Consider the following 144,179-nt stretch of genomic DNA (forward strand, 5'->3'; position numbering starts at 1 on the left):
CAACCTGACAGAGCTTGACAGGATCTGCAGAGAAGAATGGAAGAAACTCCCCAAATACAGGTGTGCCAAGCTTGTAGCATCATACCCAAGAAGACTCAAGGCTGTAATTGCTGCCAAAGTGGCTTCAACAAAGTACTGAGTAAAGGGTCTGAATACCTATTTAAATGTCATATATCCGTTTTTTATTTTTAATAAATTTGCTAAAATTTCTAAAAAACTGTTTTTTCTATGTCATTATGGGGTATTGTGTGTAGATTGACGAGGGGGGGGAAACAATTTAATCAATTTTAGAATAAGCTTGTAACGTAACAAAATGTGGAAAAAGTCAAGGGTTCTGAATGCTTTCCAAAGTCACTGTAGTACACCAAACCATGTGCTCAACAAAAACTGTCATTTCAAACTTACATTCACTTTTGAAGACATCAATGCTCTTAGACACTGTAATGCAATGCATGGTTTGTTTTTTTGTCTGTATGTTATTACTTTGTCAAATAGGGCAAACCACAGATGGGTGGTTCAAGTCAAGTCATGTTAGGATCTCTGTTTTTCTGTAAGAACCTTCCTGTCAGTGCTGTGTGTGGTTCTGCTAACAGACTAAGAGTGTGTTATATTTTAGTTCCAGTGGCCAATTGTGGATGACATAAGCAGTAGTCTCTCAGGCTTTGGCTAAGTGCACCTCTGAAAGCCCCTTTTAAATCAGTGTCACAGCCTAACTCGTTATGGAAGACTCCGTGCCCCTCACACACACTTATACACACACACACGCACGCACACACACACACACACACACACACACACACACACACACACACACACACACACACACACACACACACACACACACACACACACACACACACACACACACACACACTTTACCTCAGGCCCTCCCTCCCGTAGCATGCATATTTTATAGACAACCTTTCACTCTGATCCCAGGTCTGAACCCCATGGGGTTATTCTGGGTAAAAGTCACATCGAATACGTAAACATTTACACTCAGCAGGATGTGGCATAAACTCACATCGATGTTAATCCTGCCATTTATACAGCAACCATCATAAAAGATCGGATCATCGCTGTGTGTAAAATGCCACTCCAACAGAGGGTTGATATTCTCACTGACTTCTGAAATTAAATATTGACTTCAAGATGTCAATCAAGATGGGAAAATAAGGAAAGATTGAAAGAAAAAGTTGTATGATGCGGCTTTGAAATTAGTTGGAAAATAACTGATTTATTTTATTTTCAAGGGAGTTTTAGAACTCGAGGGAGGGGAGTTTTGTAATTTAGAAAATGTTATATTACCCCTGGACATCCCAAAGCTCATCCAGATATTGGATGCTTTTCTCCCTTGAACAACAAATGTATTAAAGGTGACAAATGCAATCTGAGGACGTTCATTAACGCACCATTCCTTTAACTTCCACGTAAAAGTTGACCGTTATGATGTTATTGACCTAGTCCTTCATCTTACTGGAGGTCCAAAGTTCAGTCAACAAGAACAGGGCTGTTATAATGAAGTCCAACTATTCAAGGACACACTACACCACACACTACACCACACACACACACACACACAGACAAGGGCTGTCACAGGCTGAGAGGAGCTACAGACGAGCCTAGAGTGGAGATGACTGAAACAGATTGGCTTGTGTTTCATGTGGAGTGTGAATGAAGTGGATGTGAGCTGCTGGTGCTTAACAAGCTGCAACACAGTGGCGCAGCGGTCTAAGGCGCTGCATCTCAGTGCTTGAGGCATCACTACAGACCCCCTGGTTCGATTCCAGGCTGTATCACAACCGGCCTTGATTGGGAGTCCCATAGGGCGGCGCACAATTGTCCCGGGTTTGGCCGGTGTAGGCTGTCATTGTAAATAAGAATTTGTTCTTAACTGACTTGCCTGGTAAAATAAAATTAAAACACACTGATGACCCAAAACTAGCCTTCCCTTCTTTTCCAACACCGCTCTACCTCGCTGATATCTCCTCCCGATCTTTTACTCCCTTTTGTTATCTCAACTTCCCTTTTCTGCTTTTTTCTTGCCTCTCATTTGCTCTTCATCCCCGTTTGCTCACAATCCCTTCTACTTTCAAGGCCAAGGCTTGGATATCCCTAAAACAGATATTTAAAATGAGTCTCTGGTGAAGAGTGAGACAGGGACGATCACTGTCATGGGTCATCCAATGTCTCTCTCCTTCCCAGGAAATCCCACCAGGAACCTGGGGAGAGGGGGTGGGAGGATTCCTGGTGTTGAAAATACACCAGTTTCCCTGTAGAATGGATGATTGTGTTGTTGTTGTTGTGGAACAGAGGTCTGTGGCTGCCTTTGTGAATGTTACACTCTTAGAAAAAAAGGTGCTAAGCAGAAACATACATGGTTCTTCGGTTTGTCCCCATAGAGGATCCCCTCTATGTAGGGTTCTTCAAAGAACCCCCTGTATATGGTTCTACCAATAAGTATTCTATCATCTAAAGGTTCTTCCTAGAACCATCTATGAAGGGTTCTACCGAGAACACTTTTATCTTTGGAGACTTCTTCCCAGAACCCTCTGTGAACGGTTCCACCAGCCTTATTAGCCTTTAAAATGTAATTATTTATGACAATACATTACATATATCATAAGGCCTTTCTTTGAAGGCCTAATCATACCTAACATAGTGGTGTTAGGAATCTCCTGGTTTACAGGCCACATCAGGCCTGCAAGTCACATTATGCTGGCTTGCAAAGTGATGTTTAATTCCTATTGGAATCCAGCCAGAGTTAGGATATCCAACAAGTAGTGATGTTACGTTTGATACCAGAGCTCCGAGGCATGCGTGGAAATCGCTAAGCAGCTAACTTCGAAGCAGTGTGCCGATGCCTGTATCACTTAATCAGAAGCACGTGATCAATGACGTCAGAAGCTTTGCTTCGCCGAACAACAACCTGATGGTTTGGTTTTGGTCTCGGTAGAAGACAAAAAGGCTACTCTACGCACAAGCTACAGCGTGTGGGACATCATCTATAATAACTTTCGACCAGCAGGTGCCACTAGTGTACACTGTGTTGATCAAAGCCTCAACTAATTAACCTATTTTCGACACAATTGGCTGGAAAGTGGAAAGTGGAAATGTTAATCACACACAACCTGAATTCAGAATGACTGCCAGGGTAGCGAATATTGAATAATGAGTCTACCTCAATCACAGTGGAGGCTGTTGAGGGGAGGATGGCTCATAATAATGGCTGGAATGGAGTCAATGGAGTGGTAGCAAACATGTGGTTTCCATGTGGTTGATACCATTACATTGACTTTATTCTAGCCATTAATATGAGCCGTCCTCCCCTCCACTGCTCAATCATCTAAACTGGAACAACCATCTCAGTAACAGGTGCTATAAATCCAACACATTGGATTAGTTGACAAAACTGTATGTTATTTATCTTTGCGTAGCATCAAATTAATCAACCAATCAATGTACATGCAAAAACACAGATATTACAGTAAAACAAACAATTCTTAAATTCGCCCTGCAATAGAGCATGCTGGGAAATATTATATATGGTTCTATGTAGTGATGGGAAGCTGAGGCTTTCTGAAGGCTTCGGCACTTTCACCAAATTGTGGCGAAAAACAGTTCATTACTTGGAGCTTCATTATCTGTTCACAATGCACATTAGTGATATCTGCTGGTCAGCAATAAATAGCAGCGTGTGATTATCAGATAGAGGGTTTTTTTCTCTGCTGTTTTCCTTATAACACCGTGGCGCAGCGGTAAGTTGTTGACTTTAGTAGCCTATAATCAGTTGGAATACCAGGTTTGCATCTTCCATCATACATCCCTTTTTTGTCTTCAAGCTGACTATTTTTCAAAAATGGAGTCTATGGCATTATTTAGGATGCTGAAGACAGAAGCTTATACTGTACTAAATAAATCATATTATTTGAACAACAGTGCAGAAAGAGCAATTTTCAAAAAAGTGGGCCTTCAAGAGGATTTGACCTCTTACACTCACATCCTTGATTTTTTCATAGTTCCTTCCTCTACCTGCTAAGCTACCAGCAGGTGAGATGTTTTGTATAAAATCCTACTTATATTTGTAAGTGCGGTTTCCAGTAGAGGCCAGTGTTTGAAAGCAGCTTGGAATCAGAAAAAGCACTGGAACCACAGCAAAATCAGTGGGATCTCGCATTTTGCAACACACGGTTTGAAAAAGGACATGATCAAACGAAGCTTCAGACGTCATTGATGACGTACTTCTGATAAAGTGATACATGCATCGGCACACTGCTTCGAACGTAGCTGCTTAGTGATTTCGACATATGCCTCAGAGCTCCAGTACCAAACGTAACATCACTAGTTCTATGTAGAACCCATCTTGCCTTCCAAAGAATCATCAAAGAAACCTTTCTTCCAAAAAACGGTTCTTAGGATGTTAAAGGTTCTAGGTAGAACCCTTTGCCTTACAAAGAACCCTTGTTTTCCAAAAGGGGTTCTTCTGACCAAAACGGTTCTTGGTAGAACCCTATCCCTCCACAAAGAACCCATTTGGAACCCTTTTTACTAAGAGTGTAGTAAGGGGATAAAGAGAACGGTACAGTATCTTTGTCTCCAAAGGATCTTTCCCATCAAATAACCCCTTTCGGTTACCTTTATAAGTCACCCAGAATACGTAGGCTATTACTACTACTAGTAATTTCCAACATATAAGATGCTTTTTCATAAGTACTACTTTACAACTGCCACATGTTCGACAACAAATGTATCTTCATTACTTGTCTACCTCAGCTGTAAGGAGAGGACAGGATCCCCTAAAGACCAACTCTAACTCTCCTGTGTTTTCAGGTGTTCCACAAAGAAACCATAGATGTAGAGAACCATAGAACCCTATGGGAGAGGGAAATGACCGTCGATGATGTCATCCTCTGTCCCTAATGAGGGATGATGTTCCAGCTGGAACCCAGTGGAGAGGGGTTGCCAGGGGAGAAGGTTTGCAAGGGAGAGGGGTTGCCAGGGACATGTTGGGGACATCTGGGGGACACAGGCCCATTGGGAACTCGGTTTCTGGGCTTTGGAAACTCACAAACACTCCTAGAGGCACTGAGAGACAATTGTTATTAAAAGCTCTATGGACTAAGTCTACCCTTCATTTTTCTCACAACCTTTCATTTAAATGAAACACCTTATAATGATGTCTCTGATAATAACTTATGTGTCTATGTGTTGTGGTCTTATTACAGATGTGTGACTTACTGATGCACATTTCCATGTAAAGACTCCTGATAAGGTGACTTATCATGTAGCAAACTGCTTTGAGATCCTTAGTTGACGTATAGCTATGCAGATGATTAATTATAAACATTATAGGCTCTAGGGGTGAAAAAACTAGGCCTGTTATTTTGTTATTGACAGCATCCAGATGACAACGTCTTGGATACACTCCAAAGTGCATCATGACTTTTTTGGAAAGAAACCCATCAACTCAATATTTCTTCTGGAGAGGAACATTTTGAGGGGGCATCTCTCTCTCTCTCTCTCTCTCTCTCCCCTTTTTTCTCTCTCTCTCCCACTCTCTCCCTCCCTATCCCTATCTCTCTCTCTTCCTCCCTCTCCCTCTCTCTCTGTAATATTCTATTAAAATAAGTCAAATGGGGGCCTCAAGGACAGTTGGCCAAAACAGACAATCTGCTGTGAGAGATATTAATTGTATTTTCTCCTACGATCAATATCACACTGTGGGGAAGGGAGTGGACTGGGAGAGGAAAAGTAAGGAGAGGGCCGTGGGGTGAAACACACATGCACACGCACACACACACACACACACACACACACACACACACACACACACACACACAGTGGGGTGAAGAGCCACTTTGGCTCTTAACTGACATGACACTGTCCTCACAGCCAGCCAAGGGTCACTTTTGTGTGTGTGTGACAATTTATTGCAAACTTTAGCCAAATAAACAAAACTTCGCTAAATCAGCCCTTCTCACATCTGTCTCTGAGTGACCTACAACAAAGTCATCTGTTCACCAGAGAGGAAAATAAATGTGTGTTTTCTCGCTCGATGTGCAAACTCATTAATTCACTTACTAATGGCCATCAAGGATTTTCAAGGGCGTCCTTGTCAACAAACGATGACAAGTCCGCAGAAGCTAACATTTTATCATGAATCATTATGTCATTTATACTTAATACTTAATACTTAATTCATTCATTAATACTGGTGGCATGCTAACATCGTAAATATTATTCCTGTGGTGTCACACAAACAAATAAAGGAAATTGCAACAATGTGTGTGTTGCATTCTTATAAACACCGCAACTTGTTTTTATTTTTGTATTTTCATTTTGTAAACAACAAGAAAGAGTTGCCTTCCCTTGCTAGTAGTAGCTAGCCAGTGAATCATTATTAAAGAGGGAGGAAGGAAGGAGGGAGGAAGGGGATAGGGGGAGAGAGGAGTTGTTCCCATAATCTCTATTTTCTCCTGAAGTATGCACTTGTTCACTTACCTTCCTGGATTTGAAAGGAAATGACTGGTATCGTAAATTCCCCCTAGTCTAGACCATGCCTACACCAATCAAATGCTTTTAAATTTGTGCAGAGTAGTGAACAAGTGTACACTTCACAAAGAAGGAGAGATTATTGGGATGCACCCAGAGAGAAACAGACAAACAGACAGATGAAGAAATAGCAGAAAGAAGCTAAAGATAAGGAGACAGGAAGAATCAGTATTTTGAACCTGAGGTGAAACTGCACCTGAGGAAGAGGACGAGGTGAAAATATGGAGTGAGAAAAAGAGAGAAAATAGAGGAGAGATGAGGAAAGGTGGGAAGAGATGGAGGTGAGAAGAGCTGGAGGAGAGAGAGAAAGAGAGAGGGGTGATGAGAGGGTGAGAGAAAAGAGATGAAGGGGAAAGAGGTGAGGAGAGGGGAGCAGATGAGAAGAAAACGAGATAGATGTTTTATGTTTGCATACAGCACCATCTGGTGGTATTTTAAACAACTGCAGATACAGAATATGTATAGTATAGCCATGTAGTATTCATCTACCTACTGTAGCTTCATCAATTTACAGTAAATGCATGGAACATAGTAGACAATTCATATTTTTGTTTTTGAGTGACCTTATAAACCTCAAGGATTGACCATTATTTTCTATTAGGCTACTATTACTACTTTGAACTGCACTAAATGTATAACTGTATAATTTTTGGACCTGTAGCTTTGTATTAAACATATTTGTTGGAATAAAAGTGGCATCAACTTATCATACTGTTATGATTATTTACTTTTTAACTTGAGGTGTTGTGATGTGCTTTTCACATTGAAGGTCGAATTATTACAAAATATCATTAGCCACAATATTTCTTAAAATGTAAGTACATTTTTTGTTTGTAAAATAGATGGGTTAGCTGACAACGTCACGAAAACGATGTGCGCTCTTCCATGGGCAGAAGTCAGCGTGTTGTTGTGTTGTTGTGATTCTGGATGGCCAGGTGGCTCGTTTCAGCCAGTTTTATCTTGTTATTGATATATACCATGTCTTGTTTTGAGGTGTTTTGACTGATGTCACGTCTATGCTAATATGGCAAAAAAATTGCTAGCTAGCTAACCAACAACTGTAACGATGTATTTGAGAGACAACAAGTGCTCATTGTGCGTATTTTTTTATATTTTCAATAAACATTGGAGACAAAATATAGCATACATGTTGTCAACAACCTAAGCCAACCCCATCTGTTTTACCCCATAGTTGTGCATGCTAAACAACCAAACCCTATATATGTAAAATCATAGGCTACTGTAATTAAATTAGGCTTCCCTGATTAATGTCTAATATATCTGTCCATATCAATGATATCTGTATATAAAATGGTTTGTAGGTTAATATCAGGAGGAGCTGTTACATAAACTAGCATAGTCCTTACAGTCATTGGTCAACTTTGAGAGTTAGGCTATGTTCCTTTACTGTTCCTTTAAAAAAAAAGCTGGCGGAGGTGGAGAGGAAGGGGCGTTCGAGACCGTGCACTGTTTGCTTGTGTCAGTTCTGTGTGTGAATACTGCTGAAATCTATAGAATTAGCTAGAAGCTACTAGGGAAACTGGTGGACATTTAACGTGTACGAGTGATTCAACCATAAGCAGGTAAGTTGAACTAAGTTGATGTCCTCATATATCTTGTGCGGATAGTTATGTGTGAATATAGAGGTTGTTGAGGTGCACAATACAAAGGTTTTCTTCGCAGAAAAATGCCGGTTGTACAGAAGAGGCCCGCAAGTATCTTATTTCTCAAGACAACGAATAGGTTCAATGAAATGTCCGAATCCCGCATGTTTTATACATTTAAATTAATATCGTTGTTAGTGATAAAAAATATTATCGAATAACCCGTGTCCTTTGAGAAGATGACAACGTAAAGTGAGGGTTTGGAAGATCAGTGGCCGGGTAGCGAAGGAACATGGTTGGTCTGCGGTGTCTCCTAGTGATACACACTGGGCATAAGTGCAGCCCGAGCGGCTAGAGGGATATGGGGACTGCCGGGGGTGGCGTTGCGACAACCGGGGCATTGAGGTACGGAGACAATGCCCTCGACATACGTGAATGATTTTGTTGGAAAGAAAACGTTCCTATTTATCAGGTATAGCCTTATGCAGACTATGTTAATGTTGTCACAGGTAAAGTTCAATTTTAGCAGTTAGTATGGATGGTAACACTATTTTTGGATCCAGTGTTGTCGTTCTCGGGTTAAATTATGTATGATGACGGCTATCACAATTTGGACATAGATTGTCGTCTATTTAGACTTTCTACCTTCATACACTGCCTATACATTTACATTTTCTCATCTATCCCCGTTCTATTCGTGTATCACACGATATCGGCGTTTTTGTGAAGTCGTTTTTGTGTAGCCCAGGCTTGGTCTTCTCCGGGCTTGCGGCCCTTCCTCAGCGGTCTACTGCAGCCTTGGAAGTCGGCAACGTTGTTTATCGCTCTCATTGGTAGGCTACAGACAGTGGAGATACAGAATGGCGGGTTTGAGTATCGCGCTACACATGACCGCCCCTTCACCTGCTGCTAGTTTAATAGTGTATTCGTGCATACCGCAGTCTATCTGTAGAATAACCCTAATTGGTTGAGTGATTCATTAGTTATAAGACATTCATATTCGGCAGATTTTGTATTTTTGCCAATTTAGGCCTATGCCCTTACAGCATTGCTGTAGTTCTGAAAAGCATTGAAATAATCATGATATTCAATAAAGGAGCATGTCAGCAGTAATGTGATGTAGACCTTTATAGATCCATAATCGAAATGCAATGATTGTTAGCCTATAGCCTACAGTGACTATCTGAACAATATACTTAAAGAATGTTGTATGATATGCATACAAAAGCTGTATTTTGACTCTCGTTTCTCTCTTTGTTTCAGATGTAAAGATGTGAGTGTGGTCGGAGGCAGATGTGCTCCCATGCTCACACCCACCCCAGCACCACACTAGAATGTACTTGATGAACGTAACTCCAGTCGCGGCTATTCACACAGAATGGAAGTCATCGTGTGGCGGTCCGCCCAGAGGCTTTAGCGGTCTGCCCATCTGCTTCAATGACTCTGACAGCGACTTGTCCACTACTGGAACACCCATCCCAGAGAAGGTCCAGATGATCATAGAGAGCCTAAGGAGCACCCAGTCCTCACTCGACATGGGCGATGAGACGGAGGGGAACCAGGTGCTATCAGGAAAACCAGGACAGGAGGCCGGAGCCCGCGGCTCCCAGGGCCAGGGCTACAATGCCCGGAGGGGGCCTCACGTGGTGATGGGGCCCAAGCCCAAATTCAGAGGCCCTCTTCCTGCCACTCACATTGATAACTTGCTGGCAGTGCCAGAAGTTTCCTCAAATGTTGATTCGGAGAGCCAGAGTTCTGACAGCGATGACTCTGTGGATAGAGGGATCGAGGAGGCCATACAGGAGTACCTGAAGGAAAAGGATGACCACAAACGCAAGGCCGAGCCAGAGCCTTCTACTAATATTCTACAGCCACCCAAGATGCCGCGGAGGGAGTCTCCTCCAACCGTTCCGGAACCTCCCAAACAACAATCCGACAGCAATAAGATTTTAACTGCCAGCAACCAGGTCCCGAGAAGTGTCAAAACAGAAACGCAAAACACCACACCCCCACCCATGAAAACACTTGTAAAAAGTAAGACACCCACCTGCAAAGAGAATCCCTTTAAGAAATTGGACACAACAAGCAAAGCAGCGGTGGTCAAAAAACTGTCCTCTTTCGAAGAGAAGAGAGGCCCCTCTAATTCAAACCCTCTTTCTGACAAACTGAAGTGTCCTGTGGTGAAAGCTGTGAAGGTGGAGGAACACTTATCTGACAGTGGCAGCAGTAGTGATGACGGCATAGAGGAGGCTATTCAACGCTACCAGCAGGAGAAGCAGGAAGAGAGACATGAAGGAGGAGGCAGACAGTCCTCCAAACCCCTTCTTCTCAAAGAGGAGTCAGACTTCAGCAGCAGCGATGATGGAATAGAGGAGGCTATCCGCCACTACCAGCTGGAGAAGCAGAAAGAGAAGAGTGCACCCAAGCTCTCTCTATCTCTACCCCCCAAACAAAAGCAAGTGAGTAAAGCAGCCACTTCCCTGCACTGTCCAGAGAGCACCAGCACTCAGGCAGCGGCCATGAAAAAACACAAACTGTCTAAAAATAAAAAGAAGAAACCTGAGACTAGGGATGTAAAATCCTATCTACCCTCACAAACTCCAGGTTCCTCACTCTCTCTTATCAAAAAGAGGTTAGCAGCTAGCAGCCCCAAAGGCAAAGGGAATGGCCTCCTCCTGTCGACTCAAGTGGAGCCCCTGCGAGAGAGGGAGCAGGGGCAGCACACCACCCCAGGCCCAGCCACCCTGAAGGTGAACACCATCACCACCACCCCAGGCCCAGCCACCCTGAAGGTAAACACCATCACTACCACCACAGCTGAGTTGATGTGTGCTGAGGCCATTCTGGACATCTCTAAAGCTGTCATTAAAATTCCAGAGGCCTTTAACCCTAACGCAGCAGCAGCAGGCCTTATCAATATCAACAGCAGCTCCACAGAGTCCACCACCACCACTTCCCTCCTCATCTCCACAAACTGCCCTGATGATAATAATAAAAGTGATAATGAGAGCTCCATTGACAGTGAGGAGGGGATCGAACAGGAAATCCGGAAGTTTCTCGAGCAGAAGGCCCAAATGCACAAACTCTCACCTGGGCCTGATTCAGCTGTTGGTACTACAAGTCCGGATGCAACTAACACTACGACAGAACCAGAGAACACCACCAAACTGAGTCTTGCCCAGAAGAAAACACTGAGGCTGTCTTTGACGCCGAGAAGAAAGCGCAAAGAGGAAGGCAGCAGCAGGAAGGGTTCCAAGGAGGAACGAGAGACTGATCTCAAAATGAAAGAAGAGGCAGTCACAAAACCCTTGACCGAGCATGACAGAGGGTCAAGCTCATCCATGTCATCCCTGAAGAAAGCCCCACTGAAATCAGTGAAGGGCTCAGAGAGGAGGAGGGAACAGAGCGGAGAGAAGAGTAGCTCACTGGACAGTGACGAAGACCTGGACACTGCAATAAAAGACTTGCTCAAGACAAAGAAGAAGTTGAAAAAGAAGACCAGAGATATGAAGTTGAAGTCAAGGAAGGGCCTCAAGGATGATGAGCATTTGTCTAGAAAAACAGCATCGCCGCTAAAGAAGCTCAGAACGGAGCCTGAACCCAAGACCACCAGTCTTTTGAAAACTAGCCTTGAAGTCACTACAACTCCTACCGCCCAGAGTGGGAACGACAACAGAGAGAAGTGCAAAGTGAGTAAGAATGTGTCAAAGCATCCACAGAGCAATAAGAAGAAGGAGCCCCTCAACCAGGCAAATGAGACAGACCGATCTGAAGGGACAAGAGGTGTAGGAGGCCTATCGGGAGATAATAACCCAGTAGTGTTTCAGATAAAGGAAGATAGTAGTTCAGTGGACAGCGACGACAGCATTGAACAGGAGATCAGAAAGTTCCTGGCGGAAAAGGCTAAAGTTTCTACTAACACTGTGAAAACAGGAGATGGAAAGGAGATTGGGAACGACAAGGGCAAAACTACAGGCCCTCTCACAGAGAAACTCATCAAAACTACAGGCCCTCTCACAGAGAAACTCATCAAAACGGAAAATCAGCTGGCTGAAATTCCAAGAATGGACGTTACTCAATTCCCTGACCCGCCTCGTCAGAGCAGTCCTGAGCAGAGAGGAGTTCCGGACAGAGGAGTCTTTCCAAACACACCCCCAGGAAACCCCAACCCCACCTCCACCCTAGAAACAGCCAGGGGATCGTGCCTCCTTTCAACCCTCACCCCCAGCTCCTATCCTACAGCCCTGGAGCCTGCCGATGGGGCTGCCAGAGCAGAGAAGAGGAGGAGATCCAGTTTGGGTTCAGGAAGTGGTGATGCCCCCCAGAGTGCCAGCTCAGAGATGGCAAGGGGTCACAGCAACAGGTCATTTCCAAGCCCCAGCACCCGCTTGCCCAGAACTGACTCAGAGCAGTGGTTGAAGAGCCAAGTGTTCCCCCCCATTGAGACAAAAGAGAAGATCCATAACCGGAACCCATTCCAGTACAGCTCACCTAGTTTCGGTGAGAAGACAGCCACCACGCCAGCGTATCAGTGTGGAGTATCAGCCAGTATCTATCAACATCGGAGGAGTGCTGAGCCTGCACCTGCATTGGACACACCGGTCTCCACCTGTCGTGATGTTGTACGGATTGGGAGCATCATCAGATCACCACTGGTTCCTTTCCACCGCCCCTCATCCTCAGAGACGGCCGTCGTCTTCAGCTCCCCGTTCCCCAGCCTAACCAGGAGACCTGTGGAGACAGGGCCGTCAGGGAGGTACTTCCTCCAGGGTCATGGGTCAGGGCCGGGCAGCGGTTGGGGTCAATCTCCAATCCTGACCCCGGGGCTGTCGGACAGCAGCGTGGTAAACGTGAACGTAAACCAGACCACGTTTGTCGAACTGTCCAGGAACAAGACCAACCACGTACAGGTCAGGAGCAGGGAAGTGACAGTGATTGAGGGAAAGGAGGAAAGGAGAAGAAACTTGCCAGCAGGAGAGAAGGAAAGAGAAAGGGAGAGCAGAAAGCCAGAGGAGAGAGGAGGAGAGCAGATAGGAAGACGAGGAGAGGAGGAGTGTGTAGATGAGACAGATGTCAGCGAGTCAGACGAGAGGACGAGCCCAGAGAAGAAGCAGGGCTTTCCTACTTTGTAAGTACAGGCTTTTTCCTTGTTTATAACTTCACATAGCCTTTTTTTTTAGTTAGCCTATTGAGTGTGCCCTCCTTCCTAGAGGATATCATGTCAATTCAAGTACATTCGTTCATTCGTAGGTTCCATGGGATTGTTTGTTTGTTGTTGATACACAAAATGAGCATAGTACAAAGCTTATTTTTATATGTTTGTACATTTATACATCTATTTAAAATACTATAACACAATGTCGTCAAGAATTTAAGACTAAAACCTTCCTTTTTTCATTTGTGCTCTGAGATTCCATTTTCTTTTACATTCTTATCATTCAAACCCTTAAAAGCAATATCAGCCACCACCCTAGACCAACAAGCCTAGTGCATGAATGTTCATACCACCAATGCACAGCTGTGTTTGTCTGGTCATTTATTACAGGAACTGAGATGGTCATTTTTGTCTCACTGACATTTTTTAAAGATGCAACACTTTCAAACCCTATCAAATATATAAGCCTAACAACCCTAAAATACTATACAAGTACAATAAAATGTTGGGTCAAATACAGAACAACAAAGACATAATTTTAACAAGGAGCAGTGAGGTAGAAGTGTTTTGTAGCTCCAGGGATGAGTGGCTTAAAGGGACTCCTTTTTAAAATGCAAATACTTCAAACTCTGTATTCAAACAGCCTAATATTCCTGTGTGTGTCTGTGTTCCCTTACCCTCGTTGTAATTTCTTTGCATTCTAACAGTCTTCCCCATTTAATGACACAAATGTATGGAAACAAAAAAAGGATCATTCTCATAACAAGCCCTTATCATAAGGATTCTGTCAGCAGTGGTTAAATTAGCAAAAGCGACTAACCTCCTGTCACAAATGCTGTTTTTACACATGCTTTCTGTATATTTGCTCTGTTTTGTCTCTGATTTAAAATATACAAGTTCTTTCCAAATTTTTGTGGCCTATCATGAAGAGTTGTCCTCTTTACAATCATAGGCACATTGCCCATATCAATGGATAATTTCCTGCTCACAAACTGTCAACAGCACACACACAAACTCATCGGGCTCTTCGTATTTCTGCACTTGCCATTTGGTGTTTTGTTTTTTGTTTGTTTGCTTGTTTTATGTTCTAGTAGTTTTCTTGAATTTTCATATGTGAAAAGAATGTTATTTATTTTTGTTTATGGGAAAAAAAGGAGGAAAAAATACTTACTGAACATGCTGTGCATCGCCAGTTTTCATAAATATTTTGCAAGAATTTAACTTTCCCCCGTTTTCCCTGTCAGAGGAAAGAAACTTTGACTGTATCTTTAAAGTGTAACTGTGTAATAAAGAGTGAATTTCAACAACAGTGGTGCCTCTTATCTAATTGAACATACCGTATGTGAATAATTAACACTAAATTCAAGATTGATATGGTCAATATGAGTGTGTGTGCTTGTATTTGTGAACCAATGAGAAAATGTCAAAAGATAATCATATGGTATTTTAAAATAGTTTAATATCAAAATATAGCCCCAACAATATAAGAAACATACCTTGATATTGCTCAACAGAGATGGACCATGGATTTACATTTTAGTCATTTAGCAGACATTTTCATTCTGGAATCGAACCCACAACCCTGGCGTTGCAAATACCATGCTCTACCAACTGAGCTACATCCCTGCCGGCCATTCCCTCCCCTACCCTGGATGACGCTGGGCCAATTGTGCGCCGCCATGTCTCCCGGTCACGGCCGGCTACGACAGAGCCTGGATTCGAACCAGGATCTCTAGTGGCACAGCTAGCACTGCGATGCAGTGCCTTAGACCACTGCGCCACTCGGGAGGGCATGCATGCATCACAGAAGAGCTCTTCAAGATGTACCTACCAGCTGCTGCTACTCAGGACACTTGCCACTGGAGGAATGTGGATTGCTTTTAAACAACAATATCTACAGTGCCTTCAGAAAGTATTCATACCCCTTGATTTGTTCTGTTACAGGCTGAATTCAAAATGGATTAAATACTTTTTTCCCTCTCTCACCAATCTACACACAATACCCCATAATGTTTTTAGAAATTGTAGCAAATTTTTTGAAAATAAAATACAGAAATATCTCATTTACATAAGTATTCACACCCCTGAGTCAATACTTTGTAGAAGCACCTTTGGCAGCGATTACAGCTGGGAGTCTTTCTGGGTAAAGGCATCCGCATGCTTCCCAGCCGAAACAGTTCGGAAGAGTTCATGCATATATTATGGTGACATTTTGTGACTTTGTTTTTGTTTGTTTTGGACTTCAGTGAGGTTTTTTGGGCTGTTCGAGCCCACACATGTTTTTGTGGAGGCAAGATGAAGTTCGGAGCCGAAGTCTACGCTCCTTCGTCACTGATTGGTCAAAAGTAGGGATTCTTCAATAAAGTCTTCGTCATTCAATGAGAGACGGCTCGTTTTCATGCACATTTTTCTGTTGACGAACTGAAGCATGCTCACGCCTTAAGTCTAAGAGCTTTCCACACCAGGATTGTGCAACATTTGCCCATTATTCTTTTCAAAATTCTTCAAGCTCTGTCAAATTGGTTGTTGATCATTATTGGACAACCATTTGCAGGTCTTGCCATATATTTTCAAGTAGATTTAAGTCAAAACTGTAACTCAGCCATTCAGGACTATTAACTTCTTGATAAGCAACTTGAGTGTAGATTTGGCCTTGTGTTTTAGGTTATTGTCCTGCTGAAAGTTGAAATAATCTCCCAGTGTCTGGTGGAAAGCAGACTGAATCAGGTTTTCCTCTAGTATTTTACCTGTGCTTAGCTCCATTCAAATTTTTTTTTTGGTATCCTGAAAAACTGTGGAGAGTGGTACTCAGTAATGTGCTATATTGGATTTGCCCCAAACATAACATTTTATATTCTGGACAAAAAATTAATTGCTTTGCCACATTTTTTGCAGTATTCATTTAGTACCTTGTTGCAAACAGGATGCATGTTTTGGAATATTTTTATTTTGTACAGGCTTCCTTCTTTTCACTCTGTCAATTGGGTTAGTATTGTGGAGTAACTACAATGTTGTTGATCCATCCTCAGTTTTCTCCTATCACAGCCATTAAACTCTGTAACTGTTTTAAAGTCACCATTGGCCTCATGGTGAAATCCCTGAGTAGTTTCCTTCCTCTCCGGCAACTGAGTTAGGAAGGACGCCTGTATCTTTGTATTGACTGGGTGTATTGATGCACCCTCCAAAGTGTAATTAATAACTTCACCATGCTTAAAGGGATATATTCAATATCAGATTTTTTTTTACCCATCTACCAAAAATTGCGAGGCATTGGAAAAGCTCCCTGGTGTTTGTGGTTGAATGTGTGTTTGAAATTCACTGCTCAACTGAGGGACCTTACGGATAATTTTATGTGTGGGGTACAGAGGTAGTCACTCAAAAATCATGTTAAACACAATTATTGCACAGAGTGAGTCCGTGCAACTTATTATGTGACTTGTTAGGCACATTTTTACTCCTGAACGTATTTATTAGGCTTGTAATAACAAAGGGGTTTAATACCTATTGACTCAAGACATTTCAACTTTTCAATTTTAGTTAATGTGTAAACATTTCGAAAAACATAATTCCACTTTGACATTATGGGGCATTGTGTGTAGGCCAGTGACAAACAATCTTAATGTAATCCATTTTAAATAAGGGCTGTAACACAACTAAATGTGGAAAAAGTAAAGGGGTGTGAATATTTGCTGATTGCACTGTATGTAACCCTTGCTATATTGTCCATGTACATGACTCATTTAGCTCATGTTAAAGGCCTCAGTCTCCTCCTACTTTCCTCTCATTATTGTATTAAATCAAAGTTACTCAGCAGTACCTTGGGCCCAGATACATTTTATCAACAGACAGATTGGAAGACATGAATGAGAAACTCCAAGGCCTCTCCTTGATTTCTTAACATCTCCCTCTGGTAACAGCATGTAACTCTGTTCTGCGGCTAGACCATTTACATTTCTCTACTGTTGAGATTGAGAATTATATGATCATACTATAGGACTCATGATTTGCATAACGTGTAGTGCATAAGCAGTGTCAATCACTGTTTAAGGAGTATGGAAATGAGGCTGTGTTCAATTAATCTTGCTCAGTCTGAGCAGATTGTCGAATCTCCAAATTATAATTAGTAGTCAGTCTGCTGTTGCCGGCTGCAATGTAGCCAGTCTAAAACATGCACTGATGCTACTTCCCCTGCCTTGCCCCAGGTCTCTATCCAGCGCCATTGATCCTGGTGTCGACCTCAGCCCTTACATAGCACTGAACACAGAGGAGAGGAGCAAGAGGTTCAGATGGATGTGTAAAGCAGTCGCTGTAAAGCAGCCAAAGGTACAGTGACATACAGGGACCGTTCAGCCTGTTGCACACTGCCCATACAATGCCAAACAAACACCAACAAAAAAACTGAGTTGGCTAGGTGTGCCCCTATGTGTTGGATATTGTATGGGCATTGTGCAAGGGGCTTTAGTGTGTTCTAATTTGCCAGGAATAGGTTTGTGATGAATTGGGGTTTGTTGACTTGGTTTGTTGACAATGGAATCTTTCGGGTGCTTTTTTTCTTTAGACCAAGATTGAGAAACCTGTCAAGAGGGTGCTCCAATTTCTACCACTATCCAGGTACCTTTTGTCAGTCTCATCTTGTCATTTTTACCATACTTGATAACACAATAGTACAATATGGAGATAAATAACATGATTAGAATCTAAGGGGTTCCTTGAGTCAAATCAAATGTTATTTGTAACCTGCTTCATTAACAGGTGGACTAACAGTGAAACTATTACTTATGGGCCTTTCCTGACAATGCAGAGAGAAAAACTGAGTGTAATGATAAATGATTTTGCTTTGCAGGAAAAATGAATCAACTTGGAAGTGAAGTACATCTTCAAGATTTCTTATCAAACATTGAAATTAAATAACTGTTATTGTTGGTTGAGAGGGTTTGTCTGTTGTATGTTAATTGTTTGATTGGGAAGTATGTTAGTTATGTTGAAATTGCACTTTAGCTCTTTGTTGGTTTGTTCAACAATATTTTTATTATTTTTATTTGTTTCAGATTTGGATATTAGGCCATTTTGATTAGGCCATTGGTTCTCAATATTAACATTTTGAGAGTTGTTGAAGAATGTTTTCAATGTCAATACATTTTCTTCTACATCATGTTCATATTAATGTTGAAATATAATTTCTTGATACTTTTGGAAAAACAAGGTTATGAAATCAACAGATCCGGAACATCTGGCAAGAAAGAGGAATTGTTTTACATTTTTAGCAGACGCTCTTATCCAGAGCGACTTACAGTTAGTGCATACATATATTTTTTTCATACTGGTCCCCCATGGGAAACGAACCCACAACCCTGGCGTTGCAAACGCCATGCTCTACCAACTGAGCTACAGGGGACTAGGAATGAACAGGTAACTGCCAAAATAAAGGAAACACTTGAGTAAATGAGGGACACCGAGTATATTGAAAGCAGGTGCTTCGACACAGGTGTAGTTCCTGAGTTAATTAAGCAAATTAACATCTCATCATGCTTAGGGTCATGTATAAAAATGCCCAGCTGCCTATTATTTTGGCAACTATGGCTAGACAAGAGATCTCAATGACTTTGAACGAGGGGTCTCGTAGGTAGGTAGGTAGGTAGGTAGGTAGGTAGGTAGGTAGGTAGGTAGGTAGGTAGGTAGGTGTTAAAGTATGTGTATTTTACTATACTGCTGAGTACCAGAAGTCATCACAAATAAATAAATTAGGCCCTAATCTATGGATTTCACATGATTGGGCCTGGGAGGGCATAGGTTCCCACCCACTGGGGAGCCAGGCTCAGCCAATCAGAATGAGTTTTTCCCAACAAAAGGGTTTTATTACAGACAGAAATACTCCTCAGTTTCATCAGCTGTCCGAGTGGCTGGTCTCAGACATCCCGCAGGTGAAGAAGCCAGATGTGGAGGTCCTGGGCTGGCGTGGTTACATGTGTTCTGCGATTGTGATGCCAGTTGGAAGTAATGCCGAATTCTCTAAAACGACGTTGGAGGTGTCTTATGGTAGAGAAATTAACATTAGATTCTCTGGCTACAGCTCTGGTGGACATTAGTGCAGTCAGCATGCCAATTGCAAAACTTGAGACATCTGTGGCATTGTGTTGTGACAACTGCACATTTTAGAGTGGCCTTTTATTGTCCCCAGCACAAGGTGCATCTGTGTAATGAACATGCTGTTTAATCAGCTTCTTGATATGCCACACCTGTCAGGTGGATGGATTATCGTGGCAAAGGATAAATGCTCACTAACAAATTTGTGCTCAAAATTTGAGAGAAATACGTTTTTTGTGTGTATGGTACATTTCTGGGATATGTTATTTCAGCTCATGAAACCAACACTTTACATGTTGCATTTATATTTTTGTTCAGTATAGTTGTTTAGTAAACTGTCAAACATTAACTTGTTTGACCATGCTATAGGTCATGTAGGCCTAACTGTTTGTTACATGCAATATTTGTTTTGTGGACTTCACCTGACAGCTTGCTCTCCGGTTTTGTGATGAAACAAAGGTATGTGTAGTTCAATTTATTCCACCCACTGTGTGACAGTTGTCTTTTTGTTGTCTCTGCCTTTTTGTAGGCTATATCACAGTGGCTTATGAATGAATGGGTTATAGAGCAAACAACACAATTATCACGAACTAACTTGTAATATGGCTTTTTTACTATCTGGACATCCCCAGTGATTTTACCCAAGCACCACTACTGCGCATCCCACAAATGGAGTTCCAAACACGTTTAGAATCTATGCCAAGGCGCATTGATGCTGCTCTGGCGGCTCGTGGTGGCCTAACGCCCTATCCTTGGCATTGATGCGGCTCGTGGTAGCCCAACGCCCTATTTAAGACGTTTTATGTTGGTGTTTCCTTAATTTTGGCTGTTATCTGTACATTGCTTTGTATTACATTTCAATAAAGTTTTTTGAATAAACAAATTAATAAGTGCTCATGGGAGTTGTAGTCCAACATAAATTATTGACGCTTGATCTAGTGCGCACGAAACATCCAATGGACTACAACTACCCAGTTGCATTTTTATTTGACCTTCAGTGGGCGGTACAGAGCCTAAGCAAGCATGGCAGCTGGAGTTCTTACCAAAGGTACATTTTATTTACATTATACAATCAATTGATGTATTTTGGTTATGCTTATTAAAGAATTGATTTTAAATATGTTTTGCTACCTTGTAAAACTGTACAACTTATGCTTGTTTGATAGGCCGACAATTCCATTACACAACCAATGCTAGCTAGCAGTAGCATCACACTAGATGTCTGCGTGGGACTGATTTTTTCATCTTGTTAGCACCCACAGCTTTTTCATACCCACCCGCTGGCTTTCTGTCCGACTCCCACCCACTACCGTAAGAACTGTCCCAACCCAGTCCCAGCAATTTTGCCCCCTATAGGCGATATCAAATGCATAAAAATAACTTAAGAAATTGGTTAAATTACCAGAGATTCTCACGTGGCCCATTGTTAGGCTATCTGTATTACTGGGCTAGAGTATACTAGTATTTCAAGTTTTAATGTCACATGCACAAGTACAGTAAAATGCCTTTCTTGCAAACTCAAAACCCAACAATGCAATAATCAATAACAATGTATTACTAGAAAATATGAAATACACTAAGTAAGCATACTATATACTGGAAATATTGAAAAAGTCAGTTCCAATACCATATTTACATGTGCAGGGATACTGGAGTGATGGCGGTAGATATGTATAGGGGTAAGGGGACTGGGCAACAGGATATAAAATAAACGGTAGCAGCAGCGTGGGGGTGTGTAGAGTCAGTATAACTGTATGTGCGTATTATGTGTAAGTGAGCAAATTATGGAGTGAGCGTTTGTGTGTGTTGGAGTGACAGTGTGTAGGGCCCTGTGAGTGTGCATAGAGACAGTGCAAATATTGAAATAAAAGGTCAATAAAGACACAAGAAACTCAGTCCGTGTAGCTACACACATCAGCCAATATGCTAGATGTAGTTTGAAGAGCGCAGAGTTGGAGACTTGCACTTTCTCTTGAGCTATTTTTATAGCCTACCTGAATATTTTCAGACGGAGTAAACTATAGCCTAATTATATTTAGGAAGTACACTTCCTTGGAAAGATAACTGCCCTGTGCTTCTCCGCCCATCCATAGGCTATAGCCTACTCTATTTAATTGAGCACACGCGCACCTGATATCGCACATATGGCTACTGAACTTGAAGCAGCAAGAATGATGACAGCGACACTTGCTACGTTTTTTATAGTCCTATAGGATGTATTCAGACTCCTTCCCTTTTTCCACATTTTGTTACGTTACAGCCTTATTCTAAAATGGATAAAATAATTTTTTCCCCTACTCAATCTATACACAATATCCCCCCCCCTTATTTACATAAGTATTCAAACCCTTTGCTATGATATTTGAAATTGAGCTCCGATGCATCCTGTTTCCATTGATCATCCTTGAGATGTTTCTACAACTTGATTGAAGTCCACCTGTGGTAAATTCAATTGATTGTACATGATTTGGAACGGCACACACCTGTCTATATTAGGTCCCACAGTTGACAGTGCATGTCAGAGCAAAAACCAAGCCATGAGGTCGAAGGAATTGTCCGTAGAGCTCTGAGACAGGATTGTGTCGAGGCACAGACCTGGGGAAGGGTACCAAAACATTTCTGCAGCATTGAAGGTCCCCAAGAACACAGTGTCTGCCATCATTCTTAAATGGAAGAAGTTTGGAACCACCAAGACTCTTCCTAGAGCTGGCCGCCCGGCCAAACTGAGCAATCGGGGGAGAAGGGCTTTGGTCAGGGAGGTGACCAAGAACCCGATGGACACTCTGACAGAGCTCCAGAGTTCCTCTGAGGAGATGGAAGAATTTTCCAGAAGGACAACCATCTCTGCAGCACTCCACCAACCAGGCCATTATGGTAGAGGAAGCCACTCCTCAGTAAAAGGCACATGACAGTCCGCTTGGAGTTTGCCAAAAGGCACCTAAAGGACTCTCAGACCATGAGATTATTTGGCCTGAATGCGAAGCGTCACGTCTTGATGAAACCTGGCACCATCCCTACGGTGAAGCATGATGGTGGCAGCATAATGCTGTGGGGATGTTTTTCAGCGGCAGGGACTGGAAGACTAGTCAGGATCGAGGGAAAGATGAACGGAGCAAAGTACAGAGAGGTACTTGATGAAAACCTGTTCCAGAGCGCTCAGGACCTCAGACTGGGGCGAAGGTTCACCTTCCAACAGGACAACGACGCTAAGCACACAGCCAAGACAGCGCAGGAGTGGCTTCGGAACAAGTCTCTGAATGTCCTCGAGTGGCCCAGCCAGAGCCCGGACATGAACCAGATCGAACATCTCTGGAGAGACCTACCTGAAAATAGCTGTGCAGCAACGCTCCCCATCCAACCTGACAGAGCTTGAGAGGATCTGCAGAGAAGACTGGGAGAAACTCCCCAAATACAGGTGTGCCAAGCTTGGAGGGTCATACCCAAGAAGACTCGAGGCTGTAATCGCTACCAAAGGTGCTTCAACAAAGTACTGAGTAAAGGGTCTGAATACTTATGCAAATGTAATATTTCAGTTTTTTTTATTTTTAATACATTTGCAAAAAATTATAACCTGTTTTTGCTTTGTCATTATGGGGTGTTGTGTGTAGATTGAGGGGGGGGAATTAGAATAAGGCTGTAACATAACAAAATGTGGAAAATGTCAAGGGGTCTGAATACTTTCCGAATGCACTGTAACCTACCTTTTTTAGGAGGACGATTTGCAGGCAGAGACAAATAAATGGGTCATTAATACTTATTGAAAATGAAAAGGCGCAACGCTCGCTCGCCATTGTAGCCAAATCTATACTTGCGTTGTGCCTTTTCATTTTTAATAAAACATTTTACTGCACCTCGACTCACGTTTGTTGAGGGCCCTCCACTTCTTTCCATTATCAATATTTATTTACAGACACTGTAGTAAACTACAGTCTAATCATATGTAGTTAATTTCATATTTAAATGAATTGCCACTTGATTCTCCGGCAATGTAAGCAGCCTACTCTATTTCAATGAGAAAACACATACTAGGCGCACTTGAACTCACACACACAACTATAGAGGAGAGGTAGGCTACTGAAATTGAAGCAACGAATTCTGTGTGTGAATAATGTGAAAAAATATGTGCTTTTAACACAATAGGTAGGCTTAAGCTAACGCATGCGAAGCAGCAAGACAAACATTTCCAAATAATCTGCGGGACAACAAATATTTGAATCCCAAAGTAATCTGTCTCACTGCCCGCTCCTGCCGCAATGATCTCTGTCGGGTCCCGCGGGCATCCCACGGGAATGCAGCCCTCTATATCACACATTCAAATCAAGTTGGATGGTCAACGTTACAATGTAGTCGTTGTAATTTTGCAGTTAGCTACTGTCGTTATCTTATGACTGCTAGCTAATTTTATGCTGGTGTGTTTCTTAGGTTTGCGCGGGCTCCACCACCCCTGGCTTGTTGCAGCCGGATATTCCTGTAGTGGACCTCTCTATGCGATTGCTGCGGCTGTCAAAACACTCCCCTTGCAAACTGACAGCACAGGTAGGCAGTTGTCAGTGACAAATACATTTAGCTGTCTTACAGTAGTTATAGGCATGGATATTAAGTTTTACACGCATTCATAAAGATTCTCTACTTCACCATCACAAGGAGAAAATCTCTTCTCTCTTTTTTTTCTAGCTGTCACTGACAAGATCCTGAACCTTCCCCTTGAAATGCCAGATTTCTTCCGCTTGTCAGAACTGTTCTCGTTGAAAGATCTATTCGATGCCAGAGTTCACCTCGGCCACAAGAAAGGCTGCAGACACAGGTGTGTTGACTATGATTTCCATATTTAATCTAACAGTTGCACTATGATTTGTTGTCAACTTGTCGTTGTGGTTCATATTAGACTTATGACTCTGATCTACCATCTTGGATCAGACGAGTAGAATAAATCATCTCTATTGGGCAAAATGTTTGGCAGCTTTCAGATATTAGAGACAACATGTAAGTATAAACATCAAAACGTTCTCACACAAACAATAATCTCTGGTTTCTCTCTCCTTCCCTCCCTCTTTCTCCCTCCCTCTCTCGTAGGCTGATGGAGCCCTACCTGTTCGGCAGTCGACTGGACCAGGACATCATCGACCTGGACCAGACAGTGGAGCACCTCCAGAGCGCCCTAAACTTCACCGCCCACATCGCCTACCGCGGCGGCGTCATCCTCTTCGTCTCCCGCCGCCGCCAGTTCGGTCACCTGGTGGAGAGCACAGCGCAAGACTGCGGAGAATACGCCCACACACGCTACTGGCAGGGCGGCCTGCTCACCAACGCACCCATCCAGTACGGCCCGGGGGTTCGGCTGCCTGACCTCATCGTCTTCCTCTCAACGCTCAACAATGTCTTCCAGCAGCATGTTGGGGTCCGCGATGCGGCGAAGATGAATATACCCACAGTGGGGGTGGTGGACTCTAACTGCAACCCCAGCCTGGTGACTTACCCGGTGCCTGGGAATGACGACACGCCAGCCGCTATGGAGCTGTACTGCCGCCTGTTCAAGATGACCATCAACCGAGCCAAGGACAAAAGGAGACAGATGGAGCTGCTGCAGGGTCTATCGGCAGCTGGCCTCACACCAGGCTCCTAGTGAGAGGCAACACGGGGGAATGAAGGGCCCCTGTTTGAGGTCTTTGAAAATGTATTCATCTTTACTCCCTTCCTTTAAGTAATACCTGATCTAAAGTGATAGGATAGGCGAAATCTCTACCTTTTGGCTAAGATTGTAGTATCTGGAAGCAAGTGTTCCACTTCATAGTTTGCCCCAACATATTGATATCAGATTAGGGATTTATGCCAAAGAAGAGAAGATAGAGGACGAAAATCAGTATTCGAACATGGCCAAGGACTTTACTGCTAAAAGACTATGAATACTCTATGAAGCACCATGTTTTAGCAACAGATTTGATGAATTTGTACAGAAGCCTTGATATTTTTCTAGATGTACAAAATGTGTAATTCCAATGTTTGTTCCATCATCAACTGATCCAGATTTGATCAGCATGTTTCCAGATTATTGCTAAATCTCAGTTTGTTTGTCATCATCTGGTCAAATTCAATGAAAAAAATAGAATTTCTGAATCAAATGACATGAATGCACTGCACTCATTCTATTTATCAAGTAAACTTCATTTTCACTAAATATGTTTGGTCTCCTTTTTTGTGTCAATTTTTCTACATGCACAGTTATTTGTATCCCCCTTTTCTCATCAATTTCGTGATTACGATCGTGTCTCATTTTTATAAATGGGGACAGATTTGTTCGTTCAACATGGTGGGATCTTTTTGTGTCTAAAATGGATCATGTGAGAAATGGAAGTGGAAACGCCTTTATGCGCAAATATTGATTGAGACATGACCGACTTTGGGAAACCCTGGGCTAGAGTGCACATGCCAACACCAGAGTAGGCATATTTGCTTTTTAATTAACGCACCAGTTTTAGTGACAACTATCCGTAGAGTTGAAAATATTGAACTAAAAGCTTTTATTGGGTATATGAAAACTTAAGCGAAAAAGTACATTTTGTGTACACTACTTCATCACGCACTGAGTTTTATCCGCAAAAAGTAAATTTGGTGGGGAAAAGGCGCATATTTTCTTTATGCGTATTCTGGAGTATTCGCATGAAAATCTGCCGCCAATTGGATGGAAACCTAGCTAGTGGACCTGTATGGGACTGAATGAAACCACTCAAACGCATACTTGCTTGCCTTAAATTGTCCTTCAAAGATTCCGTAGGTGACCCTTATAAATAGACACCTCCCCTGTTTTTCGTCCTCTTGTCTTCTCTTCTCGGTCTGAGCATGGTGAGTAGCACATGGTGATTTACATGTTTTAGTTTCAGGCCTACCTACTGTAGAACTGTAATACACCCAAACATGAATTGAAAACTTTTTATTGAGCACTTTTTGTTGTCTCGGGTGCAGCAACATATTATTATTTTTTTACTACAACTTTAGTTGTAACCATATACACGTGGTTCCGTGCTACTGGCACGACCTAGACCGTTTCGGGATACGGTTGGCAACGATGTTTCGGGAGCGTCTCGTATAATTATTTGTAGTAACGTGTTGCTGACTCAAGTAATACGTGTAGTCGGGCATGGCTGTTGGAAGTTGGTGCGAGCAAAAGTAACTCATTGACTGCCAGTCACTCACGTCGTAAAGGTCTCATTTCTCGATTGATATGCGTACTTTTACGCTTATAGTAAATTAATAAGATTCTGATTTTATTTAAGAGGCGTCGAAGGCTCGGTTTGACCTTTCCATTGGTCATTAGATTGCGGGGCGAAAGGTGTCGTATTTTCTAGTGGCTGCGGCCACCTGGGCGCCCAGATTTGTGGCTTTATGTAGGTGTATATAATATTTTAAACGGAATCTCCTCCACTTTTCAACCTCCCCTTCATTATCTCCAGCACCAAACCAGAGTCTAAATATGCGAAAACTGGTGCGTTTCTCTGGTTAAGAAAGATAAAGGTCCTAAATGCTGATGACATCACGTTTGGATTGAAAGTGAAACGTTGATTTTCAAAACCTCTAAGTAGCTTTTAGCAAGCGGGAGGCTTTTTTTTTTCTTGCTCACCTTGTCACCGCAAATATCAGTGTTTTGGAAGTCACTCTTTAAAATGGTAACTTTTGATGTCGGGGTGAAACGTAACTATATGTGACGGTTAATGCTGGAGACGAATGTTAGTGGCGGAGTTGCCCTTTAAGGGTAAAGAATCACTCATTAATGTCCTGTTTTCTCTTTATAGTTGTGTCTCAGAGGTGAAGAGTCCAATGAAGAACATTGGATACCACGATGATCTATTGGTGCCTAAGTGGATGACACATGAAAGTAGCAGTAAGGCCTGCCTTTCCCCCCTGAAAGAATGCTGTGCACATAACGGTAAGCAACATCGGGTGGCATTTTGAACTCTGTCCAGTCTTAAAATTAATGCGTAATAGGTCTGTGATGAGAAATCATGCACCACGCTGAACTTGTGATGGATAACCTCTACCACATTATCTGAGACCTGCACAGACATGGTTACAAATGCTGCTTTACAAGGCTTGGTTGTGAATGCTTTGTGCTGGTGTCCCAGACATGGTTAAGCCTACTCTTGGACTAAAGGTATTTCAATGGAGAATCCATTTAGGCCCCTACTAACAGTTTAATGGGCTTGTGTTTTTCAGAAGACAAGTTAATTATGGTATTTCTAGGTGGTTCTTGCCCCTTGCAATGTAACTCATTGTTGCACTGAGCGGGCAGACTGAAACTGACCAATAATATTTGAATCAGCTGTGTAATGTTGGGGCAAAAACATGCACCCCTTGGGGTCCCGAGGACAGAGTTTACAAAACGCTGCCCGTCGAGGTCTGGAGCCTGCTGGGTTTCTGTTCTACCTGAATTTCACCCACCTGGTGTCTTGAGGTCTAAATCAGTCCCTGATTAGAGGAAATAATAAACTCTGTGGAACTGGCTTCAATGTCCGGAGTTTGAGGGCTGTCGAACAAGCCGCAATCTACTTGGACTAACTACTTATTTGTACACTTTGACTACTAGCTTCGTTGCCTTGACTGTTTTCCTGGTGGCTCTTTTTAAACTGAAGTGTTACCATCTTTTGTCCTCTTCAGATAAAGGATAGTCTGGAGGTGCAGCAGTGCTGACTTAATGGTCATAGTGGGTCATGACATGGTACCACAAGCCATGGTAAGTCCTTGCCTCATTTGGTTATGCACCTGCTAAATGTATGTTTTCCTAGCAATCTGCCCCTTGAGGTGTTGCAGTCCGACTACGTGTTGAGCCTGTGTCATGAGGGGCGGAGAGTGACCGGGCTATGTCTACGCCAAGGACCCAGAACAGTGGGTACTTGGAGTGATCATAGCGCCAACATCAGCAACAGTATATGAAATGTAATATGGGTGAATGACTGTTCATATCATGCCTATAACTTCCTGTTTTCTCTTTATGGTTGTCCTTCGGATGTGAAGCTGCCAATGAGAAATTGGATACCGCTGATCGATTGGTGTCCTGTCCATAGCGGATGTAATATTAAAGTAGCAGAATGATTGCTGCCTTTCCTCCCTGAAAGAATGCTGTGCAGTGTGCACATAATGGTAAGCAACAACCGTGGCATTTTTAACTTGAGTCTTAAAATAAGTGTAATAGGTCTGTGATGAGAAATCATGCACCACGCTGAACTTGTGATGGATAACCTCTACCACATTATCTGAGACCTGCACAGACATGGTTAAAATTTTTGGCTCACGGGGCTGGGTTGTGAATGCTATCACACCAGATACGGACTGGTTTTTAAATAAGTTATCTGTGCTCAGCAGATGCATGTCTGTATTCCCAGTCATGTGAAATCTATAGATTAGGGCTTAATTTAGTTCAATTGACTGATTTCCCAGTATAGATTAAGCCTACTCCTGGACTAAAGCTCTTTCAATGGAGAATTCATGTAGGCCCCTATGTTTAATGGGTTTGTTTTTCAGAACAAAGTTACTAGTGGTGTATTTCTTGCCCCTTGAGATGTACTTGTGGCTCCAATGCCACTGTCGTGCAATGAGTGGGCAGACAAACTGACCCACAATGGCTTGACTGCCCTGTTCAGTGCGCAGCGGTTAGGGAACCGTCCCAGGTACCCAGACCCTCACCAGGAGGGCAGGGTGTCTAGCCTATTAATCACACACGTTTGATAGTATAACTGATGCTCTAGAACTAGCAGCAATCTACTTGGACCCACTACTTAATATATATAACACTTTGACATCTTGACTTTGTTGCCTTGAGCTGTCTCATTGTGGCTCTTCAAACTTAATCGTTACATCTTTGTTATTTTCAGATGGAGCATATTCTGGAGGTGTAGCAGTGCTGATTGGTCATAGTGGGGGTGACATGGAGCCACGAGTCATGGTAAGTCCTCGCCTCATTCGGTTACCCACTGGCTAAATGTATATTGGACTCCTAGCAATCTGCCCCTTGAGGTGTTGCAGTCCAACTGTACGTGTTGAGCCTGTGTCATGAGGGGCAGAGAGTGACTGGGCTATGTCTACGCTGAGGACTCATAACAGTGGGTACTTGGAGTGATCATGGCTCCTATATTTGGCCATATGGAGACTCATCTAGACCTGCAGACAAATGTTCACTCCTGAGTGGCGCAGTGGTCTAAGGCACTGCATCGCAGTGCTAACTGTGCCACGAGATCCTGGTTCGAATCCAGGCTCTGTCGCAGCCGGCCGCGACCGGGAGATTCATGGGCGGCGCACAATTGGCCCAGGGTAGGGGAGGGAATGGCCGGCAGGGATGTAGCTCAGTTGATAGAGCATGGCGTTTGCAATGCCAGGGTTGTGGGTTCGATTCCCACGGGGGGCCAGTATAAAAAAAAAAAAATGTATTCACTAACTAAGTCGCTCTGGATAAGAGCGTCTGCTAAATGACTAAAATGTACAGGAAGTTTTTGAACATGTGCCTGTTTTAAACTCCCCCAGCAGTGTGCATCTTGTGCCAAAACCAATTTGATTACTGACTGGTAATTGCCATTGGGCCAATACTTAGTTTTTTTTATTCACTCTAACCTGAGGTTTTACTTTTCTTGGTTGTTTTTAAAGGGTTGGCACTTTTTTTTTGTGCCATTCATTGACAGATGGGAGAGGTGCTGAAGAATGAATCAACGTTGTGGCCCGTTTCATTTGAAGATGCAAGGTGACAGTAATAACTTGAGCCTTAATAGAAGAAAGCAGATCGTTCAGTCACCGTTCCTACCGGTCCTAGACTAAGGCGACATCTGATTCTACATGAATGCAGCTGCCACTTTATTATAAAAATGTAAACTGCATTTAATGGCGATCACACTAAAACCCTTTTGACTCTGTACCATAGTGACCTATAATATGCCATTTAGCAGACGCTTTTATCCAAAGCGACTTCCAAAGCGACTTACAGTCATGCGTGCATACATTTTATGTTTTATTAGTCTTTGAGCCTATTTCACCATGTACCCTATATTGGTTTTCAATAAAAATGCCTACCTTGTATCACTTTCAAATAAACTCGAGCTGATCTCACTGGTTGAATTTTCTTAAGCGTTTCTCTTCAGATGCACAAACATGGGATGTCCTTCACTATTACAATGAAACTACAATTATTTTTTTTACAACTAAATTGAAAATGTTATTGATGTGGCAACTGCTTGAATGTGCGTTATTGAATCAATAATTTAACAATCCAGTGAAAAGTCACAGGTCTGCTGGAATGGATGGAAGTTAAGGTGAGAACATGGATTGAGTTTCAGTGTGACCTACATGCCTTGAATGTGAAATGCTTATGGGCAAACTACACAATTCCCCCCAATAACAATTCATAAGTGATTTTCTTTAGTCTGTAGAAAATGGCCATTGTTTAGAGTGCAGTCTTTGTTCCAGATCTGTTCGATACAGATTGGTTACATGGTCCATCAACGATCCAGAGGGATCTCTCATGAGACTGAATCCTTTGTTCTAACTTGTCTGGGAGTGGATCATATTCCACACAGGAATTGTATACACAAATGCCCCAGAGTTTCCCTCATGTACTGTTACATAACTGATCTTTAAGACAATACACTTCTACATTTTATCTTTAAATTAGATTTGTTAAAAATTATCATTACACAGGCAAGGCCCAGAGCCGATGCAGTCTCCTGCATCAAACGAAACCTTCCTGCCTGTACATTTTAAATCCCTAACCTCAATTCGGTGTAACTTTGTTTCCCCAAAAATGTCTTCTACTCAAGCTTTTGGCATAGTCTGATTCTGTAAGAGACCCAAGAATCTAAGGTGGTGGGAAGTAACATTTTCCTTAGTCATCACCTATTCAGGGAGTACAAGTACCTCTAGGGTAAATGAGGGTAGAGTTTGGACCGGCTTCAATTATCTGTATGTCCTGGGGGGGAAACTCCAGGGTCATAGACCTGGGTCGTATTCATTAGAAATGACTAAGGCAGGAGCTCTGTGGTCCTCAGGAGTATTGTGTGTTGGAGATGGTCTTCCACAGCAGGGTCTTGAGGTTGTTGAGGACCAGCGAGTGGTGCACTTCCATTTGGCTGGCCAGGCTGCTGAGCGTCACACAGGTACGGAGCTGCTTCTCCAGGTCTGTGCGGAGTTCCTGGGGCGCCCCGAACAGCAGGTAGTCTTGTAGCAACACACACACCTTGGCCAGGTTGGGCTGGACCACCTCCGTGTTGCACTGCTTCACCAGCCGATCGCAGGTGGCCGTGCAGTCACTCCCAAAGGTGCAGTCAGCGTTGGTCTCACAGCGACGCCCCCGCATGAACCCGCGGACCGCTGTCTCAGAAGCCACGCTGCGCAGGTCGGCCATCTTGCAGTCGTACTTGAAGTTGTAGCCTATGTGGCGCGGGCTGGCGTCACACATCAGGAAGCTGCCGTAAGCCCCGTGGAACACCTGTTGATATTGTGGTGTATATATTAGCTAACAATGAATCACACATTAACTGAACTTTCTCTATTCCCAATGATTGTATTTATTCCCTGTAATTGTCTGTGCTTTGTCAATGCTTTATATGTTATATGTATGCACAAAGCCGCAAACAAAATGTCCTCATGGGGTTAATACAGTGGCCGTGTCCGAATACCAATACTTGCGTCCTAAATAGTAGGCCATTTGAGTATGTGAAAATACTTAGTTTAAAAGTATGCCACATTTCAAAAATCGAGTATACTTTAAATGCCGGATGTCATACTCATTTCGGCTATGACAACAGTTGATCGATTAGATATGTGGATGCGCTATTGAAATCATTGAATAGCGGAAAACAACGCAATCGCGCATTACGCATTCTCTGTATGCGAAAATAGAATGCTTTATAGCAGGGTTCTTCAATTCCGGTCCTGGAGGGCCGAAACACCTCTGTTTTTCATCCTCTCCTTCTAATCAGGGGCTAATTCAGACCTGGGACACCAGGTGAGTGCAATTAACTACCAGGTAGAAATAAAAAACAGAAGTGTTTCGGCCCTCCAGGACCGGAATTGAAGAACCCTGCTTTATAGTATGTGCATTTTTGTAAATCGAGTATGGTTCAAATGCCCGGATGTAGCTATACTCATTTCGGCTCTTCATCTAGTAAAATTCTATGAACACTTTACACAATGCATTGGAAGAGGTGGGCTGTGAGTGATAGGCGCTAGTTCTCTTCATGTAGCCAAGCAACAAAACTGGGCTACTTAATTGGGAAGATGCATATTAGCGAAGCTTCCGCGGTGGTGTTCAAATGTAGGCGAAGTTGTTTTTGTTCTGCTTAAAATGATCACAAGTATTGCATCGAAGGCTACATCTTTGAAAACAAATCTTGTTTTACCCAAAGTGGATTTCTGTTTTCTCATTAAAAGTGTTTCTTGTTCTCTTGACCTTAGTCATAGCTTTTAAGCTAAATGCTAAACCATCTTTTGACTTCTGAATGTGTCGGCACCGGGGACTCGGGATGTGGCTGCCTTATTGATGTCATGTTAATCAGACCTTTTGATTTGAACATATGGATTGTTTTAGTTTTGTAGGCTAGGCTACTTATACTGAATAGAAATATAAAACGCAATTTCAAAGACTTTACTTAGTTACAGTTCATATAAGGAAATGTCAATTGAAATAAATTCATTAGGCCCTAATCTATGGATTTCACATGACTGGGAATACAGATATGCATCTGTTGGTCACAGATACCTTTTTTTTTTTAAAGGTAGGGGCGTGGATCAGAAAACCAGTCAGTATCTGGTGTGACCACCATTTGCCTCATGCAGCGTGACGCATCTCCTTCACATAGAGTTGATCAGGCTGTTGATTGTGGCCTGTGGAATTTTGTCCCACTCCTCTTCAACGGCTGTGCGAAGTTGCTGGATATTGGCAGGAACTGGAACACGCTGTCGTACACGTCGATCCAGAGCATCCCAAACATGCTCAATGGGTTACATGTCTGGTGAGTATGCAGGCAATGGAATAATTGACATTTTCAGCTTGTGTACAGATCCTTGCGACATGGGGCCGTGATTTATCATGCTGAAACATGAGATGAAGGCGGCGGATGAATGGCACGACAATGGGCCTCAGAATCTCGTCACGGTATCTCTGTGCATTCAAATTGCCATCGATAAAATGCAATTGTGTTCGTTGTCCGTAGCTTATGTCTGCCCATACCGTAACCCCACTGCCACCATGGGGTACTCTGTTCATAACGTTCACATCAGCAAATCGCTCGCCCACATGACACCATACACATGGTCTGCGGTTGTGAGGCCGGTTGGACGTACTGCCAATTCTCTAAAACGATGTTGGAGGGTAGAGAAATTAACATTCAATTCTCTGGCAACAGCTCTGGTAGAAATTCCTGCAGTCAGCATGCCAATTGCACACTCCTTCAAAACTTGAGGCATTGTGTTGTGTGACAAAACTGCACATTTTAGAGTGACCTTTTAATTGTCCCCAGCACAAGGTGCACCTGTGTAATGATCATGCCGTTTAATCAGCTTCTTGATATGCCACACCTGTCAGATGGATGGATTATCTTGGCAAAGGAGAAATGCTCACTAACGGATGTAAACAAATTTGTGCACCACATTTTAGAGATACGTTTTTTGTGCGTATGAAACATTTCTGGGATCATTAATTTCAGCTCATGAAACATGGGAGCAACACTTTACATGTTGTGTTTATATTTTTGTTCAGTATGTTTCAAGCCTTAGAAGTCATTCTGATCTTGTTCCCAATGATCAGTGCTTTAGTTTATTATCTTGCTGTTCAGCGGTTCTGAATTTGTGATGCATCAGACTGTCCACGTTTTTCTGTGCAATAGCCTTTTGATTTTAACATTAAATGTTTTGGTGTGTGTACTAGGTTATTTGATTTGATTTATGTTACAGCACTTTGGTTTCACTAATAAATATGTTGAAAGGGAACCAAATGATCTGTTTCTGTCTTCAGTCCTTTTTAATAGGATAGATGGGCTATATGGGCTACAGTATAGGTTGAATGTGATAGTCTGCCTATAACCAGCCTGATTACGACTATAACTCCATTCCTATTCTATTCAGAGTTTAGAGAAATTAATCGAATTGGAAATTAGCTGTCATCAGGCTGGTTAATGCAATGCATGTCTGTTGAATTTGGAAAAGTCTGCCGGCACTCGGCCCCGCCCCACCTACTCTGCCAGTCAGGAGCCGCTACTGCGTTGCGGCCGTGGCATACTGCATACTGTTTACTAAACGGTACGTGCTAAATAGTATGCGACGATGAGTACATGGTATGTAGTACGCTATATGGGTATTCAGACACGGCCAGTATCCTATCTTTACCTCTTCTATGAACTCCAGCAGGCCGATGGTGATGCGGGCCCTCCGGGGCCACGCCGGGGCCAGCCACTGGTTCACGCTGGAGCTTAGGGCCTCCGGGACTAATGCCTGCAGGTAGCTGGGTACCTCCAGCCTGTAGAGGGAGCTGTGAATTGAATGTTATTTTGGGTATTATAAAAAAATAAATATATATATATATATATATATATACAGTGAGCACTATAATTCATTGGACAGTGACACATTTTTTGTTATTTTGGTTCTGTACTCTAGCACTTTGAGTTTGAAAGGATACAATGACAATGAGGGTGAAGTGCAGACTGTCAGCTTTAATTTGAGGGTATTTTCATACATATCGGATGAACCGTTTAGAAATTATAGAAGCTTTTGTACATGGTCCCCCCCTTTTTCGGGCATCAAAAAACATTGGACAGTTTCAGTTTAACATAATGTAGAATAAAGTAATCATTGTTAATATTTGGTCGCATATCCTTTGCATGCAATGACTGCTTGAAGTCTGTGATGCATCGACATCACCAGACGCTGCGTATATTCCCTGGTGATGCTCTGCCAGGCCTGTACTGCAGCCATCTTCAGTTCCTGCTTGTTTCGGGGACTTATTGCCTTCAGTCTCCTCTTCAGCATGTAAAATGCATGTTCAATTGGATTCAGATCTGACTCGGCCAGTCAAGGATTTTCCACTTTTTGGCCATCAAAAACCCCTTCGTTGCTCTAGCAGTATGTTTAGGGTCATTGTCTTGTTGCATGATGAAGTGCCGTCCAATGAGTTTGGAGGCATTTGGTTTTATCTGAGCAGATAAAATATTTCTGTAGACTTCAGTATTCATTGTTCTACTTCTGTCTGCAGTTACATCATCGATGAAGACAAGTGAGCCTGTTCCACTGGCAGCCATAATACATTTTAGTCATTTAGCAGACGCTCTTATCCAGAGCGACTTACAGGAGCAATTAGGGTTAAGTGCCTTGCTCAAGGGCACATTGACAGACTTTTCACCTAGTCGGCTTGGGGATTAGAACCAGCGACCTTTCGGTTACTGGCACAACGCTCTTAACCACTAAGCTACCTGCCGTGTTAACCATGTTTCACGGATGAGGTGGTATGCTTTGGATCATGGGCATTTCTTTCCATCACTCTGGTACATGTTAATCTTTGTCTCATCTGTCCACAATACTTTTTTCCAGAACTCTTGGGGCTCTTTTAGGTGCTTTTTAGCAAACTGTAATCTCGCCTTTCTGTTCTTCAGGCTTATCAGTGGTTTGCATCTTGTAGTGTACCCTCTGTAGTCCTGCTGGTGTAGTCTTCTATGTATGGTAGACTTTGACACATCTACACCTGCATCCAGGAGAGTGTTTTTGATCTGTTGGGCTGTTGTCAGGGGGGTTTTCTTCACCATAGAGAGTATTCTCCGGTCATCCACTACAGTGGTCTTCCTCGGTCTACCGGGTCTTTTGACATAATTGAGTTCACCGGTTGTTTTTTTCTTGTTAATGATGAACCAAACTGTTGACTTGGGCAGGGCCAGGGTTTTTGCAATGTTCCTGATTAATTGATTTTCATTTCTGAGCCTTATGACGGCCAGCTTCATTTGCATCGACACTGCTGTCTTCCTCATGATGTCACACCCCAACAACAACCTCCAAAGGCAATAGCAAAGTCTAGAATCAATACTATTCATCAACAGCTCTCCTGCATTCACTAACGACACAAATGAATACACCTGCCTAACGACACACATCTGTGAAGCCAATTTAACAAATACTTGTAGTACCTTAAAATGGGGGGACCATGTACAAAAGGTGCTGTCATTTCTAAACGGTTCATCCGATATGTATGAAAATACCCTCAAATTAAAGCTGACAGTCTGCACTTCACCCTCATTGTATCCTTTCAAACTCAAAGTGCTAGAGTACAGAACCAAAATAACAAAAAAATTGTCACTATCCAATTAATTATGGTGCTCACTGTATATATACACACTGCTCAAAAAAATTAAGGGAACACTTAAACAACACAATGTAACTCCAAGTCAATCACACTTCTGTGAAATCAAACTGTCCACTTAGGAAGCAACACTGATTGACAATACATTTCACATGCTGTTGTGCAAATGGAATAGACAACAGGTGGAAATTATAGGCAATTAGCAAGACACCCCCAATAAAGGACTGGTTTTGCAGGTGGTGACCACAGACCACTTCTCAGTTCCTATGCTTCTTGGCTGATGTTTTGGTCACTTTTGAATGCTGGCGGTGCTTTCACTCTAGTGGTAGCATGAGACGGAGTCTACAACCCACACAAGTGGCTCAGGTAGTGCAGCTCATCCAGGATGGCACATCAATGCGAGCTGTGGCAAGAAGGTTTGCTGTGTCTGTCAGCGTAGAGTCCAGAGCATGGAGGCACTACTAGGAGACAGGCCAGTACATCAGGAGACGTGGAGGAGGCCGTAGGAGGGCAACAACCCAGCAGCAGGACTGCTACCTCCGCCTTTGTGCAAGGAGGAGCAGGAGGAGCACTGCCAGAGCCCTGCAAAATGACCTCCAGCAGGCCACAAATGTGCATGTGTCTGCTCAAACGGTCAGAAACAGACTCCATGAGGGTGGTATGAGGGCCCGACGTCCACAGGTGGGGGTTGTGCTTACAGCCCAACACCGTGCAGGACATTTGGCATTTGCCAGAGAACACCAAGATTGGCAAATTCGCCACTGGCGCCCTGTGAAAGCAGGTTCACACTGAGCACATGCGACAGACGTGACAGAGTCTGGAGACGCCGTGGAGAACGTTCTGCTGCCTGCAACATCCTCCAGCATGACCGGTTTGGCGGTGGGTCAGTCATGGTGTGGGGTGGCATTTCTTTGGGGGGCCGCACAGCCCTCCATGTGCTCGCCAGAGGTAGCCTGACTGCCATTAGGTACCGAGATGAGATCCTCAGACCCCTTGTGAGACCATATGCTGGTGCGGTTGGCCCTGGGTTCCTCCTAATGCAAGACAATGCTAGACCTCATGTGGCTGGAGTGTGTCAGCAGTTCCTGCAAGAGGAAGGCATTGATGCTATGGACTGGCCCGCCCGTTCCCCAGACCTGAATCCAATTGAGCACATCTGGGACATCATGTCTCGCTCCATCCACCAACGCCACGTTGCACCACAGACTGTCCAGGAGTTGGCGGATGCTTTAGTCCAGGTCTGGGAGGAGATCCCTCAGGAGACCATCCGCCACCTCATCAGGAGCATGCCCAGGCGTTGTAGGGAGGTCATACAGGCACGTGGAGGCCACACACACTATTGAGCCTCATTATGACTTGTTTTAAGGACATTACATCAAAGTTGGATCAGCCTGTAGTGTGGTTTTCCACTTTAATTTTGAGGGTGACTCCAAATCCAGACCTCCATGGGTTGATACATTTGATTTCCATTGATAATTTTTGTGTGATTTTGTTGTCAGCACATTCAACTATGTAAAGAAAAAAGTATTTAATAAGATTATTTCATTCATTCAGATCTAGGATGTGTTATTTTAGTGTTCCCTTAATTTTTTTGAACAGTGTATATAGAGAGAGACATATTTTGTTTACAAGCAAACGTCAAGTTCGAGTGATGCATGCGCATCCTCACACCAAAGAAGCTCTGTAGCAGTATAGCTAACTGATGTCGGGACCTTGATAAACTTAGCAGTGAGTTAGTGATGACCAAGAAAACACGCAAGACAGATGGCTATGTTCAACAGGTATATTATTCTTCTGGCTTTATCTAGCGCTATTTGTGATATTGTACCTTGCCTCGCTGGCTTGCTAACTTGCTAGGTATTCAAACCTCCAATGACATCGGGGATGTATGTAGACAATAACCATCTGATTACGTGTTTAACTTGCATGAGCTGCATTTGAAGTCAGAGGATTCTGTATCCACTCCCATGTACGTAAACAAAACCCTTTCTGATTAGAATCTTTTGATGATGCGGGCGGGAAATGGGTCTATATAAACAAGATGTGCATTTGATCCCAGAGGATATCACTTGAAAGCATAAATTAAAACACATGATTGGACTGGTTGATGAAGCTACAAAGCCAAGAGAAAATCCAAACAATATGTGTTGCATTGTAATAAAGCTTTCTGATTCCAAAGTGGTCCTCACCTGTGGCTCACGCGCTCAGTCACGTACAGGTCCCCGCAGAAGCCCAGCAGTTTAGGGGTATGCTCCTTCTCCTGCAGAGCCACCATCAGCAAGAACTCGTTAATCTGGAGAAGAGCCCACACAGACTTGGCCTCGGCCAGGGACACCTTGCCGTCCTTGTTGATGTCAGCCAGGGTGATGACACGCCCTACCAAGGTGGTGAGAGAGGGCTGCTCCCCTAGGTTAGACTGCAGGGACGATGGAGAGAAGAAAATATGAAGTGAGGAAATGTTTACAGGTGACAGTGATGTTCAAACCTTGCATAGCTAATGTTACACTTTCCGTCAACTAAGCAAGGGGGTAAGTATCAGCCAGCTAAGACTAGAAAACAAGTTGAAATATACACAGAGTGTACAAAACTTTAGGAATAGCCTCAGTTCATCGGGGCATGGACTCTACAAGGTGTCGAAAGCATTCCACAAGGATGCTGGCCTATGTTGACTCCAATGCTTCCCACAGTTGTGTAATGTTGATTGGATGTCCTTTGGGTAGTGGACCATTCTTGATACACACAGGAAACTGTTGAGCGTGAAAAACCCAGCAGCGTTGCAGTTCTTGACACAAACCGGTGCGCCTGGCACCTACTACCATACCCAGTTAAAGGCACTTAAATATTTTGTCTTTCCCATTCACTCTCTGAATGACACACATATACACTCCATGTCTCAATTGTCTCAAGGCTTAAAAATCCTTTAACCTGTCTCCTCCCCTTTATCTACACTGACTGAAGTGGATTTAACAAGTGACATCAATAAGGGATCATAGCTTTCACCTGGTCAGTCTGTCATAGAAAGAGCAGGTATTCCTAATGTTTTATACACTCAATGTATATAATGCTATGTAAAGAGAAAAACTAAGCAACAACAGGTCACTTTTCAGTTCAGATAGTCATACACACTATAATAAAAACAAGACTGTGTGGCATGATTGAAATGTGCTAGATTTCTTCCATGTAGCTTCCATTAGATAATTGGCAGGGGGGCGACACTAATATAATTCAATCTCACAGTTGAGTGGAGCCATTGTGCTGAAAATGTCTGCTATTTCAGCACCTTGTATTGCGCTATATTTGGCACAGGGCTTTAACTCCTAGCTTCCTGCTCTCTCTCTCTCACTTCCCCCTACCATCACACACAACCTGGGAGAATCTCAATTGCATCCTCCTCGCGTCCTCTTTCCTCGCTGCCTCCTCAAAACCCATTGGATGAGAAAACCAGAGGGACCCCCTCTGACCTTCTCCTCCAATGGGGTTTGAGAAGGAGGCGAGGAGAGAGGATGCAAGGAGTATGCAATTGAGATTCTCCCCCTACGTCTACTGCCTCCTTCCATCGCACACTCTCTACCCCCTCTTCTTTCTCTCTCTCCCCCCTCTCTCTCAGTCTTCTTTCCCTCGCTCTCTCTCTGGGGAGCCAGCAGCACTCTGACAGCACACACTAGTAATAAGGTCACTCTGCCCTGCCTTTGTTCCTTCCCAGCACAAACTACATGAAGCCTGTCTACAGAGGAACCGTCCCTCAGATAGACTCAGCTTCACAGTGATTATCAGTTACCATGTTATGTTAGCTTCCGACTAAATATACTGTATCAAGATGCCCTAATTTTCCTCTGCCACAAGGTCAAATTTATTTCCAATAATGGTCCTCACCTCACTTTCTATTATAGAAATGAATGTGAGAAACATTGTGTAAATTACAGTACATTTTTTAAATCTGTTAAATTTCTCATAATACTACAAGTAAGTAACATATTCTTATGTGTGATTGTATTGTATTCGAATGTGCCTGTCTGTAATGCTGCCTGTATTGCCTGACATAACAAAAAAACACCAGTTCCCTTGTGGAAAGTTATTCTATCTAATCTAACTGAGAGGAAGTGAAATGAGCAGCCAGACCTTCAGGAAGCTGTGCAGCATCTCTCTGAACTCGTCCATGGAGGTCCCTCGGGTGGGCTTGTCAAACAGGGTCATTTCCTGTCTCAGTATAGAGTCAGGAGCACCGTCTCCCTTCAGAGGCTCCTCCAGACCACACTTAATGACCACAGGCCTCTCCTTCCACACACCACTGTACACCTACAAACACAGATACACACACAGCCATTAGGTAGAGTAGGTAGTGTGTGGTTTTGTCAAGTGGTGTGCGTGCGTGTGTAATCTCGCAGAGCCAGACGTGTGTCTACGTGTATTGCATATACTCTGGCTACCTTTACACCAGCTGTCAAGTCTGGCGAGCAAGATTAGCCTGTGTAAGGTGGTTGTAACTTGTGAAGTGTGGTTGGCAGCTGGTTGGCTGTGTGCGTGTATTACCTGATGTGTGTGTGTGTGTGTTACCTACCTGGTGTGTGGAGGAGGTGGACATGCATCGCTGCAGGGTCAGAGTCCTTTTCTCACATAGGGCCTTGCAGGACGACCCTGAGACGATGCCTCTTCTGTAGTGGTCACACTGGCACAGACGGACAGGAAACCGGAAATACATCATCACATTATCAACAGGAAGAGGACCCAAGGATCCTACAATCTCTCGCTCATATGTACTATGGCCCGAATCCCAGTTTGTACTATGCCCCGAATCCCACCCGCATGCAAATCATGTATACTGTAGATATCAATGGGGAATTAGTCAGGAATTTCAAGATTCGCACATAGATGTCAAGTAAGGATTTCTTTATTTTCACCCAGTGAGATTCTATGTGTTCTAGTGAGTTATGGATGGGTTAGCTGACAATGTCACGAAAACGATGTGCGCGCTTCCATGGGATAGAAGCCAGCGTGTTGTTGTGATTCTGGATGGCCTGATTGCTAGCAAGAATGACAAGAAACTGCCATCTGGGGAATCGTAAGTGGCTTGTTTCAGCTCGTTTCATCTTGTTCTTGATACCATGTCTATTTACTATTTACCAAGAGAGTTTTCATCCGTATTTTTTGTAGCTGTCTATTCACTACCACAAACCGATGCTGGCACTAAGACCACACTTAACGAGCTGTATAAGGCAATAAGTAAACAAGAAAATGCTCATCCAGAGGCGGCGCTCCTAATTTCTACCAGCATGTCACCTGTGCAACTAGAGGGATAAAAACTCTAGATCACCTTTACTCCACACACAGAGACGCATACAAAGCTCTCCCCCGCCCTCCATTTGGCAAATCAGACCATAACTCTATCCTCCTGATTCCTGCTTACAAGCAAAAACTCAAACAGGAAGTACCAGTGACGCGCTCAATACGGACGTGGTCCAATGAAGTGGATGCTAAACTACAGAACTGTTCCGCTATCGCAGACTGGAATATGTTCAGGGATTCATCCGATGGCATTGAGGAGTTCACCACATCAGTCACCGGCTTCATTAATAAGTGCATCGACGACGTTGTCCCCACAGTGACCATACGTACATATCCCAACCAGAAGCCATGGATTACAGGCAACATCCGCAATGAGCTAAAGGCTAGAGCTGCCGCTTTCAAGGAGCAGGACATAATCCGGACACTCATAAGAAATCCTGCTACGCACTCAGACGAACCATCAAACAGGCAATACAGGACTAAGATCGAATCCTACTACACCGACTCTGATGCTCTTCAGATGTGGCAGGGCTTGCAAACTATCATGGATTACAAAGGGAAACCCAGCCAAGAGCTGCCCATTAACGCGATCTTCCCAAACAAGCTAAATGCCTTCTATGCTCGCTTCGAGGTAAGCAACACTGAACCATGCGTGAGAGCACCAGCTGTTCCGGACGATTGTATGATCACACTCCATAGCTGATGTAAGACCTCTAAAAAGGTTAACATTCACAAGTCCGCAGGACCAGGTGGATTACCAGGATGCATACTCAGAGCATGCGCTGACCAGCTGGCAAGTGACTTCACTGACATTTTCAACCTCTCTCTGATCCAGTCAGTAATACCTACATGTTTCAAGCAAACCACCTAAGAACACCAAGGTAACCCGTCTAAATGACTACCGCCTCGTAGCACTCACATCTGTATCCATGAAATGCTTTGAAAGGCTGGTTATGGCTCACATCAACACCATCACCCCAGAAAACCCTGGACCCACTCCAATTCGCATACTGCCCAAACAGATCCACAGATGGCGCAATCTCTTTGCACTCCACACTGCCCTTTCTCACCTGGAAAAAGGAACACCTATGTGAGAATGCGGTTAATTGACTACAGCTCAGCGTTCAACATCATAGTGCCCTCCAAGCTCATAACTAAGCTAAGGACCCTAGGACTGAACACCTCCCTCTGCAACTGGATCCTGGACTTCCTGACGGGCCGTCCTCAGGTGGTGAGTGTAGGCAACAACACATCCGCCACCCTGACCCTCAACACGGGGACCCCTCAGGGGTGCGTGCTCAGTCCCCTCCTGTACTCCCTGTTCACCCATGACTCCAACACCATCTTTAAGTTTTCCGACGACGCGACGGTGGTAGGCCTGATGAGACAGCCTATAGTGAGAAGGTCAGAAACCTGGCAGTGTGGACAAGACAAAGGAGCTAATGTGGACTACAGGAAATGGAGGGCCGAGCACGCCCCCATCCACATCGACGGGGCTGTAGTGGAGCGGGTCGAGAGCTTCAAGTTCCTCGGTATCCACATCACTAAGGACCTATCATGGTCCAAACACACCAACACAGTCGTGTAGAGGGCACAACAACGCCTCTTCCCCCTCAGGAGACTGAAAAGACTTGGCATGGGCCCTCAGATCCTCAAAACGTTCTACAGCTGCACCATTGAGAGCATCTTGACTGGCTGCATCACCGCTTGGTATGGCAACTACTCGGCATCCGACCGCAAGGCGCTACAGAGGGTAGTGTGTACGGCCCAGTACATCACTGGGGTCGAACTCCCTGCCATCCAGGACCTCTATACCAGGCGATGTCAGAGGAAGGCCCTAAAAATTGTCAAAGACTCCAGCCACCCAAGTCATAGACTGTTCTCTCTGCTACCGTACGGCAAGCAGTGCCGGAGTGCCAAGTCTGGGACCAAAAGGCACCTGAACAGCTTCTACCCCCAAGCCATAAGACTGCTGAACATTTGCTCAAATGGCTACCTGACAATTTACATTGCCACGCTTTATTATGTATTTATTTATCTTAATTGTTTTGCACTGACTCCCTTGCACTGGCTCTATGCACACTCCCTAGACCAGGGGTTCCCAAACTTTTTTCCCCGCGACCCCATTTTGATATCTGAAAATCCTCACAGTCCCAACCATGTGAAAATAATTATGTAATTAACAGCCAATGTTACATTTTGTATTTTGGGCTATGCCAGTCAATTGCAAAACATTCTGACAGTATTTCTGATTGTCTTCTCAACTCACCATCACATACTTTTAATGTGGGGCTATGCCAGTCAATTGCAAATTAGTCTGACATAATGTCTGATTGTCTCTTATCTCACCACCACTAATGAGACGGGTGTGCTTGATGCATGTCGTTTCGGAGATACTCAAAGTCAGGGGACGTGGTCGACAGTGCGCACCTCATCTCTGCTGTCACATCCAACCTGGATCGATATTTGCTTTTAATGCAAATGAGAACACTGAATCCAGCTTCACACAGTCTGAGCTGGCACCATGAGTAATAATGCTTGGAAGGAGACGGCAGTGTATTCCCTTCGAGTCAGGAACAAAAACTCCTCCGTAGTGACCCGTGAATGCGTTGTCTGCAGCATTCGGTCACATGACAGCTCGATCATCTGTTCAATTTCACTTGCCGGCTTGTCAACTGAGCCAGCATCACAATCAAACTTTGTCATGTCCAAGTCTTGGAAGTAGGTCCCAAAGTGCTCTTCCAAGCGTTGGAGGTGAGCAGTCATCACTCATGTGGGACACTCTTTCTTCGGAATCCACTGATTTGGTCACTCATCTGTAGAATGTTTTTGTATTTCCCCTGCATGTTTGCGTTCAGTTCGTTCAGTTTCCCAAGTATGTCTGATAAAAAAATGTTTTTACATCCATTGCGAATGACAACAGTTCCTCTCTCAATTCGAAAAATCTTTCCAACACTCTCCCCCTCGATAACAACTGAGCCTCGGTGTGAAATAGCAAATTGTCATGCTCTGATCCCATATCTCCACACAGTTTTGCAAACAGGCGTGCACACAGTGGATGTGGTTTGATATAGTTTACAATCGAAGTTACCTGCTGCAGTATATCTCCGAGTTCTGCATTCAGCTCTTTTTCTCTCGGTGTATCATACAATGCGTCCATATGGCAGAGGGAGACAAATTCATAACTAGAGTGCGGAGGCCTGACCACCGTCCCGCCATAAATGAAGCCCACTCTGTGCAAAAGCCCACTAGCCGATGGTGGTATAAGGGTCCATTTTACAGCAGCGTAGCAGGTCTAGCAATTCACAGTGATTCAAGTGCAAACTATAGTTTTGGCAAGTGGGTTAGGACATCTACTTTGTGCATAACACAAGTAATTTTTCCAACAATTGTTTACAGACAGATTATTTCACTTATAATTCACTGTATCACAATTCCAGTGGGTCAGAAGTTTACATACACTAAGTTGACCGTGCATTTAAACAGCTTGGAAAATTCCAGAAAATGATGTCATGGCTTTAGAAGCTTCTGATAGGCTAATTGACATAATTTGAGTCAATTGGAGGTGTACCTGTGGATGTATTTCAAGGCCTACCTTCGAACTCAGTGCCTCTTTGCTTGACATCATGGGAAAATCAAAAGAAATCAGCCAAGACCTCAGGAATGTATTTGTAGACCTCCACAAGTCTGGTTGATCCTTGGGAGCAATTTCCAAACGCCTGAAGGTACCACGTTCATCTGTACAAACAATAGTACACAAGTATAAACACCATGGGACCACGCAGCTGTCATACCGCTGTCTCCTAGAGATGAACGTACTTTGGTGCGAATCAATCCCAGAACAACAGCAAAAGGACCTTGTGAAGATGCTGGAGGAAACAGGTACAAAAATATCTATATCCACAGTAAAACGAGTCCTATATCGACATAACCTGAAAGGCCGCTCAGCAAGGAAGAAGCCACTGCTCCAAAACCACCATAAAAAAGCCAGAATAAGGTTTGCAACTGCACATGGGGAGAAAGATTGCATTGTTATGTTTGGGGGGAAAAGGGGGTCGCTTGCAAGCCGAAGAACACCATCCCAACCGTGGAGCACGGGGGTGGCAGCATCATGCTGTGGGGGTCCTTTGCTGCAGGAGGGACTGGTGCACTTCACAAAAGAGATGGCGTCATGAGGAAGGAAAATTATGTGGATATATTGAAGCAACATCTCAAGACATCAGTCAGGAAGTTAAAGCTTGGTTGCAAATGGACAATGACCCCAAGCATACTTCCAAAGTTGTGGCAAAATTGCTTAAGGACAACAAAGTCAAGGTATTGGAGTGGCAATGCTACCAAATACTAATTGAGTGTATGTAAACTTCTGACCCACTGGGAATGTGATGAAAGAAATAAAAGCTGAAATAAATAATTATCTCTACTATTATTCTGACATTTCACATTCTTAAAATAAAGTGATCCTAACTGACCTAAGACAGGGAATTTTTACTAGGATTAAATGTCAGGAATTGTGAAAAACTGAGTTTAAATTTATTTGGCTAAAGTGTATGTAAACTTCCGACTTCAACTGTATCTGCATTCCCTAACTAAGTAAGTGAAGAAATATAGCTAGCTCTCGCTCTCTCTTGCTTCTCCTTCTATTTTTGAAGAAATTAATTTCTTCAAAACTGTTAAACTATTGTCTTTCTCTCTCTTTGAGTCAACTACTCACCACATTTTATTCACTGCAGTGCTAGCTAGCTTATGCTTTCAGTACTAGATTCATTCTCTGATCCTTTGATTGGGTGGACAACATGTCAGTTCATGCTGCAAGAGCTCTGATAGGTTGGAGGACGTCCTCTGGAAGTTGTCATAATTACTGTGTAAGTCTATGGAAAGGGGATGAGAACCCAGAGCCTCCTATGTTTTGTATTGAAGTCAATGTACCCAGAGGAGGACAGAAACTAGCTGTCCTCCGGCTACACCATGGTGCTACCCTACAGAGTACGTTTGAGGCTACTGTGGACCTTCAATGCAAAACAGTGTGTTTTAATCAATTATTTGGTGACGTGAATATATTTAGTATAGTTTTATCTAAAAGGGATAACTTTTAATTGTTTCAATATTTGTATTTTTCTGAAATTGGCCCTCCCCTTCCTCCTCTGAGGAGCCTCCACTGATGTACATACTGTGTTACCTCAATTACCTTAACTACATCGTATCCCTGTATATTGACTCGGTAATGGTACTCCTTGTATATAGCCTCGTTATTGTTTTTATTGTGTTACTATTTCCTTTTCTATTTAGCAAATATTATCTTACTTTTTAACTCTGCATTGTTGGGAATGGGCTCGTAAGTAAGCATTTCACTGCAAAGTCTACACCTGTTGTATTCGGCGCATGTGACCAATACAATTAAAATGTTTTATTTTATGTCTTGTTTTGAGGTGTTTTCACTGATTTCATGTCAATGCTAATATAGCAAATATTCGCTAGCTAGCTAACCAACAACTGTAACGATGTATTTGAGAGACAACAAGTGCTCATTGTGCACATTTATTTATGTTTTCATTAAACATTGGAGACGAAATATAGCTTACATGTTGTCAACAATCTAAGCCAATCCCGTCTATTTTGCCCCATAGTTGCGCACAAGTTGGTTTTGTTGCTAAACAACCAACCCATCTATAGGTAGTCATCCCAGGATTGAGCTTCATTGTTGGCACTTTAGTGATGTAGCCGTTGCACCACACCACTCTCCCTAAAAATATCTCTAAAAGACTGTTTGCAGAAGCAGCAAGAAGAAATGGTCACAGCATAAATTAGCATGCGTGTGTGGGTGTGAGATAATCTTGCTTGGGAAACATCCAGGCAGCCCGCCAGCCTGTACCTAACTACACTGCTATAAGAGCTAGCTCCAGTAAAATGAGATCCACTCAAACAGCATGAATCGTACAAAACAAAAAGAAAGACTACAGGCTGCCACCTCCTCCTCCACTGTATGGTGGTTGCTATGGTAATATGACTTAATTTTGGCCACTTTGGATTGCGAGCCAACCAATTAAAGGACTTTTTTAAATAATTGTTTTCTATCTTCCTTTGGGGGGAGGGTAATTCTGCAGGCCCAGCTAGTTGTCCTTAATGTCGCAGTAATGTGCAGATTACCCTGGGAGTATACACAACATTGACAACACTCTATTCTCTCACTCCTTCCTTCTCTCTCTTAAACGCTCTCCCTCTAACACACACACAGAATCCCAAATTACCCCCTTTTCCCTGGCCCTCGCCTCCGCCATATGCACAAGTGTCCCAAAGCAGAGGAGTGAAAATTATGGAGGGTGTAGGGGATAATTAGACCCTCCAATAACCACTCAGACCGAGCCAGCAACGCTGCCGGCTTCAGAGCGAAATGGAATCCCATAAGGCACCGCATTATTTTAGAGTTTGCACAATTTTACACAAAAGAATGGAGAAGCGTGTTTAATTTAATTTGATTTTTCATTAGAATTTCATGCTTGTTTAATTATTTGAAAGTGGAATCTGAATTGCATCATTCAAGTCACGTAGCCCATCCGACCGGCAGATGGAGCTATTATCATCTGAATCACACTGGAATGTATGCAGCCAGCTATACACTTGTGTCCCCCGGCGACAGGCTCTTACATAAAACATCCTGCATTCAGGCTGCAAGGGCGTCGATTTCCTCCTTAACTAGCTTTATTGGCGAGCCACCGAAAAAAAAACTACAAATATGCGTAATGTCTTAATAAATAAAAAAATCCACGACCATTCTAGAGTGGCTAATGCTACTTCCCTATGTTGCACACGGGGTTGAGCCAGGGGTAAACAACAGACTGCTGCAACCTGATTGGTTGAACATCAGGAAGTACCATTAGCCCCTCTAGCATGGTGGTGGAACATTTTGTTTTTATTAAGACAGTATTGCTGCCATCTTGTGGACAAAATCTAAACTACACCTAGATTCCTACATCACTGTCAGGCCTTTCAGGTCTTGCATTTCAAAGTTGATGCAAAAAAACACACTTTTTGGTTTTTGTATTATCTTTTACCAGATCTAATGTGTTATATTCTCCTACATTAATTTCACATTTCCAAACTTCAAAGTGTTTCCTTTCAAATGATATCAAGAATATGCATATCATTGCTTCAGGTCCTGAGCTACAGGCAGTTAGAGTTGGGTATGTCATTTTAGGCGAAAATTGAAAAAAAAAGTCAGATCCTTAAGAGGTTTTAAGGAGGAAATCAACACCCTTGCAGCATGAATGGAGGATGTTTTATGTCGCAACCCCTATTACTAGCCTGTTCAACCTCTCTTTCGTAACGTCTGAGATCCCCAGAGATTGGAAAGCTGCCGTGGTCATCCCCCTCTTCAAAGGGGGTGACACTCTAGATCCAAACTGTTACAGACCTATATCCATCCTGCCCTGCCTTTCGAAAGTTTTTGAAAGCCAAGTTAACAAACAGATCACCGACCATTTCGAATCCCACCGTACCTTCTCCGCTATGCAATCCGGTTTCCGAGCTGGTCATGGGTGCACCTCAGCCACGCTCAAGGTCCTAAACGATATTATAACCGCGATTGATAATAGACAGTACTGTGCAGCCGTCTTCATCGACCTGGCCAAGGCTTTCGACTCTGTCAACCACCGCATTCTTATTGGCAGACTAAATAGCCTTGGTTTCTCAAATGACTGCCTCGCCTGGTTCACCAACTACTTCTCAGATAGAGTTCAATGTGTCAAATCGGAGGGCCTGTTGTCTGGACCTATGGCAGTCTCTATGGGGGTGCCACAGGGTTCAATTCTTGGGCCGACTCTTTTCTCTGTGTATATCAATGATGTCGCTCTTGCTGCTGGTGACTCTCAGATCCACCTCTACGCAGACAACACCATTTTGTATACATCTGGCCCTTCATTGGACACTGTGTTAACAAACCTCCAAACGAGCTTCAATGCCATACAACATTCCTTCAGTAGCCCCCAACTGCTCTTAAACACTAGTAAAACTAAATGCATGCTCTTCAATCGAACGCTGCTGGCACCCGCCCACCCGACTTGAATCACTACTCTCGACGGGTCTGACCTAGAGTATGTGGACAACTACAAATACCTAGGTGTCTGGTTAGACTGTAAACTCTCCTTCCAGACTCACATTAAGCATCTCCAATCGAAAGTTAAATCTAGAATCGGCTTCCTATTACGCAACAAAGCCTCCTTCACTCATGCTGCCAAACATGCCCTCGTAAAACTGACTATCCTACCGATCCTTGACTTCGGCGATGTCATTTACAAAATAGCCTCCAACACTCTACTCAGCAAATTGGATGTAGTCTATCACAGTGCCATCCGTTTTGTCACCAAAGCCCCATATACTACCCACCACTGTGACCTGTACGCTCTTGTTGGCTGGTCCTCACTACATATTCGTCGCCAAACCCACTGGCTCCAGGCCATCTATAAATCACTGCTAGGCAAATTCCCGCCTTATCTTAGCTCATTGGTCACCATAGCAACATCCACCCGTAGTATGCGCTCCAGCAGGTATATCTCACTGGTCATCCCAAAAGCCAACACCTCCTTTGGCCGCCATTCCTTCCAGTTCTCTGCTGCCAATGACTGGAACGAATTGCAAAAATCTCTGAAGCTGGAGACTCTTATCTCCCTCACTAACTTTAAGCATCAGTTGTCAGAGCACCTTACCGATCACTGCACCTGTACACAGCCCATCTGAAATTAGCCCAACCAACTACCTCATCCCCATATTGTTATTTATTTTGCTCATTTGCACCCCAGTATCTCTATTTGGACATCATCTCTTGCACATCTACCATTCCAGTGTTAATACTAATTGTAATTATTTTGCACTATGGCCTATTTATTGCCTTACCTCCATAACTTGCTACATTTGAACACACTGTATATATATTTTCTGTTGTATTTTTGACTATGTTTTGTTTTACCCCATATGTAACTCTGTGTTGTTGTTTTTATCGCACTGCTTTGCTTTATCTTGGCCAGGTCGCAGTTGTAAATGAGAACTTGTTCTCAAATGGCTTACTTGGTTAAATAAGGGTGAAATAAAAAATAAAAATAAAATGTACGAGCCGGTATTTGATCGCTGACAAATTTAGCTTATTGATTCCACCCAAACTGGCCCTTTTAATTTATAGGATTCACATAATATTCAACAAATATAGTACCCAAAATGCGAATATCGACCAAACTTCCTATCGTTGAGTAAGACATGAGGAATCCAATAAAATGGTCAAAAGTTACCCACGGATCCCCCACGCCAATCCCACCCCAACAACCAGTATACAGTATCAACATAATATTCCAACCCAACTCTCCTTGAATAGTGGCAGCTCTCTGAGACGGTTATGGTGCAACTCTCATAATGAAGACAGTTCCTAAACTTTGATGGGGAAATGGTCTATGACTAAAATGTTGTGACAACCCTAATAAAATAATACATGTATAAACCATTGCATGGCAGTCAAATGTTTTTCAATACAATTCTTAGAAAACATCTCTGATTTGTGACATTTACCATTAAACCCAACTATTAGTAACACACTACACCGTCATGGATTAAAATCCTGCAGCGCACGCAAGGTCCCCCTGCTCAAGCCAGTGCATGTCCAGGCCCGTCTGAAGTTTGCCAATGACCATCTGGATGATCCAGAGGAGGAATGGGTGAAGGTCATGTGTTCTGATGAGACAAAAATAGAGCTTTTTGGTCTAAACTCCACTCGCCGTGTTTGGAGGAAGAAGAAGGATGAGTACAACCCCAAGAACACCATCCCAACCGTGAAGCATGGAGGTGGAAACATCATTCTTTGGGGATGCTTTTCTGCAAAGGGGACAGGACGACTGCACCGTATTGAGGGGAGGATGGATGGGGCCATGTATCGCGAGATCTTGGCCAACAACCTCGTGGCTGGGTCTTCCAGCATGACAACGACCCGAAACACACAGCCAGGGCAACTAAGGAGTGGCTCCGTAATAAGCATCTCAAGGTGTTGGAGTGGCCTGTCCAGTCTCCAGACCTGAACCCAATAGAAAATCTTTGGAGGGAGCTGAAAGTCCGTATTGCCCAGCGACAGCCCCGAAACCTGAAGGATCTGGAGAAGGTCTGTATGGAGGAGTGGGCCAAAATCCCTGCTGCAGTGTGTGCAAACCTGGTCAAGACCTACAGGAAACGTATGATCTCTGTAATTGCAAACAAAGGTTTCTGTACCAAATATTAAGTTCTGCTTTTCTGATGTATCAAATACTTATGTCATGCAATTAATTACTTAAAAATCATACAATGTGATTTTCTGGATTTTTGTTTTAGATTCCGTCTCTCACAGTTGAAGTGTACCTATGATAAAAATTACAGACCTCTACATGCTTTGTAAGTAGGAAAACCTGCAAAATCGGCAGTGTATCAAATACTTGTTCTCCCCACTGTATAGTGGGCAAAGCCTAGTACTTTCACACTAATTTATGCTAAATAATGCAAGCGACTTCAATGGCTAATTTCTCTGAACAGGGGGGAAAAAACTATCAGATTCACAGGGAATACATTACATAGGATGAAGAAGCAATACACCAAGCCGCAGCACCACACTACTTGTCAGACAAAAATAACTGATACCGTTTCCCTTGTGTAAAGTTATTAGATCTAATATAAATTGGGGTGGGATTAGCGTGGGTCTGTGGGTGGCTTTTGATAATGTTATTGGATTCCTCATGTCTTACTCGTTGATAAGAAGAATTATGGTCCAAATCGGATGTTAGGTACTATATTTATTGAAGATTATATTAATCCTATAAATTAAAATGGCCAATTTGGGTGCAATTAATTAGCTTAATTTCTCAGAGATCAAATTAAATTTCAACAAAATACTATTTCAAGAATACTAATGTTATGTTTCTAACTACAGAAACAGATTCACCACAATCTGATTGTGGGTGTCGAAATCCTATTTTTTGTGCTTTTTGAATTTTGAATTCAGGCTGTAACACAACAAAATGTGGAATAAATCAAGAGGTATGAATACTTTCTGAAGGCACTGTAGATGTAATATTTGGTTATTTCTCATCACTGTTTATCACAGGGAACAATTAAGCTAGAGTAGAGTCACTTATCTTGTGGCCTGGCTATCAGACAAGCCAGAGATACAGGCTGCCTCTGAAATGGCACCCTAATCCCTACTTAGTGCACAACATTTGGGCAGAGGGAATAGGATGCCATTTCGGACGCAACCACTCTGTTACATCACTGATTTCTCGTCCAGTGTTAATTACTCTTATCAGGCATTCTGTTAATTACTTTTAACTGGTCCCCATCTGCTACAGTATTAGAAGAGGAAACATATTGCACTCAGCAGCCACTGACACATACAATACAGATTCCCTTTTCCTCTTTTGGGTTCTCTTTAATTCTTGCCATCTGACCGTTTCCATCTCCATATAAAGGGTGGATGCACCTGTGAATAATCAAACAAGGTGTGTGTGTGTGTGTCTGTGTCTGTGTCTGTGTCTGTGTCTGTGTGCGTGTCTGTGTGTGTGGACAAGGTTGGGGAGTAATGGATTACAAGAAAACTGTAACCAGTTACAGGCAAAAATATTGTAATCAGATTACAGATACTTTTGAAAAACTAAATGATTACTTCTAGGATTACTTTTAAATTCAGAAAGGATGTTTTTTTTTTGGGGTGGGGGGTGGATCAGCTTAATATTGCAGATAGATTGTATCTTCTATCAATGTAATTGTCTGCATCACTTCCAATCCCCCATGTTTTTTATATATATACTCCCCTTTATTACTTTTCAACCCCGCCATCCTTTCCCTACTTGGAGTAAATTAGTGAACAACAATGCCCAGGCCTCTACTTCCGGTCTATACTTACTATCTACACCGCCTTACAGACTGTGGTTGTTGTGGATGGCTGTTCACAAATGTATGTGTACTTAACCCAATGAAGGTTGAATTGAAGAAGTTTAAGCTGCCTATCAATCATTGTTTTTGCAACCAGGGGTGTATTCATTACGGAAATCGTTTACCATTTAAGAACCAAACGGAAGCAAACAGAGCAAAACAAGACAAATTCAGGTAGGTCCCTCCCCGTTTCGTTCCGTTTGCTTCCGTTTAAGAAAGTTTTTGCAACAGAATCCGAGAAATGAATACGCCCCAGTGGACAGCCAGTGAAAACTGCGCTCTTGCAACAGCTGCATAGTGTTGATCCCAGCCTACGAAATAAATGTTTGAGTTCCTCCCTTCTAAACTCCTCAGTGTTATTGTGCTCCATACTGTCAAAAACGAGTTTAATTTAAGAAGACCACAAGTGGGGCTTTTATTTTCTTCATGGAAAATGTCCATCTAATTTTTCACATGCAAATAGCACTTTTCGGTAGTGCTCAAAGATTGCCATTCCAAGTGCAGCATTTATTTTTCAACTCGAAGTAATGAGCCCAATCAGTCGTCCATGACAAAAAAACTAAACTAAAAAAAAAGATTATGCTAATTAGTCCTTAGTTTTGGGGTTATGCTCAGGTAAAACAATTTAGCTAATCTATATTTCCAAGGCCTATTCTTAAAGAAATGTAAAAATATAGCCTAATTGTATTATTATCTGTAGTAGAAAGCAATGGGTTAAAGAAGCCTACATAGCCAACCCATAAAGTAAAATGTTTTTTATTTTTTATTTTATTTTTTTAAATGCAACATCCATTTATGGCCAGCTATGTAAACTCTAACATTGATTTATCCTGCAATAGATGTCGTTCAATTGGTAATATTCATTTTTCTCTTCTTCTAATGCCTCTTAAGCAGGTTGACGTTTATTGGGATGAGTCTTGTCCTTAAGAGACAGTGCAACTGAGCGATTTCCGCTAGATGGGCCAGCTGCAAAGTCAAAATTGGCTATATTGTAAACATTTATGAAAACAATAATGTATTTAAGGTTATGTTGGGCATTAGGGTTAGCAGTGCGGTTAGGGTTAAGGTTAGCTTTAAAATCAGATTTTATAACTTTGTGGCTGTGTCAGATACTAACCTGCGCCTCTTTAGGGGAAAGTAGTCTAAAAGTAACTGAAAGTAATCAGATTACGTTATTGAGTTTGGGTAATCCAAAAGTTACATTACTGATTCCAATTTTGGACAGGTAACTAGTAACTAACGGATTTAAAAAGTAACCTACCCAATCCTGTGAGCACACTCATACTTACGATGACCATGTGGCAGACATGTCCTCGGCAGAGCTCGGAGTAGGAGGCGTACTGCATGTAGAGGACCCAGCTGGCCACCAGGATACCCAACCAGGCCAGCAGCAAGTACTTCACCTTTAACACCGGGAGACGACTCTACATGGGAGAGAGAAAGAGACCATTGTCATTCTGTAGATGCCTTTATCCAAGGCGATTTACAGAAGTGTCAGCATTGTATGTGGCCCATGCGGGAATCAGTCTTACAACCCTGATTTTGCCAGCAGCATGCTCTAACTCCCTGAGCCATTAGCACCTGTATTTACAGTTATCTGTAGTGCCGTGCCAGAGAGGGATATTTACAAAGTACACATTTTTTATCAGATTCACTCTTGTTGAACCATCTCATGCGCAAAGAAATCTGTAGCCACACAAGCCATAGACTGTTCTCTCTGCTTCCGCAAGGCAAGCGATACCGGTGAATCAAGTCTGACACCAACAGGCTCCTTAACAGCTTCTACCCCAAGCCATAAGACTGTTAAATAGCTAACAAAATGGCTACACGGACTATCTGAGTTTATCCTTTTTTATTTTTTTCTCTATGCACACTGACAGGGTCCTACACACTCACACACACTGACACTCCAACACACAATTCATAATTTGCTCACACACACACATAATATGCACATACATTTATACTGACTCTACACACACGCACACATCATATACGCTGCTGCTACTCTGTTTATCATATATCCTGATGCCTAGTCACCTTACCCCAATACATATCTACCTCTATCACTCCAGTATCCCTGCACATTGTAAATATGGTACTGGAACTGACTGACTGACTCAAATCTTTCCACATTGATATGCAATAGCACCTCATTGACCACAAGGCAATAAACCTGTTTTCACCTTTGTGCAGCCAAAATAAAATCTATACACTTGTATGAAAAATGTATGCACTCACTAACTGTAAATCGCTCTGGATTAGAGCGTCTGCTAAATGACTAAAATGTAAATGTAAATGTTTATGATGTTATTAGGCCTACCTAATTATAAGTATATGGTTCGCCTATTATTGACAAATACGGAGAGAGAGAGAGCGAGAGAGAGAGAGAGAGAGAGAGAGAGAGAGCTCTTCATTTGTGATTATCTGATGGCCTAGGGCACAAAAACAAAAACGCAGCCAAATCTCTGGTACTGGTCCCACCTGCAGCCCCTTCGACAGAGGGCAAAACAGCACCAGGTGCACGAGTCTCCGTAAACCTCTGGGCATCATGAGCGATTAGGACGCGCTCGTGCTGGAATGGCAAATCACTGATCGGTATTCCCGTCGTGTCACATCCTTTGGACCAGCATCTCCCGTCTGAGCACAATAAACTGACATCACTCGTTCAACCCCATAGCATTCAGTGTTGTGCGCATTTGTCATGCGATATTTGCATGAGGGGCAAAGACCTTTTGTGAAAATGAAAGACAAAATCACGCAAAAGACTAAATCAACAGTCCAGAGTGAAGGCGATGAGTCTGGTCAGCGAGACAGAGGGCATCGTTTCATAATCCTATTTAACAAGAACGCCATTATTTTTGCAGAAAATAATAACCGATCCAAAGCTTTCACCCGTCCTTGGGGAAAAATACAAAAGTGGAGCGATATTCCGTTCAGATCATGCAGAATGACATTCTGGGCACACGCGTTTTCAGCTGCCGAGGCGCCATCGATTAGGACAGTAGATAAATCCTGTCCTACTCCTCTGTTTCAACAAATAAATCATGTATAGCTACCCCGTTTTCCAAATATAGTAGCTTTCTTGAATATGATACGCTGCTACCCCTTCGGACTCCACGAACCAACCCTCGTTCGTTACAGAGCTGTTGTAGCGATTGATGTGAGTGCAATTTTAAAAGGGAAAGTTACAGATCTCAGCTGGCTTCGCAGCTTTTAGACCGCCGGCATAAATAGAACATCACTCCTTTAAATTCCACAAACACACACACACACACACACACACACACACACACACACACACACACACACACACACACACACAGTGATTTGGGTTCAACTATCTCTCTCTCTTTCTCTCTCTCTCTCTCTCCCTCTCTCTCTCTAAATATCTATTTTTGCAGCTCACCTTTCCACCCCTCTCAGTATTATCAATGTGTATTTCTGTTCTGTCTATTGCTCTGTCCTCTCACTGTCTTCATGTATAATTGAGATGAGAGAGAGAGGGAGAGAGATACTGCGACAGAGAGAGAGATACTTCCACCTCTGCTGTGTGTCTATGAAATGTAGTCCATAGGATCTAAATGTTCTTAAGGCGGTTTAAAATTAATATAATTTGCCTGTCAATTTCGGTCATTGTTGTTGATCCAATTGCCTTGGAAGAACTTGGACACATTCACAGACAGCTCCCCCTTACCCCACCCCATCCACCTCTAGCAGCTGGAATAGCATGGGCAGACTATTGTTGTTAAGTCACTGAGACTGTCCACAACTACTACACGGACATGCACAGTGGAACAAAAAAAATGATTTAGGCTATAGGAGTCACAGCAGGACAATGAGACACTTATTTTAACTGAGCTGAAGAGACCTAAATGGTTGCACTTCATCATATCAACAGTAGAGGGAAACAGAGCACCGTGCACACATGATTGCCTGACAAAAATAACAGGGTACCAGGGTGATCTTCTCATATGAGGAGAAGATGCTGGAAAAAATCATGGAATCGCAACTCAGTTCAATATGCCCAAAAATGATAGATGCATAAGCAATAAACAACACTGTAAATGTATACGGAAATATTTGGGCTCTTGTCCAAAACCATAAAACTATTCTGTATGATACAGTATCCCTAAATATAAATAATCCATCGACTTCCTATGAGGTTTCTTCCAATCATATCACTGCAACTATTTACAATCAGATTACTGCACTTACTGATTGTGTAAAAACAATAAAACTATGTTGACTGTATAAATTATGACAGTGAAAGACAATCATAATGAATCAATGCTGTGTTTCAATGCTGTTTTGCCTAATCCTGAAACTGCTGTTCTACTCAATCAAAACCTTCAATCAAAAACTAGTCTTTGATTGAGTACAATAAGAATCACTGCAGTCACTCAAGGATTAATTATCTGGCATCGGTCCAAAGCGTCTCTAGTTAACAAACAGCAGATACACGGTCTGAGACCTGAGGCGCCGGGCAGGGCTGGATTACACTCCTGGATTATCACAACTAATCCCGTTATAGCTGTAATCTAAATCTGGCACATTGACTCCTGAACAACTTAATTTATAATAGGGATAAACGTAAACGTCTCTTCACGGTCAGAAATGATGAAATCTGGTTAAGCTTAGACCATAGTTGACAAGGACTTTGTTGTACAAACGAAACAAACAATATATATATATATTTTTTTTTTTCCCTTTTTTGTATTGAAGACCTCAAACCATCAGGTCCATCTCGCTGAGTGTACTGAGTGCTGGTAGGGAGTCCACCAACATGTATATCAGAGTGTCCTCAGCTCTGTCCCACGATGTGTGAGTCAAACATGAGTCATCCTTAGATAGAAGTCAAAGAAGATTTCTATATGAGAGGGCATGCGGAACATTGTATGAATGTCTAATGCATCATTTACTTCAGATATTGTATATACAGTGCATATGGAAAGTATTCAGACCCCTTGATTCTTTACACATTTTCTTATGTTAGTCTTATTCTGAAATGGATTGAATAGATTTTTCCCCTCAATCTACACACAATACCCCATAATGACAAAGCAAAAACAGGTTTTTAGAAATGTTTGCTAATTTATAAAAAATTTAAAAACTGAAATATCACATTTACACAAGTATTCAGACCCTTTACTCAGTACTTTGTTGAAACACCTTTGGCAGCGATTACAGCCTTGAGTCTTCTTGGGTATGACGCTACAAGCTTTGCACACCTGTATTTGGGGAGTTTCTCCCATTCTTTTCTGCAGATCCTCTCAAGCTCTGTCAGGTTGGATGGGGAGCGTCGCTGCACAGACATTTTCAGGTCTCTCCAGAGATGTTCGATTGGGTTCAAGTCCGGGCTCTGTCTAGGCCACTCAAAGACATTCAGAGACTTGTCCCGAAGCCACTCCTGTGTTGTCTTGGCTGTGTGCTTAGGGTCGTTATCCTGTTGGAAGGTGAACCTTCACCCCAGTCTGAGGTCCTGAGGGCTCTTGAGCAGGTTTTCATCAAGGAACTCTCTGTACTTTGTTCCGTTTATCTTTCCCTGAATCCTGACTAGTCTCCCAGTCCCTGCCGATGAAAAACATCCCCACAGCATGATGCTGCCACCACCATGCTTCACTGTAGGGATGGTGCCAGGTTTCCTCCAGATGTAACGCTTGGCATTCAGGCCAAAGAGTTCAATCTTGGTTTCATCAGACCAGAGAATCTTGTTTCGCATGGTCTGAGAGTCCTTTAGATGCCTTTTGGCCTACTCCAAGTGGGCTGTCATGTGCCTTTTACTGAGGAGTGGCTTCCGTCTGGCCACTTTACCATAAATGCCTGATTGGTGGAGTGCTGCAGAGATGGTTGTCCATCTGGAAGGTTCTCCCATCTCCACAGAGGAACTCTGGAGCTCTGTCAAAGTGACCATCGGGTTCTTGGTCACCTCCCTGACCAAGGCCCTTCTCCCCCGATTGCTCAGTTAGGCCGGGTGGCCAGCTCTAGGAAGAGTCTTGGCGGTTCCAAACTTCTTCCATTTAAGAATGATGGAGGCCACTGTGTTCCTGGGGACCTTCAATGCTGCAGACATTTTTTGGTACCCTTCCCCAGATCTGTGCCTTGACACAATCCTCCCTCGGCTTGATTTTAGCTCTAACATGCGCTGTCCACTATGGGACCTTATATAGACAGGTGTGTGGCTTTCCAAATCATGTCCAATCAATTGAATTTACCACAGGTGGACTCCAATCAAGTTGTAGAAACATCTCAAGGATGATCAATGGAAACATGATGCACCTGAGCTCAATTTTGAGTCTCATAGCAAAGGGTCTGAATACTTATGTAAATAAGGTATTTCTGTTTTTTATTTTTAATAAACTTGCTAAAAATTCTAAAAACCTGTTTTCGCTTTGTCATTTTGGAGTACTGCGTGTAGATTAATGAGGGATTTTTTTTATTGAATACATTTTAGAATAAGGCTGTAATTTAACAAAATGTAGAAAAACTTTTCAGAATGCACAGCATATTGTATATATCTCCTGGACTACAGGAGACAGCAGAGAGAGCACGCCCCCATCCATATCGACGGGGCCGCGGTAGAGAGGGTCAAAAGCTTCACGTTCCTCTGCGTGCACATCACTGACAACCTGAAATGGTCCCTTCACACAGACAGTGTGGTGAAGAAGGCGCAACAGTGCCTCTTCAAACTCAGGAGGCTGAAGAAATTTGGCTTCGTGAGGGTCTTGCCTAAGACCCTCATGAACTTCTACAGATGCACCATTGAGAGCATCCTGTTAGGCTGTATCACCGCCTGGTATGGCAATTGCACCGTCCGCAACTGCAGGGCTCTTCAGGGGGTGGTGCGGTCAGCCCAACGCATCACCAGGGGCACACTGCCTGCCCTCCAGGACATCTACAGCACCCTGTGTCACAGGAAGGCCAAGAACATAATCAAGGACCTCAGCCACCCGAGCCACAGCCTGTTCACCCCGCTACCATCTAGAAGGCGGAGACAGTATAGGTGCATCAAAGCTGGGACCGAGAGACTGAGAAACAGCTTCTATCTCCAGGCCATCAGACTGTTAAACAGTCACCACTAGCCACGAGAGAGAGAACGGGAAAGGGAGAGAGAATAAGATGCTGCACAGCCCAACAAATATCTTATGAAGATGTTAAGAGGATGACAAATAACTTGAGTTTCAACCTGAGTTTGGCCCCAGGCATCAACAGCAATAATGCATTTTTCAATGTGCCCACTATGTTTAGCTTTGGAAATACATGTGTAATCAAATCAGAAATTGTTGGCAGCTGCTTTGTTTTGGAAATACATGCCTAATAAAAACAGAATTAACCAAATCTTTAGAGACTGAGATCAGCAGCCTAAGTCATTAGCTGAATGCAATGACTCCAGGCTACCTCAAACCTGTAATGTTATTTAAAATGTAATGACTTGACATGAAAAAAATTTTTTTTACCAGAAAATATTAGTCACAGTACAAAGCTTCTACCTTCCCTTACTTCAGGGAACCATTATTACAGTATTTGAGTACTTGAGTTAAAGTCTAAAAGTATTTGGTTTTAAATATACTTAAGTATCAAAAGTAAATGGAATTGCTAAAATATACTTAAGTATCAAAGGTAAAAGTATAAATCATTTCAAATTCCTTATATTAAGCAAAACAGACTACACAATTTTCTTGTTTTTGTTATTTACGGATAGCCAGGGGCACACTCCAACACTCAGACATAATTTACAAACAAAGCATTTGTGTTTAGTGAGTACTCCAGATGAACCAAAATGAACTGCAAAGGACACTGGGTATTATTATTGGCCTTGTTTCGGGGGTGGAACTCATTAGAATAATACTCAGCATGCTTTGCAATTGTTCATTATATTTACATTTTAGTCATTTAGCAGATGCTCTTATCCATAGCAACATACAATTAATGCATTCATCTTAAGATAGCTAGGTGAGACAATAACATATAACAATCGTATTAAGTACATTTTCCCTCAACAAATAATTAACAATATTTTTACATATAAATTTATATTTTGTTCATTTAGCAGATGCTCTTATCACACCGATCCATAGTGCTATCAGACTTCTGTTACCAATGCAGGGTGAAAGGCAGACCACAAAATGTGAACCGCTATAAAAAAATTGTATAGAAAAGTATTTTGAAAATACAAATTACAGTATTTTGAAAATACATTAGAGTGTAGTTCAGCCCAGAGTAACTTAAATGACAAAATCATCAGAAGTAATTAAAATATGTATTTCAAATACATGTAACAGAAATAGAGTACCACAATATGAGTCATAATACCCATAAAACCTAGCAGTCAAACAAGGAAATGGTTCCAATTGTTTTTCCACCATTCATTTTTCCCATAGGATTTTTAGAAACACTTCAAATAAGGGCTGTGTTTCGTGTTGGCTTACCCTGGCGTGACATTTTGATAACCATGTAAATCTCTTTAGGACAAGGTGAGTTTTATCAATATATTCACCTGTATTCACCCCCCCAAAATGAAATGCTAATTGCTGCTAATGTGACTATCATAAAGAACTACGAATACCATGATGATCTGGACAAGACTGCTGAATCAAGGCAAAGGTAAGAATCTCTGCATTAACTATCTAATGTTAGCTAAATTTAGTAATGAATACATTGGGTGAATTTTTTTTATGGACAATTATGTGAACTGTCTTGTGCAAGTTTTAAATTGACACAATACATGTTAGCAAAGGTGTCAGCTAGAGATGATGCCAGGAGCTTGCAGAGATCTGTAGTCTTGCATGATGTCTACTTTGATGCTAATTAGCATTTTTGAATCTGAGAGTAAATAGAGACAAATATATTGATAAAAGTCACCTTGTCCGAGAGTCTTACATGGTTATCAAAACGTCACGCCAGGGTAAGTCTACAGGAAACACAGCCCTTATTTGAAGTGTTTCTAAAATTCCCTTTAAGTATAATTAATAGTGGAAAAACGATTGGAACCATTTCCCTGTTTGACCGCTAGGTTTTATGGGTATTATGGCACCTCAACCGTCTGGATTTATACTGCCCATCTTTGCAGAAGAACCGTACGCGTGTGCCACCGGAAACAGAAGAAACAATCGAATTTCATATCGGAACAACTACTTGAGGCTGCCTGCGCCATCGTCGACTGAAAAGTGTTGTCATATTTGTTGTTGACGGTTGAAAGGGTCGCCTTATTTTCACATAGAGAACGAGTTGTGCACAAGTGGTGTTTGCCTTGGAAGTTGTAATGTCAGTCGGTGCCATAGTGCCGCTCACACACTAGCTACAGTAACGTCAGCTTTTTCTGGCAATATCCTCGAAGGAATCAGTATGGATGCGCTCTGGGTATTCCTAATGCTGCTGGTCCCACTTCTGCTATGGACCAGCAGCACCTTTGTTTTTTATTTTAAAAAGTGTTTCTACGTGGCCTATATGATGGTTTTGGGTGCGATTGCGATTCCGCTTAGTATAATGAAATGCGGCGGCAGGGACGTTGAAAACATGAGGTAAGTTCCAGGTTGCACAACAGCGCGAGCCGTGCTTTGCTAGCTAACGTTTCGTTTGATCGTGTGAATGGAAGATGGCTAGCTTGCCAAATACTGAAATAATGCAAACATAACATCAATCTGTGCTCTACCCTAATTTATCAATAAGCCATTTTGCTGATATTTTTTTCACCTGTTGGTTGCAACATTTTGTAACGTAATGCGAGGTAGTTATCCAGCGGTTGGAAAGAAAGCAAACTTAGCTAGCTAGCTGCAAATGAATTGCCAGATGTTTGGGACTTTCTGAACTAGGCGGCTAATACTAGCTAGCTTGCTAACGTTAGAGTCACCTCGCATCCAGACATGGCCTCTGGGCCCGACATTTCGTGGCTGGAAACCGGGTTGGAACACCATATCCAACAGGCGTGTGTTTTTTTGCACAGATGTAAATCAACAATAGACTGCAGAAAATGCCACTTTAATCCATGATTTTTGGCATAGATTGTGTGTCAATATTTCAAGTCTAAACAGGACCAAGGAAAGAGGATGTTTGGTTTCATCAGTTGGTTTAATGTCAACTGAATTCCTTTAGTTTAGCATCATGCCCCATACTAGCCATTGGAATCCGACTTTCGTTCGTTTCTTCTCGCTATTCGGAACATTGCCTAATAAAACTTTATTTGATACCAATTATTGGTATACAGTCTGAAACAAACCACTGCAAAATCGTGGACATTTCCCTTACAAACCAGCATGTTTAATACAATTAGATTCGAACTTACTCTACTGGTTGTCTCTACAGTTGGTCCTTCAGTTGCTCGAAATTTGAGACAAATATCCACAAAGTATTGTTTACCCATCTTTTTTTTATAATCAACTGGCACATGCATAAAACCATGTAAACACCTTATAGTATGCATGCACTTCAGTATTGTGCACGTGCCTTTGGTCATGAGCAAACACTTATTGATTGCCACACACACACAGACCCCTGTTTTGAAGTATGTTTAATAATATTTTCCTGTGGATATTTTGTCTCAAATTTCTAACAGCTGACATTTGGCAGAGTAAATTCAAATATACTTTAATTCAACATTCATGACAAACAAGGGATGTTTAGGTTTTTCCTGTGTAAATGTGCATGGCGTGGCCTACAGAATTGAAGACATCGCCATGTTTCGTGACTAGTCGGAACGGTGCTATGCCAGAATGTGGACAGTGGAGCCCGGTGCGGTATATGGCTGGAATTGTACCTCAATCCAGGAATGGAATATGTCGCTATACTCCTAATTATCCTTGAGCGATGAATCGAGAAGATTGGAATACTACTAGTTTTAAATTAAACTGCTGTTTTCGTTAGCATGCTGGGCTAGCTAATGCTATAGCAGCCCATTGGATTCCATGAAAATGTGATGTCTATCGTTGGGGTGGGTAGCTACTGGAAGTGTAGTCGATTCCAAGGGGTTGCTTTAGCATTAACTAGCCTAGGATGAAAACTGATGAAAACGGCAGTTTAATTAAAAACGAGCAGTATTTCAATCTTCTCTGTATCATTTTGGATAACGGAATAATTAAGAGTAAAGTGCCATCTCCCATCCCTGGATTGAGGTACGTTTTCCAAGCTATATCTCGCGCCGGCTCCGTGGTGTCCTGATAGTGGCAGCCTGTCATTCCGACCTTACAGGGAAGATGTAGCCTACTTACAGCGACCGTAAGGTTGGAATCTTTAGGCTAGCCCCACACATTAGACTACGAAATTTCCATTCATTCAGATAAGTTATTTGGAAGGCTAATGCATGCAAAGCAAAATGGCAATGATTTTAGTCTAAATTAAACCAATACTACCACATCCATGTTGGAATCGAGAATAAATCATTTTTTACAGTGTTTAGGATGGTTGCCAAGTAACAACTGGCCATTTAATTTAGGATAGGGGGATTGGGTATTGTACTGTGGACAGACACGGCCTATTGGACACGAGTGACTGTATCCGGTAATTACCAAGAGAGGAGAGGTGGGGGTAAGATAGAACTGAATGTCCCTCCTGGTTGGGGTCATGTTACCGACTGGTTGTTATGTCTTCCCCTAGAAATCAATGGATGGCCTCCGCCAGCATGTGCTGCCTGTTGGCCTTGTTAGTTTAGTGATAACGCAGGGCAGGGCAGGCTGACCTGGCTCAGGCTCAGTACTCTTGGAATAACTGAACCATTTCACAGCCAGGCGTGCAGATCAGCAGTATTGGCAGTGGTGTCATGTTGCACCAGGCAGCATTCTATCTCTATTAACCTAAAGGGTGTCCGGCGCTGGACCCTATACACTGTCGCTAACAAGTGTGTGAGAAACGGACAGAGAGGGAGAGTGGGCGTGCGAGAAGAAGAGAAAGCGACAGGGACCCAGACACTGACACAGATAGAGAGGCGGGGCAGGCCATATTAGAAAGAGTTCACTGATTTGGAATGGAAGGACGGCACAGCCTGTCCTCAAATTTGTAGTAGTGGGAATTGGGAAGTTTTTGACCCTTGCTCGCTCTGTGACTGACCCAGGGTTGTGTTCAGTACGACAGAATGGTGTGCAACGTTGAATTCAATGGAAATGGTACTGTACTGAACGATAAGTTGGAAAAACGTTGTGATTATGGTGGCCCAGAGGGAAGTTAACATATGGCAGGGTTCTCCAACTTGCGGCCCCCGGCCGAATTTGGCCCCCCATGTTTTCTGAGCAAGAATGTTTCATTGGACACTTGTTTTATTTTTTTAGCACCATGAAATCTGCTTCAAGTGAGTTTATTTTGGGAAATCTGTTCTCAAGTATTCCCACGCATAATAGAGAGACGTGATCATATACAAATAAGCAAGGTTTTAAATTATGTTTTAGTTTAATATTATATCTGTTTGGGCTTCTTGCATTCAATTTGCAGTCTACCAATTATTTGTAATTATGTTGCGGCATCCTGACCATCCGTTCAATAAAAAAATCGACCAGCGGCTGAATCTAGTTGATGAGCCGACTAGGTGAAAAATCTGTCTGTGCCCTTATGCAAGGCACTTAACCCTAAATCCTCATGTAAGTCGCTCTGGATAAGAGCGTCTGCTAAATGACTAAAATGTAAATGTAATGATCCCTGCCATATGGTCTGCTGCACGAGTTTTGCGATTTCAGATGGTCACACCCATATTGATCAGGCTTCACCTCGCCACACCCACCAAATAGGTTTAAACGTACCATAAAGGCTGTTAAAGAACGTTGCGCACCGTTTTGTGGAAACGTATCATTCAGTACAAACCGTCATGCAACGTAGCAAACATTGAAGCCAACTGAAGAGTCACTTCAGCCTCAGCCAGAACAGCGACGGAATTGTCTGATCCCCTATCTGACGTTCCAGACAAATGGAATCGTAATGCTGCTGTCAACAGTCGCCAAGATTCCATTGTGAATTATCACACTGAGTTTTGTGATGAAAACAAACAGGGTATTTTGACACTAACTAACCTATTGCCTCCTAGCTGCTCAAGGGGAATGACTTATGATGCCAAGTGCCAGCAGTATTACAGACCTGTCGGTGTGATAGTGAACCATGACGTGCTGCTGTTTAGTGTGTTCTTGTCAACCCTTCTCACTGGATTATGTCAACTCTCTCTCCCCATGCCCTTCTCTCTCTCCTCCTGAATGGACTCAAATCCCCCTCTGTCAGTCTGCCCCTGTTTCCATGCCTGCTACAGCCTTGTCCAAACAAACCTCTGATTGGTCAGTTAGATTGGAACGTTTGAACCTTTTGTCTGTTGGAACTCGAACAATGCTAAAGGACAATCGGTCCGATCCGAGTGAGGGAAGCGGCAGAAAAGCACATTTGTTTTTATTAAACCGGAGCCATGGAGAAAGGGGGAGAGTGAGAGGCACAGAGCGAGCAGCAGTAGGCTATTAGGGAGCGGAGGCCGTTTGGTGTGTTTGAGTAAAACATGGGAGGCTCGGAGCACCAGCGCAGGCACGGAGGGAGAGACCGCAACCACTGTTATTGCTCGCTAGACCAACTTCTTGATAGTTATTTATCATCCCATCCGGTTACGTAGCACCTATCTTGAATGCATCAAACCGAGAGACGCTAGCTAATTGAGGCTAGCAATAACGTTACTGCGCTTCTCACCGTCCTACAGTTAGCCTACACATAACATTTACATTGACATTTTAGTCATTTAGCAGACGCTCTTATCCAGAGCGACTTACAGTTAGTGAGTGCATACATTATTTTTTGTATTTTTCATACTGGCCCCCCGTGGGAATCAAACCCACAACCCTGGCGTTGCAAACGCCATGCTCTACCAACTGAGCTACATCAGATTATAACGTAAATAGCAGCCAACCTTTTGGATCTTAATTCTCATTTCACTTTTAATTCTGTCATTTTAATTCCACCTTCCATTGACAAGCAGAGCAGCAGTGCAATTGTCTCTTTCTCTCCATGGCAAGCGCGAGGATCAGAGTGCATAACTTTTTTTTGCAACTTTTTCCAAATCATCAATATAGTCGCATCGTACAGCCCTTGTGTTTTGATTTCTACGAAATTCCCAGTTTTATAGGCCTATCACAACTAAATAAATAATGGATTTTACTGTGACGTGTAGGCTATTTAAAATTGATTTATTCAACTTTTTAAATTGTAGCTGTTCCAAAGTCGCGCATCAGCAGCTTGTATGCATGGAACCTCGGAGACGCTAAACATGCTTATGTTAATTAACGGTCAGTTACCGTGAGAATGGCATTCATTTGCATTATAATTACTGGCTGACAAAATTATGACACCACAGCCCTATATATGCCCACACCATTCTGTTGTTTGGGTACCCCCACACCATTCCTACAGAAAGCTTAACTCCTAGGTATAACATTGGTTTGTTTATTATCATGGTCAAGTCATATTGACAGAGTTGTTGTGAAGATTGGGAGGGGTATGTCTTTTATAAAAACTGAACTAGTTGTTCAGGCTCTGGTCTTGTTTCATCTTGATTACTGTCGGGTAATATGGTCAACTGCAGCAAAGAAAGAGGTAGCAAAGCTGCAGCTGGCTCAAAACAGAGCAGCACGCCTTGCCGTAACTGCACATACAGAACTAACATCAACAACATGGATGCCAGTCTTTCCTTGTTGAGGGTTGACAAGAGATTACCTGCTTCTCTTGTATTTTTTTGAGGAATATTACTGTGACAAATTCCAGATTGTCTGCATAATCAAGTAACATTTAGCTCAGACACCCATACATGCCACCAGGGGTCTCTTCACTGTCCCGAGGTTCAAAACAGATTCACAGCAATGCAGTTTTATACAGAGCCATGATCGCATGGAACTCCCATCTCCAATTACTCAACCAAACAGCAAAATTACCTTTAAAAAACTGATTTAAACAACAACTCGTGGAACGCTGGGACTGTGAGGGGACACACACACACACACTAACACAATTATTTTTGAGTTGTATTGTTTGTAAAATATTTTGGTTGTATTGTTGGTATATCGTTGTATTTTAAATTTGTGTGACTGTCCTTGTCTATCAGTGTTTTGTTACTTGTCATGTTTTGTGTTTTTTGTGGACCCCAGGAAGAGTAGCTGCTGCTTCTGCAAAAGCTAATGGGGTACAAATAAATAAACACAGAAAAGCTGCATTTTAACATACTTAATTACTTTTTTTTTTTTTACCATTAATTATAGGTCATATTTCCTAAGAATCTGAAAACACTGGACAGTTACTTTTAAAGCTAATTTCCTGCAATTCTACACATTTTGCCATGGCTTATGCCTTGTTCTTATGCTATCTGAGTGACTCAAACGTTATAACAAAATCAATGACATTTTTGGACATTTAGATTCTCCCTGACTGTAGTTTTTTATTCGGGTGGTTCTCCAAAGATGAGCTTATTTAAAAATGTAAATAGCTCCAGTATCTTTTCCACATAGTTTATATCTGGTTTTAGTCTTAAATTTACACTAAAAATGTTTTGACTTCCCTAAATACATAACAGTAACATTTTTTGGATTGACGTCCACAATTGATTGCTTTCATGACAGGGCACAGAGAGAGAACCTACAGAGAGCCATTTCCTTCCCCTTATTGTGGTTGTTTAAGAACAAGAACAGCAGACAATGCTCTTCATCTAGCCTAACCATGTTTTGTTTGTAATGGTACATGTGATGCCAGCAGCAGACTATGTTCTTCATCTAGCCTAACCATGTTTTGTAGCAAAAAACGTTTGTAGCAAAAAAAGATATCTTCCTCTAAGTGACATGATCACTTATCTGAGAAGGTAAAAAAAATAAATAAATAAGGATAATTTGTTTCTGAGGGTCGCCTCAACACCAAAGTTACTGGGAACTTGCAAATAACTGTCAACTTAATAAATGAAACATCTGATTGGCTTAGAATAAAAACGGGTATAGATATAACAACCAGATGAATTGGTTGAAACATTAAACAGCAGCAATGTGTTCTTTTTTTATTTGAATCCAAATATGGAAGTGGGCTTAATGAGAACACGGGACTGTTTTCCAAAACGAGCTGAAACTTTTGGAATAATTGCGTCCCGTCTATTTTCCGCTTAGGCTACTTTGCAAACTGCTAGTGCCATTTAGAATGGGTTAGCGTAGGCTATAACCCATCTCCCTCAATAAACATAGACAGGTTCTACACTGAAAATATGCAAAAACATTAGTTTGATAAAGACGGAGCGTATTTTCATCAGAATCAATTTTAGGCCTACTCATCAAACAGATGTCATGGCCGTAATTAATCACCATGTAGTCTTCAATGTGGAATTGTTAATCTATTTAGAAAATTTGACAGAACCGGCAGAATAAACTTAATCGAACATCTGTTGGCCTATATCGAAAATAAGACAGATTTTGTTTTGTAACCCTGAAAAAATGGTCTTTCAATGCGCCAAACTAAGCCCCGTTTGGGACTAATAACAACAAGATAACTAATGTAAAACATACTGTGTCCATAATAAGTTTATAGGTTAAGAACTTTTGTGAAAGAGCACAGTTTGAAAGATATGGCATATAGAAGCAAACCGGATGGACATCATGAAAATGATCGGAGAGGTTGAGTGTAGAGGGAGTTCAGGAGTAAAAACAAACAAAATAGATCTATTGTAAAATTGACTGTGTCCATAAAATTGTATATACTATGTGTAAGCTGGAAGTAGAGGCCTAAGCGTTGTTCACTAGTTTACTCCAATTAGGGGAGGGGTGGTGGGGTTGGAAAGTAATAAAGGAAAATATATTTTTTAAAGGATGTGTGTGTGTGTGTGTGTGTGTGTGTGTGTGTGTGTGTATTTATTTTATTCTTTGCGTAAAAAAATAAAACCGGCCCTGTTTCAAAAATGAGTCCAGACGTGCATTACTTTGCACCGGCAACTTTTTTCATGCTATTAAATGGGTGTCTTGAATGTGATAAGGGCTCAGGAAATAAGAGGCTATGTCATTGCACAGCCATAGGCTTCTACAAGCAAGCACCACTGCTGAGGTTACTGCCTTTTTGAAGATTGTGTTACACAGTATAATATAACCAGTTGATATTACGGTTTCAATAAATTAATCTTAAATGGCAATAGTTTTTTATTGACTGAATATACTCATTGGCCAGTTTATTAGGTACACCACCCCGTTCACAAATGGTGGTTTGCTCCTACAGACATTGAGTCATGTGGCCGTGGCTTGCTAAATAAAGCAGGTAGACGGGCATTGAGGCGTTCAGTTACTGTTCGATTGAATGTTAGAATGGGCAAAACGAGTGACCTAAGCAACTTTGAGCGTGGTATGATCGCCGGTGCCAGGTGCGCCGGTTCCAGTATCTCAGAAACGGCCGACCTCCTGGGCTTTTCATGCATGACAGTGTCTAGGGTTAACCGAGAAGGGTGCGACAAACAAACAAACAGTCCTGTGGGTGAAAACAGCTCATTGACGAGAGGTCAAATGAGTATGGCAAGAATCGTGCAAGCTAATAGGCAGGCCACAAACAGGCATATAATGGCGCAGAACGGCATTTCGGAACGCACAATTCGTCGGTCTTTGTCACGGATGGGCTATTGCAGCAGACGACCACACCGGGTTCCACTCCTATCAGCTAAAAAAAGACTCCAGAAGCGGCTCCAGTGGACAATTGTGGAATGGAAAAACATTGCCTGGTCTGACGAATCCCGGATCCTGTTGCATCATGCTGATGGCAGAGTCCGGATTTGGCGTAAGCAACATAAGTCCATGGCCCTGTCCTGCCTGGTGTCAATGGTACAGGCTGGTGTCGGTGGCGTAATGGTGTGGGGAAGGTTTTCCTGGCACACGTTCGGTCCCTTGATACCAATTGAGCAATGTTTCCATGCCCCGAAGAATTCAGGCTGTTCTGGAGGAAAACGGCGGTCCAACTCGGCACTAGAGCTAGTTTAGCAATTAGGATTTGTTATCTGTAATGATTATGATAAATTAGGCATTGTTGTGCACTTTTGACATATAGAAGTGCAATTTTATTTTTCTCCCAGTGAGTAAAAAAATACATGAAAATAATAATGTACTCCCCCAAAAATCATGCGAGTACTTGAACAGTCAAAACATTTCAAACGTATGTTAGGTTACTTATGGAGTTCAAAGAAAAGAGAAATCCGCACACTGCTCTTTCTCGTATCACTTGTTTTATTAAAGCTATCGTGTCGGCCTCTTCTACCTTCATCTGAGCTTTTAGGTTACTTATTGAGCACATTTCGTTCAGTCCAACATACTGCTACAAACAGACAAATCTTGTATTTTCTCACAGCCTTAGTTAATTGAGACCGTAGCAGTGTTTGAGAGCATTAAGTCTGCTCCGTTGCTGATCACTGAGGGAGCAGATTTGGTGCTCTGAAACACTCATGGATGCAGAGTCGGATCGTTTAACACTGAAAATGGTTTTCAGATCAAGATTGAATTGAACATTGCTGTGTTCTTTCCTGTCTCCAGGGTGGTCCGTGCTCTGGTTCGTCATGTTAAGTACTTCCTGGGTCTGAGGTTCGACGTGAGTGGCTTGGAACACCTGCAGACAGAGGGACCCTACGTCATCATCTCCAACCACCAGAGCTCCCTGGACGTTCTGGGTACGGGACACACAAACAGATGACCAGACGGACACGCGCAGACGGACGTGCCTGCACACACACACACAGATCCACGCATTTGACATTTGAGTAATTTAGCAGACGCTCTTATCCAGAGCAACTTACAGTTAGTGCATTCATCTTAAAATAGCTAGGTGGGACAACCACATATCACAGGCATAGAAAGTACCTCAATAACGTAGCTATCAGTAGAGTCAGAGCTAGAAGGGGGGGTGGGTCAAGTGCAAGTGCTGGTTAAGTGAGGATTATTTACGATACTGTTTGAAGAGGTAGGGTTTCAGATGTTTTCGGAAGATGGGCAGGGACTCTGCTGTCCTGGCTTCAGGGGGAAGCTGGTCCCATCATTGGAGTGCCAGGACAGAGAAGAGCTTGGACTGGGCTGAGCGGGAGCTGCCCTAGGGCCAAGAGACCGGAGTGCTCGGGTTGGGGTGTAGGGTTTGAGCATAGCCTGAAGGTAGGGAGGGGCAGTACCTCTTGCTGTTCCATAGGTAAGCACCATGGTCTTGTAGTGGATGCAAGCTTCGACTGGACGCCAGTGGAGTGTGCGGAGGAGCGGGGTGACATGGGAGAACTTGGGAAGGTTGAAAACATACACACACACTTTTGGATAGAATCAGGGCTTCCCCTATATGAATCAAACTTGTATTGTATGCTAACACTGGGCGTCTCCCTTTCCACTAACTCCATTTGACCCTCCATAGCTTACGTCCTAAGGGATTCCTCTAGTAATGGTTTGAGTGCAGTCACAGGGCACTCTATTCTGAGAGAAGAGTATAATGGGGATACACTAATGGTTTCTATGCGTACAGACTGACAACTGTCATTTGGTATAGCATCACACTAGACTTGATCACTGACATGGCTGTCTAAGGAAGTTAGTCCAAATCCAACAGAGACTGAAGCCTAACTCTAGGGCCAGACTGGTGCATGTAATCAATCAACAGCACTGTTTTAAGATGGTGGATTATTTTGTAGATAATGAGGTTACAGGTGTATTTGACTGTAGGGAAAAGCCAGGATCAATATGAAATGCATTATGCTTGGCACCAGAGGATTGTGCAGCACTAGCCCTAAATAGTGCCAGGAGGTGGCTGACTGGCTGTATAGAGTGCAGATTATGTTGTGCATTTTCACATCAAAAGTGATCACCTTGGGTATTGGGAGATTTTGTGTATATTGTAAAGTCCTTTTGATTGAAACGTCTTTGGAGATCATGTTGTGATGAGCGGTCTGTTTTTCAGAGTTGGGAAGTCAGTCTCTCACGGTGTCAGTGAGCAGAGGAGGAGAGGAATTCTTAGCATGTCTCTCCTACTGGATTCCTATAAGGTCTAGGTTATGCTACGTGTGTGTGTGCCTCATCTCTTAGCATACCCCCTAAATCTCTGTCGTGAGGCTGCTGATTTGGCCTCAGTGTGTTTTCGCCTTCACTGCTGGCTGGCGGAGTTGGTGTGTGTCTGGGTGTTGGCTGAGTGGCGTGAGCAGGCTGCAAGCCAGGAGACTGACAACAGGAGAGAAAGGGAGGAATGGATGGATGGCGTGGGATGGAGAAAATTGAGATTGTGTGACCGCGAGAGAGAGCTTACCTTTCGTGAACGAACACTCGCACTTTACTCCCCTGGTGACGGAACAAGGGGGAGTTCTTATAGAACGCCAGCAAAAAAGCCTCTATTTACATGTTCCTTATGAGTGCATTTCACACTACTTCAGTGTGTCGTGTACTGGGGTGGTAGATGCCCAGTTTCCCATATGGCTCAGCTCAGGTGCCTTCATAGACATACACTGAGTGTATAAAACATTAGGAACACCTGCGCTTTCCATGACAGACTGACCAGGTGAATCCAGGTGGACGCTATGATCCCTTAGTGATGTCACTTGTTAAATCCACTTCAATCAGTGTAGATGAAGGGGAGGAGACAGGTTGAAGAATGACTTTTTAAGCCTTGAGACATGGATTGTGTGTGTGCGATTGAGGGTAAATGGGCAACACAAAAGATTTCAGTGCCTTTAACGGGGTATGGTGGTAGGTGCCAGGCGCACCGGTTTGAGTGTGTCAAGAACTGCAATGCTGCTGGGTTTTTCACGTTTGACAGTTTCCCGTGTGTTTTAAGAATGGTCCACCACCCAAAGGACATCTAGCCAACTTGACACAACTGTGGGAAGCATTGGGGTCAACATGGGCCAGCATCCCTGTGAAACGCTTTTGACACCTTGTAGAGTCCATGCCCCGATGAATTGAGGCTGTTCTGAGGGCAAAAGGGGGTGTAACTCAATATTAGGAAGGTGTTCCTAATGTTTTGTACACTCAGTTTACATTTACACACACACTCACTCACACACAGAGAGAGAGAGGTCCAGCTCATGAGCTTCATCAGCAGCATATTCTAATTTAGAATGGAAAATGAATGTGTTCATGCAACAAATGTTAGTGCATCAAATCTTATCCCATCAAACCGAATCACGTTGATGCTTTCCTCTAATCAAACCGAATCGCGCAAATTGTTTAAAACTGAAACGTATCGTTCCTGTATCATATCGGCGCCCATGTATCTAGATGCGTATCAAATCGTCTTGAAAGGGAAAGATGCACATCCCTACCAACCTCCCATCATACAGTCGTGGTCAAAGGTTTTGAGAATGACACAAGTATTGGTCTTCACAAAGTTCGCTGCTTCAGTGTTATGAGATATTTTTGTCAGATGTTACTATGGTATACTGAAGTATAATTACAAGCATTCCATAAGTGTCAAAGGCTTTTATTGACAATTACATTAAGTTTATGCAAAGAGTCAATATTTGCAGTGTTGACCCTTCTTTTTCAAGATCTCTGCAATCCGCCCTGGCATGCTGTCAATTAACTTCTGGGCCACATCCTGACTGATGGCAGCCCATTCTTGCATAATCAATGCTTGGAGTTTGACAGAATTTGTGGGTTTTTGTTTGTCCACCCGCTTCTTGAGGATGGGATTAAGGTCTGGGGAGTTTCCTGGCCATGGACCCAAAATGTCGATGTTTTGTTGCCCAAACCATTTAGTTTTCACTTTTGCCTTATGGCAAGGTGCTCCATCATGCTGGAAAAGGCATTGGTCGTCACCAAACTGTTATTAGATGGTTGGGAGAAGTTGCTCTCGGAGGATGTGTTGGTACCATTCTTTATTCATGGCGGTGTTCTTAGGCAAAATTGTGAGAAGCAACCCCACACATGAATGGTCTCAGGATGCTTTACTGTTGGCATGACACAGTACTGATGGTAGCGCTCACCTTGTCTTCTCCGGACAAGGTGTTTTCCGGATGCCCCAAACAATCGGAAAGGGGATTCATCAGAGAAAATGACTTTACCCCAGTCCTCAGCAGTCCAATCCCTGTACCTTTTTGCAGAATATCAGTCTGTCCCTGATGTTTTTCCTGGAGAGAAGAGGCATCCTCCAAAAGTCTTCGCCTCACTGTGCGTGCAGATGCACTCACACCTGCCTGCTGCCATTCCTGAGCAAGCTCTGCACTGATGGTGCCCCGATCCCGCAGCTGAATCAACTTTAGGAGACGGTCCTGGCGCTTGCTGGACTTTCTTGGGTGCCCTGACGCCTTCTTCACAACAATTGAACCTCTCGCCTTGAAGCTCTTGATGATTCGATAAATGGTTGATTTAGGTGCAATCTTACTAGCAGCAAAATCCTTGCCTGTGAAGCCCTTTTTGTGCAAAGCAATGATGACGGCACGTGTTTCCTTGCAGGTAACCTTGGTTAACAGAGGAAGAACAATGATTTCAACCACCACACTCCTTTTTAAAGCTTCCAGTCTGTTATTCTAACTCAATCAGCATGACAGAGTGATCTCCAGCCTTGTCCTCATCAACACTCTCACCTGTGTTAACGGGAGAATCACTGACATGATGGCAGCTAGTCCTTTTGTTGCAGGGCTGAAATGCAGTGGAAAAGTTTTTGGGGGATTAAGTTCATTTTCATGGCAAAGAGGGACTTTGCAATTAATTGCAATTAATCTGATCACTCTTCATGACATTCTGGAGTATATGCAAATTGCCATCATCAAAACTGAGGCAGCAGACTTTGAAAATTAGTATTTTGTGTCATTCTCAAAACTTTTGACCACGACTGTAGATATGAACTACTGCTCCACCTGCTGATCCAAATCCTGTAATGAACAGCCCCAGCCTTCTGCCCTAGCTTCTCTCTCTGCCCGCTTCCCTCAAAGAGCACTTTGTTGGCTGCGAAATGGGAAACACAGGTCGCTCTATCTCGGTTACACACACACAGATCGAGGAGTCAGGTGTTACCCCGTTTCCTTTATACTGCCCACCTTATCCCAGAGTGCACCATATCAAACCAGCTACTCTCACCTGGCTGGGCTGACAGGACACCAAAATAAACAACCAGCCAACAATATAGATCAGACCCGCTCAAACGATCAATACAGGGCTCCAGACTAAAAATGTTCCCTGGTGGCACCACATTTTTCAGTTTGTGGCACCAGCCCGTGATTTAGTTGCACCAATTTTTTTCTGCGGCGTGGCGCAATAGATTTCTTAAAAATCATCTTATAAAGTCATTCACAGTGCTTTGTTAAAAAGTGTAATAGACTACTGAGATGATATGGAAGAAATGCGTTTAATCTTTTCATGTTGTGATACAAAATGTTTTTATGTGCAACCTAATCCAGTGATTGTCATGCATTTTGGGTAGACAGTTGTGCTATTGTTATATTTTATTGTTAAAATAGGGCGGCAGAATTGAATGAATTTGCATGCATCTGTATGTGCTCTAATATTATAGGCACATTTATTTGGGGCTAATTCACCACTTCAGTAAATGGAAACTCAAAACACATTAGCTAGATCGCTAACTCTAAATCTAATACCCACTGCTAGTAGCCATAATCTAACAGTAAATGTAATGTCCCAATTTATTTTGCAGTTGTAGCTTACCGCCCAATAAAGCCTATGTACTCGCAATGGCCAATGCGCATTTCCCACGCTCCATATCTCGAAGCCATATCAAATATCTTGTTTGTAAAATAGTTGCTATTGAGAGTTGAGAAATAAAAAGTACACCTACAGAAAGCTGAGAACATCCTCTCCCAAACTTTGACAACAGGATAGCTGTGTTTTCCCATCAATTTGAGAGAAAAACAATTGATTATTTCCTTTTTAAAGGAGAGCTAGAGTGGCTCGCATGACACAGCAGCAGGCCCCAGCAAAAACGGATACAGGGGCAAGCAGACACTTTCATTACAGGAATCATGAGGATAATGTACTTTAGTGTTTGACCAAGGCATGGTTTTAGCCTCCTAGTCATGGTTTTGATTGAGGTGACCATGTAGAATGTGCAGCTTGCATCAACGTGACCAATAAATAAAAAAATATGCGCGCTGCCAAGTCAAAAGGTCGCAAAATGTGACTAAATGGAGTCCTGCAATACACTACTGATTTCATTAGCTACAGACAACTCACTGCAAGGCATGGCGACCAGACCCAGGACCAAATAACAGAGAAGTCAAATGAAAAACATTACGGATTGCTTCAGCCACCACACAAATAAATGACATATTTCAATAGCTGTCTGTTCACAAGGCTAGTGTGAGATAAGATAGTAACAGGCCAAAGCTCATCCCAGATACAGTAATGATGCAATTAATTATTGTCTTGAGTAGAACAACCGATCAGGGGCCTCATTTATAAATGTTGCGTACTTAGAAAATATACCCCAAAACATGCGTGTGCCAGTTTTCCCGCAAAAGTTGGCATTTATAAAAACTGAACTTGGCGTGAGAATGTCCTTACCTCCATGCAAACTTTAGACCACCGTTCATGGTCAGAAAAATGTCCTATCTTCTGGCGACTCAATACTAATCAGGCTACTGTGCGTTAAAGGCCATCGTCTCATTCCAAATCATTCAGTGGGGTCAATGGAATCGTTGTACAAAAATTCAGTTAGATTCAACCCCACATGACTGAGTTCATACAGAACATAAAATATCCCAGTTATCAGGTCTAAAAGATCCTCTAACGGATCTAATAGGCTAGATTTCCACTAACAAATCCTCTCAAAGATCCTTTTCTCCCCCCGGTCTAATGGAGATCCTACCAGATCCTGTAACGGATACTAACAGATCCTCTCCAATCCCCAGGTCTAATGGAGGTTCTCCCAGATCGTTGCACCATGATTGCCAAGAAGGAGCTGGTGTACGCGGGCACGGTGGGCATCGTGTCCTGGCTAGGCGGCATCGTCTTCATCAACCGCAAGAAGACCAGCGACGCCAAGAGTGTAATGGCCGAAGCTGCCAAGACCATGCTGGACGACCAAGTAATTCTACAGGACTAATCTATGGGACCACATGATTATACATGTAGCCTTCTGCTGTACTCTGGGCCATGCCTAAGTCATGATTAACTCCAGCCTGATTGGCAATGATGCCAGAGAGTGACATAGATCATAAGACTTTGAGCGACTGGTTTATTCCATTCCCAAGCCAATATGTCCTGAAACTTAACCCATTCAAGTTTGAATACTTGATAGTTGTGCGTTTTGTATTCTAATTTCTGGCTGAGTATCTAGGTCTATCTCCACCACTGATATTGACATACTGTCCCATGCTTCCTCATGGGCCTCACCTTTGACCCCTGACCTTTTGTCCCCGGTAGATCCGGCTGTGGGTGTTCCCTGAGGGCACACGGAACCAGAGGAGCGACCTGCTGCCCTTCAAGAAGGGAGCCTTCCACCTGGCAGTGCAGGCACAGGTGAGCCGCATGGCTGTGTGTGTCCGTGTGCGTGCATGCCTCAATTCCAGTGGTCACTCTATTTGGAGGCAGTTGGTGTGTGTGTGTGTTGATCTGGATTTAGATTTAGGTGTTGGTTACTGGGTAGAGGGGCTCTGGTAGTATGGGGTTATGGTCGTGGGTATTATACCTATTTAGGACACAAGGGGGAGCTGACAACCTAGCGTGGGTACTGAATGAACATGATCTGATTTTCAGATATTTTCACTGCCTTTGTCTGAGAAAGAAAGAAAGAAAGAGCCAGAGCGAGAGACATAGAGAGGGACGGAGAGAGCGATACAGAGGGAGAGAGACGCAGAGCACGTAATGGAAAGGGTTTCTGAGGTAACCGAGAGAAGGTGATATAGGATGAGCGTTGGGGAGAGAGAGGGTGAGAGAAAGACACATATGTTTTCTGAGGTAACAGAGAGAGTGGGGGATACACAAAGGATGAGTCTTTGAAAGCTTGGCCCTGAAGAAGCAGCAGTAATCTCTCTCTGTTCAGTTCAAAGGCTGCTGTCTGGCTGTCCTGAAGGTTGGAAGTCTGTCTCGCTCTGCTATGGTTCAAGCTCTCAGCACCAGTCAGGGAGGGAAGGATGGCGGGGAGGGAAGGATGGAGGGGAGGTAGATGTGTGTACAGACAGTCTGTGTGTAGCTGGTTCAGCCATGCATGTGATTTGTCTGTATCTGTGTGTTCATGTTTGTCTTTGTCTTGCCTGAGGGAGGGAAAAATCATTGAAAAGTAGATTACTTATCTTGGAAAAAATAATGGTATTTTGGGACCATGGGCTTGAATGGAATGTGGAACGAACTGTCATGGTAACTCTCTCGCTCTCCCTCCGTTTTTGTTTTGCTCACTCTCTCTCCCCTCTCGCTCTCTCTGTTCTAGGCTCCTATCATCCCCATCGTGTTCTCCTCCTACAGTAACTTCTACCTACGTAAAGAAAAGCTGTTCAACTCGGGTACAGATCACGTTTTTAATTCATTGTGAAATGGCTCATACACAGGTACTCTTGAAATGAACTGCTCATGACATGTATAGAAAGATGTCTTTTGGTTGCATGCAAACACGATGATGAATGAGGGTTGTGCTGATAATGTTTGTGCTGATGATAATGATGGTTGGACTGATGATGATGCTATGCTCAAACTAGGGACCATCACGCTGAAGATCCTCCCGAAGATCGAGACGAAGGGCATGACGTCAGACGACGTGGCCGACCTCTCCGACAAGTCCTACGACCTCATGCGCTCAGTCTTCCTGGACATCTCTGGCTTCGCCCCCTTAACCCAGAGCAACGGGCCCTCCTTGCACCACTGAACATTTCCCATGTCCGAGACACCAAAACCTTTCCCCTACCTACAGATTAGGTAAAATATATTGGCACCCTTATGGAGCAGAATGTTCTGTTTTCTCTTTTCAAAACTGGTTGAATGGCTATTTTCTTTTACCCTGTAGGCACCTGCAACTTACCACAGGTGTGAGATAAATTACACAGTAAACGAGAAATTGCCTCCAACCAAATTAATTCGAATTTTGAATAAATTAGTCTAGGCCATTTATTTTCTTTGACGAAAAACCTAAATGTAGGTTTTTTTATTTGGGGGGGGGGGTTCCTGTGCAGTTGTAAGTCAAACAAATACATGTGTGAACACAATGTTTTCCATTTCAACTTATTTTTGAAGAAATAGTGAATTGTGCAAGGGTGCCAATATATTTGACCACATCTGTACCAGGACACAATGCACACACACCCCAGGCCTCTGTCATGAACTCATCTGTTGTTTTGGCCTGGTACAGTTTGGTTCTGGTTGGCTCCTGCTCCGACCCAGCCCCCATACAGTGCAGTCCTGACCTCTCACTGCAGAAGCCCTGTTGGCTCTGCAGGTTACGAGTGGAGTGACGGACGGCAAGCAAAACGGAACAGTATTAATGTGCGTTCATCATGCATGCCTTGCAGATAGCTCTGTTGCCCACCTTTTTTAAAAGAGTCTTTAGTGTTATTGTCTGATTTTTATTAGTCAGTGGTTGTTCTTTCGCTTTTTTCCCCTCCCTCCGGCTCGACACTTGTTTAGTTTTTTCATAAATGTCGACGGTGGATATTTATACTTTCCTCTGGTGCTGCCTTAACTTTTTTCTTAATGCGCTCTCAAAGACACGCACAACACACAACCACCTTGCTTTAACAGACGCCAAGCACTCCCACCGCTAACACACACGCACAACTCACCACGGCACCCCCTCCCCCAACACCCCACCCAACCCCAGTTTATCCTCCCCTGTTCCGTTGTGCATTCCAGCCTCTTGCCTCTTTTGAAGGAGGACCAGGGTCTGGACCAGGGGTCTTGAGGGGAGATGGAGGGTGACAGAGCGAAAGGAGAGGTCAGTAGTTGACCAGGGACTTGTTATTTATCTGTGTCTCAGTGCAATCAACTCTATCGATACATACATACCACACTTGCTTCTCAATCCACATGATCAAAATAGCTCAATGACATACTGTTACGACATAAAGAAACAAAGTACAACGACGACAAGAACAATCATCAGTAAATTCATGGACTCTAGTGGACTCAATGATTTCCAAACGCTGTGCATTGTTGGTGTACTAGGGTGGCAGATAGCCTAGTGGTTAGAGCGTTGGGCCAGTAACCGAAAGGTCGCCAGTTCGAATTCCAGAGCCGACAAGGTGGAAAATCTGTCTGTGACCTTGAGCAAGGCACTTAAACCTAATTGCTCCAGGGCCGCCGTTGATAATGGCATACCCTGGCCGTGACCCCACTCTGAGGGTGTCTCGGGAGTTGGGATATGCAAAATACACATTTCCCATTCACACGTGTATTAATACACATTGTACATGTGTGAAATAGGACAAATATAAGCCACCCACCAAATTATTATTATATTGTCTTGGTTTTTTATTTTCCAACAGCCTAAGAAATAAACTGCATGTAACATTGAGTAAAAAGTGTATTTTCTACAGCTGTGTTATATATTTTGCTTTATATTTATTTCTACATCATATGATCTTGTTTGTTTCGCTTGTGTTTTTTTTAAACAACGAGCTCAGTTGGTAGAGTGTGGCACTTGTAATGCCAGGGTTGTGGGTTTGATTCCTCACCCATACGTAAAATGTATGCAGGCATGACTGTAAATCGCTGTGGATAAAAGTGTCTGCTAAATGGCATAAATTTGACTCTACTTTTCTGTCTTCTCAAAGATCTCTTCTCTATTTACGAAGTGTCAAAGGTGATTTCATGAAGTGCAATGTCCAAGCATTACTGTTCCAAAGTTTAAGATTCCTATTGTGCCATGTCAGTGTGCTAGTGTTTTAAATGTTACACAGTGGAGAGAGTTTTACTGAGGGGGGGTGTTTTTAAACCTAACACAGTGGGGAGTGATCTAGATGTGACACAGTTACAGTACAACGTGTTTTAATGAGGGAAGTGTTTTAAATGTAACAAGTGATCTGTTAGTGATTGATCTTTTTTTTTTTTTATGGTTTCCAATGAACATCAGTTATTAGTCCTCGCTTCACTGCAGTGACGATGATATCGTGATGGTAGAGACAGTCGCCATGTTTCACATCTCAAATCGAATGTTTGAACTATAATTTTTACTAATGGTGCATTTCCATTGAGGATTTACCCCAGTGATTTACCCAAAAGGCTCAGACATGTGGGCCAGCACCTGTCTCACTGGGACATGGCTCCGGCGGACCTGCTCTAACCAAGGCAAGGCCCTGGGAACTTTTCAGCTGGCATTTACATAGCAAAGGCTAACTGTGAAATGTAACACCTTCCCACAAAGCAACTGGCTTGAATGATGCAGAGGTTGTTGATTCTGCACGCCCCAAGTCACTCTTGATGGAAACACAATTACACTAGAGCCTATATTAACATAAAACACTGGCAACTCACTGGTGTGGGGTAAGTCTTAATGGAAAAGCACCATAACTAACTAACTAATAAACCCTGCTTGTTTCAGCCTACCCCAAAAAATAAATCTCAGAGGTGATATAGGAATCAAATGCTCTTCAATCAGAACAACACAAACCTGTAGTTTGGTAACCCCTGTGATGGCAGTACCCTTGGTTAAGAAGTAAAATATGACCTAATAAGTTGTACAATTCCTTTTTCCAGGGAATTGACAATTGCTGTAAAACAATCTTGGCATCGTAACAGCACTGTAACGACTCTTATAAATCCTTTGCTTGTCCAAATGTTCCTTATTGTTACCTGGTAACTAGGAGGGCTGCTATCCGAGTGATTACCTGTTGAGAAACAGGTGCTGTTTATACTATAGATTGAGGATGAGGGATATGAGTTAAGCGAATGTCTCAACACCTACTGTAGTTTTCTGACCAATTATGATAGGCAAAACAGAACTGAGAATAATACATTTATGTTTTTATCGATGGATGGTGTATGATGTGTAAAGTCTGACTGCAGGAAGAAGGCTTGGTATGTTTTAAGAAAGAAAATAATTGGCTGAAATTCAGATTAGTGTGAAGTTTTGGCCTTATGTTGAAAGGTGGTACAGTAATCATACATTTTAGGATTGTGACGTAATTAAACTTTAGGTTTTATATTTTGAAAATAATAGACAGATGACATCTTACAGTAATACTTTTGGTTTATGGCAATTCAGTTTATCATTTGCATCCAGATCTTGACATTTTTTATATTCACAGCTTTTACTTTACAGTTTGCTAAAATGTCGCTCGCAGCTTTTTGCCCGTCAAACGCCAGTGTGAGAATGTATTTCGCCGTTCATGATTCTTTGTACTACTCTGGCTGCGTTTACAGTCAGCCCAATTCTTATGTTATGCCCAATTATTTGCAAAAGCTGATTTGATTGGACAAAAGACCAATTAGTGGAAAAATATCCGAATTGTGCTGCCTGTGTATATGCAGCCGAATTGCATGTAACTTCTACTTTTGTTGTTGTTGTTGCTTTCAAGTATAACATATTCCAATGGAATGTTGTCTTGCATAAAGTCGGTTTCTGACACTATGAAATGTGTGAATGATGAAATCAATTTATTTGAAATTAAGTGTTAAATTAGTTAACCTCCGGAGTACATTTTTATTTCTTGTGCACCTAAACTTCCCGAGGATCAGGGTTTGGGGTCAATCAATTCAGAAAATACATTGAAATTCCAAATCCAATTCTTCTACGAGACAAACGTGGAATTAGAATATCAGTTTACTTCCTAAAATGACTGGATTGAAATGGTATTGATGAACTGCTCACGTTGTAGGAGTGAAAACATTGTGTTTCGTCTGGCAATAAACCTGTATACTACTACTCTTCTTCGTAGTCAAGTGGCTGCAGGAGCTTTAGTGTCACCTGCTGGACTCATGGCTTACTTGGCTCCTAGGAGGAAATCAACTCGGCTTTCCTCATCTTTGTTATTGAAGACCAGTACAACCATGTAAGGAAAATACATACGCCAGTCGGTCCAAATACATACAATTAATCTGTGACATCTGTTTTTGTTCATAGGAGAGTATCTTTTGGAGAGTATTTTTTATTATTTATGCTTATCCTCATGCATTTTTTATTATCTCGCAACAAAGATGTTTGAATGTTCATCAAAGATGCTACCAATTTGGTACTAACCAAATGTAAACTGTCAATGATTTTAGACAATGGTCAATAGTTAGCCTATGATTATTTTCATGGACGTTTTGTAGCTCAACTTTCTAGTGTGTCAGCTAAAAGCGTCATTGACTCGTTGACCGTGATAACTCGACAGGCTCTGCAACACTTCTTTAGAGAACCTTGTTGGTTGACCTGGTGTTTTGTTTTACACAATTATATTGGAGATATTGGAGAAATATTGAAAGTATTCCAAAAATTAATAAAGCACTTTTTTCATGTTGAGTTTGGGTGGTATATAAATATAATCATAAAATATTCTATGAATTTCACCAAAGCTATTAAAGTGTAATGTTGGTAGCTTAAGATAACTATGTACAACTGAGCTGGCCAAAGTGTCTTGTCTTATGACATCCTGGTGAGCCTTCTCTCTGTGTGTGTGTGTGTGTACACAACAAGAAGCCCATCATAGTATCTGGTTAATACCGACGATGAAGTGTTTCTTGTTTTCACAGAAATATGGATAAACGTGTTTGATGAATGCCTTGGAAAATGATAAATAAATGTCATTTTTTTCTTAAGGAGCTGTTGCTTTATTGCCGTGTGTTTTTCTTATTTCATTGAAGAAAAAATTATATCCTCGGACACCCAGGCTTTGCAGATGAGGCCGGTTGGACGTACTACCACATTTTCTAAAACGACATTGGAGGCGGCTTATGGTAGAGAAATTAACATTACGTTCTCTGGCAACAGCTCTGGTGGACATTCCTGCAGTCAGCATGCCAATTGCACGCTCCTTCAAAACTTGACATCTGTGGCATTGTGTTGTGTGACAAAACTGCACATTTTAGAGTGGCCTTTTATTGTCCCCAGCACAAGGTGTAATGATCATGCTGTTTAATCAGCTTCTTGATATACCACACCTGTCAGGTGGATGGATTATCTTGGCAAAGGAGAAATGCTCACTAACGGATGTAAACAAATTTGTGCACAAAATATGAGAAATAAGCTATTTATGCATATGGAACATTTCTGGGATCTTTTATTTCAGCTCATGAAACATGGGACCAACACTTTACATGTTGCGTTTATATTTTTGATCAGTATAGGAATGTGTTCGTTGAGTGGTCAAAATGAGATCTCGATCTATATAGTTATATTTCTTCCACGTGGATTCACATAAACTCTACATTCACACAATAAATCCTCTACTAGACATTTTTGATTAATCAATTTTATTACAAAAAGTTACAAAGCTATGTAAAAAAAAAAGAAAAAAAGCCAACTGTCTATTGTAGCTCTATTAGATAAGCACAAGGAATTATAACTTAAATAGACAAATACAGATGTCCATGTGAGACCCACCATGGTGGCTCTGACAGTGGAACCAGCTGCACTGATGTGAACCTAAAACACGGAAACCAGAAATTGAGAACCCTTGGGATAAGGCAGAATGCCTTGTTAATGCCTTGGGTTCTCAAGAGCAAAACTTTGGGCTGGTATAGGAACATGAATACACAAACGTTGAGTAGGCCTATGTTCTGCTAACATTCTTCCTCCTACCATATTCCTGGGCTGGGGCAATCATTCCATTCCTATTGTTATTGTGTTGTGGATTCAGACTTGTGTGAAGTCCGGTTGGTTTTCATCCAGTCATGTTCTGTGTCTAATTTTCCTGGCAGGAACCTGTAGTGAAGACAGAGCAGTGGACAAATCAGTTCCACTGGGCACATACGCCAATTCAACGTCTATTCCACTTTGGTTCAACGTAATTTAATTGAAAAGATGTGGGAACAACGTTGATTCAACCAGTGTGTGCCCAGTGGGGTGTTACTATCTATAGTCAACCAAATCACTTCACATCCACTTCAAGCCTCTATTTGGCCACTTAGTCCAACAAGAGGAGTACAACGAAAATACATTTTTAACTGTGTGTTTATCCACTCACAGGTTCCGAGGCGTTCCTCGAGGAAGCCGATCTGTTCGCTGAGCGAGTCGATGCGGTCCAGCTGCTGGAAGGAGTGAGACAGGAAGCTGGTCTTCTCAGACACGCCCTCGTCCAGCGACATCGGGAACAGACTGGTGAAGGGGGCTAGGACCAACTGGAGCTTCTGGAGGGAAGGGAGGAGAGAGAGGCATTAACTAATCAATCAATGTGTTCTGGACACCACTGTATTGTGTGTGCCTAACAACAACAGAGAGGATACAAGCAGTAGGGAGACAGCAACTCATTTATGTTCCTACTGGTAACATATCTCAATACAATCCGTAATGCCATCGCAGCGGTCGCTGTAATGTAAAAGGTACTGCTCTATTATATGGATCCCCCCCATTTCAGCTGCCTGCAGCCCTTCATTGACTTTTACTGTAATCAACGGAGCATTAACAACATGAATTCTAATGAAAAGCCCATAAAGACTTTTAAAAAGGTCACTACCAGAGTCTGGCGTTTCAAAGGATGCCGGGTTTTGCGAGCGTGTGTGTTCTCTGTTGGTTAACAAATGTTCATGATTACATCTTGAGTGGTATTTGATATTACACCATGCAGTGTGTGACTAGGGCTGGGTCAGGGTGGATGCTAGAGGGGCATTGGCCAGGGTTAAAGGGGGACTTTCCACCCGTATGTACGCCCGTTCGCGTGCGTGTGATGGTAGAGGAGTGCAGATGTACCTGCTCTAGCAGCTCTACTCTGTTCTTCAGGCTCTGTACCTCCTCTGTGACCCCTCCACCTGTAGACAACACACACACACATGAAAATACAATGTGGATCACCACTATCTAAAAACACCCTCCAACTGCACACCGAGGTTGTTAATAGGGAGAAAATGTTTTGAAAACGAGGGGGCCTGAAATTCTCCAATAAGAACACAGATTTTCATTTTCTGTTGCAAAACGTTTTGCTACGGTGAACCCTATAGAATATGACCCAGTAGGGCTGGCTTACAGAGAGGTTCAACAGAGGGGGAGAGAGAGAGTGTAATGGTTAATCCTTCCTATTCTATCAAAAGCTTGGACTTGTGACATGTCTTTGAGATAGATAATGCCTCTTGCATCTTGCTCCGATTCAGAGTGATTCAAAAGCAGGCAGGAGGTATCAGTCTCAGAGCTTTGAAACAAACGGGAAGAGAACCGAAGATCTACGAGCTGGCTGGGGAATTGAGCTTGGGGTGAAGCCGGTGACAAATCCATAAATTAGCCTGCAGAAGGGGCTGAGAATATGGGAAAATGTCACAGACACACACCATATAACTGACAGAGAGGGCATTATATATAGACACACAGTCCGTCATGCCTATCGGTTACAGGACAAGGAGGGGTGAGCTGGGCTGGCCTGAGTCCAACCAGTCACCAAGTGTCCCCCTGCTCCCCACGACAGGTCCCCAGAGCTAGGGGCTCCGAACTGGGGTAGGAACCCGCGTCTCGGAGCTAGGGCCAAACTGAGAACAGCTTTATCTCTCCCAGATGTGGCCTATTATTGAGTCAAAAGGGGGGGGGGTGACCCCCAGCAGACGAGGTTGATGGAGCTGGAATGAGAGAGCTTGTCCCGGCCAAGAAGCGGGAGAGAGAAGGAAGGAAAAAAGCCTTCAGAAACGGACGGAGAGGGGAGGATGAGGGGGTCAGACGAGAGCTGTTACAGTCTGAGCAGGGCATTTATTCCCATGTTTATCTTGGTGATCTTCATCAACATCAGACCTTAGCCTGAATAGTTAATGGTTATAATAGGGCTGTTAACCAGAACACTGATGTTGATGCTGCGACTGCCTGCTGGCCTGGCACTTTGTTGGCCAAGGAGAACACTTCTGTACTGAGCCTGAGCCTGCACATATTCCCCCCACTAACTTCCCCTCACCCCCACGTCACTTTCACCAAGTACAGAGATCTGTCATTGGTTTTTTTTCCTGCTGTTTTTCTCACTTTGTGCTGATTAGGCAAAAGATCTCCCTAACCCCTATTCATCCATCCACATGCACGCACGCACACACACACACACATAACCCCCTCCACCCTCGATCCATCCTCAGCCACACTCAGGGGGGTGAACAGCCTGTCTAAGTTTGGCTGAGAAGAGCCATCTTGTGTGAATTTGGTCATAACTACTTTTTCCTTTCCTCTGGACACAAATACAGACAGACAGAAAGCGGTTACGAGGAAGAGGTCATTGGTTTGGCAACGCCGCCTCTTGTACTTTATGTACATACAGTACTACCAGTTTGTACAGTGCTATGAAAAAGTATTTGCCCCCTTTCTAATTTTCTCTACTTTTGCATATTTGTGATACTGAATGTTATCAGATCTTCAACCAAAACCTAATATTAGATCAAGGGAACATAAGTGAACAAATAACACAACAATTACATATTTATTTCATTTCTTTCATAAACAAAGTTATGCAATACCCAATTCCCCTGTGTGAAAAAGTAATTGCCCCCTTACACTCAATAACTGGTTGTGCCACCTTTAGCTGCAATGACTCCAACCAAATGCTTCCTGTAGTTGTTGATCAGTCTCTCACGTCGCTGTGGAGGAATTTTGGCCCACTCTTCCATGCAGAACTGCTTTAACTCAGTGACGTGTGGGTTTTCAAGCATGAACTGCTCGTTTCAAGTCCTGCCACAACATCTCAATTGGGATTATGTCTGAACTTTGACTAGGCCATTCCAAAACTTCAAATATGTTGCTTTTTAGCTATTTTCATGTAGACTTGATTGTGCGTTTTGGATCATTGTCTTGCTGCATGACCCAGCTGTGCTTCAGCTTCAGCTCACAGACGGATGGTCTGACATTCTCCTGTAGAATTCTCTGATACGGAGCAGAATTCATGGTTCCTTCTATTAAGGCAAGTCGTCCAGGTCCTGAGGCAGCAAAGCATCCCCAAACCATCACACCACCACCACCATGCTTGACCTTTGGTATGATGTTCTTACTGTGTAATGCTGTGTTTGGTTTTCGCCAGGCATAATGGGACCCATCTCGTCCAAATAGTTGACTCAAGTTTGCCAAAAAGCACCTGGATGATCATCAAAGACTCTTGGAAGAACGTTCTATGGACAGATGATTCAAAAGTATAACTTTTTAGCCCGTTGCTATGTTACGCCAAACAAAGCACATCTATAGCTAGATTTCCATCCAATTGGTGACAGATTTTCATGCGAATGTTCTAAATCTTCATAAAGAAAATATGCGCATTTTCCCACCAGTGGTGTGTTTCCACCAAACTGATTTGTTGCGGATAGAAATCAGTGCGTGATGACGTAGTGTACACAAAATGTAATTTTTCACTTAAACTTTCATGTCTATTGTATTTTCAACTCTACCAATAGTTGTGTCTCAAAAACTGTTGCGTTAAATTGCAAATGTGCAACTCTGGTCTTGGCACCTGCGCTCTAGCCAACAGCTGGCAGATACAGTGCCAGTAGGCAGTGCCAGTAGGCTGTGCGGGTAGGCTAGTCTACATGATGAGATTATTGTGGATAAGAGCAAGAATATTTTTATTTGTCAAACGGCAGCCAAGCATCGATCACCATGTCACCAGAATAAGACCCTCGATATTTATTGGAAAGGAGCATCAAGCTCATCACCTTGCACTTTCACCACCCTTTGAAGTTTATCTTAACTTATTTAATCTGTAACCAAATAAACTGCATGGTTTCCCGAGTCGTAGTGGGAGGACCACACACCATGTCATCGCATTACTCCAAGTTTACTTCAATATGATGGTTATTATATCAATATTTGCGCATAAAGGTGTTTCCACTGCCATTTCTCGCATTACACATTTTACCGACACAAAAAGGTCCCACCATTGTCACGCTCGTCGATGAGAGAGGACCAAGGCGCAGCGTTACGAGCGAACATATTTATTATTTAAACGTACACACGAACAAAACAACGAAAACGTGACGTCTATGGTACAACATGAAACCACACGAACAAAATCCCACAAACACAAGGTGAACACAGACAGTTTAAATATGGCTCCCAATCAGAGATAACGAGCCGACAGCTGACACTCGTTACCTCCGATTGGGAGTCATTGACCAAATAAGGGAAACACAAAACCAATGACCACCCAACCAAAACAAAAACACAACCAAAACGAACACACCCTGGCTCAAAATACAAAGTCCCGGAGCCAGAGCGTGACAGTACCCCCCCCTAAAGGCGCGGACTGCGACCGCGCCTCAAAACCCCAAATAGGGGAGGGCTGGGTGGGTGTTGCTCCTCGGAGGCGGCTCCGGCTCGGGCTTGACCACCACCCTACTTCAATCCCCGCATAACGGCCCCGATCCGATCTGACCCAGCTGGCTGGATCAGGACTGACGACGCGCACCCCTGGCTTAGCGCGTGAGGCAGGAACGGACCGGACCTGGCTGACGATACGCACCCTAGGCTTGGTGCGTGGAGCCGGAACGGACCTCACCAGGCTGACGCCTCGCACCCCTGGCTTGGTGCGAGTAGCAGGAATGGGCTGGACCGGGCTGACGACTCGCACCCTTGGCTTGGTGCGAGTAGCAGGAACAGACCGGACCAGGCTGACGACTCGCACCCTTGGCTTGGTGCGAGTAGCAGGAACAGACCGGACCAGGCTGACGACTCGCACCCTTGGCTTGGTGCGAGTAGCAGGAACGGGCTGGACCAGGCCGACGACTCGCTTCCCTGGTTTGGTGCGAGTAGCAGGAACGGGCTGGACCAGGCTGACGACTCGCACCCCTGGTTTGGTGCGAGTGGCAGGAACAGGCCGGGTCGGGCTGACGACGCACACCGTAGGCTTTGTGCGTGGAGCAGGGACAGGCCGGGCTGGGCTGGCGACGCACACCGCAGGTCTGGTGCGTGGAGCAGGAAGAGGCCGGGCTGGGCTGGCGAAGCGCACCTCAGACTCGGTGCGGAGCGCAGGAACGGACCGGGCTGGGCTGTCGACGCACACCGTAGGTTTGGTGCGGGGAGCAGGAATAGACCGGACCGTACTGGGGACACACACCACTGGCTCTACACCGGGATCTGGAACGGGCCGGACCGGACTGGCAACACACGCCAGTACCTCTCGCCGTGCCTCTACACCTACCATCCCCTCTTCTACCAGTGGCCCCCGTAACCTGGCGGCCTCCTCTGCAACCCCGCTGGACCGCTCCATCGCGGCCTCCTGCTGCCCCGACGTCGTGAGCCCCCCCCTAAAAATTTTCTGGGGGTCTCTCCAGGCCTCCAACATTCTCTCCCATCTCTCGCTCCTCTGTCTCCAACCCTCTTCACTCAGCTCCTCCATGGGCTTGACCCAATCGAAGCTGCCACGGAGATCTATTAGCGATGGCTCTTGGACACGCTGCTTGGTCTGGTCTTGGTGGGATTTTCTGTCACGCTCGTCGATGAGAGAGGACCAAGGCGCAGCGTTACGAGCGAACATATTTATTATTTAAACGTACACACGAACAAAACAACGAAAACGTGACGTCTATGGTACAACATGAAACCACACGAACAAAATCCCACAAACACAAGGTGAACACAGACAGTTTAAATATGGCTCCCAATCAGAGATAACGAGCCGACAGCTGACACTCGTTACCTCCGATTGGGAGTCATTGACCAAATAAGGGAAACACAAAACCAATGACCACCCAACCAAAACAAAAACACAACCAAAACGAACACACCCTGGCTCAAAATACAAAGTCCCGGAGCCAGAGCGTGACAACCATGTCGAACGAACAAATGATCTGTTGCCATTTATAAAATTGTACCGACACTTCCTGTTTCCATCACAGCTGTTGTGATTTCTTTTTATACGGTATGACTTTACTCGCATAAAAACTGTGGATGGAAACGTGGTTTATGAGAACAACTGTTTTCCTTTTCTTCAGAGTGATATGCAGCAGTTTAGAGAAACGCTTGAGTGAAAGTGCGGGAGAGAAGGATGCTTCACTCAATACTAAACGAAAGTTCTGTAATGGTGGGACGTTTTCCTAAGCGAAAGATAAGGAAGATAAGTCTACATCAATCTATGTTGAAACAGCGGTTATCAGCATGGTTCATCTGGTCATACCATACTGTACATGACCACACACTTGGTTGTTGAGCGCATACGGTCCACTTGCAGTTGGTACCAGTCGCAGTGCATTATTACTCACGGTACGAGTTGAGTTTGGCATAGCGCGTACCAAAAGTAATAATGGACGGCGAGCCTGGCTATTGTCCTCTCTCCTCTTCACTCCCATAGGAGGCTCTGCTGGAATACACACACACATAGCACATGATTGATTACCATGCCTGTGGATGAATAGCAAGAGGAGGTAGGTGTACCTGTATCACTGGAGGGGGGTCTGTAATCGTTTGCTGCTGCCTGGCTGGGGCGGGTGGGAGGGGCGGGAGGAGGAGGAAGGCTCTCACAAGAGTGGCTGTCTCTTGCCAGCCTGTAGCCCTCTCTACAAACACAGCGGTAGCTGCCTGCCATGTTCACACACTGATGAGAACAGGGCTGCTGCTCACTGCACTCATCCACATCTGATAGAGAGAGGAAGGGAGAGTCACTGATATTGTTTATTTAAGTGTGCTAGCAATAGTGTGCAGGTGTGTGCAGGTGTGTGTATGCGTGTACCTGTTTGGCAGTGTCGTCCTATCCAGCCCAGACGACAGGCACAGTGGTTGGGTCTTAAACAAGTTCCTCCATTCACACAAGACTGGACACACACCGCTGGGGAGGACAGGATATGTAACAAACACACACACACACACACACACATGACATATGGGATGCTAGGAGAACGTTAGCCCCCATTACCTTGGTTACAGTTGTGTGAGTGGAGTTGTCGCCAGCCCGGGCAGCATTCTGGGTAAGAGTGTGAGACTGGCGCCGCTCTGGTCACCTGACGGTACGCCACCCTGTACACTGTCCTGAAGAAAACACACAAAAGAGAGTGAGAGGTTAGACAGGGTCTGTGCTGCCGACATAGAGTCAGTTAGGTGTGAATAATGATCCTGAGAAATCAAGACTAGTCTGTTACACTGTAGAGTAGCATTTGGTCAGATTCCCCTGTTTGTCAACACTGTGTTCTGAGCTCCTGGAGTTTTCTCCATGTAAGCAGAGAAGAATGTACACTACATGACCAAAAGTATGTGGACACTTGTTCGTCGAACATCTCATAAAAAAATCATGGGCATTAATATGGAGTTGGTCCGCCCTTTGCTGCTATTACAGCCTCCACTCTCCTGGGAAGGCTTTCCACTAGATGTTGGAACCTCCTTCCATTCAGCCACAAGAGCAATAGTGAGGTAGGGCACTGATGTTGGGCGATTAGGCCTGGCTCGCAGTCGGTGTTCCAATTCATCCCAAAGGTGTTCGATGGGGTTGAGGTCAGGGCTCTGTGCAGGCCAGTCAAGTTCTTCCACACCGATCTCGACAAACCATTTCTGTATGGACCTCGCTTTGTGCACGTGTGCATTGTCATGCTGAAACAGGGAAAGGCCTTCCCCAAACTGTTGCCACAAAGTTGGAAGCCCAGAATAATCTTGAATGTCATTATATGCGTTAAGATTTCCCTTCACTGGAATTAAGGGGCCTAGCCCGAACCAAGAAAAACAGCCCCAGACCCTTATTCCTCCTCCACCAAACTTTACAGTTGGCACTATGCATTGGGGCAGGTAGTGTTCTCCTGGCAGCCGCCAAACCCAGATTTGTCCGTCAGACTGCCAGATGTTGAAGCGTGATTCATCACGCCAAAGAACGCGTTACCACTGCTCCAGAGTCCAATGACGGCTGGCTTTACAGAACACCAGCCGACGCTTGGCATTGCGCATGGTGATCTTAGGCTTGTGTGTGGCTGCTCGGCCATGGAAACCCATTTCATGAAGCTCCAGAAGAACAGTTATTGTGCTGACATTGCCTCCAGAGGCAGTTTGGAACGCGGTAGTGAGTGTTGCAACCAAGGACGATCTTTAAGCGCTACGTGCTTCAGCACTCGCCGGTCCCGTGTGGCCTACCACTTCGCGGCTGAGCCGTTGTTGCTCCTGGACGTTTCCACTTCACAATAACAACACTTACAGTTGACAGCTCTAGCAAGGCAGACATTTGACGAACTGAAAGGTGGCATCCTATGACGGTGCCACGTTGAAAGTCACTGAGCTGTTCAGTAAGGCCATTCTACTGCCAATGTTTGTCTATGGAGATTGCATGGCAGTGTGCTTGATTTTATACACCAGTCAGCAACGGGTGTAGCTGAAATAGCTGAATCCACTAATTTGAAGGGGTGTCCACATACTTTTGTATATATAGTGTATTAGGCTAGACCATGGACCACTGGTTACCAAGTGCGTGTGACAAGGGGGGGAAATGTGTAAAGGAGGGGAGGAAGAGGGGGTGACACCAAGCCAGTTCTGCGTTCAGCTGTTTCACTGAAATCTGCTGAAATGTTTCCTGGCATTGTCCTCAGTGAACGGGCACAGACATCAGAGAGGGAGAGAGGGAAGGAGGGGGAAAGAGGGAGGAAAGGAGAAAAATTGCCTCACGAATGATGCCTCAAACAAATTAATTCATAACAGCCTCATGGTTGGAAGGTACGTTTATAATTATAGTTGTTGGGAGGTCTGCTGCATTGCTCACCCACATCATGTGTAGTACTTACTATAGAATGTTGTAGTATACTGTACAATACCACAGCAAATATTACAGCATTATCTGCAAAAAAAACATTGTAGTAATGTTTGCAAGAACACTACATTTTTTAACTATAGTAAATACTACAGTATTTATTTGCATTACCCTGCCCATTCCCCTCCCCTGTATCCCAATTTGTGCCACCCGTAAGTGAGAAACCTACATGCCAAGTATAGAATATATTGTGTTTCCTACATTATATAGACAAGAGCAGAAGTGCTGAACCTACCTACCTACCTACCTACCTACCTACCTACCTACCTACCTACCTACCTACCTACTAATGGAAAATGTGCTCTTTTAATATTTTTTCAAATAGGTTTCCTGAAAGAGAAAGCCTCCACTTCTATGTCAAATATGAAACAAAAACACTACAGTAAATACTACAGTAATGTCTGCATAAACACTACAGTAAATACTACAGTATACTACAGTCCGCAAAAACACTACAGTAAATACTACAGTATACTACAATCCGCAACAACACTACATTAGTTACTATAGTGTATACTACATTTTTCCTTTACTACAGTATTTATACTATATTTAACTGTAAATACTACAGTATACTACAGTATAATACAGTTTACTACAGTAAATACTACATTATTCACTGTAGTGTTTTTGCTGACTTTAATCCGCAAAAACACTACAGTGAATACTACAGTAGAGTCTGCAAAAACACTACAGTGAATACTTTAGTATTTATACCATAGTATACTATAGTATTTTTTCATGTGGGCACATTACTGTGCAGGAAGAGAGAAAGAGAGAGAGAGAACAAGCTAAAGGGAGAATGAGAAAGAAAGAGTGCGTAAGTACGGAGGGAGAGGTTGTCCAAGATAAACACAGCAGTGGGCTCTGTTGGCTGGCTGTTCATTTCCCGTAGTTATACAAAGTGCTTGATATTTGGATTCCCCAAAAATATGTGCCGTGACCCACTTCTGTGTACGAGTATGATATAAGAGAGTGATCCCACATGAAAAAATACTATAATGTACTATGGTATAAATACTATAGTATTCACTGTAGTGTATTTGCAGACTTTACTGCAGTATTCACTGTAGTGTTTTTGTGGACATTACTGTAGTATTTACAGTTTAATATAGTATATACAAAAAAGTATATAGTAGTATATACTATAGTAATTACTGTAGTGTTTTTGCAGACTGTAGTATACTGTAATATTTACTGTAGTGTTTTTGCCGACTGTAGTATTTACTATAGTGTTTTTGTGAATATTACTGTAGTATTTCCTATAGTGTTTTATTATCTTTGATATAGCAGTGGCTGCTTTTTCCTTGAGGAAACCTACTGGACAAAACACTCAAAGAACAATTTATCCATAACCTGTTGGTAGGTAGGACTGAACACATAGTTTAGCGCTTCTGCTTTTTTCTATAACCTGTAAGGAACAAAATACTTGGCAAGTAGGTTTCTCACTTATGGGTGGCACAAATTGGGATATGGTAGAGGAGAATAGGCAGGGTATATGCAAATTAAATAGTGTAGTATAATATACTATAGTAATTACTGTAGTATTTTTGCGGACTGTAGTGTTTTTGCGGACATTACTGTAGTATTTACTGTAGTGTTTTTGCGGTCTGTAGTTGAATGGGAAGTGATATGGACCTTTTGGTGGCATTAGCATGGTATTATGATAAGATTAGGTGGGATGTTTGCAGTGATAGCGATAGCAACAGTGATCGTGATCATGACCGTCATGGCTATCTCTCTTACTTGTAGGTGCTGCAGAAGCGGTGGCCCTGACACAGGGTGATGTAGGGCTTGTGAACAGGCTGGACGAACGACTCTGTCGCCGTGACTACACTGCTGTGACGGACATCTCTGCCACACACCCTCCTCCTGCAACACACACACACACACACGTAGGAACACAGGTGAGACCACACACACAGGTATAACCACACACACTGGAGAGGTATTCTTTGGGACATATGAGGACTGTCTCTGTTGTTAAATCAGTCTGTCACTGTATTAGTTTAACAGCTAGCTACACACCAAGTCATGAAATTCCACATAATCATAATTATTTAACATCAAATTAACAATTTACATAATGTTGGAAGTTAAATTACTGACAGGAATCTTCATGGTTTAAAACGTGAAATTACACCACTTACCTCTGAAGCATTCACCTATAGATTGTGCTGCATCAGGGGACCGTTTGAGACTGTGTTTCAACCCTAGTATGTAGTCTCTGAACCAGTCTGTGGTCTCTTAACCAGTCTGGAAACTAAACAGTCCAGCAAGCATTTTAACTCTCAATTGATGACGTGACCTTGAGGTCTCTATGTGTCAGTGGAGGTTAGCTGACATGTAATTGATGCTGATTGGCCAATGTAATCGCCACTGAAAGTGTCCGAGTTGAGAGTCACCTCTGACCTTTCATCGCCGTTTGACCTCTCGTGAGGGCTCTAGTTTGTTTTGGTCTCTGTTGAAATAAACGGAGATCTCAAAAATAGAACCTGCATCTCCTCAGAGTTGACCTAAGTCTAATCATCTAAGAACTGTTATCTGGCCAACCAGTACACATTTACTCAGGGTGAGAATGTCAAGAGAAGCAAATACCTTTTTAAATAAACAGCTCCCAATTAAGTAAGTGGCTAGTGTGTAACTGAAGCTAGTCCCCCATGTAGCCATGCCGTCCCAAGGACCAAAGCTGAACGACCAATAAGTGACAGCCAATAACAAACACAGGAAGTGGAATGAGGGAGCGGTTACCCGTGGTGACCGTGGAACTGTGGAGTGGCCGTGACATGGAGGAGGAAGAGAGAGGAGGAAAGGAGGAGTGTTTGGTACATGTCTCCCTCTTTTTTCCCACGTTCCCTCGCTCTTTCCCTCACTCTCTCTCTCTCTGTCAGTCCGATGGGAGAAAAAAGGAGGATGAGGGGGAGGGGAGAATGGCTGTGGCGGGGCTTCCTCGCTCTCTGATGTTACAGCTCCTTGTGTTGATCTCCAGGAGGATGATGCCAGCTACCTGTAGGGACACAGAGAGAGACAAACACAGAGGTTAGGTGTTAGAAAGTGAAGAGTAACTTCTGTTCATGCATTTCCACTTAATAATATGCCATTTAGCAGACGCTTTTATCCAAAGCGACTTACAGTCATGTGTGCATACATTTTTACGTATGGGTGGTCCCGGGGATCGAACCCACTATCCTGGCGTTACAAGCGCCATGCTCTACCAATTGAGCTACAGAGGACCACTTGATGTTTCCACTCCACTTGTGACGCACAGAAGACCAGGGTTTGAACCCCAGTTGGTCATAATAACATTTTGTACATTTTAAAGAAACCATGATAGAAATAAGTTCAGAGATACGACTAGCTTACTTCTCCACTCTCATATCTCATGTGGAAGGCTTCAGTGTTACCCCCACACACATAAGCAAACACACCCTTATGGAATAACCACACGATTTCACATGTGGAAAAATCACAAAATGTAATGTGCAATGATCACAAGCGAAGTGTTCCAAAAACACGTTTTCACATGATTTCACGTGATCATGTTTTCACGTGTCGTTTCATGTTATCACACGTTTCTTTACATGTCACATCATCACATTAACTTCACATAAGATCACATGATCGCATGAAAACGTGTTTTTGGAATTCTTCACGTGACCACGTAAAATTCATGGCAACCCATCTCCTAACAGCACTCGTAATATCAGTCCCCACACCATTCCAGCCAACATACTGTATCTCTATAGCAGCATATGGGCCACTTGAGATAGACTCACTCTGACCAATGATTGCTGTCATGCTGTCAGCTGTGTCGTGTCAGTGAGAACACTAAAGCCGCCCTCCTGCTCCTCCTCCTCCTCCTCCTCCTCCTCCTCCCATCTCACTCCTCCACCTCCTCTCTATCTCAAGAGCTTTACCCCCGAGCTACCCTGAGTTAGAAAGCATTAGAGACCATTAGATGAAGTGGTGCGGTGAATGTTCCGGATAGAGGACATTAAAACAGTGTCAAAGCCCAGACTTCAACCCCCCTCTACACACCTTAGTCATAAACAATTAGCTTTAAAAAGGGCAGGTAGGGTTGAGCACGTTGCGAAGTTACAGACTGCTTGACTTTGCACCTCAAATCAAGTTCTGGAGTGATAGTGCAACATGGACAGAAGTGGGCAATGTAATACTTGAAGTTAAAATAGCTGATACACATACTGCTATAATACTATGCTAAGTTTGAATCTGCAGTGAAGAGTATGGCTCTGTTATTACATTATAACATTGTAATGGAATGAGGTTGCACAAACACACACAGAGAAAGAAAGAGAGAAAGAAAGAAAGAGAGAGAGAGAGAGACAGGTTAAGAGTGACTCAGAGTAACAGTACTACTCTCTCCACTGTATTATAAAAAATGTGGCAGTGATTAACATACCAGCACTGAAATTTCACTTGACTGAAAATGACTCGTTCAACATTCACACAGGTCATATTTTCACTGTATTCATAATATGTAGCTATGTACTTTCTCCTCCGTTTGTTACGTGACTCCAGTCTCCCTACAACAGCTATTTGTATGAATGACAGAGCCCCTCATCTTGAAAAGCTTAACGTAATCAACCCAATTATTGATGTATAACGACCCCCCGAGCTTTGGTTAAAAGAGATTTGAGTGTGCTTCCCTGGTGGCTGCTTTTAAACATGGCGGTCGTAAAAGTGAAGGAGTTCAGACGATAGGTAGCAGTAGGGGGTGTAGTAACCAGATTTAGCATTTTGGTTACTGTACCCCCTCCGTTCAGAACACAGTTTACGACCGACTGTAAAGATGCTATGAGCCATGTTTGTGCTTTATGCTCTGTGTCTAAGCTAGATTGTTTGTCGGATGCTCAGAGCGGTAGGTTGTGTGTGCGTGCCTGCGGGCGGGCGTGTCTTTGTCTGTGTGTAAACATTGCCCTTGCTCTCTGCTGGGTTAATGTTCCCTTCTAACCATCATTATGTAGACCGGCGCTGGACCCCTACGGTCGCAGAATGATGACCTGTCATTAGAGGGACGTTTACCCGTCACTCCACACCGCAGCCAGGGCCACAGAGCCACAGGGAGAGAGGTGGCATCATGGGTTGTGTCCCAAATGGGATAGTGCATTACTTTAGACTATATGCTGCATTAACCCCCCCATTTACCCAGTAAATTTTTATAGCTCTGTTATATTGTCTATTGACCCACAGCCTCACCTAGGCAACATGCACACACATACACATATAAGCAGGAACAAACGCACACACGCACATACATCCTGTGTGAGGCCAGGGTGAACTCACACTGACCCATCTCTCAGAACATAAAGTGAAGATAGGTCTCCTTCCAGCTCTGGCCCATACTCTCTTCCTTGCTCCCTTACTCTGTTAGATTTATGGAGAGCTATAGCAGGAGTTTGGTTAACCTTCAGAAGAGAAGGGGGTACTCTGACTCTGAAAGTTGATTTAGCCTCTGAGAGAGTAGTACGATGGCACTACAGTTAACCTGGAATTGATCCTATAGGCAGGGGCCTTGGGTTTTGTTCTAGTCTATAGCATAACACTAATGTTACCCTGAGGGGTTGCTCTTAGCCTTGGGCTTGGGCTAGCAACTAGAGTAACACAGAGTTAGCCTGCGTCCCAAATATTCCCTATATAGTGCATCACTTTTTACTAGAAACCTATGAACCATAGGAAAAAGTAGTGCACTATATAAGGAACAGGGTGCCATTTGGGACGCAGTGAGTTCGGCTGGAAGTGCCACTAAGCCCTGGGCTCCACGCCCAGAGAGCTGACACGCAAACCTTACTCAGCCTGTGTTCATTCACAAATCGTCACAGCTATAGTCTAGTACAGCTAATAATTCCAGTGTGTGTGTGTGTGTGTGTGTGTGTGTGTGTGTGTGTGTCCCTTATCTTTAGAGTAGATCAAGTGCAATTCTGAAGTAACAAAGAAGACCTTAGGGTGTGCAGCTATCACAGCTTTGCCTTGCTGCTGGCAGGCCGTGTCGCTGATGATTAGATTGTAGTTAAATGTAAGGCTGTGAGACTGGATACTGCTGCCATTAGTCTGAGTCACACTCCCAAAAGGGAATACAGTACAGTACATATACAGTAACAACCTCTCTGGGAGAGATATATCTGCGGATATCTTTGCTGACTCTAATTCAGTGGAATGGGTGTCACACCGGTTGAAGAAATAGTTGTTTGCTTGGAAGCCAAAGAGTGATTTGGGGGATTAATTAAATTAATCCACAACTCTGGCACTTCCATACAATATTTTTCTACAAACATAATCCTCTCTAGAAATATATTGAGCCAAGCGGCTAATTCCTGTGTTCACTCTACCTGCACAACATGACACTCCACTCCACAGGTGATAAAGAACTAAATGGGAATGTCATCCAGGCCATGAAGATCCATTCAAAAACACTTTCCCTTTCCCCATATATAGCCCAATATCTCAGTGCCCCCCTTCCACCCCTCTCCTTCCTTTTGGGTGTGTCCCAGCCCCAGGTGACCCCACCCAGCCAGAGGGTGCAATGAGGTCCATGCTGACAGACAGACAGACAGACATGTGATGACAGTGTTTGAGAGTGGAGTGCAGAGGAGACCTGGAGGCTGTGTCTGTCTGTCTATATGTCTAAGTGTGTGTCTGAAAAGGAGTGAGGCTCTATGGAGCCCTGTGTACAGGGGAGGATATCTCTCTAATGGCTACAGACCAGACAGTAGGATCAGCTTACACAACGTGCCTGTCAGGGGGTTACCAAGGTCAGGCCAAAGGAGGGGCTATTGAGCTGGGGTGGGTGGGAAGACAGACTACCACCACTGTGTCTGAGGGTCTCTCCTCAGATAGGAGTGAGGGGATGGTAGTGGAAGGGTGGGGAGGACAAGGGCAGCACAAAAGGTCACTGCTGTTTCCAGGTACAGTAAAAAAAAAGTGTGTGGGTTGTAGGGTGAAGAGCACACACCTCTACCTTCCTGAATGGATAACTTAAGAGGTTGATTTCATTAACCCTGGGGACGTGTGTGTGAGTGCATGAGGTAGGGATTTGAAACTGGCAGAATCATACACCAATTCAAAGCCCTAGACTCTGACTGAGACAGGCTGTCCTGCCCTGACTGAATAGAGCCCTAAAACAAAGATCACATGTAGGTTGAATCTCAGTTCACACAAAGCACCATCTAACCAGAATCTCCCAAGCCGAGAACACACTACTCGAGTCAAATCAGACCTGGCCAAGCCAAACAAAACTGAACAGCTACACCTGGACTGATGAATGGGTTAATCAAGTGCCCTGAACTCAGTTAAATATTGATCTAGCTGAGAAATTAAAATAGTGTTATTGTTGCAAATGAGATTGGAAGTCAAATTCAACAACAGCTATGCCAACACAGTAAATGGATAGAACGTTCCCTCATTGCCCTGGTCTAATCAGTGCATCATGATAATAAAGCAGTTGGCACAAGTTACACATTTCTTACAGTGGCCAACAGACGGCAGTGTTTTACAATACTTTAATCACTAGATCACACACTGCAAACTTGCCTCAGTCAGAGATGCTCTTGCTCTTTCTTTCGATCTCACTCTTGCATACATGCACACAGCACGCACGCACACACACACACACACACACAGAAAGAGAATGAATGACATCCTACCCTCTTCTCAATACAACAATATGCTAAAGTTATTATCGATATTGATTAATAGTCACAATGTAACTCAATAATAGCCTAAACAACTGTAGCATGCAGCCTATGTTCATATCAAAATTAAATTGAGCTGAGCGCATGCATACAAGTATTGAATGTGCGTAATGGACCGAAATGAAATAAAAACGTGCAACTCACAAGCAAGTTCTCTGAATACTTATTCCAATTAGCTTTTTTGTAAAATGTTGTCAAATCCAATCACTAAACACAACTGTTCCATGTGCAGCCAAGTAGCCACGCACTGTTCCCTTGCCCAAAATGTGAAATTCCCAGCAAAACGGAAAACCCTCTCCATATAAGACGAAATCGTCAACAAAAAAGTTATGGTGCCTTTTATATTCCACTGAGTCGTCTTGTGTTTATAGCCTAGTAGCAATATCTCACTCAGTAAGTCCACATGCAGGTTCGGTCTCTATGAGTAGCCTTCCGTCAAAGCGCGCATGGGGGTAGGTAGCGTGACGTCACCATAAGGAGATCTCAATATCAAATCATTTCTGGGTAACAATTAAGTACCTTACTGTGATTGTTTTCAACTAAAACGGTCAAAAAGAAACAAAAAATAGCTTCTTAGTAAAGGGCAATTTCTCAAGCAAGAATTGTGCTAGGACTGTCTGGGAGTGGTCTGAGTGGGAAGGAGAAAACTGAAAATTAGGTGTTATTGGCAGAGAGGTTTGAAACTCTTTTTATTGGTCTATTAACTAATTTACCGCAAGGTGTGTCACCATGGAAAGCCAAAACTCCATCCCACCAAAACAGGCTGAAATTTCAGGCAGTCTTTTCAAACAGCTCTTACACTAAAAGGGCATTATAATAATTTTCACAATTTCACAGTATTATTCCAACCTCATAGTGTAGGAATATATATAAAACAGAGGAAAATCACGTTTTTGACTGCACTAGGCATTTAATAAAATAATTTATATATTTTTGCAATCAGCTGATAATCAATAATATGACAAATAATTTTTTTATGTATGCAAAGAAAGCAGTGGTGTAAAGTACTTAAGTAAAAATACTTTAAAGTACAACCTAAGTAGTTTTTATGGGTATCTGTACTTCACTTGACTATTTATATTTCTGACAACTTTTACTTTTACTTCACTACATTCCTAAAGAAAATATTGTACTTTTTACTCCATATATTTTCCCTGAAAACCCAAAGTACTAGTTACATTTTGAATGCTTAGCAGAACAGGAAAATTGTCAAATTCACGCACTTACCAAGAGAACATGTTGTCATCCCTACTGCCTCTGTCCTGGCGGACTCACTAAACACAAATGCATCTTTTGTAAATAATGTCTGAGTGTTGGAGTGTGCCCCTGGCTATCCGTACATTTTAAAAACAAGAAAATAAAATATAAGACATTTGAAATGATTTATACTTTTACTTTTGATACTTAAGTATTGTTTAGCAATTACATTTACTTTTGAAACTTAAGTATATTTAAAACCAAATACTTTTAGACTTTCGCTCAAGTAGTATTTTACTGGGTGACTTTCACTTTTACTTGAGTAACTTTCTATTAAGGTATCTATACTTTTACTCAAGTATGACAATTGGGTACTTTTTTCAGCTTGATCTGAACGGATTCCATTGATATGGGAGTCAGGACCAGTTCCAGGCATACGCGGTTTTAGGCATAAAACTCAGTCGGGGTCCCAATTTACTAGTGAGAGTAAGTATAGTAGAATACACCAGGTGCAATTTGGAAATGTGGTTGTGCACCAGCGCTTTTTCACTTGTTATGTCAGTCACTGACAATCACTCAATTAGCCATGTCAGTTAAACATTTTTAGATTGGTAGGTTTGCTGGCTTCACGTTCTCGTAGGAAATGGGAAACTGGGAAGTGGGAAGTCACAAGTCTGACATGTTTGTGTTCAAGTACTTTTAAAGTAAGAACAATAAGATTTTAGCTAGCTTGATAAGCTTGATAAGCTTGATAACATTGCTTACAACAAAGTAGGCTAGCTTGCTTAACATTGACAATATGCTCAGACTAGCTACATTATCCATATTGACAAGGTTCTAATTGTCAAAAACAAATTTGTTGTCATCTTTTGGATAAAAAGGTAAAAGGTCAGTGGTGAAACGTCACAACTTGGCAACTTGGGTAACAACATTTATCACAGTTCCATGTTCTCCCTAATGGGAGTGATGTGCCACCTTTGAACCAGGGTAAGGTTAGGTTACCTATGTCTAAGATCAGGCTACATCCAAATAGGCCTGAATGTCATTTTACTGCTGGCAGTAAGAATGGCTCAATAAACCATTCAATCACACTCAAGCATCTCAAACAAGTATAAATATAAGTATATGTTTTTTTTTCTTCTAAAGTGAATGAAATGATAAGTTCTGCTTTTTTAGACCAACGAAAAAAGAAATCCTCCTTACCCCCTCAGTATGAGGTCATGTGGTTGTGAGTCTCTGCGCGCGATGAACGGAGGCTGCCATGGGAACCAACCCCGACCACTTGACAGGCAGTTTAGAATACTCTTCCATCGTTACAATTTATTTTAAACTCGCACCCACGCTTTTCTATTAGAACAAAACCTCAACGGTTAATTTCTAGATGCTCGACGTGAACAGACTGACGAGAAATTGAATGCCTTTGTGCGTTTTTCAGTTGCTTTTTATGCAGAGCTTCCTGTGGAACGCAGGAATTGGATGGACAATCCCAAACCGGAATTCCTGTGAGTGTTTCGCGCTGATAAAAGCGTTCTACTGCACAAACACTCTCCATCCTGCTCAAACCGCTATGTTAATCACTTTTTTAAGCATTCTCTGCCTACGGTCAGTTTTGAGGGGGACAAGAAAAAGCGTCCTAGGAAGTGATTTTAATTTACAGCTTCTACTTTTCAGTTTATTAAGAAATCTTTTAAAATATATTAATTTTTTTCAATTATACTGAATTTCAGTTTACTTCCTGAATTGACTCCCTTCAATTCGAATTGACCCCAAACCTGGACATTTCTATTGTGCTTTTATTTGGAGTTGGATCGGTATTTATGAGTTGTGTTTGTAGTCGTTCTCAACGCCTCCAAAACATATAGTCACCTCAGCACAGGGATACATAAAATAGATATAACACAGAAAAATGGAAACAGTATAACACAGAAATATGGAAACAATGACACACAAAGAATAAACATTGAATTATAGTGAGTGAAAACAATTGTGTTCATCCTGCTAAGAGCTGAGTGCTCTATTCACTGATATTCTTATTAGGTTTTAGAAATACATGAGGACTCTCCATTACTGCTTTCTATTTTGTATTGGCTTAAATGTGTCATAATGTAGCCTATGAATCATATTTTATATTTAGTGGTGAATTTGCTGATTGTCAACATGTTTGACTTTGACTCCAACTGGGTGGATGAGGACACGTGAGAGAGTTCTGGGATCTGAGATGTGTTTTTCAGGCGGCAGGTAGCTTAGTGGCTAAGAGCGTTGTGCCAGTAACCGAAAGGTCGCTGATTCTAATCCCCTAGGTGAAAAATCTGTCGATGTGCCCTTGAGCAAGGCACTTAACCCTAATTGCTCCTGTAAGTCGCTCTGGATAAGACTAAAATGTAAATGTCTGTAGCACAATGGCTGGGGGTCGCAGGTGAACACACACTCAGGACATTCTGTCAAGGGTGAGCGGCAGGATAGGTTCAAGGAACATGAGACGCAAAAGGTGTGTGTCTGTTTCTCTCAGACAGGAATCATTTTCTTTCTTTGAAATCAAGGCTTGGTCCGACGCAAGCAAAGTTTTGTAGTCTGTGGCATATTGCAGATTTGGCCCAGGAAAAGATGCCGATTGCTGAGACCAAAAAAAACTGAAGCGAAGCAGCACTTCCTGCCAGAGAGGAAGCAGGAAATGGCTGTGGAAGTGAGATTCTGGAGTCGGGGTCCCTTGGAACAATGAAAAGCTCACTTGTGCAGGAAGCGGACCTGCGTCAAAAGGGAACCTGACAGATTTGGCTAATGGGCAGAAGCACTGGCCCTGGAGAGGGTATGAGAGAAGGGTCGCTGTGCCCATGCTATGGTGTAAAGAATGTCATGAAACATTAACTAACTGTCGTGATGAGGCCTGAGAGGTGCGAGTATAGGATAGAGGGTAGGGTGAGAGATAGTTATAGAGAAAGTGTCATTAGAGAGAGTGATAAGACATGTAAGAAAGAGGGAAAGCAAGGTGGTAGGTGGTAGAGATAGAAAGAATGGGAATGCCGAGAGAGAGAGAGAGGAGGGGAGGGGGTTGTAGAGGAGGGCATACCGTATAGTAAATATTATTGTTGCTGACAAACAAATAGGTCTGGAGCGTTCCCACCGCGTGCCGCCTCTTGTTTATTGTCTGTCTACACAATAGCATAGGAGTGTGTTTATGTAGAAAACGTCGGTTGTGCCAGTGTGTGTGTACATTGTACGGGCGGGCTGTCGTGTGTGTCGCCAGCGTGTGTGTCGCCTCCCTCCCTGTCCCTGAGTATTGATGACATCACAAGTGTGTTTACAGATTTTGGCCCTACTCTGTCTCTGTGCCTGCAGGCTCTTAGATCCACCACTGATATCTGCTTATCTTAAAAACCATTCATGAATAAACGGAATAAAAACCTCTCTCTCTCTCTCTCTCTCTCTCTCTCTCTCTCTCTCTCTCTCTCTCTCTCTCGCTCTCTCTTCTATCTCTCTCACTCTTTCTCTTTCTTTCTCTTTCCATTTTCTTCTCTATCTTATACGAAACAAAAATATAAATGAGCTGAAATAAAAGATCCCAGAAATGTTCCATACGCACAAAAAGCTTATTTTGTGTACACATTTGTTTACATCCTTGTTAGTGAGCATTTCACCTTTGCCACGATAATCCATCCACCTGACAGGTGTGGCATATCAAGAAGCTGATTAAACATCATCATCCCGTGTAGCTCAGTTGGTAGAGCATGGCGTTTGCAACGCCAGGGTTGTGGGTTCAATTCCCACGGGGGGCCAGTATGAAAATAAATAAAATGTATGCACTCACTAACTGTAAGTCGCTCTGGATAAGAGTGTCTGCTAAATGACTAAAATTTAAATTACACAGGTGCACCTTGTGCTTGGGACAATAAACGGCCACTCTAAAATGTGCAGTTTTGTCATACAACACAATGCCACAGATGTCTCAAGTTTTGAGGGAGCATGCAATTGGCATACTGACTGCAGGAATGTCCACCAGAGCTGTTGTCAGATAATTCAATGTTCATTTCTCTACCAAAAGCCGCATCCAACTTCATTTTAGACAATTTGGCAGTACGACCTCACAACCGCAGACCACATGTAACCACGCCAGCCAAGGATCTCCACATTCGGCTTCTTCACCTGCGGGATCATCTGAGACCAGCCACCTGGACAGCTGATGAAACTGAGGAGTATTTATGTCTGTAATAACGCCCTTTTGTGGGGAAAAACTCATTATGATATGCTAGGCCTGGCTCCCCAGTGGGTGGTAGGCCTATGCCCTCCCAAGCCCACCCATGGCAGCGCCCTTGCCCAGTCATGTGAAATCCATAGATTAGGGCCTAATAAAATTATTTCAACTTGATTTCCTTATATGAACTGTAGCTCAGTCAAATCTTTGAAATTGTGGCATGTTGCGTTTATATTTTTGTTCAGTATAGGTGTGGGTCTGTGCTGTGTTTAGAATCTCTGGCCAATACTAAGAAGGTTGGCCTGTCCTCACCAGTAATGGAGGAATGTGAGGGTACAAACAAAGTTAGCAGAATGTCTGTCTGTCTCTCTGTATGTATGTATGTATGTATGTATGTATGTATGTATGTATGTATGTATGTATGTATGTATGTATGTATGTACAGTACATTCGGAAAGTATTCAGACCCCTTGACTTTTTCCACATTTTGTTACGTTACAGTCTTATTTTAAAATGGATGAAATAGTTTTTCCCCCTCATCAAGCTATACACAATACCCCATAATGACAAAGCAAAAACAGGCTATTCGAAATATTTGCAAAGAAATGAATACAACTGAAATATCACATTTACATAAGTATTCAGACCCTTTACTCAGTACTTTGTTGAAGCACCTTTGCCATCAATTACAGCCTTGAGTCTTCTTGGGAATGACACTACAAGCTTTGCACACCTGTATTTGGGGAGTTTCTCCAAATCTTCTCTGCAGGTCCTCTCAAGCTCTGTCAGGTTGGATGGGGAGCGTCACTGCACAGCTTTTTTCAGTTCTCTCCAAAGATGTTCGATCGGGTTCAAGACCGGGCTCTGGCTGGGCCACTCAAGGACAGTCAGAGACTTGTCCCGAAGCCACTCCTGCGTTGTCTTGGCTGTGGGCTTAGGGTTGTTGTCTTGTTGGAATGTGAACATTTGCCCCAGTCTGAGGTCCTGAGCACTCTGGAGCAGGTTTTCATCAAGGATCTCTCTGTACTTTGCTCCGTTCATCTTTCCCTTTATCCTGACAAGTCTCCCAGTCCCTGCTGCTGAAAAACATCCCCACAGCATGACACTGCCATCACCATGCTTCACCACTGTATCGATGGTGCCAGGTTTCCTCCAGACGTGACGTTTGGCATTCAGACGAATCTGGGTTTGGCGGATGCCAGGAGAACGCTACCTACCCGAATGGATAGTGCCAACTTTAAAGTTTGGTGGAGGAGAATAATGGTCTGGGGCTGTTTTTCATGGTTCGGGCTAGGCCCCTTAGTTCCAGGGAAGGGAAATCTTAACGCTACAGCATACAATGACATTCTAGACGATTCTGTGCTTCCAACCTTGTGGCAACAGTTTGGGGAATGCCCTTTCCTGTTTCAGCATGACAATGCCCCGTGCACAAAGTGAGGTCCATACAGAAATGGTTTGTCGAGATCGTTGTGGAAGAACTTGACTGGCCTGCACAGAGCCCTGACCTCAACCCCATCGAACACCTTTGGGATGAATTGGAACGTCGACTACAAGCCAGGCCTAATCAACATCCGTGCCCAACCTCACTTATACTCTTGTGGCTGAATGGAAGTCCCCGCAGCAATGTTCCAACATCCAGTAGAAAGCCTTCCCAGAAGAGTGGAGGCTGTTATAGCAGCAAAGGGGGGACCAACTCCGTATTAATGACCATGATTTTGGTATGAGATTTTTGACGAGCAGGTGTCCATATACCTTTTGCCATGTAGTTTATGTCTGTCTGTCTGTCTGTCTACATGCTGGAGACTAGAATGATGAGGCTAAACTGGATGCTGTGGAGAATTGTACTGTAAGGCTTACGGGCATGCGTGAGGGAGACATTTTAGATCTGTTCGTTCATCCGCCATTGAGACCCACATAAACACGTTTCATGCACACTGAGATGTGTGTTTACAGATATGTGCAAAGTTGCAAACGCACACCTACTGTCCCTATACAATCATGCATACACACATTGTTATACAATCACACATCCTGCACACTAATTCTTGCATACACACGTCATGAAAATGACAGAAGAGAGGATGAGTAAGAAGAAAGGAAGACAGGCGGAACAGTCTCTCTGGGACCCTCATATAGCCCCACCTTCACACAGTCACACACACACACACACTTCACCCCCTTTCTCCCTGTGACCATACATTTCTCCACCACTACCACAGTGATGACATATTTTCCATTCAGTCAAGCCAAACAGGACATCCTGCATCCAAGGCCTTAAACCCCTCTAAAAAATTCTGGGTTAAAAACAACCTAATTTGTGTAAATATTGGACAGAACACACATTTTATTATTTTGACCCAGCCAGTTGGGTCAGAAACAACCAATTGTTTTCTTTAAGATTGTTTGTTGATGCTGGGTTATTGAGCTATTATCCACCGGGTCAGATCAGAAGACTGGAGGCGTGGCATAGTAGGGGTGTGAGAGTAAATGTCATTCCAGTTAATCTGTTCTGTTGTATTGTTAACGCATGTTAAGGTTGAACCCTCACACTTTTATAGCTTTAATAAGGCTTACACAAGAGTATGAGTTCCTTAAGTGCCTATGCATATCCCAATGTTGGAATAGTTACAGCTTTGTTATAATATTTAAATAAGAATGTTTTTAATGTTATAATAAAATATGTAATGTGCAAAAATATTGAAGGAAAATTGAAATTTGCAGTGTACAAAATTAACATGATTAACATTAAATTACATTTACTCTCACGGATGGCCAAAAATAACTATCTGAAAGCCATGACCCCAATAGGCCACACCTTTGGATTACCCAAACATGGGTTAATTTAACCATCAGTTGGGGTGTTATAAAATATTATGCTGGGTTGACCCAGGGATGGGTCTTTTTAATGTCATCCATAGGTTATTTTCAGGAGGCATGACCTATTGGGGTTGGGGCTTTCAGATAGGTATTTTCGGCCACCTGTGAGAGTAAAAGTAATTCCCGTTCATCATGTTATGTTTGTACACTGCAAATCTTCAATAATTTTGCACATTAAATATTTCAATATACAATTAATTAGTGATGGGAAACCGAGGCTTTCTGAAGGCTTTGGACCTTTCACCAAATTGTGCTGAAAAAAGGTTCATTACTCAGTGCTTCATTTTCAGTTCACAATGCACATTAGTGACATCTGCTGTACAGAAATAAATAGCTGAGTGCGATTATCAGATAGACGTTTTTTTTCTCCACAGTTTTCATAAAAACTCTGTGGCGCAACGGTAAATTGTTGGCTTTAATAGCCTATAATCAGTTGGAATACCAGGTTTGCATCTTACATCATGCTTCCCTTTTTTGCCTTCAAGTTTACTATTTTTCTCAAATGGAATCTATGGCATTATTTAGGATGCTTAAGACAGAAGTTTATACAATACTAAATAATACAAATTATTTCAACAACAGTGCAGAAAGTGTGTTTTCACATAAAACAATTTTCTATAAATAGTGTGTCTTCAACAGGATTTGACCTCATATCTTCACATCCCTGAGTTCCCTACTCTCCCTGCTATGCTACCGGTCAGGTGAAACTACATGTACAAAATCCTAACTATATTTGTAAGTATGTTGTTCAGTAGAGGTTGGTGTTTGAAAGCAGCTTGGAATAAAAAAAAGCACCGGAACCATGTTGAAATCAGTGGGATCTCGCATTTTGCAACACACGGTTTGAAAAAGCATGTGATCAAACGAAGCTTCAGACGTCATTGATGACGTACTTCTGTTAAAGTGATACATGCATCGGCACACTGCTTCGAAGTTAGCTGCTTAGCGATTTCGACGCATGCCTCGGAGCTCCGGTATCAAACGTAACATCACTACAATTAATTACATTATTATTCAAATATATACCTGTAAAATACATATTTGTATGTTTAGTGTTAGAGAAAATGTGCATATTTTCTAAAGGTCTCTCTTGAACAAAACATCTGCCCCCACCATTGTGAACGTCACACAGAGCTCTAACTTGGCTTCCTGAACTCGTTAGGAACTCACCCTTTATCTCATATTAATCAAGTCCATCTATGACAAACATAAAGTGTTTTTTGTTTAAAAGCTATTTATTATTTTAGATGAATGGCTATAAATCGATCTCTGAATGTGCTATAGAGATTAAACCACTCTCTCCTGCTGCGCTACGAAGTAAGGATTGCAGGCATGTCCTTTGTCAGTGGCTGTGACGTAGGCTTCAGCCAGGAGTTGATGGACAGTCGGAAGAGCGAATAGAATGGTAGGAGGGACATCCCAGCTTCAAGTGGTTTCAGATTTCACATCCTATTTCACACAGTCTCAAGAAATATGCTAGTGTGTCCGTGGGAACCAGGGCTATCGCTCAATGCAAGAGAAAATGTAAGTCGGAAACGGTACCAGAACCACGCAGATCTCCCAGACAGGAGACTTTACATCTCAGCGTTAAGCTACAAAAGTGTCAGTGCTCAACTTTAACATGTGTAGACAATACAACAGAACAGATTAACCAGAATGACATTTACTCTCACAGGTGGCCAAAAAGAACCATCTGAAAGCCACACCACTACTAAGCCACGCCTCCAGTCTTCTGATCTGACTCGATGGATCATAAATCAATAACCCAACTGTGACCCAACTGGCTGAGTCAAAAATAATACAATGTGTGTTCTGTCCACTATTTACCCAGCGATGGGTTGTTTTAAGCCAGCATTTTTTTAAAATGTAGAAGTACCCTCCTTTATCCATCTTACTTCTTCTCTGTAGTCTTTAGGATAGGGTGAGGGAAACTAGTAAACTAGTGGTGTAATACTATGGAGAAGTTTGTCAGTAGTGTATCAATGTTCAGTTGCAATGTTGGTTTTATCATCCATGCCTAGGACCCTTACAGTAAAAATGCTTAGACATCATACAAATACATTAAAATAGCCTTGACTAATTTAGTCCCTAGCTCTGTGCATAGTTAGAATGTGAGCACATATTTTAAACATGCCTTTTTATGGCCTTCCTCCCGTCCCGTTCACATTTCTTCCCCTTGTTGCCATTGCCAACGGTCCTCGTCAGAAACTGTCATCGACGGCCAAGGAGAGATGGAATTTTATACACATTCCGTCCAAACTGCTCCCTCAGAAACACATGTGACAGTGATTGGCTTATTTACCATAGTAATCCGTTCTCTCTCCGTGAGGCTAGTGTTTGGAACAGTGGCAGCCATCTTGAATTTCAGCCAAAACATTCCCCAGAGTTGTTTCAGGAGGCTGTGTGAGTGTGCAGTGTGGACATTCACACCACAATAGTCCTAAATTATCTCTTCTAATTTAGTTCAGATCAATAATTATTTAATGAATAGTTTTTGTTCAAATATTTGTTATGGGACACTAAGGCATCTCAGCAAGGTATGAAGTTACTGTCACGCCCTGACCTAGAGAGACTGTTATTCTGTAGGTAGTTTGGTCAGGGTGTGAAACTCAATGTATTGTATATCTATGTTTGGCCGGGTGTGGTTCCCAATCAGAGGCAGCTGTCGCTCGTTGTCTCTGATTGGGGATCATACTTAGGCAGCCAGTTCTCCTGCCTGTGTTGTGGGATCTTGTTTGTGTTCCTGTTTGGCTTGTTTTGTGTATAGCCCATAGGACATCACGTTTTCGTTGATTTTGTTATTTTGTCTAGTGTTTATCCTTATTAATAAATATGTACGCATACCACGCTGCACCTTGGTCTGACCCGTTTCTCAACGATTGTGACAGTTACATAAAGACATACAGTATTTGTTGGCTATTCAATATGTCATCGTCTGTCAACTTTTGTAGTGGTTTGTCATCAATAATATCTGGCACTCTGCAGCTGTGTGTAATTATTGCCAGGAGGTGTATCCCATTGTTTCCAAACCCACTCATTAGAAAGTCTATGCAGTGTGTGTGCACTGTCGTTTTTGTAATTTTATCAGTAACGTACTGTATTAATCAACAGTATGATACTGTATAAACTGAAGACAGTAAATTACTGTAGAATGCACAGTAAAATACTGTAAATGTATTTTACAGTATTAATGATGGTGCATTGTGGGAAAATGTAAAAGTTAGTATTAGTATTTATTAGGGATCCCCATTACCTGCTGCCAATGCAGCAGCTACTCTTCCTGGGGTCCAAACACATTAAGGCACTTACATCACACATAAAACAAAAGATAAAACAGTACATCATATAACATTATTACACCACTACATTCCTACAATACAAAATGTATAATACCACCATATAACAATATTACAATGTACGTGTGTGTAGAGTGCGTGTGCTAGCGTGTGTGTGCACCTGTGTGTGTTTCTCTTCACAGTCGCTGCTGTTCCATAAAGTGTATTTTTATCTGTTTTTTTAATCTGATTCTACTGCTTGCATCAGTTACCTGATGTGGAATAGAGTTCCATGTAGTCATGGCTCTATGTAGTACTGTGCGCCTCCCATAGTCTATTCTGGACTTACTGTAGAAGTCTGTAATGAGTACCAACTAAAAGATCTGGGCAAGGACCTGTTGCCTCGCTACACATGGGTGAGCTTTGATGGCCAATCGTACTCCAGGATAGACCTCCTCCTCCTGGACCAGACCCTCACAGCATCAGGTACCACATCATCAGCCACTTTCTTCTCAGACCACAGACAACTCAGTACGACTGTACACCTCCCAGCGACACAGACTGTTAGAGGAAAGATGACTATGGAAACTGAACACCACTTTACTGACCACCAGACTCAACAACCAATACATCACGCAGTTGAAGAACTGGACCTCTCTCCTTGACCTTTTTCAACTCCCCCATCGAGTGGTGGGAAATGGTCAAGGAGAGAACCAAACACTTTTACATCAAGGCAGGATAAAACAATAGCAAAAGAGAACAACTGAACAAACTCAACCAACGACTACAAGCCAATCCGACCTCCAGCAAGCAGGCTTCGATCTGGCACCCAAAATAGCAGACACCAAACACAGAAACGTACTCTTACACAGGCAGAAACAGCAGAAAATCAAACACACAAAGAAATCCAACACCTAGAAGAGGAAGAGAAATGCACCAAATACTTTTTTCAAACAAATCAGATGAAAGAAGCAGACAATAGACTCACTGCAAGACGACCAACAGACACTACAGACTGACGATCAGGCCATCAATAACATAATTACAGACTTCTACAGTAAGATGTACTCACCTAAGACGACAGATGACACATTGATCGACAAACTCCTCAGCCACATAACGCCAGTCCCACCACACGACGAGGAGGAGGAGATGGACCTGTCGCTGGATGAGCTCACCCGGGCCGTGCACTCCTTAAGCAAAGGTAAGACACCTGGTCCAGTTGGGCTCCCTGCTGAGTTTTACGTAGCATTTTGGGAACACATCAAAGTCAGTCTGGGGGCAGTTTACAGTAGCATGTACAGGGATGGCAGGTTTGCTCCTTCAGTGCGGGAGAGTGCAATCACTCTCCTGTACAAGGGAAAGGGAGAAGCTACTGAGCTCAAGAACTGGCGCCGTATCAGTCTCTTGGGCTCAGACCAGGGTTTCCATTAGCTGGTAAAAGCTGACTTTTGGCAGATGAAAAAATAGAAAAGCTCATGAATAGAATTGCCGCCGGCTAATTGTCCGGGAGAGGAAGAAAAAATCCCATTGCCAAATAATGCTTTTTAGCCTATTCATTGATGGAAATACCAGTCGATGGAAATACTGTACATTTGACTGGTCATGCTTATTGGTCTATAGGTTAATTTGCATAATTTAGTGGAATTAAATTGGCGCGTGTGTGCAGTATATTCGTTATGTAGACCTATTTTATTTATCACACGCGTAGCTTACAGTGGGGAAAAAAAGTATTGAGTCAGCCACCAATTGTGCAAGTTCTCCCACTTAAAAAGATGTGAGAGGCCTGTAATTTTCATCATAGGTACACGTCAACTATGACAGACAAAATGAGAATAATTTCTCCAGAAAATCACATTGTAGGATTTTTAATGAATTTATTTGCAAATTATGGTGGAAAATAAGCATTTGGTCAATAACAAAAGTTTCTCAATACTTTGTTATATACCCTTTGTTTGCAATGACACAGGTCAAACGTTTTTCTGTAAGTCTTCACAAGGTTTTCACACACTGTTGCTGGTATTTTGGCCCATTCCTCCATGCAGATCTCCTCTAGAGCAGTGATGTTTTGGGGCTGTCGCTGGGCAACACAGACTTTCAACTCCCTCCAAAGATTTTCTATGGGATTGAGATCTGGAGACTGGCTAGGCCACTCCAGGACCTTGAAATGCTTCTTACAAAGTCACTCCTTCGTTGCCCGGGCGGTGTGTTTGGGATCATTGTCATGCTGAAAGACCCAGCCACGTTTCATCTTCAATGCCCTTGCTGATGGAAGGAGGTTTTCACTCAAAATCTCACGATACATGGCCCCATTCATTCTTTCCTTTACACAGATCAGTCGTCCTGGTCCCTTTGCAGAAAAACAGCCCCAAAGCATGATGTTTCCACCCCCATGCTTCACAGTAGGTATGGTGTTCTTTGGATGCAACTCAGCATTCTTTGTCCTCCAAACACGACGAGTTGAGTTTTTACCAAAAAGTTCTATTTTGGTTTCATCTGACCATATGACATTCTCCCAATCCTCTTCTGGATCATCCAAATGCACTCTAGCAAACTTCAGACGGGCCTGGACATGTACTGGCTTAAGCAGGGGGACACGTCTGGCACTGCAGGATTTGAGTCCCTGGCGGCGTAGTGTGTTACTGATGGTAGGCTTTGTTACTTTGGTCCCAGCCCTCTGCAGGTCATTGACTAGGTTCCCCCGTGTGGTTCTTGCTACTCGTGGAGCCCCAGATCGAGGGAGATTATCAGTGGTCTTGTATGTCTTCCATTTCCTAATAATTGCTCCCACAGTTGATTGCTTCAAACCAAGCTGCTTACCTATTGCAGATTCAGTCTTCCCAGCCTGGTGCAGGTCTACAATTTTGTTTCTGGTGTCCTTTGACAGCTCTTTGGTCTTGGCCATAGTGGAGTTTGGAGTGTGACTGTTTGAGGTTGTGGACAGGTGTCTTTTATACTGATAAAAGTTCAAACAGGTGCCATTAATACAGGTAACGAGTGGAGGACAGAGGAGCCTCTTAAAGAAGAAGTTACAGGTCTGTGAGAGCCAGAAATCTTGCTTGTTTGTAGGTGACCAAATACTTATTTTCCACCATAATTTGCAAATAAATTCATTAAAAGTCCTACAATGTGATTTTCTTTTTTTTTCCTCAATTTGTCTGTCATAGCCTCTCTCATCTTTTTAAGTGGGAGAACTTGCACAATTGGTGGCTGACTAAATACTTTTTTCCCCCACTGTATAGCATACAGATACAGAGCCTTTGAGTGAAAAATATGTCAGACAGCTGAGAGCTGCTGCTACAGCATCTCAAACAGCAAATGCGTAGGCAACGGAAGGCAGGCTTCATCAGCGCGTCACAAACCACTTTGCAATGAGCTGGAGGCAGTATGCATTTTGAAAACATATACTGTACTTAATTGTTTCTGCGCTTATAATGTGAAGAAATAATAGTTTATCAACATTTTAACCTAAACGTTCTGATCTGTTACATCAGACTCATTGCTTTTTAACGTTTAAAAAAAAATGTAGCCTAGGCCTACTGGCTGTATGAATTTGGGATCTATCGTCCCACAACTGTCCCAGAGTCAGTTTGGAACAGGCTATTTCTTTCTCTACAAGCTGACCAATAGAATAGGTCAACTTCTCTACTATTGGGGATAGTAGATTGACATACCTCTGTAGCTCAGCTGGTAGAGCACGGCGCTTGTAACGCCAAGGTAGTGGGTGCGATCCCCGGGACCACCCATACACAAAAAAAAAAATTATGCACGCATGACAGTAAGTCGCTTTGGATAAAAGCGTCTGCTAAATGGCATATTATTATTATTATTATTATTATTATAGGCTAGTGATTTTGCTGTTCGTTACTGGTCTCGTTGGCTGAGGAAAAGTAAATGTGGGCAGTTATTCTTCAAAGTGCACATCAGAATTTGGTAATAAGGACTGCACATTGTTGCATCCTCGACTTGCATGTTCTGTTAATATCAATTACCATAATCAAAATGTGACTTCTGTCATTCTGAGCACCGTGGGTGGACGCCCTAATCAGGTTACACACCCAATGCATATGGGTCCTGTAAATTTCTAAAATGTCAGGTAAATTAAAATGCTGCCGGTCAAATATCCAGTGCCACATTTTCCTAACGGAAACCCTGGCTCAGACTATAAGACACTAGCAAAAGCAGTCATGACTAGGATACAAAGGTCGCTCCTGCAGACCGTTGGGTCCGACCAGACTTGTGGTGCTCCGGGGAGGTTGGTTCTTGACAACCTCTCCACCATCAGGGACATGTTTGCTCACTCTGTTGAATGGTCACAGCCATTCTGTCTATTCAATATTGACCAGGAAAAGGCCTTCGACAGAGTGAGCCACCCGTACATGCTTAGGGTAATGGCCAGAATTAACCTCACTCTCTGAAACTGGGTATACATCATCTACCAACACAACACCAGTAGAGTCTTGATCAACGGCACCCCCTCCCATCCCATACCCATTCACTCTGGAGTAAGACAGGGCTGCCCGCTATCGACCCTATTCTACTCCCTGCAAGCATCCGCACCAACCCTCTAATCACAGGCTACCCCCTACCAGGTGCACACAGCACAACCCTAAAAAACAGGAATACATAGTCACAACAGACCCACAGTCTATCCCCCATGTCATCCTGTCCATCGACTCCTTCTGTAAAATCACAGGCACAATAGTGAATGAGACCAAGAGCGAGTTTACGTACACCAAACTCGCGAGTCGACCAGGTCCTGCACATCTCTTTTCCAATCAAGAGCACTGTTAACATTTTGAGTATCTGTTTTAGCAGGACCAACCCCAGAGACCAAAGCTGGAAGATCCCTCTCAATGACTGGGAAGGGATTACTGATCAAAGCCATCCTTTACCCGATCCTGGCCTACATAGGTAAGGTTTTTCCGCCATTGTACAAATACAGCCAGACGCATCAATCTGGTCATCTTCCACTTCCTCTGGGGCAGCAGACAGAAACAGGTAAAAAGATAACTATGTGGAAGACACTAGACAAGGGGGGTAAGGGAATCCCTAACATCCCACTCATGGTAGCAGTGCAGGGCCTTAGCTACATTATCTCCAACATACAGAAAAAACACAGTAAGGCCAGCATCTTCAACACTTTCTACTTCTCCACCATGAGCAGACCACTAGGGCTCTGTACCCTTGACCATAGGACCCCTTACTCATGGGACTCCCCGAAACACTACAAAGACCTAAAAAAAAGGCAGCACCTCCCTACAGCTCCAGACAAGCCAGAACTGGTCATTCAAAGCCCTCAGAAAGCACATCACAGACAGAAACCATCATCCCCCCCACTGACCACTGATCAAAGCACAACAGTATAGAACATCGTAGCCTCACCCGCCCCTTTCCAACAGACTCAAAGACATAGCGTGGATGGCTGCCATACACTGCCCCAGTCTCTCCACCGGGGTTCTTATGTTCAGCAGGGGTATAGCCAGGAAAGCTCAAGAAGTAGGAATGCTCTGACTTCTGCGGAGACGGCAACGCTGTAAATGCTGTACGGCCACTGCAGATGACGGATTGACCATAAATTGGCTTTCAGGGATCACACAATCACAGACTTCCACAAAGACCCGGAACAGGCGAGGGCGGTATGGGGGGTGGCAAGATGGAAGGACATCAAACATCTAACCAACCCCAGACCCGTCTTCTGGCCTTCAGTGTCCAGCCTCGCCTCCACTCCTTCACGCCCCACGCCACTGACCACGCCCCCAGCACCAGCCAGGGCCGATGGACACATGCTCTACCCCCCTCCCCCCCTCCCTCTACACATATCCCTCTCACAGAACCGGCACCAGCCCAGAACCAGGAACCATTCACCACCAATAGTGGGCGGAGGAGGGACCAAAGTTCAGACCTTCAGCCGGAGCGAGCAGACCACCACTGACCTCCGGGTCTAGGGCTTCCTTGTGTGTCTGCTTGCTCCTCAGCTTGTCCTTCCTCCGCTCTATAGATCCAGCACCAGTCCCAGCATCAGCACTGACCCAGCGCCCTGATTCCAGTACCAGCACCAGAACACCAGACGAGGCGTGGAGGACGTACCAATCATCCCGGAGCAGGCAGACCACAGGGGAGTGCCACCATTGACCTCCGGGTCTAGGGCTCCCTTGTGTGTCTGCTTGCTCCTCAGGTTGTCCTTCCTCCCCTCTGCAGGCCCAGTCACGGCAGCAGCATCCACCCAGTACCCGGTTTCCAGCACCAGCACCAACACCAACACCAGACGAGACATGGAGGAGGGACCAAAGATCAGTCCATCCAGAGCGAGCAGGCCACAGGCGAGTACTACCGTTGACCTCTGGGTATGGGGCTTCCTTTTGTGTCGGCTTGCTCCTCTGGTTGTCTTTCCTCCCCTCTACAGACCCAGATCCCGACCCAGCAGCTCCAGTTCCCGGTTCCTGTTTTCCCGGTCCCCAGCACCAGACTCAGCACCAACCCCTGGTCTCCAGTTCTGGTCCCAGCACGACTTCAAGTCCCGGCCCCAACACCAGTACCAACCCAGGTTTTCCCAGTCCCAGCCACAACACCAGCACCAACCCTGGACACAGCACCGACCAACCACAACTGCCCCCTCCTTTCAGCAACTGCCAGCCCCTTCCCCTCCCCCAATAGAAAGACACATACACCATCAACCACTCTACTCCACTAGATTCTATTTTTTGTCTTTTTTGTTTTTGTTTTGATTTAATAACCATTTGATTAGCCTAAGTTGAATTGATTACTTATTGTTTGAGTTGTCTATTATTTAGAATTTGACCATAATGATGTATTGAATGATGTGAATTTCCTTTTAAACTGATTGAATATTTTAAACTGTAATGAATTTTGGGAAAACCAAATAAATTGACCTTAAACCTTTTAATGGTTGAATATTTACCCATGTCCATTTGATCTGTTTTGCCCTGTAATCATGGACAGTTTCAAAACCTTTGTTTACGCCTCTAGATCTGCAAGTGATATAAAACACCTAGTTTGCTCTAATCCCTTGTAATTACAGTAAACTACTGTAGAAATAATTAGTCACTTTTACTTTATTGTACTGTGTTTGTAGTATTGTATTGGCACTATCCAGATAGACAGAGATACAGTGCCTTCGGAAAGTATTCAGAAGTATTCCAAATGTTGTTACGTTACAGCCTTAATCTAAAATTGGTTAAATAAATAAAAATATCAGCAATACCCCATAATGACAAAGCAAAAACATGTTTTTAGAAATTTGAGCTCAGGTGCATCCTGTTTCCATTGATCATCCTTGACATGTTTCTACAACTTGATTGGAGTCCACCTGTGGTAAATTCAATTGATTGGACATGATTTGGAAAGGCACACACCTGTCTATATAAGGTCCAACGGTTGACAGTGCATGTCAGACCAAAAACCAAGCCATGAGGTCGAAGGAATTGTCCGTAGAGCGCCGAGACAGGATTGTGTTGAGGCACAGATCTGGGGAAGGATACCAAAACATTTCTGCAGCATTGAAGGTCCCCAAGAACACAGTGGCCTCCATCATTCTTAAATATAAGAAGTTTGGAACGACCAAGACTCTTCCTAGAGCTGGCCACCCGGCCAAACTGAGCAATCGGGGGAGAAGGGCCTTGGTCAGGGAGGTGACCAAGAACCTGATGGTCACTCTGACAGAGCTCTAGAGTTCCTCTGTGGAGATGGGAGAACATTCTTTGCAGCACTCCACCAATCAGGCCTTTATGGTAGAGTGGCCAGACGGAAGCCACTCCTCAGTAAAAGGCACATGACAGCCCACTTGGAGTTTGCCAAAAGGCACCTAAAGACTCTCAGACCATGACAAACAAGATTCTCTGGTCTGATGAAACCAAGATTGAATTCATGCCAAGCGTCACGTCTGGAGAAAACCTGGCACCATCCCTACGGTGAAGCACGGTGGTGGCAGCATCATGCTTTGGGGATGTTTTTCAGCGGGACTGGGAGACTAGTCAGGATCGAGGCAAAGATGAACGGAGCAAAGTACAGAGAGATCCTTGATGAAATCCTGCTCCAGAGCGCTCAGGACCTCAGACTGGGGCAAACGTTCACCTTCCAACAGGACAACGACCCTAAGCACACAGCCAAGACAACGCAGGAGTGGCTTCGGGACAAGTCTCTGAATGTCCCTGAGTGGCCCAGCCAGAGCCCGGACTTGAACCCGATCAAACATATCTGGAGAGACCTGAAAATAGCTGTGCAGCAACGCTCCCCATCCAACCTAATAGAGCTTGAATCTTGATCTTCAGAGACGAATGGAAGAAACTCCCCAAATACAGGTGTGCCAAGCTTGTAGCATCATACCCAAGAAGACTCAAGGCTGTAATAGCTGCCAAAGGAGCTTCAACAAAGTATAATAATATAATATAATTTGCCATTTTGCAGACGCTTTTATCCAAAGCGACTTACAAGAACTGAGTAAAGGGTCTGAAAATGTGATATTAATTAGCAAACATTTCTAAAAACCTGTTTTTGCTTTGTCATTATGTGGTATTGTGTGTAGATTGATGTGGGAAAAAACTATTTAATCCTTTTTAGAATAAGGCTGTAACATAAGAACATTTGGAAAAAGTAAAGGGGTCTGAATACTTTCCAATGGCACTGTATATCATACAATTGTAGTAATTACAATTATTTTGAAGACCAATGTATCCTTAACTACAACAACATTTTCAGTAACGGTAACAGAACCTTTTCACTTGCTATGACTGTGATATGTGTTTTTTTATCAACCTTGGTTGAATGCACTGACTGTAAGTTGCTAAAGACAAGAGCGACCGCTAAATGACCAAAATGTAAATGTAAAAATGAAAACTTACAAAGAACACTGGGTAATTTCAGTAACATACTGTACATTAGATTACAATAAAAATGTGCTACCGTAAAATTGAATACCGTAAAATGGATTACAGTAGCTGCACTGTAAAATAAATTACAGTAACTTACTGTTCAATTGCTGCCTGTAAGTCACTGTACATTTTACAGGATATTTTTTACAGTGTGTGTGTTTGCGCATGTGTGCGAACGAGTGTTTGTGTGAGTGTGTAAGTGCATGCATGTGTGCGTGCGTGTAAGTGTGTGGTGGGGCAGTAAGAATAGAAAAGGCGGTTGTGAATCGATGGCAGGTGTTGCAAAGAGGGGTTCTATATATGTATAGGCTAGAGATCAAATCCAGATAGGTAGTTGATAAGTTCCGTTTTGGTTTATACATACAAGTTTGGTGGCAGTTAAGTGGAGAGGCTGGGCAGTAGTTGAAGATCGACTAATGTAACATGTTCGGAGTAAGGAGATAAGGTGTCCAGAGATACACATCAGTAGTTTCCACTAGACGGGAGGAACTCTACACTCCACTCAGACTGTAATGTTAGTAGCTAGCGCTGAAGCCGGAGTCTAAACTAAAGTGCATTTAATGGATCCTCCAGGAGAGTGTGTTGTAGACCCAGGACTGACTGTCAGAGGAGCAGTGGGGTTGCTGCTGGTGATGAGAGGTTTATTAAACTGCAACTGCGTGCCGTACAGTGCTGCATCTCTTCTGCCTGAGCTGACCATGGGCCTGACGACTGTTACAAAGAGAGTATAGAGCGACAGCGAGGGGCATTTCTCAGGTGTGCTTCTGATTGGGCCTTAACAATTAGGCACAGATCTAGGATCAGCTTACTTTCCCTTAATCGTAACCTTAACTCGGGGGCTCCCAAGTGGCGCAGCGGTCTAAGGCACTGCATATCAGTGCTAGAGGTGTCACTACAGACACTGGTCTGATTCCAGGCTGTATCATAATCTGGACGTGATTGGGAGTCCCAAAGGGCGGCACACAATTGGCCTAGCGTCGTCCGGGTTTGGCTGGGGTAGGCCGTCATTGTAAATAAAATGTGTTCTTAACTGACTTGCCTAGTTAAATAAAAAATAGTTATTAACCATTAGGTTGAGTAAACACAAGACTGATTTTAATGCAACTGTTTCCTAGTCTGTGACACACAGTGGATTGAATGCTTGCTGTCTGGCATAATAATGTGCTAACTCATCCGCCTTATCTAAAGAGGCTATAAGAGTCAAGATGAGAATCATGTCTTAGTTTCGTGGTCATGTTGACAGATAGCAGTCTAACCAATGATATATGATGGGACTAACCAATGATATACAGTGGGGAGAACAAGTATTTGATACACTGCCGATTTTGCAGGTTTTCCTACTTACAAAGCATGTAGAGGTCTGTAATTGTATGATTTTTAAGTAATTAATTAGCATTTTATTGCATGACATAAGTATTTGATCACCTACCAACCAGTAAGAATTCCGGCTCTCACAGACCTGTTAGTTTTTCTTTAAGAAGCCCTCCTGTTCTCCACTCATTACCTGTATTAACTGCACCTGTTTGAACTCGTTCCCTGTATAAAAGACACATGTACACACACTCAATCAAACAGACTCCAACCTCTCCACAATGGCCAAGACCAGAGAGCTGTTTAAGGACATCAGGGATAAAAGTGTAGACCTGCACAAGGCTGGGATGGGCTACAGGACAATAGGCAAGCAGCTTGGTGAGAAGGCAACAACTGTTGGCGCAATTATTAGAAAATGGAAGAAGTTCAAGATGACGGTCAATCACCCTCGGTCTGGGGCTCCATGCAAGATCTCACCTCGTGGGGCATCAATGATCATGAGGAAGGTGAGGGATCAGCCCAGAACTACACGGCAGGACCTGGTCAATGACCTGAAGAGAGCTGGGACCACAGTCTCAAAGAAAACCATTAGTAACACACTACGCCGTCATGGATTAAAATCCTGCAGCGCACGCAAGGTCCCCCTGCTCAAGCCAGCGCATGTCCAGGCCCGTCTGAAGTTTGCCAATGACCATCTGGATGATCCAGAGGAGGAATGGGAGAAGGTCATGTGGTCTGATGAGACAAAAATAGAGCTTTTTGGTCTAAACTCCACTCGCCGTGTTTGGAGGAAGAAGAAGGATGAGTACAACCTCAAGAACACTATCCCAACCGTGAAGCATGGAGGTGGAAACATCATTCTTTGGGGATGCTTTTCTGCAAAGGGGACAGGACGACTGCACCGTATTGAGGGGAGGATGGATGGGGCCATGTATCGCGAGATCTTGGCCAACAACCTCCTTCCCTCAGTAAGAGTATTGGAGATGGGTCGTGGCTGGGTCTTCCAGCATGACAACGACCCGAAACACACAGCCAGGGCAACTAAGGAGTGGCTCCGTAAGAAGCATCTCAAGGTCCTGGAGTGGCCTAGCCAGTCTCCAGACCTGAACCCAATAGAAAATGTTTGGAGGGAGCTGAAAGTCCGTATTGCCCAGCGACAGCCCCGCAACCTGAAGGATCTGGAGGAGTGGGCCAAAATCCCTGCTGCAGTGTGTGCAAACCTGGTCAAGACCTACAGGAAACATATGATCTCTGTAATTGCAAACAAAGGTATCTGTACCAAATATTAAGTTCTGCTTTTCTGATGTATCAAATACTTATGTCATGCAATATAATGCAAATTAATTACTTAAAAATCATACAATGTGATTTTCTGAATGTTTGTTTTAGATTCCGTCTCTCACAGTTGAAGTGTACCTATGATAAAAAATTACAGACCTCTACATGCTTTGTAAGTAGGAAAACCTGCAAAATTGGCAGTGTATCAAATACTTGTTCTCCCCACTGTATGTCCATATCCTAAACCAGTAGGTCTATTGGAGGGAGCAGTCAGACAGCATAGGATCCTAATTGTATACAGCTGTGCCAGTGATTACATAGACCTGGAATACTCCCAGAAAGATTTACTGTACAGCCTGATTTCAGTTGGGATCAGGGTATTTAGATGAGCTGCTGTGTTAGTTTAGCAGCGTCAGTGTGTAGATGAGAGAATACCAACCAGCCTGATGCTGTTACTGTCTGTCAATGTCTTAATGATTCCCTCGTCAGTGGACTGTCTAGCCTGGATCCCTAACTAAGGACAGCTGGGTTAGGACAGCAACACACACAGCAGACGGTTGGAGACACTCAGAAAGAGATTTACACCAAACCACAGTTAGAAACCAAGCGTCTTGTCTCCCGACCGACAGTTACGCTATTGTCTCCAGGCCCCCGTCCGCCATTTCCTCTAAATTAGATTATTCAACTGTACTTATTACTGAAAGAAAAACTTGTGCCAGATTTTAATAAACCTGACAGTTGATCCGACATGCGACACGCAAGGAATGTCTCAGATACCTCTGAAATCTGGAGCCATTTACAGAAAATGGTTTCATAAAAAAATGTCTCCCTGTCCAATGTCAGTCATTCTAAAGTGAGCAGTCACAAAAACGATAATTTGAAAGAGAAAGCAAAGTACTTTTAGCATATGTTTTCATTTCAGTCTCCTCCATCTCCACTAACTGAAGTGAATTATATACGTTTTTTTTTAATTAATAGTGTAAAATTAACAGCTGTACAGAAAGACTCATGTGAAGGCCTAATTACAGAGGATGAACTTCTAGATGCAATTAAACCTTCAAGTCTGGGAAAACTCCAGGGCTTGATGGCATACTAGTTGAGGTATATCAAATATTTTCGATGTACTCAAAGGACCGTTATTAACATGTTTTAACTACTCCTATAAAAATTGTATACTATCAGATACTCAGCAAGAAGGTCTGATTTCACTATTACTGAAACAGGACCGAGGTGGAACAGTGCATTCTGAAAGTATTCAGACCCCTTGACCTTTTCCACAAAATGTGTTACGTTACAGCCTTAATTGATACAATAGTTTTTTCCCCCTCATCAATCTACACACAATACCCCATAATGACAAAGCAAAAACAGGTTTTTAAATTTTTTTGCTAATTTAATCAGTACTTTGTTGAAGCACCTTTGGCAGCGATTACAGCCTCGTGTCTTCTTGGGTATGACACTACAAGCTTGGCACACCTGTATTTGGGGAGTTTCTCCCATTCTTCTCTGCAGATCCTCTCAAGCTCTGTCATATTGGATGGGGAGCGTCGCTGCACAGCTATTTTCAGGTCTCTCCAGAGATATTAGATTTGGTTCAAGTCCGGGCTCTGGCTGGGCCACTCAAGGACATTCAGACTTGTCCCGAAGCCACTCCTGCGTTGTCTTGGTTGTGTGCTTAGGGTCTTTGTCCTGTTGGAAGGTGAACATTCGCCCCAGTTTGAGGTCCTGAGTGCTCTGGAGCAGGTTTTCATCAAGGATCTCTCTGTACTTTGGGGACCTTCAATGCTGCAGAAATGTTTTGGTACCCTTCCCCAGATCTGTGCCTCGACACAATCATGTCTCGGAGCTCTGTGGACAATTGCTTCGACCTCATGGCTTGGTTTTTGCTCTGACATGCACTGTCAACTGTGAGACCTTATGTAGACATGTGTGTGTCTTTACATCATGTCTAATCAATTGAATTTACCACAGGTGGACTCCAATCAAGTTGAAGAAACATCTCAAGGATGATCAATGGAAACAGGATGCACCTGAGCTCAATTTCGAGTCTCATAGCAAAGCGTCTGAATACTTATGTAAATAAGGTATTTCTGTTTTTGATGTTTTTATACATTTGCAAAAATGTCTACAATCCTGTTTTCACTTTGTCATTATGGGGTATTGTGTGTAGCTTGATGAGGATTTTAATTTATTTAATCCATTTTAGAATAAGGCTGTAACGTAACAATGTGGAAAAAGTCAAGGGGTCTGAATACTTTCCAAAAGCACTGTAAAAATTAAGATTCAGTCCACCTAAAAAACTGGAGACCCCTTACACTTCAGTGTTGTGAATTTTTGCAAAATGCATAGCACATAGACTTAAAAAGGTATTGTCGGATATTATTCATCCTAATTAGACAGGTTTTTTACATGGACGATACATTGGATATAATATAAGTACTGGAAACAATAGAACACTGAAAAATTTGGGAAATCAGGTCTGGTATTCATAGCTGACTTTGAAAAGGCCTTTGATAAAGTACAACTGGAATGAATATATAAGCGCCAGAACTATTTTAATTTTGGATGATCTCTTACAATGGGTTAAAGCTATGTATAGTAACCCCAGGTGTAAAATAGTAAATAATGGCTACTTCTCAGAATGTATTAAACTGTCAAGAGGAGTAAAACAAGCTTGTCCACTATCGGCATATCTATTTATTATGGCCATCGAAATGTTAGCTATTAAAATCAGATCAAACAATAATATCAAAGGGCTGGAAATCCAGGGCTTAAAAACAAAGGTGTCATTGTACGCTGACGATTCATGTCTTCTTTTAAATCCGCAATTTGGATCCCTGCAGAGCCTCATAGAGGATCTAGATAATTGTTCTAACCTCTCTGGATTACAACTGAAATATTATATATTGGATCGCAAAAAAAATACAACTTTTACATTACCTTGTAGTTTACCAATAAAATGGTCTGACAGTGATGTGGATATACTCGCTATTCATATCCTGAAAGAAAGAAATGATCTCACTACAATACATTTCTATAGAAAGTTAGCCAAAATAAATAAGATCTTCCTACCATGGAAGATGGTGGAAAAATCACCCTGATTAACTCTTTAGTCATATCCCAGTTGACCTATTTACTTATGTTCCTGCCTTCACCTAACGACTTGTTTTTTAAATTATATGAGCAAAACATATTCCACTGGATTTGGAAAGACAAGCCAGACAAAATTAAACGGCCTATTTATATAATGAATATGAATTCGGAGGGCAGAAATAATTAAATATTAAAGCATTGGACCTCTCACTAAAGGCTTCAGCCATACAAAAGCTATACTTAAATTCAAACTGGTTCTCTAGCAGATTAGTATGAATGGCTCTCCCCGTGTTCAAGAATGGCCTTTTCCCCTTTATGCCGATTTCAACCTCTCACTTCAGTTGTTTGAAAATTAAATCATCTAAAAAATATTGCTATTTTTAAAACAAGCCATAGAAAGCTGGTTGCAATTTTAGTTTAATCCACCAGAAAAGACAAAACAAATACTACAACAAATATTATGGTTAAACTCAAATATACAAATTGATCAAAAAAACATATTTTGGATAAAATAATGTTTTAACGGTATAATCTTTGTAAATGATATCCTAAATAGGACTGGTGGATTTATGTCACATATGCAGTTAACAAAAATATATGGAAAGGTCTGCTCTATCCAAAATTAAAACCAACTGATTGCAGCATTACCGCAAAAATGGAGGAGGCAAGTGGAAGGGGGAGGAGGTAAGGAACTTGTCTGTCGGCCCTGCATTAAAGACCAAAATTGGTTAAAGAAAATTGTGATAAATAAAAAAGTATACCAGTTTCATTGAAGGACCAAAAAATTGACAGCTGTGCCATACAGGTTGCAAAATAGTTGGTAGTACCGATTCCATGGCACATGGTTTATGAACTGATACACAAAACGACACCGGATTCAAAACGTAGAATTTTCTATTTAAATGTGTTGTGTTCTAGTTTGTCCCTTTAGGGCACATGTAATACCCCCCCTGTTTACGTACATTGGAATGCTTTGTCCTGTGAAATGCATTAAACAATGCCCACATTAGTTTCTACTCCCGTCTCATGTCCTGTCCTTATAATAGTTGTATGAGTAATACAGTGTGCTATACAATAAAACTGGCGACGAGGAAGAAACGTACTCACGTTTGTGTTCATTCTTTTCGGTAGAAAGTCTGAGTTTAATTAGCTTGTTTCGCTGTAGAAAGACGCAAAGAAAACGTGGCGCTAGCCAGTCGAGTGACGCTAGCTAGCTTCGCTGCAGGAGAAAGTGAAGTCACTGTGAGTGAAAATAAGAAGAAAAGGGGCTGGGAGTAAGGGACCGTCTAAAAAGTGTGAGAAAGAAAAATAATAAACTGAAAATGTCTGCACTGGTTGGAAATATAGGAACATTTGATGAATCTGTGGAACAATGGAGTTCTCACACAGAACATTTGTGCCAACATTTTTGACTGTTATGGGAGGAAAAACATTCAATCTACAGCGCAGCCTAGTAACGCCTGAAAAACCTGGTGATAAATCATATGATGAAATTGTGGCTACCTTAAAAGGAAAATATTCTCCCAAACCACTGATAATCGCAGAGAGATTCAGGTTTCATAAGAGAAATCAAGAGGAGGGGGAGTCAATCTCACATTTTGTGGCTGCATTGAAACAGTTATCTGAACACTGTGAATTTGGGAGATCACTGAGTGACACTATACGTGATAGGTTAGTGTGTGGCATGTGCAGCGAGGCAATTCAGAAACGCTTTTGACTGAGAGTAACTTAACATTGCAGAGAGCAATAGAAGTGAGTATGTCAATGGAAATGGCAAATAAAGACGCACAGCAGCTAAGTGCATCGACCCAAGTGCATAAGGTGTCTACAAATTCAAAAAACAAGGCAGTAGGTGGCAAGCCATGCTATCGCTGTGGGAAACCAGGTCACCAAGCAGAGGAGTGTTGGTGCAAAGACTTCGACTGCAGAAGTTGTGGAAAAAAGGGTCACATCGAATGTGCATGTAAAAACAAAAAGACACAATCAAACAAAAGTACTGAACAAAGGAAAAGCAACTTCAGGAAGTAAAAAAAGTGCAGAATATGGAGCACACAGAGGATGAACAAAGTGATACCCTGTTTGAAGGGGGAAAATCTTTGCATGTTTTGTCCATTTCAGACAATGGACACGGATACTAGGCAACACCGCTCCTGGATGGAAAAGCAGTACGGATGCAAGTGTACACTGTAGCAGCCATATATTTGCTGTCTGAGGCTGTATACAAGGAGAAACGATATCACCTCACACCACAGCCCACAAAGATGACACTGAAAACATACACTGGTGAGACTGTTCTAGTGAGAGGAAGCGTGATTGTTACAGTGGAGCTCAACAAACAGAAGGTAAAGCTACCACTCTACATCGTGAAAGGCAACCATCCAGCATTGCTAGGATGCACATGGCTGGGAAATTACAAACTAAACTGGCAGCACATGGTTGCAAAAGAGGACACAACCCTACAAGGGATATTGAGGAAACAAGTGGATGTGTTCAATGGAGAACTTGGCAGTATGAAGGACATAACAGTTAAACTGACCGTGAAACCAGACAGCAAGCCAAAATGCTTCAAAGCTATGTCCCATACGCCATAAAACCAAAAGTTGAAACTGAGCTAAACAGACTAGTCGAGAGTGGAGTATTGGATCCAGTGAATGTTAGTGAATGGGATACACCCATCGTTCCAGTCATAAAATAAAATGGATCACTCAGACTCTGTGGTGATTTCAAAGTCACCATTAACCCCGTCTTGACTGCTGAAAAATATCCACTACCCCTCACAGACGACCTCTTTTCTGGTTTAGCTGGACGACAGAAATTCAGTAAGATAGACTTATTACATTTAGATTTTAGTCATTTAGCAGACGCTCTTATCCAGAGCGACATACAGTTAGTGAATGCATACATTATTTTTTTATTTTTTTTCATACTGGCCCCCCGTGGGAATCAAACCCTCAACCCTGGCGTTGCAAACGCCATGCTCTACCAACTGAGCTACATCCCTGCCGGCCATTCCCTCCCCTAACCTGGACGACGCTGGGCCACTTGTGCACCGCCCAATGGGTCTCCCGGTCGCGGCCGGCTACGACAGAGCCTGGATTCGAACCAGGATCTCTAGTGGCACAGCTAGCACTGCGATGCAGTGCCTTAGACCACTGCGCCACTCGGGAGGTTATGTCAGGCCTATCTACAGATGCATAAGAGTCTAAACTGTTGACCATAGTGACTCACAGAGGACTTTACAGGTACCGGAGGCTTCCTTTTGGAATCACCTCAGCTCCGGCCTTGTTTCAGAGAGCTATGGACCAGATACTGAGCGGGCTCACCGGGGTCCAATGTACCTCGATGACCTACTCATCACCGGCAAAGACGAGCAGGAGCACCTGAGAAACCCAAACGCTACACTACAGAGACTGGAGGAGTACGGTCTGAGGGTCCGGAAGGACAAATGTGGCCTTCTGTTGAGTACCTGGGCCACGTCATCGACAGTTCAGGGCTCCACAAGGCGCCGTCAAAGGTGATGGCCGTCGCGGAAGCTCCATCCCCACAGAACGTGAGTCAGCTGGGATCATTCTTAGGACTACTGACGTACTACGCAAAGTTTGTGCCGAACCTAGCTAACATGTTAAAGCCACTGCATGAACTTTTGAACAAAACCATACAGTGGAAGTGGACAGACAGATGTGAGGAGGCCTTCAAGAAAGTGAAAACAGCCTTAGCTCAGTCAGAGGCCCTCGCCCACTTCAACCCCAACTTGCCATTACAGTTGGCATGTGATGCATCACCTTATGGCGTTGGTGCTGTTGTCTCACACATCATGCCATCAGGTGAAGAAAGGCCAATTGCTTTCGCATCACGGACCTTAAGTAAAGCCGAGAGCAATTATGCGCAGATAGAGGTGAAGCACTCGCCATCGTGTTCAAAGTAAAGATATTTCATCAGTTTCTGTTTGGCCGACGATTCACACTGCTGACGGACCATAGACCCCTCATCTCCATCTATGATCCCCACACCGGCATTACGTCGCTCGCAGCCAGCCGCATGCAGCGATGGGCATTACTGTTATCTGCTCACCAGTACGATATCAAGTACAGAAGGTCTGAGCAGCACTACAATGCAGACGGCCTCTCAAGGCTTCCCTTACCTGTCGCACACACTGAGCACTCCCAGGCTGAAATCTTCTACTTCAAGGAAGTGACGAAAGTGAAAAGGTTCACCCTCACTGATCCAGTGTTGTCTGAGGTCGTGGACATTGTCACTCGTAGGAAAGGAGGAGAGCTGTCGGACAGCCTAAAGCCTTACCTGGTGAGGAGAAACGAGCTCACAGTTCAATCTGGATGCTTGCTAGGGGGCTTTTGAGTCAATATACCGCCGCCACTGAGAAGGCAGGTGCTTGAAGAACTCCATTCAGGGCACTGTGGCATAGTGTGAATGAAGGAGATTGCGCGCAACTTCTTTTGGTGGCCAGGTTTGGACGCAGCTATCGAAGACAAGGCCAAGTCATGTTCTGCATGTCAAAAGATGAGGAACATGCCTCAGCTAGCGCCACTACACCCATGGGACTACCCAGAGGAGCCTAGGCAGCGAGTCCACATAGACTATGCAGGCCCACTGGAGGATCGTATGTTCTTAGTCGTAGTCGACGCACACAGCAAATGGCCTGAGGTCACAGTGATGAAGAGCACCTCAGCGGAGAGAACCATTGAAAAGCTATGGTCAATCTTCAGTCTTTTCGGATTGCCAACACAACCCGTTAGCGATAATGGCACCCAACTGGTGTCTGAAGAGTTCTGGTCATGCATGGAAGCAAATGGAATTCAGCACATCAAGTCAGCGCCGTATCACCCTATAACGAACGGCCTCGCTGAAAGATTTGTCCAGACAATGAAGCAAGCTTTAAAATCATCACAAGGGAACGGGTCCCTCAATAGGCGCCTAAACACCTTCCTGTTGATCTACAGAAACACCCCCCATGCTACAACCAAAGTGGCACCCACGTCAGCCATGATGAAAAGACAGCTTCACACGCGACTCGACCTCCTGAGACCTCCAACCTCCAAAAACTAAACAGGTCGTACAGACTCAACAGAGAGCACAGGTGGAGAGACGAAGCAAATCAAAAGACAGAAGCTTCAGAGCTGGAGAGAGAGTTCTTGCGCAGAACTACTGCAAAGGTCCAAAGTGGATACCAGCAACAGTGGTCACACAAACAGGCCCTGTGTCCTACACAGTTCACACACCGGAGAACATCATCTGGAGGAGACGCGTGGATTAACTGATGCCAGGAAAAAACCTCAGAGATGACTTATGTCAAGTGACAAACCAAGATCAGCAACTGGAGACCTACCATGACTACGAGCCATCACCTGAACATCCACTGCAGCAACCCCCTTATTTTGTGCAAAATGTTTCTGCCACGTCTCTTATGACCGAAAAGAGCTTCTGGATATCAGAACAGCGATTACTCACCTCGAACTGCACAAATATTTTTTCTTTAACTAATCGGACGAAAAGGATTTACTCCAGATACCGGACCAGGCCCAAATCCCCATCATTCACATGAAGAAAAGACGCCGATACAGGGAACGCAGGTCCAGGTGCCTTGTGAGAATTCGTCAGTGAGTGGGTAACCCGCCTTTACTGTCCTATTGGCCAACATGCAATCATTGGAGAATTAACTGGATGAGCTCCGTTCAAGACTATCCTACCAACGGGACATTAAAAACTGTAATATCTTATGTTTCACCGAGTCGTGGCTGAACGACGACATGGATAATATACAGTTGACTGGTTTTTCTGTGCATCGGCAAGACAGAACAGCTGCCTCCGGTAAGACAAGGGGTGGCGGTCTGTGTCTATTTGTCAATAACAGCTGTGTGCGAAATTAAATATTAAGGAAGTTTCAAGGTTTTGCTCGCCTGAGGTAGAGTATATCATGATAAGCTGTAGACCACACTATTTACCAAGAGAGTTTTCATCTATATTTTTCGTAGCTGTCTATTTACCATCACAAACCGATGCTGGCACTAAGACCACACTCAACGAGCTGTATAAAGCCATAAGCAAACAACAAAATGCTAATCCAGAGGCGGCGCTCCTAGTGGCCGGGGACTTTAATGCAGGGAAACTTAAATCCGTTTTTACATCATTTCTACTAGCATGTTACATGTGCAACCAGAGGAAAAAATACTTTTGACAACCTTTACTCAACACACAGAGACGCGTACAAAGCTCTCTCAAGCAACTCCATTTGGCAAATCTGAACATAATTCTATCCTCCTGATTCCTGCTTACAAGCAAAATCTAAACAGGAAATACAAGTCACTCGCTCAATATGGAAGTGGTCAGATAACGCAGATGCTAAGCTATAGGATTGTTTTGCTAGCACAGACTGGAATATGTTTCGGGACTCATCCAATGGCATCATCAATAAGTGCATCGATGACCTTGTCCCCACAGTGACCGTACATACATACTCCAACCAGAAGCCATGGATTACAGGCAAAATCCGCACTGAGCTAAAGGGTAGAGCTGCCACTTTCAAGGAGCGGGACTCTAACCCTGATGCTTATAAGAAATCCCGCTATGCCCTCAGACGAACCATCAAACAGGCAAAGCATAAATACAGGACTAAGACTGAATCCTACTACACCAGCTCTGACGCTCGTCGGATGTGGCAGGGCTTGCAAACTATTACGGACTACAAAGGTAAGCCCAGCCGCGAGCTGCCCAGTGACACAAGCCTACCAGACTAGCTAAACAAATTCTATGCTCGCTTCGAGGCAAGCAACACTGAAGCATGCATGAGAGCACCAGCTGTTCCGGACGACTGTGTGATCACGCTCGCCGTAGCCGATGTGAGTAAGACCTTTAAACAGGTCAACATTCACAAGGCCGCAGGGCCAGACGGATTACCAGGACGTGCACTCCGAGCATGCGCTGACCAACTGGCAAGTATCTTCACTGACATTTTCAACCTGTCCCTGGTGAGTCTGTCATACCTACATGTTTCAAGCAGACCACCATAGTCCCTGTACCCAAGAACACCAAGGTAACCTGCCTAAATTACTACCGACCCGTAGCACTCACGTCTGTAGCCATGAAGTGCTTTGAAAGGCTGGTCATGGCTCACATCAACACCATCATCCCAGAAACCCTAGACCCACTCCAATTTGCATACCGCCCGAACAGATCCACAGATGACGCAATCTCTATTGCACTCCACACTGCCCTTTCCCACCTGGACAAAAGGAACACCTACGTGAGAATGCTGTTCATTGACTACAGCTCAGCATTCAACACCATAGTGATCTCAAAGCTCATCACTAAGCTAAGGACCCTGGGACTAAACACCTCCCTCTGCAATTGGATCCTGGACTTCCTGACGGGCCGCCCCCAGGTGGTAAGGGTAGGCAACAACACATCTGCCACGCTGATCCTCAACACGGGGGCCCCTCAGGGGTGCGTGCTCAGTCCCCTACTGTACTCCCTGTTCACCCATGACTGCATGGCCAAGTACGACTCCAACACCATCATTAAGTTTGCTGACGACACAACAGTGGTAGGCCTGATCACCGACAACGATGAGACAGCCTATAGGGAGGAGGTCAGAGACCTGGCAGTGTGGTGCCAGGACAACAACCTCTCCCTCAACGTGATCAAGACAAAGGAGATCATCGTGGACTACAGGAAAAGGAGGGCGAGCACACCCCCATTCTCATCGACGGGGCTGTAGTGGAGCAGGTTGAGAGCTTCAAGTTCTTTGGTGTCCACATCACCAACGAACTATCATGGTCCAAACACACCAAGACAGTCGTGAAGAGGGCACGACAACACCTATTCTCCCTCAGGAGACTGAAAAGATTTGGCAATGGTCCTCAGATCCTCAAAAAGTTCTAGAGCTGCACCATCTTGAGCATCCTGACTGGTTGCATCACCGCCTGGTATGACAACTGCTCGGCCTCTGACCGCAAGGCGCTACAGAGGGTAGTCAGTACGGCCCAGTACATCACTGGGGCCAAGCTTCCTGCCATCCAGGACCTCTATACCAGGCGGTGTCAGAGGAAGGCCCTAAAAAGTGCCATAGACTCCAGCCACCCTAGTCATAGACTGTTCTCAATGCTTCCGCACGGTAAGCGGTACCGGATTTGTTGGACATTCCTGCAGTCAGAATGCCAATTTATTTCAGCTCATGAAACATGGGACCAACACTTCACTTATATTTTTGTTCAGTATATATTAAATATATATATTTACAATAAAATATATGTACAGTACCAGTCAAAAGTTTGGACACACCTACTCATTCAAGGGGTTCTCTTTATTTTTACTATTTTCTACATTGTAGAATAATAGTGAAGACATCAAAACTATGAACTAACACATATGGAATCATGTAGTAACCCAAAAGTGTTAAACAAATCAAAATATATTTGAGATTTGAGATTCTTCAAATAGCCACCCTTTACCTTGATGACAGCTTTGCACACTCTTGGCACCAGCTTCATGAGGTAGTCACCTGGAATGCATTTCAATTAACAGGTGTGCCTTCTTAATTTGTGGAATTGATTTCCTTCTTAATGTGTTTGAGCCAATCAGTTGTGTTGTGATAGCCCTATTTAGTAAAAGAACAAGTCCATATTATGGCAAGAACAGCTCAAATAAGCAAAGCGAAACGACAATCCATCATTACATTAAGACATGAAGATCAGTCAATCTGGAAAATGTCAAGAACTTTGAAAGTTTCTTCAGGTGCAGTTGCAAAAACCATCACGCGCTATGATGAAACTGGCTCTCATGAGGACCGCCACAGGAATGGAAGACCCAGAGTTACCTCTGCTGCAGAGGATAAGGTCATTAGAGTTATCAGCCTAATGGCACCCTGTTCCCTATATAGTGCACTACTCTTGAGCCCTATGCAGGCCCAGGTCAATAGTACACTATAAATTGTACACTATAAATTGTAAATAGTGCCATTTCACATGTACCCCCCATGAGTTCTCTGGTGGAGAAGAAAAGGCCTCTCTGACACTGAAACACAGAGCCTAAAGACCTTGAGTCAGTCAGTGGGGAGGACTGTTAAAGTAGATGACCTGGCTGTGTACACAGTAGCAAAACACCTTGGAAAACAAGCCTGACAAATTGCCCTGTTCCTGACCAGAGCTGGCTGCTACTCAGTCCGTTTATGGGGCGAGGCGCTCTCTTAAACATGTCAAAGACATTAGCAGCCTGGGCCTAATGCGCCCACAGTGTGTGAGTGACAGGCTGTTAAAAAGTACACCTCAACAACCAAGCGCTGGCTGTTACTGAGCACACTGTGGAGGGGAGGGCGAGCGAGAGGAAATGGGGGAGGAAAAGGGAGAAGGCTGGTAAGCGAGGGAAGGAGGGAGGGTAGTTAATGGAGGGAGGGAGGGAAAACAAGGGAAGGCTGATTGACCCCCACAGGTAAGAACAACAAGCCATCAGCCAAGCGATTGTTAAATTCACAGGGTTTTTCCATGTGGGGTTGTTCACCCGAGGGACTATTAATCCTACAGAAATCATGAGTCATAACACCTACTATATCAGTCACACACACAGTCAGGGCTCTAGTGGTAACAGAAATGAATTAAATTAAAACATTTCATTGGTAGCCCTGGTGCTCCAAACTTAAAAAAGTTAGGAGCACCAGCAAATAATACTTTTTAATTGGTTGAGACTTCAGACTTTATTGGGCATATATGAATTCTAGCTACTATGTTGTGACCTAGAAACTAATATATAACCCTGTCAAGGGGTCAATACCTGTCATTGAAATTCTAAAGTAATTTGTGGAATATTTGGTTTCTACATTGAGTAAAAAGCATGTTTCCTATTGAGAAGCATTACATTGAAAATGTAACACTGTCTCTTTAAGAATGTTACGTGTGTGTGATGACATGACATGCAAATCTGTCATTCATTCATCGCTATGATCATTGATCTCCTGAAGAAGGTATCCCTTTCTTTCTGTGCCCCCAAATGTTTGGATACACTGGTAAAGTAACCCCTTTAAAGCTTATCGGAGGTAATATGGTAACAACTTTTGAATGGTTTGGCCTACAGACAAGTGGTTTTCTCTGTGCAACAACCACAGCAATGAATCTGCACAATTGTATTTATCTAGGAGACTCGGAAACAGCGGTACAGTGAAGCCTAATCAATACAACAATTATAATTTGGCAGATTTTTTTGTAGTCACACTGGTGCTCCCAAAATAAAATGTCAGGTCGCACAGCAAAATATTGAAGACCATATGCACAATGGTCACACTATAAAGCCCTGCATACAGTCAAACACACACACACAGTCAAACACACACACACAGTCAAACACACACAGACACAGTCAAACACACAAACACACAGTCAAACACACACACACACACACACACACAGTCAAACACACACAGACACAGTCAAACACACAAACACACAGTCAAACACACACACACACACACACACACACAGTCAAACACACACACACAGTCAAACACACACACACACAGTCAAACACACAAACACACAGTCAAACACACACACACACAGTCAAACACACACACACACACACAGTCAAACACACACACACACAGTCAAACACACACACACACAGTCAAACACACACAGACACAGTCAAACACACAAACACAGTCAAACACACACACACACAAGTCAAACACACACACACACACAGTCAAACACACACACACACAGTCAAACACACACAGACACAGTCAAACACACAAACACACAGTCAAACACACACACACACAAGTCAAACACACACACACACACACACACACACAGTCAAACAAACACACACAGTCAAACACACACACACAGTCAAACACACACATACAGTCAAACACACACACACACACACACAGTCAAACACACACACACACACAGTCAAACACATACTCACATAGAAAATAATTCATCAAAGGACTGTCAAAAATGCTCATATGCACTAAAATAGAAGAACATGACTACAAATCACACACACTGGATGTATACACAATTTGCTGTGCAAATTCACATGGTGCATAGGCACACACACAAAAACACACATTCTCCCACAATGTGAACTGAACTTGGAAAAAGTTTATCCATGTATCCCGCCTCAAATCACAAATCCCTGTGCTGCTGAAAGACAGCAGTTTCCTAGAGAGTCATTAGGGTGATTTAGGTCTTTCTGGAGAGGAGTGGGGGATTACCGGAAATCTGTCTTCTGTCGAGCGTCATCCCCGAGACGGGTATCTCCCTGTCAAACTTCCCAGAGGAGACAAACCCACTTAAAACCCCCTAATCATACAGTAGGAGAGCAGTATATGATGTCCTATCTCCTCACCAGTACCAACTCTACTCCGTGGAAATGGAAGGTTTGTAGCACTAACTGTAGTTATTAACTAGCTAACAGTTATATCTCTGTTGAGAGAAGTGAGATGTGGTTGTTGTCTCTCATTATTACAGCAAGGAAACGTTGGTGTGTATTTGTGGGCTTCCATAACATAATTAAGAGTAGGGCAGTGTTTTCTCTTTCGGTTAGCCTTGGGCTGGCGATGGTCACTTTGTAAATCACTGTTTATGTCTGTTGTTCACACACACACCTTACAAAAAAATCCACAAACGAATGTGAAATATTTCACCACTTCCAACTACATATGGTCTCCCATCCAGGAACTGACCATGAACAACGCTGCTTAGTTTGCAGAGGCAAACCAGCAGTAGGATGCAGGGTGCTATGTTGCTGGAATGAATGTGCCAAAACTTGCAACTGGAAAAAAGGCAGCGAAAGCAAAGGCTAGGGTAACGTAACCAAAGATAGGGAAAATTGTAGAAAAGAGGGAGGTGTTTTATTTAATTGCGTTATCATAGAAAATGTTTTACTGAAAACAATTTTTTGGCATCCATTTACAATGCATTTGTTCTCGGATTTTCGAAAGTATTTCCTTGCAATATTTAGTTTTGCTTTCAATACTTTTGGGTTTATGTTTTCCTTTCAATATCATTATTTTTGTTTGCAATACTAATAATTTTGTTCTCGAGTTCAGAAATTCTGCTTGATATTAATTGCACAAAAGCAACTCACTCACTAGAGGATTGCATCATATAATAACATTATTGTGATGAGGTGGTGTTGAAGGAGTCAGGCGCAGGAGGGTAAATCACAGAATAACAGGCTTTAATCTGCAAAACACAGGTTTACGCAGAAATGCGTCAAACACACTCCAGGGCACAAAACAGGCGCACTGGAAAATACAAGGAACACGGGAAATACTCCTGTCGATACAAAATACACGCGCTCCACCATAAACAATCACCCACACAGACAAGGAAGCAGAGGGAACACTTATACAATGACTAATGAGGGAATAAGGACCAGGTGTGTGTGATTGAAGACAAGACAAATGGAGTGATGATAAATGGATCGGCAGCAGCTAGTAAGCCGATGATGCCGAACGCCGAAACCTGCCCGAACAGGGAGGGGAGGCAGCCTCAGCGGAAGTCGTGACAATTATTCCTCTATTAAATGTGTTTAAAAGCGGCAATCCTTAATTGAAACATTAGCAAAGTGTTCTTCCCACCACAGTTTCAGTATAAAGCTGAGGGATGGGGCTGGAGAAATGCAACCACTCTCATAACCATAGACTATGCTATGGATGCAAGGACTGACCATCCCATGATATCAAAATTATAGGCTATACAATTATTATGTTTTTAGGCTATAACGTGGTTGTTTACATTTACTTTGTTTACAAACATTGGAGTAAAACAAGCATATATTTTGGGTTCTGATGGGGTACGACAGTTGAACTAAGCTCATGAGGCATTTATAAGTTATTTTCTTCAAGAATCAATGGCTACATATCATACATTTATAAGTCCAAAAATGGATGTAGCAACTAAGGATTGCCTCTTTAACTGGCAGTGACCTTCATACAGCAGAAATATGTTGCCATTTGAATGTGTTCCATTAACCTGCCCCCCAAAAAATTATTCTGTCCACTGTTCTGCAAAAGTCCCGCAAAATCGTTCCCTTTTAGACATGGTCAGTCTAATTCCACTGGTGGAAACATTGCTTCTGCAACATGTTAACACCATCTTTTCACATACAGTGGGGAAAAAAAGTATTTAGTCAGCCACCAATTGTGAAAGTTCTCCCACTTAAAAAGATGAGAGAGGCCTGTAATTTTCATCATAGGTACACGTCAACTATGACAGACAAAATGAGAAAAGAAAATCCAGAAAATCACATTGTAGGATTTTTAATGAATTTATTTGCAAATTATGGTGGAAAATAAGTATTTGGTCAATAACAAAAGTTTCTCAATACTTTGTTATATACCCTTTGTTGGCAATGACACAGCTCAAACGTTTTCTGTAAGTCTTCACAAGGTTTTCACACACAGTTGCTGGTATTTTGGCCTATTCCTCCATGCAGATCTCCTCTAGAGCAGTGATGTTTTGGGGCTGTCGCTGGGCAACACGGACTTTCAACTCCCTCCAAAGATTTTCTATTGGGTTGAGATCTGGAGACTGGCTAGGCCACTCCAGGACCTTAAAATGCTTCTTACGAAGCCACTCCTTCGTTGCCCGGGAGGTGTGTTTGGGATCATTGTCATGCTGAAAGACCCAGCCACGTTTCATCTTCAATGCCCTTGCGGATGGAAGGAGGTTTTCACTCAAAATCTCACGATACATGGCCCCATTCATTCTTTCCTTTACACGGATCAGTTGTCCTGGTCCCTTTGCAGAAAAAACACCCCCAAAGCATGTTGTTTCCACCCCCATGCTTCACAGTAGGTATGGTGTTCTTTGGATGCAACTCAGCATTCTTTGTCCTCCAAACACGACTGAGTTGAGTTTTTACCAAAAAGTTCTATTTTGGTTTCATCTGACCATATGACATTCTCCCAATCCTCTTCTAGATCATCCAAATGCACTCTGGCAAACTTCAGACGGGCCTGGACATGTACTGGCTTAAGCAGGGGGACACATCTGGCAATGCAGGATTTGAGTCCCTGGCGGCGTAGTGTGTTACTGATGGTAGGCTTTGTTACTTTGGTCCCAGCTCTCTGCAGGTCATTCACTAGGTCCCCCTGTGTGGTTCTGGGATTTTTTCTCACCGTTCTTGTGATCATTTTGACCCCACGGGGTGAGATCTTGCGTGGAGCACCAGATCGAGGGAGATTATCAGTGGTCTTGTATGTCTTCCATTTCCTAATAATTGCTCCCACAGTTGATTTCTTCAAACCAAGCTGCTTACCTATTGCAGATTCAGTCTTCCCAGCCTGGTGCAGGTCTACAATTTTGTTTCTGGTGTCCTTTGACAGCTCTTTGGTCTTGGCCATAGTGGAGTTTGGAGTGTGGCTGTTTGAGGTTGTGGACAGGTGTCTTTTATACTGATAACAAGTTCAAACAGGTGCCATTAATACAGGTAACGAGTGGAGGACAGAGGAGCCTCTTAGAGAAGAAGTTACAGGTCTGTGAGAGCCAGAAATCTTGCTTGTTTGTAGGTGACCAAATACTTATTTTCCACCATAATTTGCAAATAAATTCATTAAAAATCCTACAATGTTATTTTCTGGATTTTCTTTCCTCATTTTGTCTGTCATAGTTGACCTGTACCTATGATGAAAATTACAGGCCTCTCTCATCTTTTTAAGTGGGAGAACTTGCACAATTGGTGGCTGACTAAATACTTTTTTGCCCCACTGTATGAGGAGAATAACATTATTTCAACCTCATGTGAATCTGCAAAACCACATGTGAAAGTGA

General features: G+C 43.2%; 5 protein-coding genes, 1 long non-coding RNA gene and 2 other non-coding genes across 11 annotated transcripts; 6 read left to right on the forward strand and 2 right to left on the reverse strand.

The window, feature by feature from the left end:
- Positions 1 to 8,017: 8,017 nt before the first annotated feature.
- On the forward strand, positions 8,018 to 18,467 carry LOC121541481 (protein phosphatase 1 regulatory subunit 26). Its single transcript, XM_041850518.2, has 5 exons — positions 8,018 to 8,135; positions 9,420 to 13,284; positions 17,514 to 17,634; positions 17,870 to 17,922; positions 18,155 to 18,467. The coding sequence occupies exons 2-5, from the start codon at positions 9,491 to 9,493 to the stop codon at positions 18,177 to 18,179; spliced, it is 3,993 nt and encodes a 1,330-aa protein (XP_041706452.1). The 5' UTR covers positions 8,018 to 8,135; positions 9,420 to 9,490; the 3' UTR covers positions 18,180 to 18,467.
- A 1,196-nt stretch (positions 18,468 to 19,663) lies between these two features.
- Positions 19,664 to 25,570, forward strand: LOC121541480 (28S ribosomal protein S2, mitochondrial-like). Its single transcript, XM_041850517.2, has 4 exons — positions 19,664 to 20,443; positions 23,818 to 23,931; positions 24,070 to 24,199; positions 24,469 to 25,570. The coding sequence occupies exons 1-4, from the start codon at positions 20,419 to 20,421 to the stop codon at positions 25,016 to 25,018; spliced, it is 819 nt and encodes a 272-aa protein (XP_041706451.1). The 5' UTR covers positions 19,664 to 20,418; the 3' UTR covers positions 25,019 to 25,570.
- A 625-nt stretch (positions 25,571 to 26,195) lies between these two features.
- On the forward strand, positions 26,196 to 30,480 carry LOC121541479. 2 transcript variants are annotated; one of them, XR_005995759.1, is made up of 6 exons: positions 26,196 to 26,235; positions 27,183 to 27,316; positions 28,045 to 28,120; positions 28,402 to 28,527; positions 29,259 to 29,329; positions 30,025 to 30,480. It is a non-coding gene; the product is annotated as an uncharacterized LOC121541479 (long non-coding RNA). The 2 variants fall into 2 exon arrangements; XR_005995760.1 differs by having other exon boundaries at positions 30,060 to 30,480.
- On the forward strand, positions 28,176 to 28,305 carry LOC121542258. Its single transcript, XR_005995865.1, has one exon. It is a non-coding gene; the product is annotated as a small nucleolar RNA SNORA17 (small nucleolar RNA).
- LOC121542257 lies at positions 29,388 to 29,519 on the forward strand. Its single transcript, XR_005995864.1, has one exon. It is a non-coding gene; the product is annotated as a small nucleolar RNA SNORA17 (small nucleolar RNA).
- A 284-nt stretch (positions 30,481 to 30,764) lies between the features above and the next one.
- LOC121541477 (divergent protein kinase domain 1B) lies at positions 30,765 to 64,293 on the reverse strand. 2 transcript variants are annotated; one of them, XM_041850514.2, is made up of 7 exons: positions 64,206 to 64,293; positions 55,213 to 55,347; positions 41,271 to 41,378; positions 40,832 to 41,008; positions 38,902 to 39,128; positions 34,753 to 34,894; positions 30,765 to 31,855 (listed from the first exon to the last, which is right to left on the reverse strand). In XM_041850514.2, the coding sequence occupies exons 1-7, from the start codon at positions 64,281 to 64,283 to the stop codon at positions 31,412 to 31,414; spliced, it is 1,311 nt and encodes a 436-aa protein (XP_041706448.2). In that variant the 5' UTR covers positions 64,284 to 64,293; the 3' UTR covers positions 30,765 to 31,411. The 2 variants fall into 2 exon arrangements, with proteins under 2 accessions (XP_041706448.2, XP_041706449.2); XM_041850515.2 differs by lacking the exon at positions 64,206 to 64,293 and adding an exon at positions 56,408 to 57,128.
- LOC121541478 (1-acyl-sn-glycerol-3-phosphate acyltransferase alpha) lies at positions 62,977 to 82,372 on the forward strand. Its single transcript, XM_041850516.2, has 6 exons — positions 62,977 to 63,444; positions 72,400 to 72,533; positions 78,693 to 78,868; positions 79,207 to 79,302; positions 80,210 to 80,282; positions 80,475 to 82,372. The coding sequence occupies exons 1-6, from the start codon at positions 63,269 to 63,271 to the stop codon at positions 80,639 to 80,641; spliced, it is 822 nt and encodes a 273-aa protein (XP_041706450.1). The 5' UTR covers positions 62,977 to 63,268; the 3' UTR covers positions 80,642 to 82,372.
- Positions 82,373 to 86,034: 3,662 nt separating this feature from the next.
- LOC121541476 (epidermal growth factor-like protein 7) lies at positions 86,035 to 105,897 on the reverse strand. 2 transcript variants are annotated; one of them, XM_041850511.2, is made up of 9 exons: positions 105,674 to 105,897; positions 98,316 to 98,571; positions 97,311 to 97,436; positions 93,699 to 93,811; positions 93,516 to 93,611; positions 93,221 to 93,421; positions 87,596 to 87,654; positions 86,874 to 87,036; positions 86,036 to 86,611 (listed from the first exon to the last, which is right to left on the reverse strand). In XM_041850511.2, exons 2-9 carry the CDS (start codon positions 98,393 to 98,395, stop codon positions 86,592 to 86,594), a joined length of 858 nt encoding a protein of 285 aa, XP_041706445.2. In that variant the 5' UTR covers positions 98,396 to 98,571; positions 105,674 to 105,897; the 3' UTR covers positions 86,036 to 86,591. The 2 variants fall into 2 exon arrangements, with proteins under 2 accessions (XP_041706446.2, XP_041706445.2); XM_041850512.2 differs by lacking the exons at positions 98,316 to 98,571; positions 105,674 to 105,897 and adding an exon at positions 97,715 to 98,301 and having other exon boundaries at positions 86,035 to 86,611.
- Between the last annotated feature and the right edge of the window lie 38,282 nt (positions 105,898 to 144,179).

The sequence above is a fragment of the Coregonus clupeaformis genome, chromosome 27 (genome assembly GCF_020615455.1).
Source record: "Coregonus clupeaformis isolate EN_2021a chromosome 27, ASM2061545v1, whole genome shotgun sequence".
Taxonomy (NCBI): Eukaryota; Metazoa; Chordata; class Actinopteri; order Salmoniformes; family Salmonidae; genus Coregonus; species Coregonus clupeaformis.

Bases quoted from the DNA above. Each gene is read 5' to 3' on its own strand.
- LOC121541481 (XM_041850518.2), top strand. From the start codon at position 9,491: ATGTACTTGATGAACGTAACTCCAGTCGCGGCTATTCACACAGAATGG. The intron at 17,635-17,869 runs GTACAGTGACAT...TTTTTTCTTTAG, and splicing joins TCGCTGTAAAGCAGCCAAAG to ACCAAGATTGAGAAACCTGT. The intron at 17,923-18,154 runs GTACCTTTTGTC...TTTGCTTTGCAG, and splicing joins CAATTTCTACCACTATCCAG to GAAAAATGAATCAACTTGGA.
- LOC121541480 (XM_041850517.2), top strand. From the start codon at position 20,419: ATGGCAGCTGGAGTTCTTACCAAAG. The intron at 23,932-24,069 runs GTAGGCAGTTGT...TTTTTTTTCTAG, and splicing joins CTTGCAAACTGACAGCACAG to CTGTCACTGACAAGATCCTG. The intron at 24,200-24,468 runs GTGTGTTGACTA...CCTCTCTCGTAG, and splicing joins AAGAAAGGCTGCAGACACAG to GCTGATGGAGCCCTACCTGT.
- LOC121541478 (XM_041850516.2), top strand. From the start codon at position 63,269: ATGGATGCGCTCTGGGTATTCCTAATGCTGCTGGTCCCACTTCTGCTA. The intron at 63,445-72,399 runs GTAAGTTCCAGG...TCCTGTCTCCAG, and splicing joins AGGGACGTTGAAAACATGAG to GGTGGTCCGTGCTCTGGTTC. The intron at 72,534-78,692 runs GTACGGGACACA...TCCAATCCCCAG, and splicing joins GAGCTCCCTGGACGTTCTGG to GTCTAATGGAGGTTCTCCCA.
- LOC121541477 (XM_041850514.2), bottom strand. From the start codon at position 64,283: ATGGGTAAACAATACTTTGTGGATATTTGTCTCAAATTTCGAGCAACT. The intron at 41,379-55,212 runs GTAAGTATGAGT...CGTCTGTGCCAG, and splicing joins ATGTCTGCCACATGGTCATC to TGTGACCACTACAGAAGAGG. The intron at 41,009-41,270 runs GTAGGTAACACA...CTGTGTTTGTAG, and splicing joins CCACCTCCTCCACACACCAG to GTGTACAGTGGTGTGTGGAA.
- LOC121541476 (XM_041850511.2), bottom strand. From the start codon at position 98,395: ATGTACCAAACACTCCTCCTTTCCTCCTCTCTCTTCCTCCTCCATGTC. The intron at 87,037-87,595 runs GTACATCTGCAC...CCTTCCCTCCAG, and splicing joins GAGTAGAGCTGCTAGAGCAG to AAGCTCCAGTTGGTCCTAGC. The intron at 86,612-86,873 runs GTGAGTGGATAA...TCTTCACTACAG, and splicing joins CGAGGAACGCCTCGGAACCT to GTTCCTGCCAGGAAAATTAG.